The 112637-nt window shown below is 32.0% G+C and overlaps 1 protein-coding gene across 1 annotated transcript; it reads left to right on the top strand.

The window, feature by feature from the left end:
- Window positions 1-19181: 19181 nt before the first annotated feature.
- Window positions 19182-109041, top strand: osp (myosin phosphatase Rho interacting protein outspread). The gene is made up of 8 exons (XM_080167476.1): window positions 19182-19602; window positions 31402-31492; window positions 49694-49857; window positions 72798-73174; window positions 76103-77091; window positions 80639-80725; window positions 102459-103724; window positions 104468-109041. Exons 1-8 carry the CDS (start codon window positions 19415-19417, stop codon window positions 107474-107476), a joined length of 6171 nt encoding a protein of 2056 aa, XP_080023602.1. The 5' UTR covers window positions 19182-19414; the 3' UTR covers window positions 107477-109041.
- Window positions 109042-112637: the final 3596 nt, after the last annotated feature.

The raw sequence follows: 112637 nt of genomic DNA, 5'->3' as shown, positions 1-112637 counted from the left end.
ATCACTAACTTAGGAATTGTAATAAAACTTGAGAAACTGCTGTGGCTGAATATGGCTTCGAGTGGAAGTGGCTGCAGCTGCAGCTGAATCAAAATTTGGTGGACGTGTCATCAACTAAAACATTACGAGGAATTACATTTTGAAAACTAAATGTAGGAATTGATAATTGTCGGTTACAATTAAAAAATAAAAGCTAGAAGCTACAGGTTTTACTCATACACTTTTCATGGAATAGTCCCTTTTAGCACAACAAATGACTACAGCATGGACAAGAAATCCTAACTAAGATAAAAAGTTGGGGCAAAAACACACAGAAAATTATTCTTTGATATGACTATAGGTATTCTACAGCATACATACAATATGTATACATAATACATATAATAGATTACTATTGTTCATTTAGAATTGTAAACTGCTTGGCAAAAAGATACACTCATTTAGTTAATCTGTATTTTAAAAATAACTTTTGTTTTAAAAAAAAATTTAAAAATACCAATATACATACATATATATCACGGTTGGTTTTTTATTAAATGAATAAGTTAGGGTACAATGTTTGGCACTTTCGATATAAGTAAATGATAATAAAAAACCCATAGAATGCGATAATAACTTCAGAAAAATCGAAGAAAATAGTTTTCATACTTAATTAACGTTTTTAAGTTTTTCTTCAAAAAGTTTAGATAAGATGCCTTTAAAAGTCGTCTATGATTTTGTCAGGGATAAAAATGTAACTTTAAAATAAGAATTACAACATATTTTTTCAATTAGTACAAAGTAAAATTTTGAACATTTTATTGATCAGTATATTTTTTAAAATGTGAAGTAGAAACCTGAATATTTTATCATGAAAATTGTGTTATGATTTGATTGTCTGCTAGATTACAAGAAAAAAGATACTGACAGTACTTGTTGGTTCTTTAAAAAATATTAGGTAGATTACTTTCAGAACCCCTCTTTTTGCAACGTTATTTCAATAGAACAGAGCCGTAGTCTTAGTGTACTCAATATCTAGACAGCCAACCATTGTTTTAGAATTGTTCAATTTTTTTAACTTCTGATAAAAACAGAATTAATGGTATTTTTGTAAATATTATACCTCCAAGAAATGGCTATACTTCCCAATCATATGTTGTGTGATATATAAGAGGAATTATTTTGATATAATGTCATTAAAATATTCGTTGAAAAAAGTGCTATTCTAGCTTATACTTTACATTTTAATGTGTATGATAATTCAAATAAAAGATAATGAAGATTTATATTATATTTAATTGTTATAATTATAAAGAAAAACCTGGAAACAGTAAAAAACTGACTTTATTTTATTGACATAGGGAAAATTTTGTCAAATATTTGAATAAAAAAACAATATAAAACAAAATAAATTATTTTTAATATAGTCACAAAAAGGCTCAATGAGTTTAGGAAATATTTCATTCACTAATCATGTCATTTAAACTCTATTACACAGAATACAATGTAAAAAGATGTTCTCGTTTTAATTTTAAGTAATTTCAAATGCATTTTAATACCTTTTAATGATTTATTTTTCGAAACATCTTTTTATAAAATGTTATTGATTTTTGAAGTTATATGTTAAAATGTTTTTAAATTTTGTTAACATTTTGTTTTAAATGTAGAAAATTGGTAATTCTAAACATTCAAAAAATGATTTTATTAAATTTTCATCATTTAAATTGCATGTTTGATGAAATTTTCAACTGATAATTCAAGAAAAATCGTTTAAGTTTTCTTATATTTTACTTTGAAATGTTAAAAAAATATAATTATTGTCAAAAATGTGGAAGTTATACTTTCCTCAAAAAAAGACCTAAAACATGCAAATTAACACGTGTAATGAGATTTTTTTTCTTTCAGGTTTAATTTTAAGTAATTATTGATATTTTTTGTAAAAAGGATTTTATATAAAAAGTTTTAAAACTCGAGTTATGTAGTGGTTCTAAAAAAGGTTGTGAATTTATGCAATTTTCTTGCAAAAAAAATTTTCTAGGATTTTAAAAATAGCAAAGGGTGTTATTAGACGTACTTACAGATACAATTGCTAAGTCATTTTGGCCAAACACTAAAATAAAGTTTTGACATCTGAGGGTCCAACCTTGATATATCACAAGGATTTATAAACAGTTGTCCAAAATAAGAACGATTTTTTGCGGAAAATTTGTACTATCCTATTTTACAAAGTAGTAAGCTTTTTTGTCTGTAGCGATGTATCTCGGTAACCGCTGAAACGATATGGTTCTCCTTTAGAATGAAGCTTCTCATAGGATACAGCAGGGGCGTAAAAGCTTTTATTTGGGGGGGGGGGGTAAAATTTTTTTAAGGGGGGGCTAATTCGTTTTAGGAGGGGGGGGGGGGGTAAAATGACGCCCCCCTGAAATCTGTTGGCAGGGATAAATTTCTTTTATCCCCCAAAAATTTACCCCCGGGGTAAATTTTTTTTTTTTGGGGGGGGGAAATTAAAATTTTATTAAATATTTAGTATTAAAAATGCGCGCGAAGTGCGCAAAAATTTTTTTTGTTAGGGATTTTTTATTTTGGGGGGGGTTTTTACCCACCCAAAATTGTTTTGCGGGTGGGGGGTTAAATGAAAAAAAAATAGTTGGGGGGGGGGGGGGGTAATCCCCATTTTACCACCCCCTTTCGACGTCGTTGGGACACAGGATGGTTTTTGGCTGTTTTATTTTATAAAAAAAATCGTTGTATGGTTTTAAGCAATTTTTCATGCCCTTTCATATACCTTCGAATATCTCTAGATTCTAGGGACGCAGCCGCAAGTACAATATACATGTTCATAGGCTGTTTTTCTCACGTGGAAAGGAACTAAATTTGGAGTCGGGTTGAAAAGAAAATTTGTATGTATCTTTCGGGTTAATATTAACGAAAATTATAACGGATCCTATTCGATAAATAGTTGTTGTATCCAATTCCTTATTTCATACTAGCGGCTACGCCCCTAGAGGCCTCTAGTGGCACTTTGAATTTTTTTTTTATTTAAAATATCTAATTACAGAAATAATTGGTTTATGTTTCGTTGGAGTCTCTTTTTCGAGAGGGGTAATTTTTTTCTAGGGGCGATTTCTCCTGATAGGGTGGTGGTACCCTCCCCCAAAATAGTTATAAACCTTCCCGGGACTTATGAGAAGCTACCCTGTTAAGGAGAACCCGATCGGTTCAGCGGTAAGCGAGATCCTTCGGTACAAACACACAAACACACAAACACACAGACAAACAAACACACAGACATCCTGTTACTTTAGTAAAAGGATTGACTACATAATTAAATTACTACGCTCTTTATATTATTATCATTCTAGTTTTCTAAATTCTATTAAGTCAAGCAAATATTTTTGGATGTTTAATGATATTTAATTTTTCTCCTCTATAATAAGTTTTGTCAGTGCGTCTGTCAATACTCATATCTATGTAGTAGTTTAATATATACGTTGATATTCAAGAATTCAAGAATAATTGAGATAACAGATCTATAGTATAGATGCATATACAGACAACTACCTCCCTTTCTTTTCCAATGACCTTTTCGTCTGCTACTAAATTAGTTTCTGCTACTTGGCTGTGTTAATATAAGCGACACCATTGGTTGATTTTCATTGAGCCAATAGAATGGTTGCACAAGGTTGATGCGATGGGGAGATACATTTATATAACCCTTTAGTGTTTTACTTTAATATTGAGATCATAATTATATAGATAATATAATTATCCTATAAATTCGATATTTTGTATGAGGATTCTCATAGCGATTAAACATAATATAAACTTGAAAATTCTGCAACTACAATAATCTTTGTAAAACGCGATTCTTTCGTTTGATTGTAATTATTAGTTTTTCCTTATGTATAATTCAGATTAGCTTTTTGAATATTGCCATCCTTGCTAAATGTTAGTTTTCTTAATTATCTCAAACCCTCTCATTTGTTTATCTTTCATTGAAATCGTTGAAATATCTTAATACACACCTTAAATATTTGCTATGCTATCAGGGGAGGGAGGTGACAATAGTGGATAACTTAATCCACAACACTTTTTCCCCATCCCAAAAATATTAAAGATGTACAATTTTTTACAGAAATTCAAACATTAGAATATGGTATGATTAAATTAACGTGAATTACCATATTACATTATATTAGATACTAGGGCATGCGCCCATTGCATCTAGGAGTTATATATTCGACGGGATAAACAACTATGGTAAAAAGAAAATAATTTAACAAGGATGACAACATCCATAAGTAGCGAAGCTCAAAAATTAAGATTGTATATCAGGAAAAAAATACTATAAAGCAGTGTCATATAAATATTAATATTGGTAAAATAGGGAAATCGTCACACCTTTAAAATCACGCAACCTTATAATCATGAAAAATAAAAAATCTAGGAATCGATCTAGCACCGCAATTAATAGACAAATCTTAATGAAACTTGATGGAAATATGTAGATCATGAGCATACTTAATCCCTGATAATTTCAACCGTCAATCCTAAATAGGAATTGAGAAAGCCATGAAAACCTAAAAACTCTAGGAATCGATCTAGCACCACAATTAATAAAAAAATTTAATAAAACTTGGTGAAAATATGTAGAATATAATATTAATTAATCCCTGAAAATTTCATTCCTTTATCTTGGATAAGAGTTGAGAAAATCACGAAAACGTAAAAATCTAGGAATCGATCTAGCACCCCAGATAACAAACAGACGGACAAAACAATGTATATATTAGATGGGCATATATAGTGGGAATCTACTCTAAAAATTTCAGCTGTCTATCTTGAATAGGAGCCGAGAAAATAACGTTTCCCCCAATTCATTAATTACGGACGGACGGACAGACGGACGGACGGACATTGTGAATTATAGAGTAGCTTCGCTACTAAAAAGACAAGGATCAGCAGCAGTGTGTCAATACCCTGTAAACCTCAGAGTAATCAACCTTTACAGATAAAACATAAATCAGCTGGAAGTCTAAACCTGACTCAAATATGACAATCCCTCGTTTCAAAGACATTTCTAAGCATTTAGACGGGATAAATGTAAGTTATTGGCGAATGACTCGCAGCTGCCGTTCCCTGCAAAAAGTTTAAATCTATTAAAGGTAAAGAGTAAAGAAGCCTACCCTGAGAAAAAAAATAAAATACTATTGCTTTAAGCAAAAATAAGCGTACAAATAAAAAAATTGTTTTTGTTGCTCTCATTCATTGTCATCGATGTTTATATTTCACCTTACTTATAACTTATATACCAATTAATTCGCCTCTTGGATCTAGGGTAGAGTGGGTAGGTCATCAAAATGGCTTAAAACCACCCTATTGCATTTACACACAGCTACCCCAGAAAGTACAAATCATTTGATCCAGCCATTTTCGAGATTTTTAGCTTCAAACAAAAAAGTCTTACTACTTTAACTAATAGATACTTTATAGATTCTTTTATGTTCACCCCCTTACATAAACACAGAAATACATTAGAATTTCATTTTGTAAAATGAAGGGCTGTATGTGACAAGATTTTACTTTGAAAATATTCCCTAAAATTTCCCCCACCCTTTATTTCAAAGAAAATTTTAATGCATTCAGCTTAAAAGTTCTTATATTTAATTTTTGATAATATTCACAGAGAAGTGAAGCAATTCAATACGTCTTAAATGTAGGTAGACCATTTACGAATTTATCGAGCATTTGTCGCGTTATTTGAGTAATTCATAAAAGACACACATAAAATAAAGAAAATATTGGTTAAAAAGCATTGAGGTGATAAGATTCGAAAAAAAATAATAGTTTTTTAGATATTAATAGATAAATAGTTTATGTTTTTAATATAGTTTACTTTTATTGTATAACTCGAAAGTAAATATTCATTCTTCAAAAACTAAGGGAGGGAAACGGCACTCTACAATCCTTTTTTCTCCCTATATATCTAAAGATAATCTATCTTTCATTATCTATCTGTAACCTTTCTTTCTTTCCCAAAAATGTGCAACATGCAAAAGATAATTATCTTCCATTTTCCTATCCCTATAACCCATTAATTCCCTATCTACAATATTTAGACTTTTAACTCTTCAAAGTTGACAGCAGAAATTTTTTCAGATTCAGAATTTGTTATGTTCTTGTAAAACTAAGAAAATAAAACAAAATAATGATACTGAATATTTAGGCTGTCCTTTTAAAAATTTGTTTTCCAGTATTTCTTCGAAACCGGTTAGTTTGAACCAGTTCTCATCCACACTGAAAAATTATGTATAGCATTGTATTACAGACAATTTTGCACGTTTTCCAAAATAAAAATCATAAAATTATTACCAGTTTTGTTAGGCCGGCCATTCAGCCCCTCGGGACTATCAAAACTGGTTTTAATCTTATGATTTTTCATTTTAAAATCCGTGGAAAGCTGTCTATTATACGATGCAATAAAGATCCTGTAAAAGCTGACCCAAGAGGACTTGACGAACAATTTGCGCAGCTACTCTTTAATTAGAAAATGTCTCTTCAAACAAACCCCACAGTCCAACTCTCGAAAATTGATTTGATATTCATTCATAAAAAGAAAAAAAATTAATGCGAAGAAAAAAATATAAGTTAGAAAAGCTAATTAACAAAAGTTATTTGTGGTAGAATTGTATAAACAACATGTTATTTAGAAAGGGTGAGAGATTATTGAGTAGGAAGGAGAGAAAATTAATATATTCAAAATTCATGAATATCAAAATCTTTAAGGAAAATTAAATTTCATTCTCATTTAAGTTTTAAAATCAAAAAGTAATATTTTTACCTTACAAGTTAATATAAACTTTAGTATCTTAATTTCATTCATTTCTTGGTAGGACAAATAATACTGATTAATTCTGTCCTACAGTTCTTTCTTATTGGAATGGATATAGAATATGCGTGGATATTATGACAATGAAAAATTGTCTTCAATTTAGGATGCTAATATGGAACGCATGTATTGGTCAGTTCGTTAATCCAGTAGAAGTAGACGGAGGTATCGTTATTTTAACCCGCTGCGAGTTTCACTTTATTAAAGAACATTAAAATCTGGTGTAATATTAAAGTAATAATACCCATTATTGGTAAAATACAGGCTCTACATAGTCTAGACTCAACAGTATCTGCACTCTGTGTATATACCCACCTTGTTAATATTTATCCAAACTTTTTATATTTGCTGCGCTCATTAGGATTTTATTTGTCCTTGTTAGGTTATTAACTGTTTATATATGTACATAGTTTTCATTAAAATGCTATTAAAATAGAACATAATCATGATTTTGTATTTAAAATTTAAAGTTACAAACCTACTTTACAAGTTTGGTATTGTTGGTTTGTCTTGCTGTATTTTAAAGAAATGTGTTATTTTCAATTTTTTTGTGGAAGTGTGAAATATTAATTAATAAGCTGTAGCATTCATTTTTTACTTTATGTGCAATGGCATACAGCAGTCCAATAATGCAAATAATCGATAAAAACAATTCGCAGCCGCCAACTTTTAGACTTAAAAATAAAAATTTAAAAATACATGTGGACGTTTTCGTCCTTGTTTTTCATATGTGCATTACTCTAACACTGATTGTATGAGATAAATTGTGAATGTATCATATAGATCCAAATGTATCATATTTGCGCGCTAAAATCGTGCATAAATTTATGCAACAATCATAAATACCCAATTTTTTATGCAACATAAAACAAGGATGGAAATATTCACGATAAAGCAGCTTGAAAAAAACCGATAATTTAGAAAGAGCATTCAAAATTTTGATTCATTGGTAATTTTAGTTAATTGAAATAACGAAGCTTTCCTAAAATTAGGACTTTGACGTCCTTACGTAACGGTTAGCTCTTTAAGCTAATTTGGGCATCGTTTATTATACAGGTTCTTCTCAATACTTTGAATGAATTTTCTTTAACATACTGACAGACTGACTTTCTCTTACTTATAGGGAAGCTTTGCTTTTAATAGCCCTTTCAACCTTAAAACAATCTCTTTGCACTCACAATTTTTCATATCTTACGTCATAATTCACAGGGACATAAGGATGGGGGTTGAGGGGTATCTTTTTGGAGCTTTACAAAGTGTCCTAAAATATGTGCCGTGTGACGTCATAAAAATTAGGGATGAGAAAAGAAGTGGGAGAGCCTTTTTTGCCTATGCTTAACCTCTTCAGGGCCTATACCTGCGGGGGCCAAACTCTTTGTGGCTACCCAGTGCGGATGCCCAATATAACCTTACCTAACCTGACAATCTATGGACAAGTTACATGTTACATTTTCTGAAAATTTCATAATTATCCCTTATCTAATTTTTAACATTAATTAATAATTAGCCCCTTTAGAAGTCCCACCACAGATTATGACGTCATACGATAGAATAACCAAGGTGAGGCCAGCATAAATTTTACTATTGGACAATTACAGTGTAAACTGACCTCTCATTGGCTATTGTATCGTATGACGTCATAATCTGTAGAGGGACTTTAATCATTTTCTACATTTTTAAAAGTTTCTACTTCATATAAATCCACTTGTACCCTGAAATTTCTTTGTATAAATTCAATTTGCTCATCCCTAATCCCTGGTTTAACCCCCTACCATAATCCTCTGTGTTTCTCTCCCGCCTACTCAATCAGCGCCTGCCACCCCTTCTTATAAAATTGCATATGAGCGCGCACCTTGTCATTCCTCATCTTGCAAACTTGCAATTTAGATTTGCAACATTAGTTTCAAGGCAATAGGTATATGGCTTCCGAAAAAATGAACACTTATAAACCAAAAAAAGGATGTTTTTCTATTAAAGTAAATTGTTGACAAATCTTTTTTTATAGATTTTTTAGAACAATTGCATTTTTAGTGCAAAAATTGTGTTTTTTTTCGCAATCACATGCCAATTTTTTTTCATTCTTGGGGCTATCTTAGTTTGAATTGGGGGGGAGAGGGAGGGGTGTAATAGAGTGAGTGATTAATTATGAAGTTGGTATCCTTGGGGGTAAAACAAAGACAATTAATTGCAAAAGCTGCAGAGCTTTTTAAAACTTAATAGTTCGATATGAGACAGATAGAATTAGTAGAAGACATCATAAACTTGTTATAGTTATCAAAAGCGAAGCTTTTCTATAATTAGGTCAGTCTGTCCGTCCGTACTAGACAGATAGCTTTTATTCGTTAATTTAGGCATGTTAAAATTGTCCTTTCGATTTCAAACTTTGCATGGTGATTCCTGTAGTAGTTAGGAACGATTTAGAAAGCGTAGTAACTCTATAATCGTTGCCAGAATGACCGTACGTTCATTTTAAACATGTTGATTTTATAACTTGTTTAACAACAATTTTTTATGTGATAAAATCATCCAATTGATCTGATTGTTGGATTACTGATTCCTTTTACAATAAGGTACAATATTTTGAGCGAAGCATCTCTATAATCAAGTCCTAAAAATGTAAGTATGTCCTTAAATAGAATTTTGTATTTAAAAAGTTTTGCAATAAATTTTTGTCATTCGTGTTTTATTCGTAACTTCTTGTTGGTAATGGATTATTAATGAAGTGTATATTTTATAAATCTAATATTGCAAGTGAATTCTATAGATAAAATAGGTTTGAAATACTAACCAATTTTTAATGCTATTATATGAGATATTGATCTAATCTAATGACTTTATTTCTGCATCTTTACAAGTTACTACTGGACATTTTTATTTAACTATAAATACAATAAACATTAAATTAAATCTGATGAACTTGCACAAAAAACTATTGAATGCACATTTGAAATATCCTTTGAATTGATTTTACAGCACCCATAAGCACCCCTATAGCGGTTTGAATAGTATGTCACATACTATACAGTTTTAATGCTTGTTTTATTATATGCGTAATTTCAAAATTTCGCTTCACAAAAATGTAGTTTTCTGTAAAGGTGGTAGTTCCCCAGCTGATGGGCGATTACTCCTTAAAAATTTAATTGTACATAATCAGCCACCTGAGGTTTGGAGGTACATAGCGTAGCTTTTGAGTGTAAAATAAGACTGAGAGATTGATGGATGATATTATTTATAAAGTAAATGTTTATCTAAAAAAATCTGTCTATCTAGAATGATATTTTCCAATGTAAACCAAATGACAGACCGAGAATTACCAAGAGACTGTCGGACCAAGTAAAATATAGAGAAGGAAAAATTTTTCACCAAACAAAATTAACTGCCTATCTAGAACTAGCGTATGTGCCCCTAGCATCTAGAGGCCTTTGTATTCAACAGAGGATGTCACAGCTTTTAGGAATTATATGTTATTATTATCATTACTTATTAAAAAATCGAGATAACAGGAGAAGGGACGAGGTGTGGGGGGAAAGGTCCACTTTTCAATTTAAGGTACTTTACCTGCACATGTTCATACATGTAGAAAAGACACATGTAGATTGTACAGTGCAGTGGTTGTATATCCTATTTGTTCATATGGTATAGCTGCTCTTCAATTGTTACTAATAAATTTCGATATTATCTCACCATGGATAGATTTATGGCGAAAAATGGAAAGTTATGTTTAAGAAGAAAAATGTTACTTTTTCTACATTCAAATTGAGCATAGTTTAGGTCTTCCTTAGCTTTAGCTGCACCTTTTGGCTAAATTAAAAGCCCTAACTAAAGATACTAGGCAATTTCCCCCCTAAATTTTTCTTAACATTGATCAAATTTCTATTATGTTGGTTTAAACTATTGTCAACCATTTCCCTACCATTAAATCATTATTAATATACAAATAATCTCAATGGGGGCGGGTAAAGAAGTGTTTACTACCCCCCAACCTTCTAAAAAAATCTCATAATATTTGGAAGTACATTAGATCAACCCTCTTTCCAAAATCTTTGAAATACCTCATCCCCCACGCCCCCAAATAAAAAGCTTGGATGTCCTTTTTTTATTAAGCTGCACTAATGTTATGATTGTCATCATCCTTGTTTAAAGGCGGTAAATGCAGAACAGATTTGAATTTGCTTTTGAATATATTGTATTTGTGTATTAGAGGAACCACAGAGATTTTGCAATGTCCATATCCAAAAACTTGCAGTTCTACAAGAAAGTCCAAAACAAATTAACTTTTACCTGAAAAATCCTCAAAAAAATTCGAAAATTGACAGGTTGTTAAATTAAATTTCTTCCATCATATAATGTGAATTTACAACTTTATTCAGGTTCCATATTGGTTGGTTTGTTTTCTGTACTCCAACGTGACAAATTCCATGGGACCTCTAATGTGTATGTATAGTATACTGTAGAGTAATAAATTGTGGCCAGGCAAAATTCTAAAATGGAATTTGAATGCACACACACATACACACGCGAGATTCTTTTTCAATTTAATTTTTTATTAGCTTTATGTATAAGTTGAATGTGTGTATGGTTTTGAAATAGTTTCCAACCATGTTTCCAAACCATAATAGAGGCAAGCATTTAATAAGTTCTTGCCATTGTTTTTTTTTAAAGTGAAGTTTTTCTACAATTATGTGTGTTGATAAGGAGTATATACCTAGGGTTGTAAATTAAGATAAAATATCCTATGTGATCAAAGTGCAGATGCCTATGGCGATTGGGAATACTTTCATGATTAGAGTAAAACACTAGAGGGAGAAAGGGTTAAATAACTGTATCTCCCCATCGCATCAGCCTTGTGCAACCTTTACATTGGGTCATTGAAAATCAACCAATGGTGTAGCTTATATTAAGACAGCCAAGTAGCAGAAAATAATTTAGAAGCAGACGAAAAAGGTCTTTAAAAAAGGAAGGGAGGTAGTTGTCTGTATGTACATCTATACTATAGATCTGTTATTTCATGAATAATTTCTATAATGTCTTCAAATGTAGTTAAGTACGTTCTTAATAAGCATCAATGATTTAATCAATTTTACGACAAGTTATATTTAATTTAAGTTTATACAATATACAAACATATTACAAACGTGAAATTGTCAATTGTCCGCCTATCGTTTCTAAAAAGTGAGCTTCGCCTTGGTGGATTGTGCCATTTTTGTTGTTTGAAAAAATAAGCATTTTTGGTTTCTTAATTGGTTTTATCCTTACTACGTTTACCATTGTTTTGTTCAACGTTGTTTTATTTACGTAAATTTTATTGATAATACTTTTTTATTATAATGCTTTTTGTAGAGTTTCATTGCTAGGTTTAATTTGAAATTTTTTGATGCTGTTTGCAAAATTGCCTCTAAATTAATTAATAAACAGTCAAACAAAAAAACTCTTATTTTTAATTTGTTTTAAAAAAATGGGTGGAGGGAAAATGTCTGTGCCCGACTAGGCAATTACGGGAAATTTCTTATTTTTTGTGCAGTCCTGGAACGGCTACTCTATGACTTATTCGTTAATCAAAGTAAATTAAGAATTCTACATATATTCGCAGTAAATTAGCTAATGCAGTATAAAAGTCTAAATACAAAAATATAGTTTCCAAAGTTTGTCTAACAGTACACCTATTTTACTATTACATGTTTAAAAGACTTTTACATTTTTTCTACTGTACTAACATTTACTGTTCTTTAACTGTTTTATTTCTCTATTTATGTACATTGGTATTCTTGCTTTCTGTACTTGTAGTATTGCATTACCTTATAAAACTTAATTTAGGGTTTAAGATTTAAAAATCTATTAAAGCTTTTTTACCACGCCTTTCAATTTCTATTGTGGAATCCTATTAGGTATTTGATTGTGATTGAACAATAATGACAACATCCATAAATGCGAAAATAATAATAAGTATCTAAGCGTATGAAATACCTAATTATAAAGCCAATAAAGTAATAATTTTTTTCTTCGTTAAAATTGTTGTATATAAATCTTGTATTTAAGGAATAGCTGTTCTTGTAAAATTGTGACATTTTATCAAATAAAATTGTTGTTAAGCATAGAAAATTGTGAAAAATATGTTTATATTATTATACTGTTATATAAAGTAACTAGCGGTTTCGCCCCTAGCCTCTAGGGGCTTTGCCCAAAGAGGTGTTAAATTTCTTTTTTGCCGAAATACGTAAAAATACCAAGGAAATCTAAAAAAAAATAATAATAGGAGGGATTTTTTGTTTTTTGGGGGGTTGGGGTTGTCCCACCCCCCAAGAAAATAGCCTATAACCACCACAGGACCAGTAGGTATATTCCCTAAGAGTAGAATCCGATCGGTTCAGTGGTTACCGAGATCTTAAGGGACGGACGGACGGACAGACAGACGGACAGACATCGTTCTACTTTGTATTATAGATAAGCTTTTTTGTCTGTAGCGAGAGATCTTGCTAACCACTGAACCGACATGGTTCTCCTTTTCTGTGAAGCTTCTTATAGGTCCTGAGATGGGTTTAAGCTATTTTATTTCTATCAATAAGTCTGGGAATGGTTTTAGGCTATTTTTCTACTCTTCCAAATCCCTTCGATTAAAGAGCCCTATATGTCAGGGGCACAGCCGCTAGTTTTATATAAAGTAGTAAGGTTTTATTTGTTTGTCCGTTAGGATCTCGTATACCACTGAATAAATTGTGTTTTACATTTTAGATTCAAATGATGTTTGTATAATCATATATGTACTATGGTCCTAGACTGTGTTATTTTTAATAGTTTTATGCCATTTTGATGTGATATTAATTAGATGCCAGAATTTTAGAGTAGTATTGCTTTTACTAAGTGACTTAGATATCAGTCTGTATTTGCATTGTATGTCCATCTGCCATTCTTTACCCATATCTCAATCCTGTGTTATGGATAGTTGATTTATTCACATATTTTGATCTATTTATATCAATCTTTACATTATTGGTGGATATGTTTGTACACCTATTATTTTACTGCAATATATCAATCCTTGGAAATAGTCAGTTTTTTTTCAGCGAATTTAGTCGATCAATAAGATACCTAAGACGATTTGTTCTTTTTTAGGAAGAGAAAAATTCACCACAAGGGCTAGGTCTCGAGCTGTAGTACTTTTGAGATGTGAGTAAATTCAAAATTCAATTTTGTTTTCTCATTGTCATTGCTTGAGCATGAATTAGGTTATTTTTATCAGTTTTTGACCATAACTGTAGGGTTTATATAAAAAATAGAAGTGAAACTTTAAAAAAAAAATACTTTACCAAAAGAATGAAGATGAGAATGAATTAAAATCGCCGAGTAAATATCTCTGTTGCCTGAAGCTGACTACATTTACTTGATCAGAACACAATATATGACAATAAGAAAGACTCCTACGCATAACAGAGAAAGATAGCTGACACTATTAAATAAAATTGGAATTTTTAAAGTGTTAAATAAAAGTACTTTTGAGTTTTGTTATTTATAAGGAATCATGGTATCGAAGGGATAATACAATGGATAAAATAATCAATGCTTTTTAAAGAGTTATTAGTTGGCAAATAGATGTTTAATGAAAAGACTGCTTTATATTTAAGTCCGATCCTAAATGAAAATGATTATTTTAGCTATTTAAGAGATCTCAGAGATTAGAACATAATTGGTTTGTATGTCTAAGGGTCATTCTTAAAGAAAAGCTAATTAAAAGGTTGCTTTTAACATAATTGCTTTATATAATTACACAGACAATCATCAAGGCTACTTTATATTACAGACTAGAGGAGCTTCTATATTCATGAAAAAATATACTCAAACCTGCCCCGTATCTTTATAAAGCTTTCCTGTTATGAAAAACCCAATCGGATCAGTGGTTAGCGAGGTCTTAACGTACAAACTTGCTACTTTCTATTATAGGAATATTTAGTTTGGACATAAATTATGCTTCCACATAAATTTGCTAGTGTATAAATGCAAAGGTAATATAAAATGTAAATGCAACCTGTCACAATGTACTTAGCTACTGTATATATATGTGTGTAGGGGTAACAAGGATGACAACATCCATAAAAGCGAAGCACTGAAACGGTAGGACAACATATTATACTTCGCTTCGCCTATAACATTATACTTTGTTGTCCCAGGAATCAATATACCAAAAATCAGATCATCGGATAATTAGATCACATAAGAATTTGTTGTTAAAAAAGTAAAAAAAAATACATGTTTAAAATGAACGTACGGACATTCTGGTAATGATTATAGAGTTGCTACGCTTTCTAAATCGTACCTAATTACTAAAGGAATCACCATGCAAAGTTTGAAATCGCTAGGATAATGCCTAAATTAACGAAAAAAGCTATCCGTCACGGACAGACATACGGACGGACGGACGTACGGACGGACCAACCCTAATTATAAAAAAAGCTTCGCTTGTAACAAGGATCATAACTTCCATATGCAAGCCAAACTTTGAAAAATCAAACAAACGTACAATAATAACCATTAATGGATATAGAATATACGAGGATATTGTGATGGGGTAAAATTTTTGTCAATTTAGGTTGCTATCATGAACATCACTTATTGGTTGGTTCTTTCATCCAGTAAGAGGGGATTGGATATGGTAAAGGAATGGATGAGAGATCTTTTTAGCCAGCTACAAGTTTTAATTTATTAGAGTACATGATAATATGGTGTAAAATATAAGTAATAAATAATACATTTCAGCAGTGCTTTTAATATAATAAATACATATATTTTTGTTGGGTGTCTAAATCTTCGGTGAACATCTATTTTATAATCATTTTAATATTGATGTTCTTTTTGAGATCTAATCATTGAGAAACTGCCCTTACTACGTCGTGCTTAATTGCCCAAGGAATCACCATATTAGAATTCAATCTCATAAAATGACTTTATCATACCATGAGAGTTTTTTTAGTAATGAGCTTTAATACTAATTGCTACAGGAATCATTTGCAGGTTACTAAATTGGAAAAATGAAACTAACATGCCTATTTTGATGCATTTCGACGGACAAGCCATTCACGTAGAAAGGCTTTGCTTAGAAAAATTACACACATAAAACTTGGAGTAGGGGGTAAAAGAACACACATAAAACCTACATCCAGATCTTTTAACTCATTTGTTGAAAACCCTGAAAGAAATGCATGAAATAGTAATAAAATCTGATTAATGTTTAGTATCAGTTATTTTTTTTTATCAGCTCATTACTGTTATATTTTTCAACATTATATTTCATTAGATAGCAATTATATAGATATTATATGTTATAGAATAGTATTTAGAAAATTTAACTTATAATCAAAAGACAAAATCTAACTAAATCTTAGCCTAGGGGCTGCCTATACAAACTTTAAATAATATTTTTTCTCAATACAAAAAGTTCTTGCTAAGCCGATATGGTTCTCCTTTGCAATGTAGCTTCTCATATGCCATTTGGGGGAGGATATATCTACCCTTCCAAGAGAAATCACCCCTGGAAAATACCTCCTTGTTTTAAACTTTTTCTTTATTCAACTAAAATTTAAAGTGCCCTTAAAGGCCACTAGGGGCGTAGTTTATCATTTTAAAAGATTTACTTTTATTAGAAGTTATCATCCTTGTTTGTAAAGTAACAAGGATGTGCAACATCCATAAAAGCGAAGCTCTACAGTTAAAGGGAGAACGAAAATCAACATTTTTAGAGTGTCAGAAATGAATAAGCAGAATAATAAATTAATAATGCATAATTCTAAACAAAATTGTAATTAAATTTGTTGCAAAACGGCTTAGATAGATGATACTGTTTAAGGACATACTTACATTTTTAGGACTTTATTATAGAGATGCTTCGCTTATAAAAGTGTACCTTGTTGTAATAGAAATCAGATTTTCAAAAATCAGATGAATTGGATGATTCTAACATACAAAAATTGTTGTCAAAAACAGCATGTTGGACGTATGGACTTTCTGATAACCATTATAGAGTTGACACGCTTCCTAAGTCGTACCTAACTGTTATAGGAATCATCATACTAAAAATTTAATCAATAGGACTATTCTAACCTGTTTAAATTAACGAAAATAGCTAAACGTTACTGACGTACGTACGGACGGACCGACCCTAATTATAGAAAAGCTTCGCTTTTTAAAAAGCAGGATGCACACTAGAACATATGTACACGTACACCACCACTTATAAATATATATACAGTTTAAAATACCGTAGGGAAATTAACAAAAATTCCCACGTGTTCCACAAAACATGAAAGTCTTTACAAGAACAAATTTATCCATAAAAGTTGGGGTTAGCTTTCTAATGTAAGTAGCGAGCTTTCTCTAGAAGGTGATAATGTTTGACTGATGTTAATTCAGATTACGTAGCCAACAAAAAAAAAGACGGTAAATGTGGGATATGAAAGAATAGTTATTTCTCGCATCGTATAATAAACAGCTTTCCGTGGATATAAAATGTACAATTATAGGATTAAAACCATTTTTTAGCCCAGAGATGCCAAAAGGCACGGGCTAAAAAAACTGGTTTTAATCTTATGATTGTACATTTTTCTAATCGCAGAAAACTGAATATAATTCGATGCTAGACATAATTTTTTCATATTGATGAGAACCGGTTCTAATCCACCGGTTTCGAATGAATACAAGAAAATTGTTGCTACTGTTCCTTTAGTATGAAGACAGCAATAATTATAGAGGAGCTTTGATAACACTTCTTTAAAAAACTCTTTACTGTTACATGATATAGCCCTCGCTTTCTTTTCTTAGGTAAAACATTTAGCCAAATATGAGAAAGACCAATGATATTCAGCCAATTTTAACCCCTTTGGATTCTTCTTTCGGAATGGAGTGATTAAATGCGCGAATGCCGAGCTCTGAAAGAAACTGATATAACCACATTTAGATAGACATATATAGAGAAAGGAAGGTTGGCATGGGGGAGGGGGTTAAATATGATTCCAAGTATAATTTTGATTGAAGAAACCGTAAGGCAGTCATGCACTCTACTTGTAGGTATTGTAGCTTCTCTATAAATAGGGTATATGCGTGCTATAATTAGGGTATGGACGTCCTAACAACATGGACAATTAGGCCTTTTACATTTTTATGCATCAGAAATTGTCTGATAATTAAGAATTGTATTTAGGTCTTCAAATTTAAGCCAATGAAAAGTTATATGTGTCTAATCCCTTTAAAATAAAAAAGGAGCTTCTTTTTAATTGTTAATACAAGGTTAACAATATAGATTTGTTAATTTGTGCTGTTATGGATGTTGTCATCCTTGTTCTTGTAATACTACTTCAAATTGCAATATTTTAATTATTTTCTATAATACAAAGTAGAATGATTTTTGTCCGTCCGTCCCTTAAGATCTCGGTAACCCCTGAACAGATTGGACACTCCTCTTCAGGGAATATACTGAATCCTGTGGTAGTTTTAGGCTTTTTTCTTGGGGGGTTGACACCAACAACCCTAACAAAAAAATCCCCCCACCATTTTTTAAGGCAGTTTTTTTTGTTTAGGCAGTTATTTTATTTAGGCAGTTATTTTAAAATAAATGGCAGCACCATAAATACTTAATTTTTTCTAAAATTACCTCTTGGGGTAAAGCCCCTATAGGATAGGGGCGAAGCCGCTAGTAATAACAATAATATATATAAAACATCCAAATACAATGTTTAAAATGAAAATAGTTTAATATCTTAAAGTTGTTATTAGTTGAAGAAAAGTAATGATAATTTTGTGATGGTTCTTATATTCTGACCACAGGGCTACCATAAAACCACTTTCACTGTATTATGTGCATGTGTATGTAAGCGCGTATCTGTGTGCGTGTCTGTGCGCGTATTTGTGTGCATGTGTGTTTAAATACATTTGTGAATGTGCATGTTAGTGTGTGTGTGTGTGTGTGTGCGCGCGTAAATGTTATGTTTATTTGCTTGGTAAGTTGGTAAATGTTCGTTCTCTATATGTTGTATGCCTGTGTAAAGGGCCTGCCTGTGATTATTCAGGGATTAATCTTCCTCCCAATCTTCCCAATTTATTCCAAACAATATCAAATCAAGTTTTTGTTTATTTCAAAATCTTATTTCTACAGAAAAAATATTTAAAAATAAAAAAAAAACAGCCCTGGCTAATTGTAAGTTCGTTCCAATGTAGTATTTGTTTGAGTGTATGCACTTGTGTTTGTGTGTGTGTGTGTGCGTCTGTGTTAGTCAGTGCGTACGGCCGTGTTTGTGTGTGTGTGTGTGCATGCGCTAAGGTTTTTCAGCTCAGTAGTAGTAGGGAGATATGCGAGACATGAGCGGAGCCCTGTCACGCTCCCCGGCACACTGTGCCTACAACACAGCCCTGCAGGGGCCACTGTGAACATACTGTGTTATATTTATATTTTGTGATTTATAATTGTATATTTAAAAGTGTTAAAAGTCGACAAGACCGTATGACTGTGTTTTATGTGTAAATATAAGGAGTAAACATCTTGTGACATATAAAAAAAAGTTAAAAATGTCAAATCAAGACTGTCGCAAGTTCTCACCGAACATATTCAATAAAAGCAAATGTTCCAACTGTTTCCGGCTGAAGGAGGACCACTCCGCCTCGGCCATAGAGCTGAACAAGGCCAGCAGGAAGATATCCAAGTGTGGATATCTGTTTGTGGCCCCTGATTGGGATTTCTCTAATCCTATCAACAGGTAAAATGTGAACTTATATTGGGCACTGGAGTTGTATATGTATAGTAACACACACACACTCACACACAGAACTCATAGATAGAAGACTTGCACTTAAAATTACAGGGCTTGTATTTCTTTTTTAAATGATCAAACATGTTTTTCAATAAATAAGATAAACTTAAAATTTATAAGTTTTTTGATAACCCTATTTTTAATTTGAATAAAAAAAATATACAACCCTGTATCTGGACCAAATTGATGGTCAGTGTTGAGTATCTATCTATTTATTGCTCCCAACCATCCCTCAGTATATACCTCTCTTGATGGGTGAGCATTCAATTCCGCGCATTTATGCATAATCCAGTCATCAGAACCGCATAATAAATGCCAAATTTCGTGTAGTTATCATATAAATTATTTGGATCATGGAAAGAAAACGAAGAAGTGGGTTTCGTCGTATTTCCACAGTAGCTTTCCCCATATTTCAAGCCCCTGCTTGGGGCTCTAACCCTGCAGGGCCAATTTCATAACCCTATAGGCAATCACGAATATTTACCTAATCTAACCTAAAAAATCTATCAAAAGGTACTGTGAAAATACGATGAAATCCACTACTTCGTTTTCTTTCCATGATCCAATTATTTATGTGTTAGTCATGATTACTTTTATTAATTGCCAAATAAGAAAACAAAATAATAATACAACTTTAATTTTAACAAGTCCATATCGATATTATGCTAGTCACTTTAATACTACACAGTCGACAAAATAATGACAGTTTTTGTAAAGATTAAACACACTCTTTTTCTATTATTTATTTTGAAACATTTGTGTTTTTATACGGAATTGAAGGTTCACTCTCACGATAAACCTTTAATTTCCCCCCTCAGGCGAACATTACATTTTTAGCCCTATCTCTCTTTTTTTCTAAATTAATCTAGGCAATGTATATCAATTCTAATCATTTCAAATCTTTATTAATCTTAATTATCGAGATTATTTTTAAAATTTAATATAATAAAAAATAGATATTAGAATAAGAAATCTGACTGTCAAATAGAATTTTACAATTTTTAATAAGTTTTGGAGCTTTAAATTAAAATTTAAATTATATTTTGATTGTTTTTGGCTTATTAAAATTCAAACCACTGACCGAAGAATTATTTCATTTACATTTTGATAATTAATTAAAATGTTGCTTTAGAAAGTTTGTTGGTTATGGTTTTCATATTCTAATTATTTATGAAATTAAGTCGTCACGTAAAGATTATTGTAGATTTTCTTTAGAAATACCTCTGAAATAGATTTATTTACTTATTACTTAGGTTTAATTTTAGGGATTTTTGCCTTCAGATCTAACGAATTTTCATATTCTTGACATGATCGTTAACTTAAATTTACATTGTATATTTATATATATTAGTTTTAAAGGTAAAAATTAAATTTTTTTTCTATTTTTAAGGCATAAAAATTGCCAATAAGTATATTAAATCAAATTCACAAATTTAAGTAGATTTTTTTATTTTTGTAATTGTCAATTAAAGGGAAAGGACAATGAAATATTGATTTACATTTCTTTCTTCTCGCCAATATTTACTGGCTACCAAAATTGACACATACGAATTGACGGAGAAAATTTTTATCTTACATTTTCCTAAATCTTTTAAAATCTGAATAAGTGTCCTTTTTTCTCTATGGAGTAAAAAATATGATAGTTTGCATTTTTAATTCGCACTGACAGAGCGTTAACTGCATTGGTAGGCTTTTTTATACAGAGAAATAATTTTTGAAATACAATTTCTGAAATAAATTTTATTTTGTCAAAAAAAAGATATTTTTTATCCTTTCTTTTACATAGTAAATAACTAAATTAAAATGAGATTTTATGATACTTGGAATAATTGTGTAAACATGCAATTTGATTGTCGACAAATTTTTTTTATTAAAAAATGATAATGACAATTTAATTAAGATTAAAGATTACTACTAGAGATCAATGTCTACCATATACCGATTTTCACATGATAACACTACGTAGGACAAAAATGTGACTATTCTATAAATTTGTAATTATAATTCGACATGATGATTTCTGGTTTGATAAGGCATCAAAGCTACATGTGAGCATTGAATACATTTGATTTGTTATCCTTGAAAACGAAGGAGAAAATTTATTCTTTTTTTGGACAGACACACATTCAGAGCCAAATATTCCCCATAAACATTTTCCCCTTTGGCAATAATTCACGATTTTAAAGCTTTAAACCCATACTCACACATACACACACACACACACTCACACACACACACACACACACACACACACACACACTCACACACACACTGTATTTTTAGACAAGGGATGTCAGGCGTGATTGATGGATTGGCTGCCTCAGTTTTAAAGCCTTCCAGCTTAGCTTCTTGAAAAATATATAATTTTAGACATTTTTGTGTTAACCATTTTATTTGATTATATCATGTCAGTTACTTAAATAAAAAAGGATCAAGGGGACATTTCCATTAAAAGAGTTAAATCAAAAGTTATCTTTTTATCTTTTTTGTCTATTTATTTAGAAATATATTTATGTAATAGAACTTACCAATTAGTTTTAAGAAAAAAAAACATCATTCTTGCACTGGCAAAAGTGATTCGCACTAAATTAAGAATTTCTGCTAATGGATTGATATAAATATGTTTCAACCTCTTTTATAGTATCTAGAATAACTAATAAAATTTTGGATAAAAATAAAACAAAATAGTAAAATAAACAGTTAATGAATGGCTAATTAAGTTTCCACGAATAAAGAAACTTTGTTTACATTTTAAAACAATTAAAATTCTTATCATTGATTTATTTGGTGTGTATTCGCTTCCGCACATCCATATTATAATATTAAATCATAAAAAAACGCCCAAACTGCCTTGTCTCTTTGTTTCACTTTAATAATTTTAAAGTGGGAGGTAGATTGTGCTAAAATTCCATAAAGGTGTGAGTTTTAAGGCTTAAAAACAGTAGTAGAATGATAATATTCACTAAATATGTGTATTCCTTATTGAAAAGAACTTTAGACAAGTTTTTTCTCTTCAAGTTAACATAAATTTTATCGTTATACTACTTTTTTTAAGCCTTAAAACTCACACCTTTGCGGAATTTTAGCACAACCTGCACTGCAACCTGCCTCCCCCATTGTCACTTATTTATTTGCTATTTTGCCATTTTGCGAAAATTAAACACTATTTGAATGCGATGATTTGCGGATTTAAAGGCACATTCATTTATTATGCGGCTGTTTTTGTTAACTTGAATCAATCAATTTATAACATAAACAATTTTATATCATTCATCAGTAATTATTTTGAATGTTATACAATTATATTATAAAAGTATTAAGGTACATAATTAATTAATTTAATAAGCATGAAACATTGTAAGAAATTAATTAATCAAAATAAAAAAAATATCAAAATTACCTCTTCTCTGTGGATTAGAATTATTGACGAAAAAGTTTAGGCTGATTTGTTTAGAATTTAGAATAAAGTCCCCAACGTTTTTAAGCAATTGGACGAGAGTAGTTATTTAGAAATCTTTGGTGTCAAGTATAATTTACATCCAATGTACCCTTCCATCCTGGATATTCTTTATTAGCCCAATGAACTTAATATAAATACCTTATTTGTTAAGTGATTTAAGAAAATATAAATATAAAAATCTTAAAATCAATTGAATAATAATGTCATAAAAATATTTTTTTATCTATAATACAAAGTAGCCTGATGTCTGTCCGTCCGTCTATCTGTCTGTCCGTCCGTAAAGATCTTGGTAACTACTGAACCAATTGGATTCAACTCTTCAGGGAATATACCTACTGTTACTGTGGTGGTTTTAGGCTATTTTCTTTGGGCGTAGGACACCCCCAACCCCCCAAAAATAACCCCTCCCCCAAATTTTTAGGCAGTTAATTTAAAATGTGGTGGTGGCAGCACCAGAGGCACTTAATTTTTTGTTTTTTTTTAAATTACTTCTTGTGGCAAAGCCTCTATAGGCCATGGCGAAGTTCTAGTTTGTCATATCTGAGCTAATATTTATATTACTTTCCTACCTTTGTAATTCCAATTACTTAAAATTTCTTAACAGTAGGGAGAAAATATTACCGTTCAATCGTGAAAGTAATTTTGTAGATAACAGATTGGCTTGTTAGTTTTTTTATAAGCCCCCCCAGTTAATGGTCAATTTAGCACGAATAATCTTTATTGCTTTTCTACATGTTAGTTAAGTGTTTATTGTGTACATGTATGTGTTTTTTTTAAAGCGAAGCTTTTCTATAATTAGGGTCGGTCCGTACGTACGTCCGTCCGTCCGTAAAGGATAGCTTTTTTTTGTTACTTTAGACATGTTAGAATTGTCCTATCGATTTAAAACATTTCATGATGATTCCTGTGGTAGTTAGGTACGAGTTAGAAGCAACTCTACCAGATAGTCCATTTTAAACATGTTGCTTTTTAACTTTTTAACAACAAATTTTTATGTAATGAAATTATCCTATTGGTCTGATTTTTGGAATACTGATTCCTAGGACAACAAAATACATTGTTATAAGCGAAGCATCTCTATAATCAAGTCATCAAAATGTAAGTATGTCCTAAAACAATATCTTTTATTTAAGCAGTTTTTCAACAGATCTACTCATAATTTTGTTTCGTTCGACTTTAATACATTTATATTCTGATTATTCAGTTCTGACACTCTACTCAAGTGTTAATGTTCATTTGTCCTTACGTTTCAGAGCTTCGTTTTTATGGATGTTGTCATCCTTGATTAGTAGCGTAGCTACTTTCAAATTTGATGTATTTTTGTACAACTAATGCAGACTGAAAACATCAAAAATTAAGTTTATTTTAGGGATCAAATTGATGTACAACTTCAATTATGATACACAAAATTATCCCTTCTGTAGATCAAATTAGTGGTTGAAACGTTTAAACACTCAACTTAATTAACCAACCAATCAAAATTCACTAACGTCCCTAAAGAAGTTGTTAAGCCAATGAATAGAAAACGATATTATAGGACTTTGGGGACTAGTGTAATAAACAGCCCATTGTCCCCTCTCTTTCTGATTATTGCTGCACCACTTATGAATATAATTGTTATTGTTAATGTTATTCTTAGTAATAATTAAGTAGGTGTGTGTGTTTGTGTGTGTGTGTGTGTGTGTGTGTGTGTGTGTGTTTGTGTGTGTGTGAGTGTGTGTGTGTGTGTGTGTGTGTGTGTGTGTATGTGTGTGTGTGTATGTGTGTGTGTGTATGTGTGTGTGTGTATGTGTAACACAATGGAAGTTAAGTGCAATTTGTTAATTTTGTCATTTGCTTGAAAGTTGAATGGAAGAAAAGTTGGAAGGATGATTATATTACTCCTCTCTTGAAATTATAATCAAAGATTACTTTTTTCTCCTGGTCTATTTTGTTATTATTACTTTTTCATCAGGATGGAAGGGGACATTAGACTGGTACCGACGTGACGTAATAAAATGAGGGAGATTAGAGGAGAAGTGGGAAAGAAACCCCCTAAAATAGAGATGGATAATCCCTCATTTTTATAACGTCACATGGCTCATTTTTAAACCACGTTATCTTATTCGTTAGCAAAAAAACTTTGGGAATTTTATTGATTTTTGATATGTTGATTTCAAAAGTGTCAAAATTTTAACCAATAATTTGATACACAGAAGGGGTATTTTTGTTTAAAATTGGAAAAAATGGAGATTTCCTGTAATTTTATTTAAAAATTTTCAAATAAAATAACTTTTTTGTTGTTGTTGTATTTTTAGTAATTTTGGTTTCTTTAAGTAACAAGGGTCTATCATGAAATCTATGTAAAAAAGGGAACTTTGTAAAAGTGTCTGACTCAGATTATGACGTCAAAAAAATTAACTAATAAAAGGCCAGTATACACTGTATTTGACCAATGGTAATATTTATAGTGGCCTCTCATTAGTTAATTTTTTTGACGTCATAATCTGAGCCAGACACTTTTACTAGGTTCTAAAAATGGTCATCTTTTAAAGCGAGAGAGGGGACAATGGACTGTTTATTATACTAGTCCCCAAAGTTTTATATTTACGTTTTCTTATTTGTTGGCTTAACAGTTTTGGGGACTTTTTATGAATTTTGATTGGTTGATTTATTAAGTTTAGTGTCTAAACACTACTTGTATATTCTACAGAAGGGGTAAATTTGTGTATAAGCCTAGAGGACGTACATCAATTTATCGGCCATTGTCTAATCTCTTTAGATTCTTGTATAGGACATCTATTATGAAAAGTGTCATGTTTTCACCCGCCCAACTGATTAAAGTGAGTTTATTATCCTTGTACAAGGTCAACAGGCTGTAGAGGCAACTTTAACAAAACATTTATGTTTTTTTTTATTGTAGAAAATAACAAAATTATAACTTGTACACACACACACACACACTCACACACACACTCACACACACATGCATTGTTTCTAGGGCTCAGCAGCCGTGTTAAGGCCCCATATAAATCGCAGGAAAATTGATGTTTTATTAGCTGGATGTCAAAGTTGCTTCTTAAATGGCAACCAGTTAATTAAAAAGTTTTTTTTTGCGGCTTTCTTGTGACTGCCAAGTCCTAATATTTTTTTCTAGATATTTCTTGAATTTCTACAATTATTTTTTTGTATTGAATTAAATTTAAAACGTTTGACAAAAACTAAGTTTTAACGATTTAATTTAATTTTGACTTTGAACAAGTTATAATAGCACATGAAATTCACAGTAGGATGCGCGAAGCGCGTTGAAAATTTAAAAGCTCCCTTCAGCAAAATAATGCAAGTAGTAGGGATTTTTACAACACCCTGTACGCTTCTGCTTTAGAAAATTATCTTTCTTTATCATTTAATATTTTTAAAAATATTTTAGAACGTTTTCCCAACATTGTATGTTGTTATTCTTGTTTTTTTTGACAATCAATTTTACTAAAATTTTGCAAATTTTAATTCTTTGCAATGCATCGCAATTATTAAAATTTGATAAATCCTTTATATTTCAGAAAATCATTGATGTTTAAAAATATAAAATCTTAATAATCTTAGCAAACCATTATAAGAAAAATTACACAATTTTAATGTATTATTTCATAAGAATAGAACGATTCTGTCATAGGTCTATTTTGATAATCTGGATGCATAGACTATCTTATTCATAGAAAAGCTTCAATTTTAAAAAACATAAATAGACGAAAAAAGATTTAGTAATGCAGTGAACTAAGTAAAGGCCATGTGACTAGATTGAGAATATTGCAGCCCATCCCTTTTCAATTTAGAATTTGGATAACTGTCTTCTTGCTAAATCACACTGTAAATGTGCTAAATCATTCTGATTCAATGAAAAGATTACATCCAACCCCCTTGCTTGCTGGGTTGTGTAATGTTTTTAAGTACTTAAAATGCGAATTTCTTGTGGACTGTACACATTTTCTAAAATGCATTAGAGCTTAAAATAACAAGGTCAATTATTTACATGAGTAGCACAGAAAAAAGGAGTATTTTTATTTTTGACAGGTGTAAAGTCAATACATAAATAATCAAAATACAAATTGTAAATTATCTTTGAAAGAATATATTGTAGAAAAATTTAATATGAAGCCGTCTATTTTGATTGGTTGGTTTAGCTTTGGCTTTAAATTGTCAAGAATAGAATAGTGCTTGTTTGGTTGCGAATATTGTCATACTAACGGCTGCTGCTTCGGGCCAAATTGTTCAGGCAGCAGCTGTAGTAACTGCGGCCATTTTCTGGCCCATTTTTTAACCACTTTTAAGTTATCTTTATTTCATGTAATGATAAACGAATAAAGGAAAAAGTCTATTGCATTACATTGATGAAAGAGCCAAAAAAAAGAAGGGGTTAAGAAATTGATATTGTTCTAACTTGACCACTACCATATTGCTTAATCCTACTTGAAAATTGAGAAATTAAAGAAGTCTATGAAGAAAAAAAACTAGTTCTCTTTCTGTGTGCAATCCATTGTTTTGAATTTGGATGTGCATTCGTTTCAACACAATCCTTTTTTCATTATATAATCATTATATGAATAAGCATTAAAAAGTTTACATATAACGACTAATTCCACATTAAAAAAAACCAATTATTAGTAATTCATAAAAAGACTGATAAACAATATTTCGAATGTATTTACAATAAGTTAAATAATATGTCATTATTGTAAGATCAGTTAAATGTAAGGAAATCATATTTTGTTAAAATCAGCTATAGTCATTTTTTGCAACTGTAAGACTTGTCGGACGAATTCAAGTACATGCCTAAGGTATTGAGTAGGATCTCTACTATCAAAACTATGTTAAAGCAGTAAAAGCCTAATTTGCGATAACATAAAAAGGTTTATTTGCGGCAATGCACGCACTCCTTGAATTTGTTGTGTTGTGTCAAGTTGAATGAAGACAATAGCGGGGCCTTACGCCGGGGGCAAACAATAAAGAACTAAGAAATTTTCCTGCTAAATCATTTTCACTTTTCAGGGACCCAGTATTAACCCTCTCTATTGCTATGTATTTCATGTTTGCTTTTAAAAAAAAATGAGAATATTAAAAATTTTAAGATTAGTACATTCGCTGCTATGTCAGGCATGTAACAACGCTTAAACTTAGTCCACATAAAGCAAAATGATACCCAACAATGCGAAGTCACTCGACCCAGACAAAAGTTGTGCAATAAAATTCTTTTTTACTTTTATAAAAGCAAGGTACAAAGTATATTTGTAAATTTGCAGACTATTGCAAAATTTTAAAATTATGATAATACTAGATATTACAAGGTACAGGGATATACAAAAGTATGCCTTTGGTAGCTTGACGAAATTAGGGAAAAGAATAATCCCATTGCAATATTCTCCACTAGCGGCTACGCCCCTAGAGGCCTCCAGGGACACTTACAATTGTTTCTTTTCCATATTTTTTAAAATCAGCTAATTACCAAAAATATTTTTTCGCAAATAGATGGTGTTAGTAATGTTTTTAGCTAATTGCAAAACATATCCAAAGGGCGGCATTTTTTAATTTTTGAAAATTGTTGTCAATTTTTCTGGGAAGGGTGGTGGTACCCTCACCCAAAATAGTTATAAACCTTACCCGGGACCTATGAGAAGTTGCCCTGTTAAGGAGAACCAGATTGATTTAGCGATTTGCGAGTACAGACAGTCAAACAGACACACATCCTGTTACTTTATTATAAGGATTTTCCTTAAACGCTTTAATACAGAATGCATGTGAGATTACAAATTTATGAAAATATCATGTTTTTTTTATGTTGTTATTAAGAAACCTTAAAAATGTATTTGATATTATAAATAAACAAATAAACAAATATAAATATTATGAATATTGATAGGTAAACACTTCATGTCATGTAAAGATATTAATTAACATTGTTTATGCTTTTTTGGAGCGCAGATACTCTTTAATTAAAGTGTGTTTTTACGCCCCCCTTACATATTCTTCTATTGCATATGAAATGCTAAGTTAAAAAAATCTAAGTAACAAATAGCTGTAATTATTTCTGCTTGTGTTATTTTTTAAAGTTTACATTTACTGAATATGTGGACATTTTTTAACATGATCAATTTAACAAGTATACTATTTTTATCTGCATTTATTGTTGATACTGCGCTACTAATGGATATAATTGTCTTTGTTCAGCAATAATAAATGTAAATTTCTGCTAACTTGTGCTAAAAATCCATTATTTATGACATTTAATGCTTTTTATTGTACAATATAACATTTTCCAAATAAATGATGTGACCCTGAAACTAGAAAATGTATAGAAAAAATCCTTTGATATGACACAGCCACCCACTGTACTGCCGCAACTACCGCCACCCTGCCAAGTCATTCCTCCTCCTTTTTATTCCTCCCTTTTTTCTGCTTTGCTATTTCTTTTTTTAAATGCGAAAATTTTCTGCACAAAGTGTAGGTTTATCAGTAGTGTATAGCTCTGGTCTTTTACTAAATCAAATGAAATTAACTAGCGTTGTCTTGTATGAAGGATTCCTATAATAATTAGGTACAATAAGAAATAGTTAGATTATTATAGAATATTGGTTCAGAATTCTAAATGCTACAAATAATAACAAAACAACTTTAAATATTCCGAAGGGATCTTAAGATCGATGTACAACCCTCCAATGATGATATACAAATAAACCCTATAAGTGGATGACACGCATGGAAGGTCAGCTTAATGAACCAACCAATCAAAATTCAATAAAAATCCCCAAAGTTGTTAAGCCGATGAACAAGAAAACGTTATCATAAAACTTTGGGGACTAGTGTAATAAACATTCAAATGTCTCCTCCCTCTCTTGATGTTCCAACTGTCTGATTTATTAAGCTTTGCTTTTATAGATGTTGTCATTCTTGTTATTTTTCTTCGTGTAATGTGTATGAGAAGAAAAAAAGAGATTTGTCATTTGTCAAGGTTTTGTATGAACAATAAAGTTAACAAAAATAGAGGGAGGGTTCCGGTAAAAAAATGTTTACTCCCTGAACAATGTCCCGACGCTTTTTATAGTGCCTACAAAAAATGACGCCATACTGGCCTAGCATTGGTCAATGAAAATGTGTACTGGACTGCCATTGGTAATTTAATCGGTGTATTGGCCTATCATTTGTCAATTGCATTGTATGACGTCATTTTTTTATAGGCACTGTAAAGAGCTTCTAAATTCTTGTCCATTATCCATATATTTACTACCTTAAGAAATTATTCTCATCTTCATAAGGCTACAGCTTCTATAGGTTGCTCTCCTAGTGTGCATCTATTCTTTACATCTATTGTATGGAAAGGACGTCTTTGAAGAGAATGCAAAAATTGTCATCTGTTTAGTTTATGTATATTGTATACCACTAATACTAACGCCCAGCCCTTCCCATCATTTTTTATATACACACTTTTTTTACTTTAAATGCTTTAAAGCTCCTCTAAAAATAACATTTTCTGATTTTTATCTAAACTTTTTATGCTTTATAAGATTTAAGATTCTGTAAGTAGCTTGATTTAATTTTTAGGGTTATTTTTTTAATTTATGCCTAAAAACAAAGTAACAGGAAGACTATCATTTTTCTTGCTCCTAAAATCTCCTAAACAACGAGTTTAAATTGGATAAACTTTCCAGAAAACATTCAATTGATATTTTTTATTTTTGTTTGTATTTGGCAATGTATTATCACTTTCTTGTTATTTTCACCATTTCTTTTTACAAGGTGTGTGTGTTTGTGTGTGTATGTGCGTATGTGTGTGTGTGTGTGTGTGTGTGTATGTTTGTGCCTGCGCTTGAATTTAAACCATTCATAAAAGTTTTTTATATAGTATTTATTCATTTATTTTAACTTTTTCTTTTTCTATATTCGATCATTCTGTAAAGGATATTATTACATTTTTGGCATGTCACATAATTATGAAAAGGTTTGTTTTTAAGACAGCGATTAACGAGATCTTTTAGTTTATACAGACAGACAGACTTTTACTATAGAACAGCAGTGGACTGGGTTTTGACAGCTTTCTTAAATTAAAATCGATTGGGGGTGGGGGATGTAATACAAACAACTTGAGGGGTGTTTTTTGTCAATACAACCCCCCAGAAGTCTAACCTCTACATAATAAACATACTCAAAGGTAAAAAAGGCGTCCTGCTTTGTAATTAGCTGTACGTTTAAAGACAGAGAAACAATCATCCAGCTACTTTCATATTAATATTCTAAAATATTATTTTCTATTTTAGGACCAAAAGATGGCAACGTCGCTGGTTTGTACTGTATGATGATGGTGAATTAACCTACAGTGTTGACGATCATCCGGAAACTATACCACAGGTAAACTAATGCTACTAAGACCAACAGGGATTGGATTGACCTTCTGCCTATGATTGATGGAAGAAAGTGGTGTATTATAATTTAAGTTACACTGGACATGTTTCTTTCCCACGTCTATTTTTTACTTTTGAAGGTTTTAAAAGATTAATTTTTGATAAAAATTTACTTGAAAAACGTAATAGGGGCATTTGCACATGACAAAACATAGTTACCAAATTATAATTTATAAGAAATCTCTTTATTTATCTAGTCCGGAGCCGGAGCCGTTTTTTAATACTTTAATATCTTAATTAATGTATGGAAATTAATGAAATGCTCAGAAAACGAATATGGCATATCAATATATACTTTATGCAACAAGGACATTTATGTCCACAAGTGGTATAACAACAGCAAGCAAAGAATATTTCTGACAACAAAAAGCATTAGAGTAAAACACTAGAGGGCAAATGGGTTAAATAACTGTTTGTCCCCATCCTAAGGACCTTGTGCCGACTCTCAATTGGGTCTCTGAAAATCAACCAATAGTGTCGGAAAAATTAACACTGCCTAGTAGCACAAAATAATTTGCAACAAACGAAAAAGATCATTGAAAAAGTGGAGGGGGGAGGGGGGTGGGAGGTAGTAAAATGTAAATTTTTAAATACTTTTTATTGAAAGGCTCATTTGATTTCATACTTTTTATGTTTAAATATCTTTCGATTATCATTCCAGAAAAGGACGGACAGACCCTAATTATATAGTAGCTTTGCTACATAAAAATGAAATGTTGAGTTGCACTGCAGATGCAGAATAATATTCTACGCACAAAAATGCGTCAACTTTTTAAATATTTCTATGTATTTAGTATTCAGTATTTTTCCTCCTTTCAAATGTTCAATTTTTGCTAAATTTGAATCCATAAAAAGTTAACTTTTAAAATGAAATTTTTAGTAGAGAAGCTTCTCAACTAGTTTAAGGGTTGACAGATGGTTTATGAAAGGAGGGATGAGACATTGGCCAGTTTATTACACTAGTCCCCATAGTTTTATAATAACGCTTTCTTATTCGTTGGATTAACAACTTTGGTGACTTTTTACTGAATTTTTTTTGATTGTTCATTAAATAACAGTCCAAACGTTTCAATCTTGTAATGGGTAATTTTGTATATCATCATTGGGGAAGTACAGTTTCGTACAAGTTTGTACTTGTTTTAAATTTTCCCTGTTAAAAGCATGTCCAGTCCAGAATTAATATTTCCTGGTTATTGAAAATGAAAAGTAGAGCCGCCTCTGCTATTAATAAATTAAGCATATTGAGTGCATATTTGATTGTTGCAGTGTACAATGCTTTGATGTAGTACATAAATGTAAATATGTTGGTACAATTTACTTGCCCTGTACCTTTAAAAAAATTTCGTATTTAATTCAATTTATAGAGTGATCAACACAGTTTATTAAAAAGTCCAATACACGGTGTTTTATTGTTATTAACAAATCTGCATAAATAAAAAGATATGATGTTTAGATGAATAAAAAATATGTGCCGATTGTTGAACATTAAGATGCATTTTTTTACCAGTGGGGGTGGGCAGGTCCATTATAATATACCGCCCCTTCCTTATGTTATTAAATAACTAGAATAATTAATAGTGTGTGGGGGGGGGGGAGGTGGGGTTGGATTGTTTTTTTTTCTTTATTCCTAGCCCATTAGAGATTAGAGTAAAACACTAGAGGGAGAAATGGTTAAATAACTGTATCTCCTCATCGCATCAACCTTGTGCAACCTTTCTGTTGGGTCATTGAAAATCAATCAATGGTGTCGCTGATATTAATACAGCCAAATAGCAGAAAATAATTTAGAAACAGACGAAAGAGGTCTTTGAAAAAGGAAGGGAGGTAGTTGTCTGTATATACATCTATATTATAGATCTGTTCCTTCGGGCCTCTAACTAGCTTTTTGAAACCCAACTTATTTTTAAAAAGGAATGGGTGCTCGACTAGGCACTTTGAGGGAAACAAGACACTTAAAATTAAAAAATGTATTGGGCATGGCTAATTCATATGTACTGCAGTAAGTTTTTACGCCATGGTTGCAGATAATTTTATCAACATCCATGTCAAACTTATGCTCTGTTATTATATCAACACAAGGATATAACAATAATGAAATTACCATTCTATCCTTTTATATAAAGTAGTAAGCTATTTTTGGTCTGTAGCTTAAGATCCCAATAACTACTGAACCGATTGAGGTTTGTTTTTTAAACAAGATTATCACATTTCCATTGATGGTTTGAGGCTATTTTTTGAGATTTAAGCTTTTGAACGTTTTTAAGCTTTTTCTAGCCTTTCTTTGCTCCCAAGAATACAGAGCCTCTAAATTCTAAGGGCGTAGCCGCTAGTGGTAGATATAGGAATAGAGTAGTATTTGTCAACTCAAATATCTCAATATTGTGTTAGACCATGTCAGCCACTTTTTATAATTTTTATATGGTGTCGACACAAGTTATTAATAATGAACCAAATGCCTCCTGGTTTGATATGGATGTCTCCGTGTAATATTGAGCACAAATATAGATATCCAATTATAGTGCATTGAACCCAGTAATAAAGGGATAAGACGATGAATAATAAATTTATCTTTCAGCCAATTAAAAAAAAGACAATTTTGACATTTGGTAGATTTGATTTATTAGACGTAAGGTTACAAAATGTCATTTTCTCAACGGATCTATAGTTTAAATGTATACACAGAAAACTACCTCCTTTTCTTTTTTCAAAGACATTTTTCGTCTGCTTCTAAATTATTTTCTGCTACTTGGCTGTGTTAATATAAGCGACAGCATTGATCGATTTTCAATGACCCAATAGAAAGTTTGCACAAGGTTGATGCGATGGGGAGATACAGCTATTTAACCCGTTCTTCCTCTAGTGTTTTATTCTAATATTTCCTCCATTTTCCCCAATAATTCAAGTTAAAGTTTATTTTATCGTCCAGCGTTCTTTCCCTCCCTGATAGAGTCAAACTTTTCAAATTTAGACAAATTTGGCCAAGAAAATATGTTTGGTGCGTGTGTGTGTGTGAGTTTGTTTGTGTGTATGTGTTTGTTTGTGTGTGTGTGTGTGTGTGTGTGTGTGTGTATGTGTGTAGGTTTTGAATCCACCCACATTCTGTGTTGCATTTGATAGCGAGTGGAAGAGAAGCTACAAGTCAAACATTTACATTTGAGTTTCTCCAATGTTTATACATATAATGCCAATTATGTTTATTATTAGCGCAGCAACAACTAACACCATTTTGAGGAGAAATCAAGAATTTCCCTTCACACTGCTCTGAATCTGCTTTTACCCTGTGGAATCAAAACTGTTTTGAGAACATTGTGTTCACAGAAACGAAAATAAAAACTATTTTATTTTTGCAACCATTTGTAAAAAATGATCTATTTTGTTTTAAAGTAGAAATAGTTTTTTTAGCGGTATTTCAATAAATCACTAATATGAAAAATTTATTAGATAGGTACATAAATTATAGAATGTTTTTTTCTTCATAATTTTATTAATATGTTGACCATAGTTATTAATTAGTCGTTCGGACTTTTGGATAAGTTCTACTTGTAGGGTAGCTGCGGTGCTAACTAACACATACGCGTCTTCATTCTATATTTGTATTAGCTAGCATGTAATTTCTGCTTTCAAATGAAATTTCAAAAGTGTGCACTCACTTTCGCATGTGTATTATGAAAATCATACCTAAGAACCACACAGTATAACAATTGCATAAACTACAGAATCGGCTTACAATTCATATAAACTAATGAAGTCATACAATACAAATGACCAATGATAAGCCAGTATATATATTTTACTATTGAACAATTAAAAAATATACTGGCCTATAATTGGTCATTTGTATTGTATGATGTCATTATTTTATAGGCACTATAAGCTGCTTCCAAACTAGACCAACGTAATTGCTTAACTCTGTCATTTCTCTGAATCATTTGCCATTGTGAGAAATTTTACCATTGTTCAATTAAAAAGTATACTGGCCTATCATTGGTCTTTGTCATAAAACACTGCGTCGGATGGGAGAAACACTTGTGGCTGTGTTAATCTGCGGAATTGTGGACACACCAATTTCAATATGCCTTCACTTTGTAATGGCCTAGAGCTGGGAAAGCGATGGTTTTCCGAGGGAGGGGGTGGGAATGAGTCTTTGAGGGTGGGAGGGTTGGTAATTTTAACATCTGGAGAACATTTTTCGGTAGAATCCCTCGAATGAAAAGCGGACCACTCATATTTTCCACAACAGATCTATAGAATAGATTTATGTATATACAGATAACTACCTCCCTTCATTTTTCAAAACTTCTTTAGTCTGCTTCTAAATTATTTTCTGCTACTTGGCTGCGTTAATATAAGCGACACCATTGGTTGATTTTCAATGACCCAATAGAAAGGTAGCACTAGGTTGATGCGATGGGAGATACAGTTATTTAACCCTTTCTCCCTCTAGTGTTTTACTCTAATTTTCCCTCTCCTTATATAAAAGTAAAACTGTAAATCCTATTCTTGTAAGACTCTCCATTACCACATTTAACCATTTCAAATAAGGGGGGAGGTGTAAGCAGGGTCCACAAGGCCTTTCAAGGGATATTACCAATTTTTCTTCTACCCACCCACACATTTACAAACACACAACATTATTTTAAACAATTTTAATAATCAACAAAATATGGCAGTGCTCCACACAATTTTCTATTATACCCCAAAATATATTCTTGATATCTTGAAAAGAGTGGGTTTAGACGTCTTTTTAGAACAATGGACAGTTCTCATTATTTGAAAAAAGGTATTTAACCAGTTTTACCACTTTAAACGGGATTCCTAAGGTCGGTTGAGTTTAGATTATTAAAATTAAATGTCTTCATCATGTTTTTTAAAGTTAAAATAACAAAGTTTTAAAGGCATAAATTACATGAACATGTTTTAAATCTTCATAATACAAAGAAATAATTTGGATATTCGACATAATTTAAATTGAATTCTAAAAATGCTTATATTCTTATAAAGATATTAAGTTTCAACTGAAATAGACAAACAATATTTATGGAACTAACCCCTTAAACCAATTTTAATTACTGATTAATCTGTCTGTAAAATTTATTCAAGATAATCCAAAGAATTTGACTATAATGACAGAAAAGTTTGAAAAGAAAGAACTTTTCCAAATTGTGTAAAGTTAAGTCAGAAATCCGCATACAAGTTCAATTCCAACATTTTTCAAAATTTCCACAAATATATTCAATTAGATTTTGAATTGCCAAAAGCTTTGAAGTTTCAGATTCATGTTTGAGATATTAATGAAATTTCAATTTTAGCATAAAAATAGGGTTACTTATTTTTAAAGCAAAGCTGTTCTGCATTTAGAATTAGTCTTTCCATCCGTACGTAACGTATAGAATTTAGGAATGTTAGAGTTGTCCTATCGATTTCAATCTTTGCATGTTAAAGTTTCTTTGGATATTGTCATCCTTGTTTTTACAAATTTTATTATTTTTTTTTGATAGCGCAGCTAATCTACAATTATAAACTACGTTTATTTTGCAGTTTTCTTTAGGCTATAATTGTCTATTTATAGAAATGAATAAATACTAAATTAAAGTTTTGATATCTAAATGTTTTCTGAGATGACAAGCTTTAATTCTGAAAACAAACAAACAAATAAATATTATTTTACATCAAATATTTGTGAATATTTAATCCCAATTTCCTCTTTTAAATATTGTATAATATAGGAAGTGTTTTGTGATGTACATCACTGTAAAAAAAAAAGACGTTCCAACACGTCTCCGAATCCGATTCGTTTCTCCTGTATAATAACCGTTCTATACCGTAATGTAAAACCATTTCTAGTCTAGTTTCATAGAAATTGTCTATGAAAACATCCAAAGAAAAAAAAAGATTTAGTCCTGTATGTTCTAATATTAGTATAAGCTGTTTAACGGTTCCAGGAAAAACGTAGGAGTGACAAACGTCGGAGTGGACAAACGCAGTGTCTAAAATATTAAGTTAATTAAGTATTTTTATACAGGTTAGGTTAAGAGATAATATACAAATAACCCTGCAGGGCTAGGTATTTAAAAACCCTATACGGTGGTTTAAATAGGTTAGGTTTAATGTCCGCTCCGACGTTTGTCACTCCTGCGTAGGTTTGTCGTAGGACCTCTTTATACAAACCTATTCTTTCTAATGGTTATAATTTGGGTGAAACCATGTGAAGGTAGAATTTTTTGTTGACTAATATAAATTAAATCTTAAAACATTTCTAAAATAAGTTCTAATGAACTATATAGTTTCTCTTGGAGGAAAACAAGAACGATACTTTTTAAGAGTGCGTGGTGTTGTATATAAAATATAACCCTATGTCACATACACACGGGGATAGACCAGGGATCTAAATGGATAAGACAATGGCCGATAAACTAATATACATCTCCAATGATAATACCCCTTCTATAGATTACAGTTAGTGGTTAAATGTTTGAGCATTTAACTTAATGAACAAAGAAATAAAAAATTTATGAAAATCCCCAAAGTTGTTAAACCATCGAATAAGAAAAGATCATTATAAAACTTTGGGTACTAGGTAAAATACATCCCAATGTCCCCTCCCTCCCTGGCGACAGGCACTCATTTACATAACTTTTTGGTAAGAAATATTGACATGTTAAGAACCATAAAATTATGCATATGCTCCTGTTAAACTTGGTGGCATTGTATTAACATAGAATTTAAATGGTTTATGTCGACAATTCTATTTCATAAAAGTATTTTTTATTGAAATACTACCGACATGCTGTTATAAAAACTGATATTTATATTAATTTGCTATGGTTGGGTCAGTGAAAAGTGTCATGTGTGACGTAATAAAAATACGTCTAAAAGGGATGGACGAGAGGAGAAGTGGGAATGGAAACCCCTTAAAAAAGGGGATGGATAATAGACGTATTTTTATGACGTTCATACATTACACTTTCCGCGGTCCCCTACGGTTCCTTATTCTATAAAAATTACATTCATGACGTATGTTGATCTAAAAGGAGCACAAAGTTTAGTAGGGGTGTTAGCTTAAGTAAACCTTCCTTTTTCCTTTCCTACATGTAATATGCCTTGCTGTAGGCATATTATTCAAGCCCCACTAGCTCCCCCCTCCCTCCAACACCTTGCCCCTCTGTAATATGTCAGAATAAATGCAGCAGCATAATTTACCCAAGGACAGGGATAGAGCACCTATAGAAGAATTTTGCTGTCTCCAACTTTCACATTATCCTATTTATCAAAGGGGTCTTACTAAGCCTGTCTCTTTTTCTTTCTTTACACCTTCTGGAATTGATGTCACGTGCCTGACATAGCAGAAGTAGATATTATTTCTAACATCTCTCGTACTCTCCAGCATAATGGAATAATTTAGACAAACATAATTTATATTGAGGTGTCTTATCCATGTCTCCGGATTTGAGTGTCATTGATAATGCACAGTGTCACACACGCGGTGTACATTAACAACCGCACATGTTTTTACTTTATCAAATTATCAGATTTGCAGGAATTTAAAGGGATAAGACAATGGCAGATAAATTGATGTACATCCCCAATGATGATACACAAAATTACCCCTGATATAGATTAGAACTAATGGTTGAAACATTTTAACACTCTACTTAATAAATCAACCAATCAAAATTCCCTAAAGTCTCCCAAGTTGTTAAGCCAACGAATAAGATAATGTTAAATAAAACTTTAGGGACTAGTGTAATAAACACCCCATTGTCCCCTCTCTCTCTCTCTCTGCAGATTTGTATATTATTACCACAGCACAAACTTCATAAAAATGAGAAATTATCCATATTTTTTTTGGGTGTTTTCTTTCCCACTTCTCCTCTCATCCCTCATTTTTATGACATCACATGGCTGATTTTTTGAGACATTTTGTAAAGCTTCAAGTTCTTTTTTATTTGGGTCTTTTTGAAATATGAAACACCCAGCGAATATGATTACAGGTGGAAATATATGTACACCCACTCGTGTGTAGTGTATATTTCATACATTATAGTAGCGTACCTACTCTACACTCTCACATTCCGTCCCATAGATTTGTTTAATGGTCTATACTGATTTATTTTTTGTCTTATGGGTTGTTTGATGTTGAAATGTTTAAGACATTTAATCTATAGCTATCTATATGTCATATTAGACGTTATTTCCTTCTTTAATAAAATAATATTCATCAGCAACTTATTATTGCTTTGCTACATTCGAAGACTATTATCCTTGTGTTCACGTATCCATACATTATACAATGCTCATTGCTTATGGGTGGGGTGCTGCCTAGTCCTACCATTTCTTAAAGATAATACACAAATTAATATTTCACTTTTCTTCAAATTTTAATACCCATGTAATTTGACGAAAATGCTTGGCTATGGATTTATTACTTTCTTTCAGTGGCGTCGTTAGGAAGATGTAGATGGTGGTCAACACCCCCTTTAATTTATATTTTTTTAGCCCCTTATAGTTTTGCATCCCCCCCCCCCTCCCAGATGAATTGCTGTGCACGCCACTGCTTTCTTGCTTTTGCTGTTTCCATTTTGAACGTCTGTAGCTGCAGATTATCCAAACAATCTGAAGTTAAAATTCGATTGCAGCTGCGAAGTATTAATTTTACTGGCAGCTTTAGCTTCTAATTTAAAAAATTGTGCCAGCAGTTTCTTTCATTGCTTTTTCGGTTACAAAAACTGCGACATCAGCTACTGAAAAGTATTTCATAATGAATTTCTCGTCTAGCAATTTGTATATAATATTTCTTTTTATTTGTCATACAAGTAATAAAAAGGATTATGATAGAAAAACATTTACATCTCGAATAGTGCTAGATTAAAGGACATTCAGTTATGAAATTAGTTCAAAGCATCAAATATTTTTTTGCAAGACAATGTAATTTAACATCTTTGATACAAATAAAAAAAATATTAAGTATTAATTTTCATAAAAATTAGCATGAATTTTTGTCTTATGCTGAGTATTTTAAAACTACTGAATTGGTTGATTTTTCCTTTTATGGAAGCTTCATATAGATCCAAGTATGTTTTTAGGCTATTTAAGCCTTTGGGTGCTTTCAAGCTATTTTTCTGGCCCCTTCTTACCACTTTGTAATGAGATTTTGGATGCTAGGGGCGCAACCTCTTCTAAAAGATACTAGAGTTATTAAATGTTTATTATTTGATGTGATATAGTATATATTATTTTAGAAATACTTGTAATTTTACAAAATGGTTGGGGTAAAATTAAATATGAATAATTTATACAATTGTATACATTATTTCAAATATTTAATACTAGCGGCTACGCCCCTAGAGGCCTCTAGGGGCACTTGAGGAGGAGAGAGTCGAATTTAATAATTCAATTTCTTATTTTAGATTTTAAAAGAAAAAGTAAAAAAAAATTACGTTTGATGTTTGTTTTTCGTTGAACTCTCTTTCTAAAATTGAGAAATTTAAAAAAAATTTTATTTCTCTAGGGAGGGTGGTGGTACCCTCCCCCAAAATAGTTATAAACCTTCCCGGGACATATGAGAATCTACCCTGTTAAGGAGAACCCGATCGGTTCAGCGGTTAGCGAGATCCTTCGGTACAAACACACAAACACACAGACACACATCCTGTTACTTTATTATAAGGATTAAGAATATCACATACACAGTGTCTTACATCATGTTAAATAGACACTCGGATTAATCTCAGAGACACTAGTCCCCAAAGTTTTATACTAACGTTTTCTTATTCGTTGGCTTAACAATTTTGGGGACTTTTTATGAGTTTTTATTGGTTGGTTTATTAAGTTGAGTGTTCAAACGCTTCAACCACTAATTGTAATCTACAGAAGGGGTAATTTTGTGTATTAACATTAGGGTTGTAAATTAATTTATGGGCCATTGTATTATCCCTTTAGATCCCTAAGCTATAAATTTTCTTAGGCTAGGCTTAGGAAAAGAAAATTCGAAGCAGATTAATATCCTCTGGATTATAACCGGTTCTCAGTAATACTTTAAAATCATGTATAGCATCGTATTACAGACAATTATCCACGAATATTATAAAATAAATACGAGGTTTTTAGCCCGGGCCTTAGGCCCCTCGGGGCTAACATTACTGGTTTTAATCTTAAGTTTTAATTTTAATATTCACGGAAAGCTGTCTATAATACGATGCGATAAATAACTATTCTAAGTTATTATAATTTTATTTAAAAATACAGGTCAACAGTATGTATGTGGTATGTTGGAGAAAAACGCCTTGTCTGTTTTTAAGGCCGTACCATGTCTAAAAACTTATCAATATGAGGGCTACAATTACAAAATGAAGCCAGCTTTTTATCTCTCGTATTTTATATGGAGCAAAAACTATAGTCATTTCTATACGCCTAGCGCTTTTTCAGCTATGCTTAATAAACCAAATCCTTATAAGCAAAATAACAATTTATTTAATTGTCATTTTTTTAATCTTTAATTTTTCTTCTTATATGGTAGATTAACAGTTTTAACTGAACGGAGATATATAATAGCAGCAAAACTTCTCTGTAATTACGTCATATATGACTATATACCTAAGTCATATTGTGTTACTCTAAAATATCTATAACTACGTTGGTTATTGGTTGATTTGGAAGATGATTAAAGTCCCTTAACAGATAATGACGTCATACGATAAAATAACCAATGAGAGGCCAGCATAAATTTTACCATTGGTCAATTACAGTGTGTACTGACCTCTCATTGGCTATTCTATGACGTCATAATCTGTTGAGAGACTTTAATCATCTTCATTGATTTGGACAATTTTAAAGATAGATTAACTTTCAATCAATGAAATCATAAAAAAACTGACCAGCTTGTTCTTTTGAAATTGTCATTTTTTCTATAATTTACAAAAAGAAATTTTTCTTTCTGTTAACTGTTCGTTTTCAGCTTGTTTAAAGCTATGCTGCTTTTAGATTTATTTTTTGGCTGGGTACAGTTATGATTTTTGTATCTTTGGTTGCGTCATTGAAATGCAATGAATAATCTTGTCCAAAATGGACAAAATCCATTTAGAATCTTGTGTCATTTCAATTCACACACACACACACACCACACACACGAACACACACACAGCCAGATATAGAATTGATATGCTCTCGCGCTAGATTATTTTGTTGCTTCGAGCGCCAAATCACTGTAATTCACGTTGCGCCAGTTTTGGTTAAAAATTGACAATTTGATGCTATTATTGATTTTAAAAAAATCAGAGCTTAAAAGTTAAACGACAAATTCGAGAATATTTGCTTTTTAAATACGAGTTCGATTAAGTGTTCTTTTTTAAAATCTACATATAAAATGTAGTAAATCTAAAAAGTCGCTTTTTGGCAAATCTTTTAAGGATTTATCCCACAGTGCCAATCTATTGAAAGAGCCCGAATATGGTGGACTCCGCCATTTTGTTCCATCCATGGCCTTTAATGCTCCCCTTCCTTATTAACTGATTGTTAAGGACAATGCCGCACTTTATTTCAATTGTTATCACGACTCAGATCAAAATTTGTCAAATATCTGCATAGATAATTGTCAGAGACAAACATTCAGAGAAATTATGTAATTTTAATCGTGTAATGTTTAATTATCATCTAACTTTTTTACTCTGGTTTATACTTATACACTTTTTAAGCATGTGAAGTGTCTGACTTAGCAGCAGTAGAACCTATTATAACCCTTTTAGCTTTGACGCAGCCATAGCACGTGACTCTAACCAATCACATCACAATTTAAACAACAGATCTATAGAATAGATGTATATACAGACAACTACCTCCCTTTCTTTTTCAATGACCTTTTTCGTCTGCTTCTAAATTATTTGTTAATTATGTGTTAATATAAGCGACACCATTGGTTGATTTTCATTGGCCCAATAGAAAGGTTGCACAAGGTTAATGTGATGGTGAGATACAGTTATTCAACTCTTTCTGCCTCTAGTGTTTTACTCTAATATTTAAACACTCTTCTATTGTTTGAAATCGTTTAAAATCGCCGAAAGTAAGACCATGTTCAACATAATTGTACAATCTATATAAAGAAAGATAATTCATGTGCTTGATGTATTTAACCTTTCCACAGGACTAGGCAGTTCCCCCTGTTGTAGGCTATGTTATTGCGGCTGCGGTTATAATTCAGCATTAAAACGTCAAAGAATATCAATTAAAAAGCTTAACTTGGGACTGCGGCTAAGTTTGTACTATGTCAAACTTAAAAAACTGCTGAAAAATTCAACTTTGAATGCGGCTGCCGAGCCATTTCTTTGAAAGGATAGAACCGATTATAACGACTACGTCATTAAATCAATTTGGTAATAAAATTAAACTGCAATTATAGAATAATTTGTCTTTAGTATAAAAGGTTGGATTAAAAAGAGCATAGAATTGTTTCTTTATTACCATTTCTTTATTTCTGGCCTTAAAACTAATTTTTTTAGAGGGTAGATGAAAAAAAACTATTCAAAATCAAATGAAATAAGATTTTTATATTAGAATTGCTGCGACTAAAACTGAAAATTACCAACAGCTACAATGAATGTTTTATTTTCATACTATTAAAAAACCGTGGCTCAGATATTCTACACTTGTAGCTACTATATGACTAGAGTATATCCATACTCCCAAACACGTCAAAATGAGATTACGCATTTTCAAAAACATTGATTGCTTAATCTTTTGACTTATCTATGGGAAATGTCAAGAGCAATGTTTTTTTCTTAATATCTGTCAAAATTAACTATATCACTTGAATATACTTATTTTTCTTCAAATATAGCTGCGCTACTTGTGTACAATTTGTTCTTGTTTGTTGTACGCTGATTGTTATATCAGGCCAAATATGCTGCTATCATATTCCTGATCTTATCTGGGTTTTAATTAAAAGCCTGGCTTTTTATACATTTTATCTATAATAATCTACAATAAACTAAGCCAGCTTTTATAGTGTAAACTATGAAAGTTGTATTGATATACGAGAGAGAATAGTTTATTACCAAAATACTCTTTTATATTTTTTACATGGTTGTATTTCGTCCTAAGGCATACGAACAATTGGACCATGGAACGAAAACGAAGTAGTGGACTCGTCGTATTTTCACAGTAGCTTTTCTCCCATTTCTTGCCCAGACAAGGTTCTTTAACCCTGTGTTGCAATCATTAACATTTACAAAACCTAAAACAACCTATTAAAAGATGCTTTGAAAACAAGACGAAATTCACTTCTTCGTTATCTTTCCATGATCCGAACAATTTAGCCAATACAATAACATTAAAGTAAAATTCTTGTCAATTTCATATCTGAATACATTTTATGCCAACCTATAATCATTTATACGTATCACAAAAATAAATTTAACTTTTTTAACTCATTAAAACATCCGATAAAAACTTGTAATTACAATTATACCTTGCTAAGATTTTTCATATATCTATAAAAATCTAAATAACAAAAGGGGTTTTCATGGACAAACTTTTTTGATAGTGCTCTTATAAATGTAGATCTTTAAAGTAATGATGGCCGGGGGCCCATTCTTCATACACATTAGAGGAACCACGGAATTTGATATGATAAAGTACAGAAACCAAACCACATGAAAGTTCCTAAAGTTTAAAGTATCATGCCTCCATCACAGCACAACATTACACTATAAAAGGGAAAATTCGTATACATTTATATTCTGACTATTCAATTATGATACTCAACAAGTGTTAATGTTCGTTTTAGAGCTTAGCTTTTATGGATGTTGTCATCCTTTATAAACTTAGGAGTGTATAATACTTTTACTTAAGGTCAGTTTACAGAACCTCAAAATTTCAAAATCAGCGGGACCTCTAATTCACATACCAAGCTCATTCCCTTTTCCGGGCTTTAATAATTTAATATTAGGCTAGGGCCCCATAAGCACGCACTTTCTGCCGTTCAAACCTAATCATTTTAATCTGATATCATCATTAACAATAATTTAGATCCAGGCCAAGCAGCTTCGTAAGCCCTGTTGGTCTTTGGTGCTGCTATTACATCAACATGAAATCATACAGTCATAATATCATTATCAGAATAGCGTTTTCGGGTATAGTCCCTTTCGTGGCAACGTCCCTTAAGGAGCGTTTCTTCGTATTTTCACAGTAGTTTTTATCCTATTTCTAGCCCCTGCGGGGGGGGCTCTAACCCTGCGGGGCCAATTGTCTAACCCAATGTAACCTAACCTCAAATAACCTATCAAAAGCCATTTTCAAAATACGATGAATCGGACCTTAAGGGGCGTTGCCACGAAAGGGACTATTCCTGCGTTTTCTTGTCGATGTAGGGTTGTTCATATAATGCTAGCATATTGATAAAACGTCAGTTATGACCATCGAACTTGATGTCAGTATAATAATTCCAGGTTTCACAGGGCTGATAGAGGCGGAGCCCTTTACTTTATTAATGAACCTTTATTACTATGATCTTTCACTTCGTGTACAGTTTTTATATGTTTTCTTTTCATATTAGTCAAGGCGTTAAAAATTTTTATATACCAATTTTATAACTTTTGTTATTAATGATGAGGAAATATTCAAACATGTGGTTACATTAAAGAGTAAAGAAACTCTTATGGTTTTTTTTTCATATTGAACTTTTGGATTTTTATAAAAGGTTTTAAGGGAGGTTTCAATATTGGAATGGTAAAGCACTAAAACTTTTTTTTGTCTAAAACTTTAATAAACAAAATATAAGAAATAAAAAACAGTAAATGTTGAACTTACATGATCTTATACATCTCAAATCTGTAAAATTGTACACATGATTCGCTTCCAATTGACGCTATCGTCCTTGTTTTATTATAAATCTTTCAAAAAAAAGAGAAAAATTATCAACAAAAATGTAAAAGTTTCTCAAAAATCATTGATCATAGCTGAATAAAAAAACACCCTTTTCACATTCTTAGCCATTTTTTTCAAAAAGGAAATGATTGAGGGGCTTTGTGTGTAGATTGTCCAGGGATACGGAGATATGTAAATAAAAGTAATTTGATATGCTCCTCCATGAAATAACCAAAGTGAAGTTGAAAAATCATTACATTTGGCTTAATAATGACCTTTTTTGACTGACAGAAAAGTTAATGAACAAACACTTTTTCATCAACTTTAATATCCTAAACTACTTACATATTGTGATACTTTTATCTTATAATAAGAATAATTTTATTTTTCATTGATCTTTCTCTGTATGCCTGTTACAGGCCTAGGAGGAGTATAATCTCATCTCATAGGCCTAGGAGAAAGTTAAACCATGCTTTAATATGGGGAGGGGGGGAGAGGGGTAGTAGGGGGGGGGGGTAGAACTAAGAAAATTTTATAGAATTTAAAAATATTGTTTGTTTATTAATTTAATTTTGTACTTATTATATACTTTCGGGATTTTTTTCCTTTCCTTTAGTAAATATGTGGATTTTAAAAAAATAATTGAAAAAATCTATGAAAATTCCACGAAATATTTTTAGTGTGCCATGGAGAAAGTATGTAAAATTATTAAATGAAAGAGAAGGTTCTCTCTACTTTCAAAAGAGTGGTAAAGAAAGGGAGAATTTAAAGAATGGTTTACACAGGGATAAAAGGGATAATATATGATGGCTGTTAAAATAGTCTTTCCCGAAATATTTACCATAATCCAGGGCAGAATACTAAACAGGAGAATGAGGGAGGTAAATAAATTTATCTTCCAATGGCCTATCCTTGTATTTCCTGGGTCCTGGGGATCTTTTGATTGATGATAAGGAAAACTCATATTTACAAAACTATCCCTGCTCCCCCCCCCACACAACCACCCCCCTAAACCCCATCCCAAACACACTCAACCCATGTTAATGAAATTCGGCTTGAAAAATCAACGGCTGTTGAATTCCAATTTTTGAGCGTTAAATTCATTCAAAAAAATATTTTTCCCACATTTCTATAAAATTTTCAAATTTAATTTGTGGTTATATTTTAACAGATTACTTAAAATATTATTCTTTATGCTAAAATAATTTTGCTACCAAAATTATATAATATCAATTTATAAATTTAACCATGTAATGAAATGGCTTGGAAATGAATATTCAAAATAAATTGACTGGCAGTTTTATTCGATTTATATTTTCTTTAATTCAATTCTTTACTTTTATAATGGTGCTAGGGTGGGTGATATAACCCATAGTTACATATACCTAACTTTTCATCTTTTATTACATGATTTAAAATGATTAGAATCGCCGAATATTAATCCATTTCCAATATTCAATATTAAAAAAAATTTAACTGTTGTTTAATATTTTTAAAGATCAACAAGGAGGAATTTTTATTCGATGCAAATACATTTTTTTTTTCTATCAAGGTGTATAATTTTTTTTTTTGCTTGGACTTTCTTGGACTTGCATGAATGCTAAGGGAGGGGGGTGGGAAAGGGCTGCAGGCATTCAAGTTTCAGAGATGAAAATCATAAAAATAAAGGTCACTCTTTGTTCAAATCTTTTTACAAGGCCTTGCTGTAAGGCAGGCTTTAATTTTCCATCTCAATTTTGCGAGAACCATAAAAATTGTTTCAAATCATAGTTTGAAATTTCAATTTTAAAATGTTGGGCGCATTGCCGCTGTCGCTGCCTAGTGGTGAATAAACAATTTCTCTTCTATATTTCAGCTAGGTGCACCGATGGATTACAAAGTTTTGGAAGATACAATTAAGCTGTAACCAATAACTGAATTACTTTGAGAGAAAAATAGTTTGTAATTTTAGCTGAAATGTATGTTTCATAACTTTCTTGTTTCAATAGAAAATCTGATTGCACCATAAATTTTATATCACATAATTCATACTATCTATTTCAGAGTAGTACAATAATAACACATACTTATATCTTAACCTTTCCAATCCACAATAATCCAAACGTGCATCTAACTTGTATTCTACCCGTTCAAATATCAGCCCTAATGTAATGGGCTGGAAAATTGAGCTCAAATTTGGAGAAATTCAATTGTTTTGTTTTTCATTGGTTTTGCTCTCAACTTTTTGTTGGTCTGTGTTCTGTGCGTAATAACATTTATCTGGTATACATCATGCTTGTCAATTTTATTTCTTTTCTTGATAATAGGGGCTGCCTACCTATCATCAAGGGGCTCTATACTCGAAGAAATATTAAGGGACAGAAAAATAGCCTTAAACCTTACCAAGGCTTATTTATAAAAATAAATTAGCCCAAAACTATCTCAGGACCTATAAGAATCTTCACTGTAAAAGAGAACCTTATCGGTTAAGCGGTAAGCGAGATCCTTCGCCAAAGACAAAAAAGCTTTCTACTTTCTTTTTGATCTATTTGAAACAAGTTATGAGTGATAATTGTTACAAGTAAATTCACTGTAAAATCCTAAAATAAAATAAACAATAACTATTTTACTGAGGATAAGCTTAAAAGAGGGAAAATCGTAATAGTTCATTTAATATTTTTTTCTAAATACTTTTCAACTTCTTAGCATGCGTTTTATTTCTAAAATTTGAAACTAATAATTTTAGAAAAATGTGGAATGCTGTTTTTGCTTTTTTTTTCAAAAGAAGAAATTAAAATTCTTTGCATAAATTAAACTTGTTTTAAAACAACTCACTTTTATTGCCATACTTTGTTTGCATCTGTATAATCTATGGAAATTTAAAATAGGTTGTTACATGAAGCGTTTTTAATAATTTAAGTTACTTAACCTTGCGAGTTTTCTGTAGGTTTGTAAATAAATTTTGTTACATTTTTAACGTCTATAATAGCTATCATTAAAAAAACCGATTAAAGGCATAGGTTACAAGGGTATTCTATATCATCTGCGAAGAGTTACAAAGTGTCTAAAAAAATATCAGCCATGTGACGTCATCAAAATGAGGGATTGTCCATCTTTTTTAGGGGTTTCTTTCCCACTTCTCCTTTCATACTTCATTTTTATGACGTCACAAGGCTGATTTTTTAGACAGTTTGTAATGCATCTCATCTGTATTACATAAGAGACATCTATAATACAAAGTAGCTTTGATTCATAACCAATCAATCGAATTTCCCCTTTAGAGTCGAAATTTTATTTTGATATTTGATTATAGGCATGTATTGACATGAACCGGGTGATGGAGGTGGCCCGGGCAGACGAGGTGACCGGGAACCCCTTCAGCGTGGCCATCACCGCCCCGGAGCGGGTTCACTTTGTGAAGGGGACCTGCAAGGAGGAGTCCACCTGGTGGCTGGAGGTACTACAGATATTTCCAAGGTAATTACTTTTTAAAAAGCTAGAGTCAGTCTATTTGTCTATAAAAGATGTCATAATGTTACTAAATACATCTTTTTAACAACAACAAAAAAACAAACATTTTATGCATTTTTTTAACTGTAATTTTGAACGGAAACCCTTTTTGGCTGCAAAATGAACTAAATATTTATCTACTCTCATTTGTAGTGGCTAGAAAAATGCATCAATACCTAATCAATGAAATTAATTTTTAATTGCAAATTTCTATTTCTAATTAACAGGATAATGCAGAGAAAAGCAATATTTACAAATATTAAAAAAAGGAAGAAATTTTATATATATTTTTGAATATTATTTTTATATTTTATTGTATGATAGCGCACTGTAACGCTTTCTTAACGCTACTTAACTTAACCTAATTTCAAAACCATCAAAAAAAACGTTTTTTTTCTCAAAAAAAAGTTGTTTTTTGGTCATCTTCTATCTAAGTAATTACAAATCAAAGTTATCCTTATAATAAAGTAACAGGATGTTTGTAGGTCTGTATGTATGTCTGTCCGTCTGTACTAAAGGATCTTGTAATTAAAATGGTGTATCAAATGTGTCATTTATCCTTATGGAAAGACGGACAGACAACAAGCAGACATCAATTACAGGGAAGCTTTATACCCAACAAGTTTCAAAACAATCTGTGTGAAAATTGTCTAAAGGTTAAGGACAATAGTGCAAGTGTTTATCTGATAAATGATAAATCCATCTGTCGCGGCACCCTATGCGGTGTGTCATCACTTCTGCATATTTACAATTCAGCAAAATGTTTGGGTATAGTCCCTTTTGTGGCAACGCCTTTTAAGGGGAGTTTCGTCGTATTTTCAAAGTAGCTTTTGATAGGTTATTTTAGGTTAAGCTTGGTTAGGTGATTGGCCACGCAGGGTTAGAGCCCTCCGAAGGAGCTAGAAATAGGAGAAAAGCTACTGTGAAAATACGACGAAACACCCCCTAAGAGGCGTTGTCACGAAAGGGAATATACCCAAATGTTTTCAATTTATAAAAAGACACAATAACATATAGAAGGGGAGTTCTTAATGAGATTAAAGCAGTTGGACATAGGCAGTTAGTGCTGTAGTAACAATTTAAGGTCTTTTGTAGCAACACCTAATTTTTTACATTTTTTTGCGGAATTGAATGCACACCCCCCCGTATGTCGAGGGGTCACTTGGACAAACATCATACAAATTATCTTACAAATGGCTCAGTAACTATGAGTATCGAAGCTTCTCGATGAGTTGGGTTTGTCCGTAGGTTTGTTTAACAGTTCTATAGTATAGATGTATATACAGATAACTACCTCCCCCCCCTTTTCCAATGACATTTTTCGTCTGCTAGCAAATTGTTTTCTGCTTTTTGGTTGTGTAAACATTCCCGACACCATTGTTTGATTTTCAAAGACCCAATTGAGAGTCGGCACCTAGGTCATTGGGATAGGGAAATGCAGTTATTTAATCCCTTTCCCATCTAGTGTTTTACTCTTAGGTTTGTTTAGCCACTGAAAGTTTATCATTCATACATTTTCTATGCATTCTACTATAGAATCTACTCAGTTTCTTTTATAGGGTCTACAACAGCATTTACGTTTCCATTTATGTGTGTTTTTAAATGTTATCACTTAGCTTGCTGGGTATATGTCCTTTATTATACTGTTGTTTTAGCTTGACTATTTAATGACAAATCTATCCTTGTTTTATAATAGGCCCATAAACAGCAATATGTATTAAGATTTAGGTTGGCATTGCGTAATAATTAATATCTTTTTATTTCTGTAACATATGCTGGAAATTAGATTATATCAGGGCTCGGCAGTCGCGAGTCAGCTGCGCATAAGACTTAAATTTAAACCCGTTTCAGTGATTTAAAAATGTTACTGAACAGACGGAATTTCATATCAGAATTAGAAAACAAACTTCCCGCGTTAGAAAACGGATTTCAGTTATCAGAAGCGACTGCCGAGCCTTTGATCATTTATTAAATGGTAGAACTAACTACATATGTTTTTAATTTGGGTATTTTGTAATTTTAAAATAATTAATTACCCAAAATTTTATTTAACAAGGTTAAACGTTGAAACATTTTTGATAACTGTGCTTTAATGACTTGAAAAATACAAAAAATAGCAGTAAAATATTTAGCTTTGATTTTAATTGCCATAATTCAATCGCTTATGGTCCATTTTTGGTATTATTATATTCAAAGAAATAGTGATTTATGGGGGATAAGAATTTAACTAAAGTGGACATAGCTGACATATTTTTGATGTGCATTACACTGGCCGATAATTTGATGCACATCCCCAATGACGATACACAAAATTACCCCGTCTGTTTTTCAAAAATTATTTGTTAAAACGTTTGGACAATCAACTTACTAAACCAACCAATCAAAATTCAATGAAAGTCTCGAAAGTTGATAAGCCAACGAATAAGTAAACGTTATTATAAAACTTTGGGGACTAGTGCAATAAAAGTTCTTCATGTTTTACGTTATATGTAAATGTGTATGTAAGTATGTTTATGTAGTACACCACACATCCCACCTTCCTTTTTTTTTACCGGATATGTCAAATTTCACTTTCCTTCATTTAAACTCACATACATACATATATACGCACTGTGACTTATGGGTCCATGGATTTTGCCATGTTAGAGTATAAAATCAGATCCTGTAGTAAAGCATTTTATTTAATGGTCTTTTGGTGGATTGTCCTAGAATGACTTTTTTACTTTGTAATTGATATTTAATAAGAAGGTTCTTCATTTTGTAATATGTCCCCCAAAAAGCCATTCAGGTCATTGTTTTCCATTTTCATTTCACAACGTTTGGTTTTCGTGCTCAAACATGGCCAAATTCTTGGGTCTCAAAAATGTAGATGTGTAACATTCAGAATCATACATACATGATTAACAGAAAATTGATTGCCTATTTCTTTACCAATTTCCGAAGTTGTACAGAAGACAACCCAACTATTGCAAAACCTATTTTTAGCTACTCCGGTCAAAGGGAAAAGCGATATAATGTATAAACTATTTATACATTATACATTCAAAATTTAAATTTTTCAAATTTTGATTTTTTATTGTTGAAGTTTGAAGCTTTAGCTAGTAGTAAATATTGAGATAGGATATGGAAACTGTGTACACAATCGGCAACTCAAATTCAGCTGACCTGATAAATGATATGTATGTATATATACATACGCAAAAACAAATTTTCATGCGCTAATCGTAAAAAAATTGTATTTCAACTTTCATACACCACCAAGCCATCAGGGACAGGGGACCAGGATTCTGGTAAATAATTATTTGGGGCAGGTTCAATCAATCAAACATACCAGAGAGAGAGAGAGAGAGGGGGGACAATGGGCTGTTTATTACACAGTCCCCAAAATTTTAAAATAACATTTTCTAATTCGTTGACTTAATAACTTTGGGAACTTTGAATTTTGATTGGTTGATTCATGAAGTTGAGTGTTCAAACGTTTTAACTACTAATTTTAATCTGTAGAAGGGGTAATTTTTTATGTCATCACTGTACATCAATTCATTGGCCATTTTACTCCCCTTCATTTCAACCAACTAGCTGCTACCTCCAACAGACAATATACTCAAATTTTCGAAAAATTTAAGTTGAATAATTCTGTTGAATGCCAGTTCCAGTCCTGTACACGGATTAGCAAGGGGATAAGATTACATAACTATTTCGCTTGTTCAAATTATGCATTATGGCATACATGGCACTTTTACTTTTACTAAACTCCCAAATATTTTTTGCTCGTTTTGATCTTAGTTTTAGAAGCGCTGGAAAGTGTTATGTGTAACGTCATCAAAATACGTCTAAAAAGGTAGGATCAGAGAAGAAATGGGAAAGGAAACCCCTTAAAAAAAGAGATGGATAATACACGTATTTTTATGACGTCACACATGTCACTTTCCAGCGCTTTATAGTTTGTATGAAGTGTGATTATTCTATCAAAAACTTTTGTGGCAATTTCAATTACTTCCCTTTTATGCTCGTAAATGCTAAAAAAAGTTACACTAAAGTTTTAAAAAAATTGTGTGATTTCATACATACGTTATTACATATTTATAGCGCATTTTATTGCAAAAATGGGAAAAAATATTATATAGTAAAAAATACAAATTTTCCTCTAAAATATCATGTTTCTAAATTAAGTTTAAAATTCGTTGCATAATTTTAAAATATTAGTATTAAGTACCATTACATGATTTAATATTTAACATTTTAATAATATTGTTTTTAAAATATTTGAAAATTTATAGACTTTATGACAAATTTACATAGAATTTACATATCTTAATGTAAAATTTTTTGTTAATTCAAAACGATAGGTAAATCATTCAAATTTAGATCAAGCTAAAATAAACTTGTTTTCAAGTTGAATTAAATTTTATTGACTTTTATTTGGATTTTCTTGAATGTAAAGCATTCATTTTCTTTTTCTTGCCCTTAATTTACTCATTTGCCCTTTATTTCACCTTTTTTCTCACCCTAACCTGATTTTTATTTCTCCCCTTTCTTTGAAATAAAACACAAGTTTTTTTTTGAAAATTTGTTGAGCCTACCCCTTGTTCTTTACAATTAAGCAAAATCTTGAAATTTTGTTTGTATTCAAAATATTTTATGTCAGAGATAGAGGGATAGGTGAGTGAAAGATATTTTTTTCGTAGCTTTATCTAATACCACTGTTTTTCCCCGTAAATAAAATCCATTAAACTTCTAAGTTGTGTGTTAAGATACAATTCTAAATGCTTTTTTTCATACAGCCGAAAACGGACTCTATCGACATAAATGTATAAAAGCAAAATTGCATGATTTATACTTTCACTTTATGTTTTTTTTGATAAAAATGTTATGATTAAAGTTAGTAGTATTGAATCTTCACATATGGACCAAGTGGAATAGTATTTTTTCTCATTTATCCATCCCTGTATCACTGATTTTCTCCTCATCTTCTCTAACACCTTTCATCTTATTTTCTCTTTATCTCTCTCTCTCTCTCTCTCTCTCTCTCTCTCTCTCTCTCTCTCTCTCTCTCTCTCTCTCTCTCTCTCATTCTCAGTGTTAATTCTCCTGGAGCAAAATTGTAATGAGCCCAATTTTCTTTTGTGTGATTGAAAACTGGAGCTTACCAGGGATTCGCGGATAGGACAATGGGCATGAAATTAATTTCTCTCAAATGATTTGTGCAAAATCCTATCTTTTTTAGCTTGTCAACTTAGGGGAACGATATGTGGTTAGATTAATTTTTAGGCCATAGTCCTGTCCTTCCCTGGAAGCTTGCTCAAGACAGGATTTGTTGATTTAGAACTTTTCAAGGAGGGGCTGGGAGGTTTTAGGCTAGGTATGGAGAGAAGTGGGCAGCACGGCTAGGAAAGGGGTACAACAACATAAAGATTTTGATCAAAGCAAATATGCTTCTGATACTGATCATCCAGCAGAAAATGAAAACTTGATTTTGTAATAATGAACCAATATTTGTTTGGTATGCCTTTACTTCTGCTCAGGCATCCCATTTGTAAATCGTCAGAACTACAATTATGCTCATTCCCTTTTTGATTCACTTCCATCAATAAGCCCTCATGGATCTAAAGGGATAAGACAATGGCTGATAAATACATATACATTCCCAATGATGATACGCAAAATTACCCCTTGTGTAGATAAAGATTGGTGGATAAAACGTTTAAACGGTCAACTTAATGAACCAATGCAACCCATTAAAATTCAATAAAAATCTCCAAAGTTGTTATGCAAACGAATAAGAAAACGTTATTATAAAACTTTGGTGACTAGTGTAATAAGCAGCCCATTGTTCCTTCTCTTTCTAAGGCACGCCCTTTCATATATTTGTTTTTAAATCTTTTTTTTTGCAAATATGAAGCACCATACTGTTGTGATTACATACGGAAAATGATGGACACCGAACCAAAATTAGCAGAAAGGTGCAAATATTTATGTTAAGACATTAGTTTGAAAAATTGCAAATGAACTGTGTTGACGTTTTTTATTACATTTTTAATGTATTATGCTGCGTAATAGAATGCATTTTTAGAGCAAAACAATATATCTATATTTAGACATAACTGAAATTTAAAAATGGAAATTTTTACAGGCCCAATTTTAAACTTGTTTAAATGCTTAGGTATTTTTAATAACAAAAAAAGTTCTTTCTCATTTTTAATAAAAATTGCAGCTAGTCTTACAGTTAAAAAGTTTACTCGTCACATGGTCAAAAAAAAGATCAGAGTTTCATTTTTTATTTATTGATATTACCTGCCAAAATTGCCTTTGTTTTCACAAATAATGTTTTATCTAATTTAAAAAGAAAGATGTTATTCAGTTATTATTGCTACGCTGCTCATAGACATTTTTTATCTAGTCTTTTTTTTTAGGAGTGGACTAAGCAATGAAAATAAACACTTGAAATTAATATTGTTAACTCAAAATTGCTATGCTTGTAAGCAGGGCTCGGCACTCGTCAATTTATTTTTAAAAAGTCGTTTATGTTTTTTAAAAAATGTACCATTGCCAATTGAAAAAAAAAACATTTTTACACACTCATGATTTTTAAACCTTTAAAACCTCAGTTTCTTTGCGGGTTACTGGTGATTAACATGCGGCTGCCGAGCCCAGCTTGTAAGTGTTAAGGTAATAACAATAACAAAAAGCCATAAAATTGCAAAGACATATATTTATGGATCTCAAAACCACAAATTAAACTAACCCTAGACAACTATTAACATTAGTTTTCTTTTCTACATTAATTTTACAAGTATTTTAAATATTTTTGGGTTAGAGTAGAAATAATACATGGTTTTGGCAATTTTTTTAGTTTTGTCATAAAAGTAAAACACTAGAGGGAGAAAGGGTTAACTAACTGTATCTCATAAACAAACATAAACATATTTATTTGGGCATAAAAATTAAACGAAAAAAAAGTCATAAAATCAAAAAAATATAATATACAATTAAAATTACTATAACAATATACAACCTAAATCCTAATCAGTTCTGCCCGGGTAACCATGAAAAGATCACTATGGATCTGTCTACTTTGCCCAATTATATCAATCAAATGTATCCTGGATCCCTTTAAACTTATAGAACCTAGGTAGTATCGCCAAAATAAAAATAACATAAAAAAGATTGCAAATTTTACAGAGCTGGAGCTGGAGCAACCGTATTGCGCAACCTTTTTATTGGGTCATTAAAAATCAACCAATAGTGTCGCTTATATTAACACAGCCAAGTAGCAGAAAATAATTTAGAAGCATAAGAAAGAGGTCTTTGAAAAAGAAAGGGAGGTAGTTATCTGTATATACATATATACTGTAATTCTGTTGTTTTGTCTTTGATATTTTGTAAATATTTGATTTTGATGTATGAAAAGTTGGACTGATTATTTGAAATGTGTAATAGAGGCCTTCTTTCTCTGTTTTGTAATGGGCAGGCTAGTTCAGGCCACCCCTAGGCTCCAAACATAATTATACACGCTCAAAATATGCTCAAACAACGTCGATCTATCTCTCAGCTCATCTCAGGGATGCAAGGATATGTAAATAGCATTTGAATTATTTTGCCACCTAATTCGAAACCGAACACTCAATCTGGTAGGCTTGAAAAAATGATTATTTTCTTATTAAGTTACAATTCCCTAAATTCCTGGCTTTTTCTCATTCTTACTCTGTCTTTCTCCTTTTTTTTTTAAATCATTCTTTATTCCATGAACAAAATAAAAGAAGAAAAAATGGGGGGGGGGGGGTGGTGGTAGGGCCAGATGATTACAACCCTAGATCGCGTGATTTTTGGATCAGAATTTGAGAGCGTTAGTTAAAGTTATTTGGTTTCTACTACGCGCACAGATAACATCTTACAATTGGTTTCAGCCAATTTTTTTTTGCTTCACAAAAAAGCAATTTTGTTCAATTTTCAAGAATGTGTAAAGGCTCAATGAAATTTTTACAGAGTTTTAGAGTTTGAGGAGGGACGGGGGGGGGGGGATTACATATTAGATTGTGCATACCGTTTAGAGGGGTTAGTTGCATTAAAATGAATGGCCCTTCAAGAATATTAAACTATATTGAAACGCATGTCAGGACTGAAATTAACCAAAATATAATTTCTATTTTCAACTTATCATAATACAAATTTACAAGTACAAATTTAAGCTTAATTTTTATAAATGGCATAAAATAAACCTATTAATCATTATAGAGACAAATGTAAGTATTTTCTGCAGATTTTTAGACAAATGAATTCTACAATTTTTATAATTAAATTATTGTCATAAACAAAATCAATTTTAGTAACACAAAAGTTAGAGGTAAAAAAACTGCTTTATTTCTTTAACCCTAAAACTGCAATATTTAAATTTTCAAATCCACAAAAACAATGTAGAAATGTGTTCTTGTACTAGGACACAGATTTTATGGTGGGAGGATTTTCTAATAGGCCATTTACCGGACCATTGAATTCTCAAGACTTCAGATATTCTCTTGCGATATTAGCAACATTTGCAAAAGAGCTTCTGCAAAAAAATGGGGCCGGGGGTACAGGGCAGCCGTGTAAAATTTAGCTAATTCTATATACTTAACATATATTTTGGTTTGCATTTGTTTTTGGATCAAATGAGAGAGAAATAATATCTTTTTAATCTTAATTATACGTTGACGTTAAAACATAAAAAAGGTGAAAGTTGTAGTTTAAAAGTTTCTCAAGGTGTTATACATACATTATCTACAGCCACAAATTAAAAGAGCCTTTTTAACGTCAGGTTGGATGTTTTAAAAGGACCTTTACATGTGTATAACTTGTTCATAAATAAATCCCGAAAACGGTCTTTTTCCATCCCTTGAATAATCAACACATTTTTTAACTAAGGTGGATTCTTGAAAAACTTTTTGGCTCACTGCCTCACCAAAATTAGTGAGTCTCGCTAAAAAAATTGTGAAAAAATCCTCCAAAATCGCATAAAAAATGTACAAAAATGAAATAAAATCATGAAAGGGTTATTAACATAAGATTTTGTTTGATTTTTGTAGAATTTTATGTGATTTTGGAGGATTTCTTACAAAAACAATTTTGCATCACTAATATATTTGCCTCATTAAGTGACCCTATTTTATTTAAGAATCCACCTCTGATATATAAATTCAGCCTTTTCATATAGAAAAAGTTAGCAAAAGCCATCCAATGTCACGTTTGGTTTGGTAAGGTTTTGCCTTAATTTCTGACATGGACTATTTTAGGCATAAAAACATGTTTATGACGGGGTGGCAATTGGCTTAGCTGAGAACTAAAAAAGCTAAAAAAGATTTATAACTCTAAGCACAAAAGTTGACATTGAAATCTCTTAAAAGCTTTGCAAAACTGATTTTACGATACTTTGAAAGGCTTCTCTTTTCTCCCTTTTTTTCTGTTGTAAAATTTACAATTTAAACCTGATTTTTGGCACGTTAAAAATGGCAAAACAGAGGCCTAATTTGCAAAAGTATTAATTGATGAAAATTTGCATTTTTTCTAGACATTTTTTTGGTGATGCATTAAATGATGAGGTGGCGAGCAAATTTGAAGCGTCTACGCATTTTATTTTTACATCTAAGTCATAAAACTTTGCACCAAAATAGAACAAAAAAATATTTATTTGAATATTATTTTTACACAAATTTTATATATGAATATTGATTTAAAAAAAAACTTTAACAAACTTGCTTATTTATTTTGCGCAATTTATGTTTATAAATCATGAAATGCGGTAAAAAAAAGTATGTTTCAGAAATTAAAGTAACTTACTTTGACAGTATCGTAGTCATAAGCAGAATAAATATACCATATTTATGAAGTTTTTGTGTCTAAAAAAATATTTTACGTCCATCTTTTAATTGCTGAAAAATTTACACAAATTTTATAAAACTAGACCAATGTGTTGTGAGAGATGCAATAATGATGTTGAAATTGCATGTCTGGGGCCGAGGGCCAGGGATACATTGATAGGACAATTAACAATAAAAAAATCTAAATAATTAATTGATAAAGAATGTCTTTAGTAGATAGTAGATAGTCCCTTTCATTGCAACACCTCTTAAGGGGCGTTTCGTCGTTTTACAGTAACTTTTGATAGGTCATTTTAGGTTAGGTGATTGCTCCGCAGGGTTAGAGCCTCCCCCACAGGGGCTTGAAATAGGAGAAAAGCTACTGTGAAAATACGGAACGCCCCTTAAGAGGCGGTGCCACGAAAGGGACTATATAGATTTTTGAAATTGGCATTATCCCTTAAACTCCCTGTCCAACTTTTTATCTACCCATCCTTTATCTGCCTGTGTTGAAAGAAAGGTCTGTGCAACATCTTCTCTAGGAGCCAGATAAACAGAGAGCACGGAGTAGCATCCCACTAATCTACTGGTGGACCATAAATACCCCACCACACCCGTGATTAATGTGCCCTATTAAGGAGTAAGAATGTAACGGGACAAAGTGTCTAAAAAAATCAGCCATGTGACGTCATAAATGATGGATTAACTATATCTTTTTTAGGGTTTTTTTCCTCTTCTCTTCATCTCCCTCATATTTATGACGTCACATGGCTGATTTTTGAGACACTTTGTCCCTCTACGTTAGAAGCATTACAAATTTGTTTAAACTTTTTTTTTTGAAAACTATTAAATTTTTTTGGTGTGGGGGAAGGTAGTTCTTTACTATCAAATAATAGGATATTGCTTAAAGATATCTTAGGTGGGGTTTTGGCGCGTTTTTTTTTGTATTGGGCTTTTGGTATCCAAAATCCTATATTTTCATCATATTTTAAAGGCGTAACAATTTTAAAAACTTCTTTTTACACATTTAGTACATATTTTCGAATTTAATGATATTTTGAAAGCCAGACATACATTTTTTTACTGCAATATTCCCTTGCTTTAAGAAGTGCAGCTACTCTTTATAGGGCAAAAAGGCTTTTACCTAATTGAAAAATTGCTATTAATGAAAAAAAGTAACTGTTTTTTTTATATAATATATGCATTTTTGTTAAAATAATCAAAAAAATTATTTTACTATCCTAGCCCTCTTTGTGGAATTATATTTTTCACTAGATTTTTTACTGTTCTTACAATATAACACATAATTTCATTTTTTGTCTGTCATTCCTGCGCCACTTATGGATATTATTGTCCTTGTTGACTATTATCTCTGAACCCCATCTTAATCTCCACTCCCCTAATTTTTTTGATGATTCCCTATACACTATTATAACAAGGATGATAACATTTACAAAGGCAAAGCTAGGTTAACAAAAAGACAGTGACTTTTTCTATTACCTAAATATTTTTTGTGCATTATTTTTCATGATTATAATTTTCAATACGATTATATAAAGTAGTAAGCATTTTTTTGTCTGTAGTGAAGAATCTTGCTAATTCCTGAACCGATATGGTTCTCCTTTACTGTGAAGATTCTTATAGGTTCTCAAATGGTTTTAGGCTATTTTATTTTTATGGGCATATTTTAGGCTCTTTTTCTCCCCTTCCACATCTATTCGAATATAGAGCCCCTAGATGCTAGGGACGCAGACGTTAGTATTTAAAAAATTAACAACTATAGGTTTTCAGTTCTCATTTTTGGGATGGCGAATACGTTCGTTTGAATTAGTTTTTCCTCAGATCAAATTCTCAGGATTATCTATTCCAAAGTTATGACTTACAGACTTATATTAGAGAAAATCTTTGCTTATAATATTATCTACTATACATATAACTCCTACACGCTTTCTCAATTGTTATTCTTGGCTAGCCGTTTAACAGATATTAATTCAAACAAAAACAAGCACTCAAAAATGCACGCTGTAAAATATATTTGAATATTTGAAATAGAAAACTGATTAATATCCGGTGGATTGGAACCGGTTCTCATCCATACATAAAAACTATATCTAGCATCGTATTATATCCAATTTTCTACGAATATGAAAATGTACAATCAAAAGATTAAAACCAGTTTTTTGGCCCGTGCCTTCGGCATCTCGGGCTAAAAAACTGGATATAATCTTATAATTGTACTTGTACATTTGTTATCCGCGGAAAGCTGTTTTTAATACGCTGCAAGAAATAACTATTCTCCCCTCTAAATTTAAAGTTCTAATTAAAATCTAAAACTTTTACAATCTTCAAATAAGTTTTACTGATTAAGCAAAAAACCGCTGAATCATTATTTTTTTTCTTATCTGAAATAGTGTCTGCATATGTACCTATGTTCAAGGATCGGCAGCCGCCGTCTTCAGGTCGGCGGCTAGTAGTTTTATTTGAAAAAAGCTGCAGCGGCTTGACAAAAATTTAGAAATAGAAAAAGAAAAAAGGCATGTAGCTAAACTTTTCATAGCCCAGCCGCCAATTGCGGCAGCTTATTTTTGTATAAGATATATACTTTTTTTTATATATACGTATATTGGCGGCTACTTGCGGTTTCAAAACCTTAAATATGTCCATACTGTATGTATGCTTTTCCATATAAGTAGCCTAATAGTTTAGGGGGAAATGAAAAATCCCCTGAAAAAAATTCTTAAATTGTCTTTGTTCATTTTATGGTGTGCTTGTAAAGCTGCAAAAAATAGAGAAATAGGGGATTCAACACTCAAAGATAATAATTCTATTTGGTAAGAATACTGTATCATTTTGTCAAAAAGCATACTATGACTTTTATCTTTCAAGAAGAATCTGCAAAAACAATTTAAAAATAATGGGGTTATATAATAAAAAGGTCTTTTTGCAATATTTAATAAGCATATAAATTTCAAGAAACCCATGCTTCCCCTATCCATATGACTAAGACCTAACCCTTCCTTTAATGTTATCAAAGGGTATTTTTATGGATCTTTTCTCTGGATTTCATTATCTGATCCTGTTTTAAATTCATACTGGATTAAAACATGTTTTTATGCTAAAATACTTCCTGATAACCCAGTGAAAGAGAAAACAATGTTAACAAATTAATCTACACCCTTACTTCCCTCCAGTTAATACAGTCCATTAGAAAGATAGATAAAAGGTCAATTTACTAATAGCATAACCAACACTTCGATTTTTTAACCTTTTTCAGTTTTCATTTACCCAACTTTGAATTTAGATTTTTTGGTGTTTTTGAGCTAAAATATCATGCGCCTGAATTAGCAGCAGTTTTTAACATCATTATTTATTCCAAAGAGTACCTTTTCTGTACTTTATGTATAAAAATTAATTATGCAGCAGAATGAGAATAAGAGATGAACTAACTAATTACCTTTATATAATCATTTTTCCCCAGACAGAGCGCAATAATGGAAATAATAGCGTAGCAACAACAATTTTCTTCCTTTATTCTTACTAATCCTTAAATATGAATGTTAAATTAATACGAATACGATTTTTTTAAAATAAGACTGAAGAGGGTACGATGCTGTTGAACAAAATATATATCAAATGTCATGAAGAACTATTTTTTTCTCTCCAGTAAATTTATCAATTTTTATAATCGCCAATAATACTCTGAACTTTTTCATAGCTTACTTAAATTTTATTAAATCATGTATGTTGCTATCAATTTGCGTTAGTACTCGGTCAGGCGGACGAAATTACCTTACTTAAAGAGTAGATGCGCTTCCAGAAAAGAGAGTAAAAAAATATATGAATATTTGATCCCCACTTTTTTGAAGAATTAGATAAAAATAAAAGAAACTAGAATTATTAGAATAAATGTTAAGTTGAGTTTTACATTCTTTCAGGGAGAGAGAGGATAATTGCGCTTAATTTACAGCCCTTTATCCCCCTTTATAATCAATAATTATAGGTTATTAAACGCTTAATCCTAATAATAAAGTAACAGGATGTCTATTTGTCTTTTGTCTGTGTGTTGTGTGTATGTTTGTACCGAAGAATCTCGCTAACCGCTGAACCGATCGGGTTTTCCTTTACAGAATAGCTTCTCATAGGTCCTGGAAAGGTTTATAACTATGTTGGGGGAGGGTATCACCACCATACTAAGAGAAATCGCCCTTAGATAAAAATTCCCCCACCCCAAAATTTTTTTTTTACTTTTCTTTTAAATCTAAAATAAAAATTTGGTTATCAAATTCAACTACCCCCTCCTCAAGTGCCTCTAGAGGACTCTAGGACATAGTAATAGAGTAAATATAAATCTATCATCCATTGTCCCTGGCAAGCTTGTCCTGGCTCTTAATAAGAAGAGTATATATGTCTCATTTAAAATTTAAATTTTACATTATTTGATGTTATTTTAACACAGTATTAAACTCTAGCTCTATTCTGTCTTTTTATTAGTGTACAGAATAGAATTTAATTCTGTTCCTTCTATTTTTGTGAAGAAGCTCCTCTGTAAATCAGTTTATGTTCTTCTGGCAGTCTGTAAATGCAAATGGAGAAATGTGGTTTACTCGTCTGCTATTAATGATAGACGGTTATTATTGAAAATATACCTCTGACCATTAGCAGCCTAAATACTATTTTTTTTTTTTTTGGGGGGGGGAATATCATTTTTTATAAATAACAGAGGGTTTAGCTTTAATTCAAAAGTACAAAAAGTAAGTAAAGAATTGAATAGAAAAGGCTTTAAAATTTAAAAACTTACAAACTTTGAATTTACTTAGAAACAGGGATTTAAAAAGTTTTGATAAAATATTCAATAAAATCTCAGGTTTATTTCTATTTTCTTTTCCTTTGCAATTGTTATACATATCAGAGAGAGGGGCTGTTTATTAAACTAGTCCCCAAAGTTTTATAATAACGTTTACCTATTCTTAGGATTTCCATCTATGAGGACTTTTACTGAATTTTGACTGGTTGGTTCATTAAGTTTAGTTTTCAAACTATTAATTTTTATCTACATAAGGGGTAATTTTGTGTATCATTATTGGGAATTACATTAATTAATCGGCAAATGTCTTATCCCTTTAGATCCCTGTATGTATACATACAGTTAAAATGTTGTTAAACCCTATAGGAATTGAATTTAATTTGTATTGAAATACATTTAACGGAATTTGCAACCATGGAAATATTATTTTGCATTTGGATTACACGCATTTCAATCTGTTGGAGCTAAGAATCAGACAAAGAAATTATAGATCTATGTGTAGAGTAGACATTACTATATGATCAGTAAGAAATAAAGGTTGGTAATATTTGTAGATTCCTAAATTAACAGATTAAAGAAATTTTATTTTTGAAAATTGAAAACTTTTGACTATCTTTTCCCCCTCGCTCTTTCAAAGCTCCTCATTAAACTTGAAATATGATTTTCTAGCTAAAATTGTGTTTGTCTACTACAAAGCATTTATCAAAAGTTGTTATGGGTTTAATAATCGATATTTTTGTCGACATTTATTTTAAATTAAACCGCTGAAAAACTTTATATACTATAATAAAATTTATTTGATTTCTATCGATGAAAATATAAGTGTTTTTAAATGATAAATAATAATCTACAAGCTTAATATTCAAGATTTATCATATTTGCAAATTGGAAAACCTTTATTCCTTAGTGATGAACCCTCTTTCTATCCAGGGATCTAAAGGGATAAGACACAAAATTGCCCCTTCTTTATATTACAATTTTTAGTTAGAACGTTTGGACACTCATTTTTGTGAATCTACCAATCAAAATTAGGTGAAAGTCTAAAGTTGTTGAGCCAATGAATAAGAAAATGTTATTATAAACCTTTGGGGACTAGTGTAATAAACAGCCCAATGTCCCCTTCCCCCCCCCCTGCTTTCTATCTCTTTCAGATTTCTGAATTTTAATTTCCAAATGTGTACGCAGTTTCCGCGGTGTTTCCTAATCCTATCTCAATATTTACTACTAGATAAAAAACTTCAAACTTCAAAAAAAAAATTTTATTTGAAAATTAAAGTTTTGAATGTATAAATCGTTTATACGTTCAAAATTTTGTTTGTTTTGAAAGTTTGGAAGTTTGAAGCTTTTTTAGCTAGTAGTAAATATTGAGATAGGATGAGGAAACACCGCGGAAACTGCGTACACATTTGGAAATTAAAATTCAGCACATCCTCTTTTATCCTACTATCCTTTCTGCTGACTCTAATTTCACTATTAATCTGTTAACCTAGTATTTCTCACTCCCGCCTTTTATCTCTCATTAGCTCTTCTTTGCGGGTTCAACGCTACTCTTTGAGTTAATATCCTTCAAGATTTACTAATTATTTATTAATTAGACAAAAAAATCTTACACTTTTAATAAAATAGTTATTTATCGCATCGTATTATAAACAGCTTTCCGCGGATATAAAAATGCACAATTATAAGATTAAAACCAGTTTTGGTAGCCTCGAGCCGCAGAAGGTACGGGCTAAAAAACTGGTTTTTATATTATGATTGTACATTTTTATATTCATACAAAAATTTATATAATACGATGCTAGACATTGGATGGATGAGAATCGGTTCTAATCCACCGGATATTAATCGGTTTCGAATGAATACGAGAAATAGTTTCAAAATTTTCTGTTAAAAATATTGATAACGAAAATCCCACAACAGGTTATATTTTGAGTTTTATTTTATTTTCTATTCTTAGCTATGTTATCAAAAGTCACAATTGTCCTTGTTCTTACATTTTCTGTAAAAAAAACTACATATTTAATATTTTTGATAGATAAAAGCATGTGCTGTGTAAGTTGAAAGCATATCTTTGAATATGTTCCATAGCCCTTGGTTCTAAAGTTTTCATTCTTATATTTAAATGAGTTTTAAAGTTGTTGAAGTTTTATCTGGGCGCCCCCCCCCCCCCCCCCATCACTCCCTCTTCTATTACCGCTGGTTCTCAATTTAATTCCCCCCTTTACTTCCTCTTTTAAAAGTAGGCCTACAAAATAATTTAGCTTTAGATTAAAATAGCTTAAATAATTATTCTTATTGCTGACGAAAAAAGATAAATTGAGAACTTCTTACATTTTTTAAATAGGGAACCCAATGTAAAATTGACATCAAGCTACTTATATTATAGTATTACTAGCGGCTTCTCCCCTAGCCTCTAGGGGCTTTGCCCCAAAAGGTGATCAAAAAAAATTTAGGTGAAATTCGTAAAAGGTCAAGGAAATCTTCTGCATAAAAAAAGGACCAATGAAATCTTCTGCATAAAAAAATGGACCAAGAAAATCTTCTGCAAAAAAAAGGACCAAGGAAATCTTCTGCAAAAAAAAAATTGGGGGGGGGAAATTTTCATTTTTTTGGGGGGGGTTGGGGGTGTCCCACCCCCCAAGAAAATAGCTTAAAACCACCACAGGACCGAAAGGTATATACCCAGAAGAGTAGAATCCAATTGGTTCAGTGGTTACCGAGATCTTAAGCTTCAGACGGACGGACGGACAGACAGACAGACAGACAGACAGACAGACAGACAGACAGACAGACAGACAGACAGACAGACAGACAGACCGACAGACAGACAGACAGACAGACAGACAAACAGACAGACAGACAAACAGACAGACAGACAGACATCAAGCTACTTTGTATTATAGATAGATAGAAAAAATAATCATATAATTAGATTTTAATGAAAAATTGAGAAATCAAAATTTATCATCCAATTATAGATTTGTAGAACTAACCACTCTTTTTAGTTAGTCCCAAAGGAGAATTTCTTAGCTTCAGATTACTTTCAGACTAAATTATTGGTGTAATAAGATTATCAAACTCGGAGATATTATGATATCGACACAATCTAGAAAAAACATAAAATATACAGTTTCAAAAACAAAAGCTTCTGAAAATGCAGAGTTTTATAGGTTTTACACAATAAATATTTTGCTATTTGGCATATAACCAATAGCTTAGTATTTTCTGTAGTGGCATATGTATAAATTTTAACTAAACCAGGACAATTTCTTTCAAGACTAGCAAAGATATTTGAAAAAATACAATACTCATGATCAAAAGCAAAAAAGAAGTAAGATTGATATTAAAATAAAACTATTAAAAATGGATTTACGGTAGCGTTACAGAGTTAATCCGAGATAAGGAGGATTTAAAGAGTAGCTTCGTTAATATATTTACCTTTTCAAGCATTCTTTCAATGTATTTATGATGTAAAGCCAACACAAGAACAAAAACATCAAATTATTATCACCTAGAATCTTTGTTTGTTTTTCTTGTGCAAAACTTTGAATATCTAGCAGAGGATCCACGAAATTTGCCCCGTTCGAATACAGAAACCAGACTGATCAATCCTCTCTAAATAATTAATAAAGCTCTTCAAAGCCATGAAAATTTACCCTATTTCAATTTTTTTTTTTAATCCAAGTGCTTTGATACGTTAAATTAGGTTGATTGTTTTTCTCAAACTTTCTTTTTATTGTCTGGTTTCTGTGCTCCAACATGTTAATATCCATGGAACCTCTAATATCCAGGTATTTTAGCAGTTTGCATTTAAGGAACGGTTTTTCTTGCGCACACTGAAACTTTGTTGTCGCTAGTTTGCAAATATTGAAGGAGCAATGAAGAAAAATGCAAAATAATTTTTAGATCAACTCTTTCTCCTGTGAGAGGGGTGGAAAGATTCTTTTCATTTTTTTGTGGCGAAGCGATTCTTTAATTCCCAACTTTTGTCTTTCTGTCCTAAAGAAAGTGTAAAAGGAAACGTGATAAAATTGGGTGTTATAAGGCCTAACGTGATATCTGAAAGTTCTTTTATTTTTGTATAACTTACAAAAAAATTGTAAACTACGCAAATTAAGAATGTGATCATCCTTGTTTTTTTCTCATTCTCTGTTATTATATTCCAGTTGAGTTTGCTTTTCATTAGCTCTCCACAATTTTCCTGTTTGCAGCTAGGATGGAGTCCAAGAAAAATGTCATTTTTCGTAGTCGTAAGCGGTAATGCGTCATGTTGGACGGGTGGCGCAAATTTTAGATCCCAGATTTCGCGAAAAATGTATCTTTATATTATAGCGAATTAAATAAACTTGCAAGTATCGCTTTTATCTTATATAAAAAAATAGTAAATCAAATAGCGAAAACTGCGATCTAAAATTTGCGTCACCCTTCCAACATGACGCATGACCGCGTACGACCTCGTGAAATGGCATTTTCTGGTACTCCATCGCAGCTAGCTGCCAATTTAGAATTTTGATGAAAAGTAAATTAAAGGGCAGAATTGATTTTTGTTTGTATACATAAACATTTCGTTTTATTTGATTAGAGTGGAGATTTTACATTTTTTACATCAAATTTTTAAAAGGAATTTATCAGAAAAAGTATGCTTCAAAGGTTTTAATTTTGTTGTTTATTTGCAAGCATCACGTAAAACATGTATCCATAAAATGTCCATGAATCATTTAATTTACCTAGATTAAAAATTTTCCCTTTTAGTATTTCCTGTGTAGTAGAAAGAAATTAACATGGGCCTAATTTAAAAATATTAAAATCTGCCCGGGAAAATGGAAATTTTAGTTAGTCATTACAGTTGAGAAGGTCAAACTTTTCATAAAATCTTAGATATTAACCGTTGATAGTGTACCAAATTTCTTAAAATAGCTTTTACTTTAGAAAAACATGTATGATAAATGATTTAAATAAAATTTAATTATTAATTATTAAGATTAATGATTTGCCTTTCTTTAACGTTTCATAAATTAAACAATCATTTTAATATGAGTTATTTGTAAATAGAAAAAAAAAGAATGATATTATATTACCATTTCAATAGAGAAGAAATATATTCAACCCCCCATCTGCATTTGGGGTTTTCAAATTTTGTAATTTCTAGCAATCTACACAACGCTCATTATCTTTTATGACCTCAGACGAATAAATTAAGCAGCTTATGTTACTTTAAAATTTCAATGAAATTCTCACGAAAAGTATAATGTTTCTTTCAAGACAAGGGGGGACAAAATTAACATATTTAAAGATTTTAAAATTCATTACAGAGACTCATTATAGTAAGTTAAGGGTAATGAAGTTGAAGCTAACTGGAACATTTTTATACATAAGTAGCACAAAAAGTAGTTCTGTTTGAAAAACAAAAGGTCAAGTTACAAACCGTAAACAAATGACGTTTTATGGTGCAGTTGAACGGATGTACCCAAGATATAGAGTAGTTGCACTCAGGGGGAGAGGGGGCATTGGGCTATTTATTATGCTAGTTTCATTGTAACGTTTTCTTATTTGTTGGCTCAACAACTTTATTTAACTTTGATTGGTTGGTTCATTAAGTTGATTGTCCAAACGTTTCAACTGGTAATTATAGTTTACAGAATGTATATTTTTGTGTATCATTATTGTGAATGTACATTAATTTATCGCCCATTGTCTTATCCCTTTAGATCCCAAAGTTGGACTACTACAAATTTAAATATTGAATATATATGTATAAATCCTTTAACTTTTAGGATAACCCTAACAAATATTTATTTATCCCCCTTGAGAATCTTATTTATAAAATATTTGAATGAAAAGCAGGGATTCAGGGATTGGAAGATTGAGAATATATATTCCCCTGCCCCAAATTTATAGTAAAAATATGAATTGAATAGATTATCCAGGTATTGTTCGTTTCATGATATCGACTCGGAAGGGGCGTTTCGTCGTATTTTACCATAAACTTTTGATAGGTTATTTTCCCCGCAGGGTTAGAGCCCCCTACAAAGGCTAGAAATATGACGAAAGCTACTGTGAAAATACAACGAAACATCCCCTAAGAGGCGATGTCACGCAACCGACAATACCCGATTATCCTTACAGAGGGTTTTGTTGTTGATTAATTTAAGCTCCAATATCCTTTCCCTCCCTGAATTGAAATGAAAATATCCGAATGTTTATCTTCTCTCATCGAGCTTCAGAAATATAATATGTTTCTCAATAAGTTTCCTTGCTTTCCACAAAAATTTTTAAGTTAACAAGGATGATAGCATCAATTACAGCACAGCTAATCAGAGAGAGATGGGACAATTGGCTGTTTTTATTACACTAGTCCCAAAGTTTTATAATTGTTTTTTCTTATTCGGTCGTTTAACAACTTTGATTCATTAAGTTGAGTGATAAAACGTTTCAACCACTAATTTTAATCTACAGAAGGGATGATTTTGTGTATCATCATTGGGGATGTACATCAATTTATCGGCCATTGTCCTATCTCTTAGATTCCTGCTCGTAGATGGACTGACCCTACCTATAGAAAAGCTTCGCATTCAATAAATAAATAAATACTGTCCAAACAAGTGATTAAAGCTGAGTGCATGTTTATAAGCATGCTGGCCTATATAAAGTAGCGCAGCTATTCTACAATTAGGGCTTGTCTGTACGTCAGTATGCTACAACTTTATATATAATTTACTAGCGGATACGCCTCTAGGGACACTTAAGGTGGGATGGGGAAAGTCGACCCCTCCCCCATTTCAATATGTGTTTTAAACAGAAATAAAAATTGGTGTGGGGAGTTTATTTTTTATTTGGAGGGTGGAGATACACCTCAAAAAAAATAGTTAAAAACCTTCCCTGGACCTATAAGAATCTTCACGGTAAAAGAGAACCATATCAGTTCTGCGGTTAGCGAGATCCCTCCCTTTCAGACAAAAAAACTTATTACTTTATATAATAGGATTTACAATAATTTAATTTTTAATTAAAAATTATGAAGCTCAAAATTGTTATGGACAAAATCGTTTTCGTTCCATTTAATACTCCCCCCTTTTCAATTATGTTAATTAGTAACATTTATTTCCTATATGTGAAGGAATATTTTTAGTCATGGGGGAGATTTTGACATTTAAAGTGGGGGGTTAAGTTAAAAATATACACACATTATTTAGGCACTGAGTTGAGCCCTAGTTTTTAGCAGCGCAGCTACTTTTTAACCCGGGTCTGTCCGTCTGTTATTTATTTTTAATATCTACCGTATATTGGAATAAATCACCTTTATTATCGTTCTTTTGTGATTGAATACAATATTGCCTTTAAACTATTTTAAAAAATAATATGCAATTTTGTCAGTTCATTATTGCTTTTATGCAAAATTATCCTTGTTAATTTGCATTGAAAAGTTGCATATATTTTTAAAAAAATAAAAAATACAATTATTTAAAGTAAATCAAGTTTTTTTTCTGTACAATTACAAATGCTAAGTCATTGTTTTGAAGTGACGGGATAAAAATGACAATTGAGCAGCATATGTTGTCGTTTACAATCTTGATGGAGTCCCAGAAAATGCCATTTCTTGCGTTCGTACGCCGTCATGCGTCATGTTGGAAGGGTGGCGCAAATTTCAGATCCCAGATTTCGCGATTTGAGAAAAAAATTATCTTTATAATATATCGAATTAAATAATCTTCCATCGCTTTATCTTACAGAGAAAAATCGTAAATCAAATAGCAAAATCTGATTTCTGAAATTTGCGTTACCCTTCCAACATAGCGCATGACAGCGTAAGACCGCGAGAAATGGCATTTTTTGGACTCCATCACAATCTTTTGAGTTGCACAGTTTGTCTGTAATTCTTTACATTAGCTTTACAGTTGGGAGGTTGATAATTATTTCTTATATTAGTATTTTCTACATGTTGAACAAGTAAAATATGATTCTATTTTAAAAGAGGTCTTATTATTATAATAAATTTCCTTCATATAATGAACAATTAAAGCAAACAAATTACAATCAACATCTACTTGAAAATAAAGGGGGGGGGGTATACCTCCCTAAATACTAGCCTAAGACAAGATCTGTATTGCAAAGCAGAACTTAATCATTCAACTTACTCTGTATTGTAGATGATATTAGAAGAAAAAAAGATTTACTAGAGGTGTAATTATATCAACTTCCCAACTGTATTTTACCAGTGTATATTGTTCATCACATTTTCAACTTCCCTAATCTTGTCTTTTTTCTTTCAGATCTTCCGTGAAGACAGGAAGAGCCAAGAGAAATGCAACATTTCCTGGAGGCGTGGCCACTACATACTCCACAGTTCAGTACTCCGCCCCGGCCACCGCCGCCATCGAGACGCCGCCGGTAAAATGCGACACAACAACCCCGCCGTCCGCCGCCGACACGGCCAGCCCTGCCCTCGACAAGGATATGATAAATAAAACGATGCCGGCGGCTATATCTATTTCGGCGACGAATGAAAATGGTAACAGCGGCGGGCATGCAGCAAAAGCGGAAAGGACAAATGGAACCACAGACAATGGACTGCTGACAATCAGCGGCGGGATTGCATCGCCGAAATCGCCGACTTTGAATCCTTTAGACACAAGCTCTAGAAGCATTGGTAAGTTCATTTTATAAATTGAGCGTAGATACTTTAAATTTACCTAAATATGCAAGGATGCAGGGAAAGAAATGATGTTTAAAAATTTCATGTTCGTTATTGAGATTTATCGCTAAATAGATATATCATATGTGTTTGTAGCATGACCGATAGACCAACGGACCAATAATTGATATACTGGATGCTTTTAATATTCACAAAAAAATGTCAACCATCTATCTTTAAGGAGATGAGAAAATCACACGTCCTCCAAATCGTTTCAAATATACACGGACAGACATACAGATGAACATTAAGAGTTTTATAGAAGGTTCGCTACTTAAAAGGATTAACAAATTAACATTAATGTTTAAACCGTATTTTAAGGACATTATGAAATTACAAAAATACTTTAATAAAAGGTGACATAATGCTGTATAAAAATATACAGCCCAACATGTTTTATTGTTTAATCCAGTTTAGATTTTACTAATAAAACACAGATGACTTAGAAAATAAAACTTTCTTCTTGATTTATCTTAATTAAATTAGAATTAAGTTTTTTAAAGTTGGAGCCACGAAACCAACTTCATGATTTTTTTCAATTTTTGATATTATACTCTCATCGACAACTTTAGATTTTCAACTTTTTTTTTTTTTACTAATGCCTCTTTAAGAAAATTAAATGACTATCCATGTGCGACATAAGCTACCTACTGACAGCCATGGCATACGCTGTGTATTTTAGGGCTTCTTCGGTTTAGAATTCACAAAGGAAGCAGTTTATAATAAAACATGACGCAATTCAATACAAATGACCAATGATAGGCCTGCATATATTCTAACAATGACCAATCAAATTGTATACTTGCCTATCATTGGTCATTTGCATTGTATGACGTCATTTTTTATCATCCAATTTAAAAAAAAAGTAAAGTTGGTTTCGCGGGCCCAATTATTTGCAGATGAGATCTGGTGTGTGTTGTAATAGTTGAGTATATGCCAAGTTTGTAATTAGATAAAGGCGTGGTCACAATTCAAATTTTTATACCTTCCCATCTTCATATCAGATCAACTGAAAATTGATCCCATTTCTTGTCTAATTTCCGAAGTTGTACAACAGATAACCCAACTATTGCAAAACCTTTTTTCAGCAACTTCGGTCAAAGGGAAAAGCGATATAATGTATAAACGATTCATACATTATATATTCAAAATTTTAACGTTTCAAATTTAGATTTTTTTTTTGGAAGTTTGAAGCTTTTTGAGCTAGTAGTAAATATTGAGATGGGGGTGCTATGTACACAATCGGAAACTAGAATTCAGCTGACCTCATATCATTATCTTTACAGGGATTAGTCAATAGAGGACAAATATACCTTATAAAAGCAGCAATAAATGCTTCTTCTAATAATACTACTTTAATTTACCTGTTACATTAAAATTCTTTCCATCTCATAAAGTCTAATGTACATGCAGATAACTACCTCCTTCCCTTTTTCAATGACCTTTTTCGTCTGCTAATAAATTGTTTTCTGTTCCTTGGCTGTGTTAATATTCCAATTAAGAGTCGACACAAGGAAATTGTGATGGGGAGAGACGAAGACCAAACTGCATAACTTTTGCACCACTTTGACGTCATATTCTCCATCTCATTTTTAGGGGGTTTCCTTCCTACTTTTCCTCTCATCTTCCTCATTATATGACGCCACAGGAATCAAAAGTGACACAAAAGTTATGCAGTTTGGTCTTCGTCATGGGGAGATACAGTTACTTAACCCTTTCTTCCTCTAGTGTTTTACTCTAATCCCGAAATTATGTTGTGTTATCATCCATGTTATTTAAAAATCTGTTTTCTAAAATAAAGACGTAGTAGGACAATGATTATAATTAGAAATTATGTAATTTGTCTAAAAACTTGATTTTATTTGGTTCTTGTTTTTTCTAGTTGTGTGCGTATGCTTCTAATTATGCTTTCTAATAATAACAGTCAAGAGTTTGAGTTGATTTATGTGTTTTAGAGTGACAGATTGGCAATGTAAAGAGTACATAAGTAGTCTGTTTATATAGAACCCTATTTGTAATCAATTAATTTGAGTGAAATAGCCTAAGACCACCCTAGGACATATATAAAGCTACTCTGAAAACTTAAAAAGTACACCACATTAAGACGAGCATGTGCAGAGATTTTAAGCTTTAGACAAATAAAACTTTCCTACTTTTTAAAATAGGATATTGAATGTTAGATATGATTCTTTTTTTTCACTACGCCTTAAAACTAATACTTCTAACATTAGAGTAAAACACTAGAGAAGGAGAAAGGGTTAAATAACTGTATCTCTCCATCGCATCAACCTTGTGCAACCTTTCTATTGGCTCATTGAAAATCACCCAATGGTGTCGCTTATATTAACACAGCCAAGTAGCAAAAAATAATTTAGAAGCAGACCAAAGATATCTTTGAAAAAGGAAGGGAGGTAGTTGTCTGTATTTACATTTATACTATAGATCTGTTCTTCTAACTAAAATCCAAGATCCACAAATAATCTGCATTAGTTTACTACGATCCACTCAAACTCTAAGCCGAGTAATATGCGTTCTTTAAAATATTAAATTCTGGCGTGGGTTTAATCATAAAGCCCTAGAGGTGTTTTCAAATTTGTATGTTTGGTTTTAAGCTTTTTTTTATAATACATATTCATATTGAATTTATTAAATGACATATTAGTTTAGTTATTTCTTGCTTCGTATTATAAACAGCTTTCCGCGGATATAATACATTGTTTATTTTTATATTCGTAGAAAACTGGATATAATACAATGCTAGACATAGTTTTTTCGTATGGATGAGAACCGCTTATAATCCATACAAATAAATACACGATTTTTTCCATCATGTTATTATTTTTTACTTTGACTCTAGCTTGACTCTTGTTTTTTTTTGTCTAGGATCTCCAATTTCCCCAGACACGACTAACGGCAAACTTATGGAACCGCTGACCTCTACCCCTGTCAATGACGTAGCCGGCAAGTTTAAGCGGATCAAGGCCAAGTCCGGGGAGGGGGGAACCAGCCGTGCCTACCGGTCACTCCGGAGCAATACCTGTGAAAATCTGACCGCTATAACCCAAGAGCATAGCAGGACAACTAGATTTAGATATAACCACCAGGCAACCGCTTCGGATCCGGTCATTGAGCCGACAAAACTAGACGAGGCAGCCATGTTGAGCCCGCGCTCCCCGGCGGCTGGCGGATTTTTCCGCGGTGGAGAATTCCGCGCCAGCACCAACTCGTCGCTGCTGACACGATCTAATACAACCACTTCGATATTGTCGCGAAGTGAGTCCAACTCCTCTCTATTACGTAGAGAAACAAGTTCAAGCCTGTTCAGATCAGATTCCCCCTCCGGGGGCAGCAGCAGTGGTGGCCTCACCAAGAACGACATCACCAACTATATACTCAACAACACCGACTCTGTCACAACGGATACTACTCTACCTTCCCCATTATTCAGAACCGAGTCGAGATCATCAATACGATCAAGTGATACATCAGCGACGGTAATGAGATCTAGCCAATCTTCCCCCAAGCCGAACCCTGACTACGGCTCCACGCCTCCCACAAGCCTAGGCTCAGATAAAGGACCTCTGTCACCAACAAGCACCAATTCCAACAACAATAATGTATCCAAGACGAGCAGCCACAGCAAGATAAGCACCACCACCAGCCCCCACAGCACATCAGAGCTGCCGGTCCGTGGAGTTCCAGACGGCTGCGGGCTTGACTCCCCCACGTCATCGCCGTCAAACACCTCGTCAAAGCTGTCAACCTCGACTATTCCTATTCCGTCGGCCCTGGATTTGTTGAATCTGAAGAAAGGATGGCTGATGAAGTTTGGAATCACTAAAGATTGGCAGAAACATTGGTTTGTCCTACAGGTAACATTTTAAAACATAAATATATAGATAGGTCAATGGATTATAAACAAATTTTTCAATTATCTAAAAGTGAAATGAAGATGATTAAAGTCACTCCACAGATTATTACGTCATACGATAAAATAACCAATGAGAGGCCAGCATAAATTTTACCATTGGCCAATTACAGTGTATTCTGGCCTCTCATTGGCTATTCTATCGTATGAAGTCATAATCTGTGGAGAGACTTTAATCATCTTCAGTGAAATATGTTTTGTGTACTCTGTAAACTCTACTAGCGGTTTTAAAAAGAAAAGAAAAAAATAGATGCAATCGTTGGATGTTATTTTTTCTTTTGAGAGTGGAGATATCCTCCTCCAAAATAGTTTTAAACGTTTCCATGACCTATAAAGAAGCTTCATTATAAAAAAGAACTATATCGATTCAGCGTTTAACGAGATCATTAGCTACAGACAAAAAGCTTATTTCCCATCACCCTCCCTCAAAATAGTTATAAACCTTCCAGTTACCTATGAGCTAGAAACTACCCTGTTAAGGAGAACCCAATCGGTTCAGCGGTAAGCGAGATCCTTCGTTACAAACAAACAAACAGACAGACAGACATCGTTCTGCTTTGTATTATAGATAGACTTTTTTATTACTTAAAAGTTGAAGAACAGCCTAGATTTATACTATAATGTTCTTTTTGATTCAAAATGTTTTAGGGAGTACACAAACTATTGTGACTTACAAGTTGATCAATCAAAATCTAGTAGAATTGTTATTGTAATAGTTTGACAAGATTGCTGGCAAACATTGTCTGCGCATTATTGTGTAACAATAACATCTTTATACATGCGCAGCTACTCTAAACTATTCTAAGCTACTCTACAATAGTTTGACAAGATTGCTGGCAAACATTGTTTGCGCATTATTAGGTAACAGTAACATCTTTTTACATGCGCAGATACTCTAAACTATTCTAAGCTACTCTAAAATAGTTTGACAAGATTGCTGGCAAACTAAGGATCTCGCTAACCGCTGAACCTAGTGGTTTTTCCTTAACAGGGTGGCTTCTCATAGGTCCCGGGAAGGTTTATAACTATTTTGGGGGAGGGTTCCACCTCCCTCCCAAGAGAAATCGCCCCTAGAAACTTTTTCTTTTAAAATATAAAATAATTGGGTTATAAAATTCGACTCTCCCATCCTCAAGTGGCCATAGAGGCCTCTAGGGGCGAAACCGCTAGTGTTGTATACTTTGCAAAAAAGTATATTTTTAGTTTATATAACCTTTATATAACTATTCCATAAAACTTATCCTCTGAACAATACAACACTTTTGCAAAAGCTAATTTAGGGACCTTATTGATCAGTATGATAATCAGAATTCTTACAACTTGGAGGGTGCTATTGCTTTTGCCTATGCCCTACCCCTGCGGGGCTACTCAGTACACAATTTAGCCTAGCCTAACCTTTTCCTTACTAAAAGTAATATACAAACAAACGAAAACTATTACACCTTATTTTCAACATATTTCGAAATAAGGTAGCCAAGGGGGGCGTCCTATGCTCGTCTAGGACCTTCGAGGGGAACGGCCCGTTTATAGTTAATCAAAGCATTTTATTTCTTTAGACATAAATGTTATCGTTTAGACTTTATAATTTTTATTAAATGAATAATAATTAATTGATAAATCTGTCAATAAGACAATCAAGGTTAAAAACTGAATTATGTCAGATTCTTGATGATAGATATTTTAATATCTAACTATATATTATAGTTGGGCAGATAATAATATTATGTCAGATTCTTGTTGATAGATATTTTAATGTCTAACTATGTATCATAGTTAGGCAGATGAAAATACTATGTCAGATTCTTGATGATAGATATTTTAATGTCTAACTATGTATCATAGTTGGGCAGATGAAAATATGTTGATAGATATTTTAATATCTAACTATGTATCATAGTTGGGCAGATGAAAATACTATGTCAGATTCTTGATTATAGATATTTTAATGTCTAACTATGTATTATAGTTGGGCAGATGAAAATACTATGTCAGATTCTTTATTATAGATATTTTAATGTCTAACTATGTATCATAGTTGGGCAGATGAAAATACTATGTCAGATTCTTGATTATAGATATTTTAATATCTAACTATGTATCATAGTTGGGCAGATTAAATACTATGTCAGATTCTTGATGATAGATATTTTAATGTCTAACTATGTATCATAGTTGGGCAGATGAAAATATGTTGATAGATATTTTAATATCTAACTATGTATTATAGTTGGGCAGATGAAAATACTATGTCAGATTCTTTATTATAGATATTTTAATGTCTAACTATGTATCATAGTTGGGCAGATGAAAATACTATGTCAGATTCTTGATTATAGATATTTTGATATCTAACTATGTATCATAGTTGGGCAGATGAAATACTATGTCAGATTCTTGATGATAGATATTTTAATGTCTAACTATGTATCATAGTTGGGCAGATGAAAATATGTTGATAGATATTTTAATATCTAACTATGTATCATAGTTGGGCAGATGAAAATACTATGTCAGATTCTTGATTATAGATATTTTAATGTCTAACTATGTATCATAGTTGGGCAGATGAAAATACTATGTCAGATTCTTGATTATAGATATTTTAATATCTAACTATGTATCATAGTTGGGCAGATGAAATACTATGTCAGATTCTTGATGATAGTTATTTTAATATCTAACTATGTATCATAGTTGGGCAGATGAAATACTATGTCAGATTCTTGATGATAGTTATTTTAATATCTAACTATGTATCATAGTTGGGCAGATGAAATACTATGTCAGATTCTTGATGATAGTTATTTTAATATCTAACTATGTTGGGCAGATGAAAATATGTTGATAGATATTTTGATATCTAACTATGTATCATAGTTGGGCAGATGAAATACTATGTTAACTTTCATTCTTAAGCGGAGTATACACCCCACAAATAGTTAGGATTTTGGAGGATTTTTATATATGATTTAACATTATTAGTTTTAAAAGTTAAATTTTGAAAAATTTCTATCCTTTGAAAGAATGTTAACCATTCCCATATTATCAAAAAATGCTGATTATTTTTTTTCATCTGCACTGCTATATCAAAGAGTATCAAGTTACCTAATTATTTTTATATAAGTCTGAAACAATAAATTAAGGCGTAATACATAATATTCTTTTATAATAGTTTTTAAAACACTTGTGTTAAGTTTTTTTGTAGATATTTATTTTTATATACAGAAATAGAAATGATTAATATGATAAAAATTGCCAAACAATACGTTTTTTAAATTTCATAATTAACAATTATAAAAAAATTACTATTAATAAAACAAGTCATTTTGTCATAAAATAGATACCTAAAAAATCAGAACATAAAGTAACAAAGGTTTATTAGTATCAATTTTTGTTCCATTAAAAGTAAAAATACAAATCACTACTGGATAGCTTTCAAAACCTCGTATTCTCGTATTCCTCATTATTTATTCCAATGTATTTATTTTTAGGGTTCTGCGTTGATGTACTTCCGAGATCCTGTAGCTGAGAACGAGGGTGTACTTGATGGAATTATTGATCTGGGCCTTGTTCAAAAGGTAATTTAGCTTTAAACTACACTTGTATCATCAACTTAAGCACAAAAAGTACATAACAATTGATTTTCTCGTATTCATTCGAAACGGATTAATATCCGGTGGATTAGAACCAGTTCTTATCCATGCGAAAAAACTATGTCTCGCATCGTATTATATCCATTTTTCTACGGATATAAAAATAAAAAATGTACAAGTATAAGAATAAAACTGGTTTTAATCTTGTAATTGGACATTTGATATCCGCGGAAAACTGTTTATAATACGATGCAAGAAATAACAAGTTTGGGACTTAAACCCTATCCTGCCCTTCCCTCCATATTTTAAATATTTTTTCCGTCTTAAACTTCAAAATGAATAAAAAAATGCGTCGTTGAGATTCATAAATAATTTACATAAAATTTTGTGCATTTTGTTATTAATTTTTGTGTATATTATGCTAAAAATCGTCTAGTCATCTTTAAAAAAATTTAACTATGCATAATTTTCAGGGAGGAATACACATTAAGAACTTAAACTGTTATAAACGTATATCTTTAAAATGTAGGCAGATATGTTAAGTAAGAAATGGCCTTAAAAAATACAATTAATCTCCCCCCCAATTTTCCTCTAGCTCATTTAAATAAATCGAAGAAGATTAATTTTGTCCTCATCCCTTTCCCCTGATTTTTTTCTGATTTCAAAAAAGTGAAAACAATAAAAAAAAATTCTCCTTTGTGTGCAGATGTCGATCAAATAATATAAAATTATGCCAAAAGCAAGAATGACTATGCCCTTAAGGAGCGCAGCACCAACTAACAATATTTTAAACGACATAATCAATAAATAATAAGCTAAAAATCTTCTGTTATTTTGTTGCTAACAATATTTTAATCTTTTAAAATTCGTTTGTCTTTGCTTTCGTTAACATGTCTATTAGTATCTTTGGATCATGTAAAGAAATAGAAGTAGCGGATTCGTCGTATTATCACAGTAGTTTTTCTCCTATTACTAAACCCTGCAGGGCAAATTTTCTAACCCTAACCTAAAATAATCTATCAATAGTTACTGTGAAAATACGACGAAACCCACTACTTCGTTTTCTCTCCATGATCCGGATATTTTTCACAAACGTACATACAGACACATAATAGCCATAATGATGTAGCTACGCTACGAAAAAATCTGCAAAAATAAGGATTTGATTTTGAAATGTGTTGACCTTGTTTTGTTCTAACTGCATTAATTTCTCGGTTTGTTTTGAAACATAAAACTTGGCAGAATTCTCGTAAAATCTTCCAGTTTATGTGAAATTGATCAATTTATTTGAATTATTGAGAATCAGGGCTCGGCAGCCGTCTCACAGATTGTTGATATGTCAAATGGCTAAAGTTAGGAAGAACTTCAGTACCATCTGCAGCTAAACAACAATCTAGTAAAATGATTAGTTACCTTTTTTGCACAAACTGCGGATTTTTTCTAATTTTTTTTCTAATTTTTTAAAGATCCAACAAATTCTTCAGCTTGCTTTCGAATGCTATTTTTTTTTCTTTTAGCGGCTGAGCTTGAAAGACTAAGCTGTGGCTGCGGCGGCTTGTTAAAAGTGACTGAAAGGCAAGCGGCTGCAGCTCCTATCCCTTTCGTGATTTTTTTTGGGGGGGTTATTGTTGGGAGAGGGTTTGTAGTGCAAGGTTAATCATGTATTGAATTACAGAACACCCCTCTCTCTATATCTCTTTCTCTTATACAAAAACTTCGCTTGAAATTTATGTTTTAACTGTAAAAATCCTTTTATTATAAGGAAAAACTTCATTTTATGTAATTATTTTTTTGTTGATTTACTATTTGTTTAGAAAAGGTGAAAAAGTGGGATAGTAGATATAATTTAGCTTTTCAGAAATAAACTTTAGTCTATAGTAAGAATAACAATAAACCTTGTATAATGCAAGGTTTACCTTTACTTGTATGCTTTTAAACTATGAAAGAGACAGTTGCATAAAGTGCATTTAACAAGTTTGATTAAAAGCATAAACTACAAGAATACCATCTCAATCATATACAATTGAGTATTACAATAAATAGCAATCAATTAGCAGTCATTCATAGTCATTCAAAGGGATAACATCTCCTCCCTTATGTGCAATTAGTTAATACTAATACTATCCTATAAAAAAGGGGGCGTGGCCATTTAATCTACTTAAATTGTTCATAAAGTGGAGTGAATCAGTGCTTTATATATTTTATTGTTTTGAGCAACTCTGTGTGTTTTAAAAACTAAAAACTCTCCTTGTGATATTTATAAACTTATAATGGATATGAATAGTGAAATTCTATCTTTAAAAAAAGAGATTTTGACTCTTAAGGAGGATTTGAACCAGCGGGAGCAGTATGTCCGCAACTGGTCAGTAAGGATCAATAACCTTACTGTCCCCAGGGAGAGCTTAAAACGCCTCAAAACAGTTGGGGCTTGTATGCTTGAAGCATACACAAGAATCATCAAACCGGTTCTGATGAAAGCCATCCCTGATGTTCAAGATCCAGAATGGGGACCTGTCACAGTACCCCCGCTCCACCAGCTACTTGAAAATGCTCATTTCCTGGGAAAGGCCAATAGGTGCAAAGAAAGTAATGTTTTACTACCAAGAACGGTGATAGTGAGGTTTAGATCTCGCTACTGGCGAAACCTTTTTCTAATGAATAAGAGAAAGCACATCCCCTCCCCCACAGAACAAGAAAAAAACCTTAAAATCGACAACTTTTATGTTGCCCCTGACCTGACCAAGATGAACCATGCATATCTCCTCAAGTTGAAGTCAGATCCGGAGGTCAAGGCAGCTTGGACACTAGACTCTAAGTTTGTCTTTGTGCTTAGGTCAAGCCCTGACAAAAAGCACTACATCAAGAACACATTGATTCCTGTGCAAGAAGTGATTAAAAGTGCCCTCTCCATACAGCAGGACTCAGTCCCACCAACACCAACAACTTCTGTCCGCTCAACAACCCCCACACCCACACCTACACCAACCTATTCACAGATGGGTGCCAGGCCAAAAACGCGTGCCTCAGCTCAGCCCCAGAAGTGTGCCTTCAAGGCTGGCAGCAGAAAATCAGCGAAGAAAAGTAAGAAGAAGCAGAATATGAGCAGAGGGAATGAATCCATAATCGAGAGCCATGATGAAGTCATGAACAAGACAACAGATCTCCTGAATAATATACACCTTCAACAATTACCCACAGATAAGGACCTCCAAAGGAATTTATTCCAAGAAATTAATTTTAAATAAAAATATGATAAGTCTAAAGATTATATTAAGTCAATTTTCAGCTTTAAATACTATTTCTGAACCAAAGCTCTAAAAACATTCTCATACTTGTTCCTTATTATGTCTAAAAGAACACTAAAATTTAACCAAGCCAAACATATATTTTTTTTCCTTATATCTATTCATTAAATTTTAAAGAATATTAATTCAAAAAAATATACTTTTTTCTTGGAAAATATAGACTACAGGTTTAATTTATTTGAAACTAATCAGGTTTACTTTATTATCTAATGCTACATAGAATAATTCATTATAGAATAATATAGCTAATTGTCATCTATTTTCAAAGCTTTGCTAAATTCTTTAAAAATAACGCAAATATTATAAATATAACTTAAAGTAATTCAGGATAACATTAGCTACCTTCATATCAATTATATCAATCTATAGTTAAAAAATCCGTAAATAAGTCTTTAATCTCCCAATTTTCGGAACCTATATGTAATCTTTCCTCATACTCATAAAACCTGCTTAAATTAGCTCCGCCCATTTTTATTCTACTATTCACCATCTATGAGAAAGTAAGAATTAAAATTATAATCCCAATCTTCTCACACATAGTATTTTCCCTCCCCCTTTATTTATTATTACAAGTACCTGCTCTCCTCCATTCCTCAAATTTTAAGTATGGAGTGTTCTGATAAAGAGATCAAATTTTGTAACAATGCATAAAGATAAGTTCTTTTATTTGTATATATTCTTTTTCTTTAAAAATCTTTGAAAATCATATTGTAAAGTATTTTCCGGTATTCTTACAAAAAAATAGTATTGTAAATGTCTTACTTATTTTATTATATGACTTCACCATTTAAAAATTACTTAAAATACTTCTACTTTATTTTCCCCAGCTGAAATTGACTACTTAAATTTGTCCACAACCCACCTCTTTTATACGGATAGTAGTTTAATCGCACATAAATTTTGGTGCTATTATGCATATATTTTTTTATTCGTTTTGTTTGCTAACCTTTCTTACATATTTTCATATTAATCCAACCCCCCTTCTCAATCCTTTTTCTCTGTGCTTTAAAAAAATGTATTTCTACATGGTAATTAATGAATTTACTTAACATTTATAATCTACAGGTTGACAAAAAATTTGACTTTGTCCATGTCTTAAATAATAATGAACAAGATGAAAATTTTTCACCTTATGAAAGCATTAAAATAGAAAGCAAATATTATAGTCCGGATAGTTTTATCCAATCTTTTCAAAACTCAAATGATCTTTCTTTACTTAATATTAATATAAATTCGATTAAGGCAAATTTTCAGGGCCTCTTAGATTTAATATTATTTTTGAGTGAAAAAAACTTTTTCTTTGATATTATATGTGTCCAAGAAATAGGTCAAATTGTTGAAAAGTCCTTATTTATCATATCTGGATATCATCCAATCATATTTAAGCAAAGAACGAAACATTTAAGAGGGGGTATAGGTATTTTTGTTAAGGCCAACTATAAATATTCAATTGTTAACAATCTTTCAATTTTTGAAGAAATGATATTTGAAAGCCTTACTCTGGAAGTTGAATTTACGAAAGATAAGAAATTTCTTATATCAAATATATATAGGCCCCCCTGTAGAAACAACCAAAACTTTTCTGTAAACCAGCAGCACCAATATTTTTCTAATACATTGTTGGGATTACTTGATAATATAAATAGCCACAACAAAAAATGTATCTTAGCTGGTGATTTTAATTATGATATTTTGTCTTGTTATCAGGACCCACATGTTGCAAATTTCATAGAGAATATGTTTGCATCAGGTTTCCTTGAAATTATTAAACACCCAACTAGGGTGGCCCAAAATATAAATTATTCTACTTCTTCATTAATAGATCATATTTGGGTAAATGAAATGAAAGAATCTTTCACAAGTGGGATTATAACTACTTACTTCAGTGATCATTTCTCCACTTTTTATATAATAAATGACAAAAAACCACCAGTAAGTTCTAAGAATATTAAAATTAGAAATTTTTCTGAACATAATATAAACTCCTTTAGAAATGATTTAGAAAACGTCGATTTTAGTAGAATGTATGAAATGGAAAATGTACAGGAAAGCTTTGATTATTTTAATTCAATATTTTATAGCTATTTTAACCGTTACTTTTGTGAAGTAGAGGTTAAATTTGACAGGAGTAAGCATAGTATCCAAAAATGGATGACTCCTGAAATTTTAGTGGCAAGAAATAAAAAAATGCAACTCTATGAAGTGTTGTCTAGGATTCCAACAGCATATAACAGGCAGTGTTTTAATTCTTTTAAAAATCATTACAATAGACTTATTAGAAATAGAAAAAAAGAATATTATTCTGAACTTTTAACATCAAATCATGGTGATACCAAAAAATGTTGGGAAATTACTAAAGAGGCTGCTGGGCTTTCTAATACTAAGGATAAGTCTGTCACAGATAAATTATTTATTAATGATAATGAGGTCACAGGTGGAATAAATATATGTAATACCTTTAATCAACATTTTACCTCAATAGCAAGTAAAATAAATGAAAGGATCGAACCATCTGACAGACCACCTGATTCTTACCTTGATGAATCAGAACACATCTTTTCAATACCTGATATTACCCCTGCTCAAATAGTTGAGGTGGTCTTAGAATGGCAAAATAAAAGAAGCTCTGATTTTAATGGTCTGTCCCCCTTTATACTTAAGAAGATTATTGATTCTGTAAAAAATCCTCTCTGTCATATATTTAATCTTTCCACAAAAACAGGGAAAGTGCCAACACAACTCAAAATAGCCAAAATAACGCCAGTCTTTAAGACAGGGGGTGACATGCATTGTGTGAATGACTACAGACCTATTTCATTGCTATGTATCTTCTCCAAAATTCTTGAAAAGATTATAGCCACAGCTTTGAAACAATATTTAGCTTCAAACAATATCATTGATAGTCTTCAATTTGGCTTTCAAAACCTTAACTCAACTTTTCACCCTATGATTCATTTACTTGATCACGTGGCCAAGGCAATAAACAGAAATGAATACACTATTGGTTTATTTTTGGACATTAAAAAGGCATTTGATTGTGTTCCTAAACATATTCTCCTAATGAAACTGAAAAAAATAGGTATTCATGGAAATTTGTTGCAATGGTTCGAATCTTATCTATCAGAGCGCAAACAGTTTGTTAAGTTAGGAAATGCTGAATCCTCTAAATTGGATATAACCTGGGGCGTCCCCCAGGGATCAGTACTTGGTCCGATTTTATTTTTGATATTTTTCAACGATCTTCCAAACTGTACTTTACTTAAAAGTTTGCTGTTTTGTGATGACACCACATTACTAGCTTCAGGGTCTAATTTAAATCAACTTGCTAATTTTGTAAATGATGAATTGCAAAAAATCTCTACATGGTTTCGATCCAATCAGCTCTCTCTACATCCTGATAAAACTAAATTTACAGTGTTCCATTCTAACTTAGGATCAATACAATGGGATGATATTCATTTATATATCAATGAGAATAACTCTAGTGCAAGTAATCCTAATCCTGACCTTATTAAACCTATTGAATATGTCAACAATGCATCTGAAATTCCAGCCATAAAATTTCTAGGTGTTTACTTTGACCCTAACCTTAATTTTAAGTATCATATACAGAAATTAAATGAAAAGCTGTCAAGAGCTCTCTTTATATTGAGACAATGTAAAAAAATTCTAACTAGGAGCGCACTTAAAACCTTATACTATTCTATATTTCATTGTCATTTAATCTATGGAATTTTGATTTATTCAAGCTCGTATGAAAGTAACTTAAAATCTATTGAAATCAAGCAAAAAATGGCAATCAGAGCAATTACAGACTCTCATTATATAGCCCATACTGGTCCTCTATTTAAAACAATGAAAATTCTACCATTTGAATTGTTAGTGCAATACTTTAGAGTTAAATTCATGTATGAATTTAAACTTAACATAGCCCCTCGCTCATTTTTTAACATGTGGAAAACACGAGGACATATGTCCCAGGGTAATATTAGGCTTAGAAACCAAGAAGATTATAGCATCCCATTTGCCAGATTAAACTTGGTTAACAATCTTCCACTTTGTACTCTTCCAGCCACCTGGAATGCGTTTTTCATTAACAATAGCTTTACAGTGGAACAGGCAACTTCTAGATTTAAATTTTATAAAAAATTGAAAAGAAAGCTTTTAGACAGTATTGTAGTTGCCTGTGAAAGGCTATTGTGTCCCTCCTGTGACCTTAACATTAATCTATGATTGTTCAAGTCAACCTGTAGCTTACCTTTTGATTGCTTAAAATATATACATTTTTTATAATCGCACAGAGACCCCATTTTTTCTCCACTTTCCTATTCCCCCCCCCCCCCTACTTTTCCTAAACATCCTTCCTTGCATATTGCTGTATATAGTGTACATATTTTACTTATATAAAAGACCGCTTAAAAAAACATTTAAATCGAAGTCTAAAATTAAAAGGCTGTCAACACCGCCCTCAGGCGTTTTTCAGTCCTTGGATACTTGTATTATATTGTGTTAATCCTATATTATTCATTGTTTATATAAAAAATAGTTTATTAATCAATTCTTAATGCAATGTAATTACCATTTATGAATGTTGAATATTAAATGTATATGTTGTTTTGTCCCAATAAATATATTTGAATTTGATTTGAATTTGAATTAGGCACCACATGCGATTTTGGTGAAAAAGGATAGTCATTTATGTTGCATATATTCGAAAAATATGATTTCAAGTCTTTATATCTTTAAAACTACCTGGTAGAAAATTGCAATTCTGTCAAATATATGCCCTATAGATTTTAAACTATTAAACTATTAAACAGAAAGAAATATGCAGTTCAGTAAATTAAAGTTAAAATGCACTTCGTGCAACAACCCTCTTTTGGAACACAAAGTTTTGCTTTATCAATTGATTTATAAAATGTACAGTTTTTAATCTATTCCGCCGTTTGAAATATGAGATGTAGAGAGAGTAGGGAGCTTGATGCAGATAGATTGATAATATATACAATATATAATGCCATTACCTAACTCTTTAGAAAATTATAAATTTTCTGCACATTTTCCTTATTTTGAAAATTGTTTTCTTTTCTCATTTTTAGGCTAGAATTGTTCTCTGAAAAAAGTTATGATAAATCCACAAAAGCAAAATTTAAAGGGACAAACGAATATAAACTCATATCAATATATGCCTAATTAATGTATATTAAATTGATATTACTCCTTCTAAATTATACCATATCGTTATAGAAATCTTCAAAAAAATTGTTGGTTTCATGTTAAAAGGCAGACGGACGGAAGTATTTAGCCTAAATTGTAGAAATTTCCCACAACTCCTTTTAAACAATCAAATTGAAAAGAAAATTACATCATCGTTTTGACCTTTTTAACAAATTAGTTTTTATCTTTTATAGCCTTTTTGTTCTGACAACCTTTTAGAGTTGGGTATGCGAATGGATTACTAGATATTATAGGAGAGATGAACTACTAATTCATTTTCCATTACACATCTTTTATTATATTGTTTGTCCTAATATGACATTATTTTATGGAAGGGGGGGGGGGTGGTAGATGTAAGACATACAAAATCTCAGTAAAACCAACATTAAGCTTAACATAACATTAAATTTTAACGTTCATATCGTTTAAAATTATTTTGCTTCATATAGAACTGTTCTTTTCTATATAACTTAATTTTTAATTTCATTTAAATTGCAATAAAATAATAACTAATTTGTACAATCATAAAGACAAAGTGCTTGTTTTGAAAAAAAATACTTGCTTAAAGATTAATCTTGATACCATGGTTTTGTTATTAGTTATATATTTATGTTTTTCATTTTAAGTTCTAATGAAAAGTAATCTATTCGTGTATCTAACTGTTCTATGTGCAACAACTTGGCTTATATTCAATAATTAAACCTCTAACAAAAAGAAAGAAAAACAAGGATGGCAACATCCGTAAAAGCGAGGCTCTGAAACGGTAAGACAAACGCACATTAATGCTTGTAGTGTGTCAGAACTGAAATTCAGAATATAAATATTTAAATGTCGAATCAAAATTTTAATTAGATTTATTGCAAAACTGATTAAATACATGTTACAGTTTAAGGAAATACTTATGTTTTTAGGACTTGATTATAAAGAATCAGCTTGTTTTAAATGGACGTACGGACTTTCTGGCAACGATTATGGAGTTGCTGCGCTTTCTACGTCTTACCTAACTGTTATAGGAATCAGAAGGCAAAGTTTGAAATCGATAGGACAATTCTAACATGCCTAAATTAACGAAAAAAGGTATCCGTTGCGTACGGACGTACCGACCCTAATTAAAGAAAAGCTTTGCTTATAAAAAGATAGAAATGATATTAAGAAAAGATAGAAAGATAATTATAATCAGGGATAAAAATCAGCTGAAATGCTTCCAATACCATAAATCTAAGATACTAAAAAAGCATAATCAATCAGTTTTGATAACTGAAGAAAAAAATCAAAGTCCATTGTCTAATCCCTGTAGCCTTACAAATGATAGAATGCCATTTTTTTGTGCAAAAGTAAAAAAAAAATAAGTGCATCCCACAGTAAGATTTAAAGCATATTTTTTTCATTTGCATATATGTAAATTTATGTTATAAATTGTACTTTTTCTTCTATGAGTAATATTTTTAATAGAGTAAAAATTTAAGTTTTTATTATTTTATTATGTTACAGTTTTATGTTATATTATGTAATATTATAAATTTAAATCCTATACTACAAAAATACCAGGGCTCGACGGCTATGCATATTTGTAGAAGGGATTGCCTAATGCGGCTGCCTTCCACTTCAATTGCCTTATTGGCGGCTAACATAAGCTTTACAAATACTGCGGTTTGTCGAGATGAAATAAATCTGTAAACAGCAAAATAAAACTTCTACAGCAAGTGCCGAGCTCTGTATATAATTATTTGATATTTTTTCCACTTTGATTCTTTTTAACACGTTGCTGTTAAAAAGCTTTCTAAATTGTAAAAAGTAATATTTTTATTATTTTTTAAAATCATTCAAAAATGTGCAATAGTATGTGAAATAAACTCCATATCAGACAATTAAGCAAATATTGAGATAAAACTTTTTGCAGATTTGTTTTTATAAAATGATAAATGAAAGTTTTAGCTGTCATACCAGGATATCAAAGGTATGCCTCTGTATCCGCTAAAAGTGTTTACCTTGCCAAAGACAATCAGAACTGCAAATTACGTCTGCATAACAAAATTCTCTTTACTCTTTACCTCATAATCATAATTAAAAACACTCTGAATATATTTGCAATTCTGTTTTCGCCAATATGAAATACTTTGCGGATTTGGAGGCAGACATTTACGGGAATGTATGAGACAATAAAACATCAAAAAATAAAGAAACCAATTTTCATTACTTTAATACTTTAATACTTGTTCTATAAGAAAAGAAAACTCTATGTTATATAATTTTAACAGTAATTTTTAAAATCTAATTAAAATATGTATCAGTTTGACAAAGATTGAAGTTTAAGATGTAATTTTACAGTCTGAAATTCTTTGCATTTAGCATCTATGCTAATAAGTTTATTGTACATCCAACTTGCAAGACTGGGATAAACAATGAACAAGGATCACAGCATCCTTAATGCAAAGCTTTACAAATTAGACATCATATACATTGCTTATATTGCAAGATTCTTTTGCAGTTACCCTTCAATGTCTGATGAAAAATTAGAGTAAAACACTAGAGGGAGAAAGGGTTAAATAACAATATCTCCCTATCGCAACCGCCTTGTGTGTGCAACCTCTATTGGGTCATTGAAAATCAACCAATGGTGTCGCTTATATTAACATAGCCAAGTAGCAGAAAATAATTTAGAAGCAGACGAAAGAGGTCTTAAAAAAGGAAGGGAGGTAGTTGTCTGTATATATCTGCATAGATCTGTTGTTGAAAATATTACCAATTGTATCTAATCAATTTGTTTCTTATTCTCTTGTAAATTGTTTTGAATAATAGGACAATTCTAATCTTCCTGAATTTTACTTACATAGCTATCAGTTATCTTGTTAAATATAGTAATACTAAGATTTTTTCGTCTGTAACTTGAGATTGGGATGGTTTTAGGCTATCTTTTATTAAAATCTTAGGATGGTTTTATGCTATTTTATCCTTCTATACCTCTTCAAATACAGAGCCACTCCATGCTACGTCAATGTCGCTAGTAAACTACAAAGAGATCCCCAGACAGACCCTAATTGTAGGAAAGCTTCGCTTGCAAAAAGTGCAAACCTTTAATTATTTTCACACTGAGCCTTAATGTCAACACGTATTAATCAGATGGCAAAAAAAGACTCACCGTAATTTTAGCGCTAAAATGTTTAAAATTATTAGGTTTTACTTTTATTTTAGACAATAATAATAACCCTTTTACTTTCTAACTAACCGCGTTATACAAAGGATGTAATTTAAAAAAATGAAAGTTTTTCCGTTGTTATTGGCAAAAATATGGTTTGGCTGGTGTATTATTTTAATAATAAGAAGGTAATGAATGTTGCTTAAAGCCAAAACATAAAGTTTTCGCCATTACCTTTTGGCGCTAATCAGTGCTCTCTTTCTTATTCTCCTGGTGAGGGCACTAACCGAATAATGTATGTGAAAAAGAGGCATATTTCAACCTTTTTTTTATGAAATTGAAATCTTATTTTATTCTAATTAAGTCTGTAACTATAGGCATCTATTATTCTTGCTTGAAAACATAATTGCTAAAGCAATAAGTATATTTTTATCATTATGTTAATAATAGATTTTTATTTTAATACAGAAGCTTTAAAAAGTCGTATTTTCACAGTCGCTTTTAATAGATTATTTTAGGTTAGGTAAATGTTAATGATTGACCTACAGGGTTAGAGCCCTACGCAGGGGCTAGAATTATGAGAACGGCAACTATGAAAATAAGACGAAACACCCCTTAAGTGGCGTTGGCACGAAACCGACAATATCCAAATTACCTCTCTGTTATAACTCAAATTTTCATTGCCCTCACTCTCTCTTTCTATATTTCTATATGTACAACATTTGTTTCCAACACATTAACATTAACAACTTTCTAAATTTGGAATATAATTTATCATTCTCTTACACACAGGGAGAGGATAATAGCTATGAAATCGATGCATACAATAGCCCACACAATTGTGGCATAAAATGCTGATGTCTTGAGTGGTGATTGGTTCGAGTCTAAGTCCAAAACTCGAGATAGTTAAAATGTATTTGCTATTAATTTATAGAAAAGTGTCTTGTCCTAAATAATTAACATGCAAAGTTGGGACTTCCAGACAAAGGTCGTGCAAAAAAGGGGCTTGTCAAAACTTCTTAGATGGGAATTGAAGGGAGGATCAAATTGTCAGCCATCACCTTATCCCTTTATCCCTGATTCTCTTTTCAATAGAAAGGTATTGTTCCCCAAGCCATGGCAAAAACATTTTACAATTTTCCTTTAATAGATCTGGCGGGCTTAATTGTTCTAGCCAAGTTTTTAATATTTTGTGCAAAATTTTCATGAAAAGTTTTGAAGAAACTGGCCTAGTTATTATTTTCTTTTTGTCTTAAATTATTTTAGAAATAGTTAATCATTTAGGGATTTAATGTTTTTTATTAGTGAGTAGTATAAGTTAAAAGATCTCTTAAACCGCCAAACAAATTTCCAGAGTATAAACATAATATTAGTGATCAAATTGATTAGCTTTATAGGAAAACATTTTCTCGTATTCATTTGAATCCGGTGGATAGGAACCGGTTCTCATCCATACGAAAAAACTATGTCTAGCATCGTATTATATCCAGCTTTCTACGAATATAAAAATATACAATCAAAAGATTAAAACCAGTTTTTTTAGCCAGTGCCTCCGGCACCTCGGGGCTAAAAAAACTAGTTTTAATCTTTTAATTGTACATTCTATATCCGCGGAAAGCCGTTTATAATACGATGCGAGAAATAACTATTATTGTTGAGTGGGGTTTAAAGCTTTTTTTAATTAACCATCTTTAAAAAAACGAACTCAAGAAAAAGAAAGTACTTAAAACAATAATACAATTCTTACATGTGAACAAAAAAAAAGAACTTACAAGTCTAATAATAATGATTTTGTAACATGTGGTGTTAGCAACCCCTTCAGGCTTTCACACTACTGCACCTCTGTAACAGATGAACTGAATTTGAGTTGCCGATTGTGTACACAGTTTCCTCGTATCTCAATATTTATTACTAGTTCAAAAAACTTTAAACTTCCAAAAAACACCAAATTTTAAATGTATAAACGATTTATACATTCAAAATTATATTTTTCAAATTTTTTATTTTTTTGAAGTTTTTTTAGCTAGTAGTAAATATTGAGATAAGGAAACACCGAGGAAACTGTGTACACATTCAAAAATTAAAATTCAACTGACCTGTAACACGAACAATACTCAGGGACACAGGGATAGGACACTGGATGATAAAATAATCTCCCCATCCTATCCACATTTTTAAGAACAACAATAGTCTTCCCTTAGAATAGATTATTGACAGATATGTTATTTTGACCGATAAAAATCAAAATTGTCCGAACCAATAGCAGAACTAGTTTATCAAGTTTTCAATAATTCTGTGAACCTAATATTATGATAGGACAATTAGCTTTTATTTAACTAGTGACTGCGCCCCTAGAAACTTGAGGGAATGGGGGGGTAGGAAGAATTTGCCACTTAATTATACACTTAAGTTTTAAAAAGGAAAAAATGTTAGAAGGGTCGATCGAGATAAACTCCCCCAAAATAGTTATAAACCTTCCCTGGACCTATATGAAGCTTCCCTATAAAGGAGAACAATATCGGTTCAGCGATTAGCGAGATCATTCTCAACAGACAAAAAATATCTTATATAATAGGATAGATAAATAGCAAATTAATAAAAGAGGTAGTTTTGATCAGGGATCTAAAGGGATAATCTAATGGCTGATACACTGGTGCACATCCCCAATGATATTACACAAAATTTGACCTCCTGTAGATTACAATTAGTGATTAAAATAGTTAAACACTCAACCTAATGAACTAAACGATCAAAATTAAATAAAAGTCCCCAAAGTTTATAAGCCAATGAATAAGAAAATGTTATTATAAAACCTTAGGGACTAGAGTAATTAACAGCCCAATGTGACATAAATTGTTGAGTTGGCCTTTCCCTTGTCTCTGTGTCTTACCTTTCTCTACCATCTGTCCTAATTTTTATAACTGTGTAACTCATTAATTCAATCATATTTCTAATTCTCTTTCTTCTTTATATTATTTTTGGAGGGAGGGGACAATAGGCTGTTTATTACGCTAGTCCTTAAAGTTTTAAAATATCGTTGGCTCAACAACTTTGGGGACTTCTATTGAATTTTGGTTGGTTCTTTAAGTTGGGTGTCCAAACAATTTAACCACTTATTGTAATCTACTGAAGGAATATTTTTTTTGCTTTTTCATTTAGGATGTACATCAATTTATCGACCATTGTCTTATCCCTTTAGATCCCTGATACTATTGCACTTTTAGAGGATAGTTCCATGTAGTATACAAGCGGATGCGCCCCTAGCATATTTATGCTCTGTATTAGAAGGGATAGGGTTGTGGCAGAACTATAGCCTAAAACTATCCCAAGATTAGATTTTCAAATAGAATAGCCTGAACTATGTCCAGCTTCCCCAAAAATGTAAAACTTGATCAGCTTCAGACAATAAAAACTTATATAAAAACTAGATAAAAGAAATTATAATTTAGTTTATTACATAAATCTTTTATTTTGAATTACATATTTTTAAAATTAAGTGAGTCAAAATTGTGAGAAAAATTAACTTTTAATAAAATTCTCTACGTGGAATTATGCCTTTTTTTTGCCTGCAATAACATATTAACCTACACAATTTTTTTTAAATTATATATTTGAAGCCAAGTTTTATTTTAATGTTACTTTGTTCGCTAAATTTTTAGTTTTAAGTGTGTTTTTATCTGTCAAAATTTTTGCCAAGTTAAAAGTTTTGACCAAATTGAGTTTGGGGAGGGGGGGAGGATACAAAATAGGAGAGAGGTGAGTAAATAAACCATTTACTAAGAATCTAGGGATAGGTACAACCAAACAAAAAATTTTTTTTATGTATACCAGTTAAAAAAGAGTATAACTGTGATTTTAAACGAATTACTTCTATAACAAAAAATTAGGCAATACTATCTTTTAACATATTTTATTAATCGTCACCTCAACAGATTTACCTGTCACAGGTAGCCATATACAAGTTTATTGGTATTCCTAATCCATTGTGGCTTAACTTATTGTGAATGAAAATTTAACAATAACTAAGTGAGATAATTTTCATAGACACAAAAATTCTTTAGGTGCCATTACCCTGTCCCACCTAAGAACCACTCTTTGTATAAACCATAAAAACTTGTTCTCTCCCTCTCTCATATGTCTTTCTATGGGCATCTCATTGATGTTGGCATGGCTGTGGTAGATGTTGTTGTTGTTGTTGTTGTGTAGTTGTAGTGGTCGTCACGAGTTTAGGATAGTCAGGGTGAAATTGTATTGACCAGGGATACACGGATAGATCAATGAAGCATAAATTAATTTCCCCTAAAACTCAATAAAAAAATTTTGCATTGTTTAGCAAAACTTTTAGAAGTAAGGTTATTTTTTTCTTTCACTGACCTATCCATTTTCTTGAGGGTTCTGCTTACATTTGGGGATGCATTAGTGCTTCTAGAGTTCAGTTTAAAATATACAAAAGGAGCATTAAATAGATGAAAGGGAAAGGGTAGCTCATATACACACACACACGCACACACACAGAGACGCACGCACGTGTAGGCAAAGGTCACATCGATTAAAGCATATTGTGTGTGTAAGTGTATTATGTTTGTGTGTGTGTGTGTGTGTGTATTTGTGTGTTGGTTTGATGGGCAAGTTATAGGCCTAGGCCTGCGCTACCACCCCCAGCCCCACAAAAATGCGTAAGATGCTAACAACCACTCCCTCCCCTCGACACCCCCCCCCCATCTCCCATAAACCCTGACGCAAATTTCTGACGCTTCTGACCATAATGTGCATGCGTACATGCGTCATGACTCATACACTATCATTCAGCGCATATAATATAATGTAATATCCCCTTTTTAGTATTTTTTCGCGTCATGGCATGTCTACAAAGCAAAATATATATAAAGGCACTTTTTACTATTTTTGTTGCTTCTATATAGTTAAGGCCTGTCCGTATGGTATTCGACGTCAATACATATTTCTCCTTATTCTAAATTATTTACTCATACCAATGCAGCAGAAATAAACTACAAATAGAGCCTTTCCTTGATTTTTTATTAAAACAAAAAAAATCAATCTTTAATCGTACATATTTGCTTTATCTTATTTTATAGATTATCTTAAATATAATCACCCTATTATTTATTTAATTCGTATCTATTCTAAATATTTGATAATCCATAAGTTCATAAACATCAACAAATAGTGCTAACAAATATTCATAAAGCTTTCCTATTTATTACTTGTGTCAATGTCGTTTGAAAAAAATATCATATGAAAAGTTTAACATATTTCATTACCATATTGCAGTTCTTTTTATAATTTTTTTTTATCTTTTTATTGATTCCCTACAAATGGAAATTGTGATCCTTGTTATTCCTCTCTCTCCTTGTTGTGCAAAAGTCCAGACAGACACTTTATAAAAAGGATAAAGGCACTTTTTGAATAGGGACTCTAAATGACAGTCTTTTATGTTTGTAAAGTAGAATTTAATCATGCCTCTCATGCATACATTATCAAGTCTTGCAAAAATGTTCAAAGTACGTTCAGCAATTTAGAATTAGCAACCATGCGCATGCATATACTTATAATAAGGTAACAGGATGTCTGTCTCGTTTGACTGTGTTTATGTGTATGTTTGTACCGAAGGAGCTAACCGCTGAACCGATCAGGTTCTCCTTTCCAGGGTAGCTTATTATAGGTCCTGGGAGGGTTTATAAATATTTTAGGTAAGTGTACCACCCCCCTCCCAATAGAAAAAATTTCCCCTCCTCCCAATTTTTTTTTCTTTTTAAATAAAAAAAATTGGGTTATCGAATTCAACTTCCCCCTCCTCAAGGCCTCTAGGGGCTTAACCGCTAGTTTATAGTAAAGAAATTAGGAGTGTCTCTTAGCAATCATATCTTAAAATTTATCAAATATTCTTTTATCAAATTTCCAGCTTTTAAAGTTGTTTTTATTATCAATTTGCCTGATTAAATAAACTAAAAGTTAAAAATTATGAAAAAATTAATCCCTTTGAAAAAAATAACAAAAAATAAAAATTTTAATGGTTTTCTTTTACAATGTTACTTTGCATTTCGGCAAATTATAAAGCAAACAAGAGGCGCATAAAATTTTATTATTTCATAGCTTCTTCTCCCCCACCCCCTCACCCCTATACTTTGACTTATGTTTGGATAAAACAATACAACACAAACATTGTAAAAATCCCTCGGATCTTTATTTAAGCAGTTTTACCCCCTCCCCCCTTGAAAATTAGGAAAAGTGCGTGGAATCCATCTTTTTTTTAGTTTGACATAATGTTTGGTTTCTCGTAAGGGTGTAGGTAGATAAAAGGTCTAACCATCTATCTATTTATTTAATCGACATTTCTTGCGGGTCCTAACCCTGTGGGGGCTTTTTCTGAATGACCAAACTCAGTCTAGTCTAATGCAATATTAAAGAAAACAAATGTAACCAGTGCAGTGGCGCTTTTGTAGACCTCCCCCCTCTCCCTTCATATGTTATTGTAAAATTTAAATGGGGGTGAGTTGATTGCTCCACTACCGATTAGTGGGATATTTACCCATACATTTCTTGAAAACTTAAAGCAAACAAACATAAATAGAAAAAGAAAGATTTTCCTTTTCTTGTGTGTAAGTCCCACACTTAGACAAAGAAGATAAAGTATAGAATAGAATCCAGGTAGACGATTCCGCCTGGCTAGCCTGAAATAAAATTGAAACTTTTGAATGTCCCAAAAGTAATTATAGCTTTTAGTAAAATCGCATCATTACAGAAATTATCCAGATAGATTACTAAAATAAATGCCTTTTTAAATAAGTTACTGAAAACTATACCGACTGGCATTCGGTCATTCACAAATGATTAAAACTTTATATAATGTGCAAAACCATGTACAAAATTAAATTTAAACGTGAATTTAGTAAAAAATGACTAAGATATATTTGGACAAAAATAATGATATTGGCACATTCGATATATTTTCTTTTTCCAAAGTATTATTTCAGTTTTGTACAAACTTGACAATCGTACAATTTAAGTTGGTTATAAGTTTTTTTATTGCGCAAGCTCGACTTTTCTTCAATTTTCCGAGATATATTTGAGGTTTTCAATTCTATACTTTATCTTCTTTGCACTTAGCTGAGAAACTTTATTCAATTTCCCTTTTTTCAAACAGTTCTGTTTAGAAATCGATTATTTTATTTAAAATTTATTTTTAAAAGTTTGATGTTACAGAAAGGCTAAAATATTTTTTTATATTTCTCTTTCTCTTCTCTCTCTCTATTTTTCTCTCTATCTTTCTTTCTTTCTATCTCATTCTTTTTTTCTTTCTTCTTATTATATTATAATATTTTTCATTGTTTAGGTACCTATTTTGATTGTATTGACAAAGATAACATTTTTTTGGTATAATTAACAGATCTATAGTATATATGTATATACAGACATCTACCTCCCTGTCTTTTTCAAAACCTCTTTCGTCTGCTTCTAAATTATTTTCTGCAACTTGGCTGTGTTAATATAAGCGACACCATTGGTTGATTTTCAATGACCCAATAGAAAGGTTGCACAAGACGGTTGCGATGGGGAGATACAGTTATCTAACCCTTTCTTCCTCTAGTGTTTTACTCTAATGTATAATTCATAAAAAATCTAAGATTGTATATTCTAAGTGAGATGGTATGATATCAACTTCCCAACTATATTGTCCTAGAGAAATTGTAAAAATAAGGGGGTCAATAAAGTAACTGATATCACACACACACACCCGCACACACACTCACACACACACACACACACAAATCAACATCTTTCATTATCTTTTCATCGACACACGACCATTTCTAGTTTTTTTACATGGATATAATGATAGAGCAATGTCAGAAAAATTAATAAAAAAACAAAGCTTTAAGCATAGCTCTTTCAAAATTTTAACTTAAAAAGTCAAGATGGGATTTTTTAAAATAACTTTTTTGTTAGGTCTGAAGTAAATTACTTGATATTGACTCTCCCTGGCTCCCTGAGTTTTATACAACTTTGATTTCATTTTCACCAAGGAGCTACATTTTACAGTAATAATTTTCCCAGGATTTCTCACACACTCACACACACTTATGAACTAAGACAATTAGTTTAACACTTGCTTCAATATAGTTAACATAAAGTCCAGTTCACATATGTTCAGATAACACACAATAAGATCTAGCTATCAAGCTTTTCTTAAATAAACTACTATCTGCTTTTTAAGTGAGTTTAAAGATTGATGAATAAGAAAATGGTAAAATATCTTTTTTAATAATAAAAAAAATATCTGAAAATAATTATGTGAAAGTCTTTCATTTTTGCTTTTCTTTTACTTTTTACACTCCCAGGATAAGTAGTGAGGCTTTTAAATGGTTTGCAATGTAATAGAGCAACGCCAACAAGATTCATAATTAATTAGCATGGGATGGTTTAATTATTTTCTTTCAATGAATCAATAATGCTTAAAATTAATAATACTTAATAAAATAAACAATAATATTTATGTACGAAAGTTCAAATATTTTGATGGTTAAATAATCCTTTATATACATATAAGCTAAGCCCCTAGAGACCTCTAGTGGCACTTTAAATGTTTTTTTTAGTTCAAATATCTAATTTGAGACATAGTTTGTCTATGTTGCGTTCAAGTCTCTTCGCAAAAGCTAGAATATTTTTGTTTGTGATTTCTCTTCAGAGGGTGGTGGTACCCTTCCCCAAAATAGTTACAAACTATCCCGGGACCTATTAGAAGCTACACTGTTAAGGAGAACACGATCGGTTGAGCGGTTAGCGAGATCCTTCGGTAAAACACACAGACAAACAGACCATCATACATCCTGTTACTTTATTATAAGGATTCTCTTTCGATTCTAATGATTTTACTTTAGAAAATTGCGCTCTATTAAACTGTAATCATTTCAAATTCCTCACTGGTAAATACTAATTATGAGAGAAAGGAAAAGTCTTAATGATATTTGATTATCTACATCCACAAGAAATTTCAATTTAGAAATAAAGACTATATATTATCTTTATTATACTTCCTTAAATGTGATTTTTATTCTTTTTTAGTGAGGCTATTCTATAAAAGGGATGCTCGTAAATGTGACATTTTACTTTTGCAAATATGATACATTTTTCATTTATTATCACAATATTAGAGTAAAACACTAGTGAGGGAAAGGGTTAGATAACTGTATCTCCAATCGCACTGTTCTTGTGCTGACTTTCAATTGGGTCATTGAAAATCAACCAATGCAATGGTGTGGTGTGTATTAACACAGCCAAGTAGCAGGAAATAATTTGGTAGCAGACGAATAAGGTCATTGAAAAAGGAAGGGAGGTAATTATCTGTATATACATCTACTGTTGTTATTAATAAAAATGTTATTATCCAGTAATTGCTGCGCTACTTATGAGCATAATTAATCTTGTTTTCATAGTAACTATCATTAATGTTTATTAGTTAACATATTTTCCTCAAAATTTCTAATTTATGATTTCGAAGATTAATAAATTCTAATTTCTGCTAAATTGTACCTAATTAAAATACTGTACTTAAGTTATAAGTTAGTTTCTAAGATAAAATTCTTAATTAATGAGACAGGGATCTAAAGGGATAAGACAATGCCGATAAATTGATGTACAAACCTAATGATGATACACACAATTTTCTGTAGATTACAATTATTAGTTGAAACGTTTGGACACTCAACTTAATGAATCAACCAATCAAAATTCACTAAAAGGCCTCCAAGTTGTTTAGTCAACGAATAAGAAAACGTTATTGGGGACTAGTGTAATAAACACTAAACAACCCATTGTCCCTTTTCTTCCGGAGTGTTGCTACCTTATATAAAGGTTATTCGTCTTTAGAAAGTGTAGTATTGATAAATGGAATGACAATGAAAGATAAATGTCTCATTATCTTCCTACAACAATTTACAAAACCATTGCTTTTTGGTTGAAAAAAGATTATATTTTCCAACAAAGGCAACAAAATTTCAATGACCAAAAACTTTAGAATTAATTATATTATCTTTTTTAGGTCGAGGAACGGGATGTGCAGCGGAACTATGGCTTCGTAGTGTCCACCCTGGATGAGCGGGAGTACACACTGTCCGCCGTCACACACGGCATCCGAAACAACTGGATCAACGCCCTGAAGACCGCCTCCAACCTGAACATCATGCCCGAGTCGGACACACTGAAGCCTCGCCGCGAGCTGCCAAGTATACTTGATCAAGACATCAAGTTAACCAGAAGAAACACAGCTTCCAGTATAACAACTACAGCCGCCAGCGGCCAATCTGAGGCAACCACGCGCAGCTTCTCTAAATCAGATGTATCCGAAATCCCCGCCGGGCCAGTGTCGCCGCCGCTAAACCGAACACCGACCTCCAGATTGAAAGAAAAGACACGGGCTGGCCGAACTTCGTCATTAAAAAGCACCCTGTCACTAAATTCCATATCATTAACAGGTTCAACTACAACAGAACCACGTGGTAGAATTATCAGCGACGAAGACTTCAACAGCATGATTCCTGAAAGGGATGGGTCAAATATAAAAACCAAGGAGAGCAACTCACTGCCTAGCTATTACACCACTGACACCACAACAGCCAGCACCGCTATCAACGGCACAAACAACAGCAATAACAACAATGATGAAAAAGAAACGAATGGCAATGAAAATGGGCCAAGTCTAGCGCTGAAGGAAGCCAACATTATGCTTGCACGCAAGTCTCAGGAAATCAGCAATTTGAGAAAGAAATTGGATAATATGAACTCTGATATGGATACTACTCTTAAAAATCTGAACAATGAACAAGTGCGCAATACTGATCTTGAAAAGAAATTACAGCAGCTGGAACAAGAACATACCCTACTTCAAATTAAAGCAGCCAACGCTGAAAAGTCTCTAAGGGAACAATCAAAAGAAATAACAAATCTAAACCAACGAGTCAGAGAATTTAGTGATCTTAGCAGCCAATATAAGGCCCAGGTAGCGGATAACAAGACCCTGCGCCAGAAGTTGGACAAACTGGAGAGAATCAACACAGCAGGTCCCAACTGGAAGAGCCTGTATGAAGGTCTGCAGACACAACACCAGAGAGAACGTGAATTATGGGAGAACAAGCTGAAGGAGATGGAGAATGATCTTCAGAACATGGTGGAAACCAACCAGGAAGCTGAACAGAAGCGCCATATTATTGATGATCTGTCAGTGCAGCTGCAGGACAGTGAGGCAAGGATTAATCAACTCCTTTGCCAGAATGATACTCTTCAGAGGAATAATGAAACGTTTAAACAGGTAAAATATGTTTTATTTCAATTTGCCATAGGACAATGGATGATAAATTGTTCTCTCGTATTCATTCGAATCCGTTGGATAGGAACCGGTTCTCATCCATACGAAAAATTTATGTCTAGCATCGAATTATATCCAGCTTTCTACGAATATAAAAATGTTCAATCATAAGATTAAAACCAGTTTTTTTAGCCGGTGCCTTTGGCACCTCGGGGCTAAATAACTAGTTTTAATCTTATAATTGTACATTCTATATCCGCGGAAAGCCGTTTATAATACGATGCGAGAAATAACTATTCTCCCCAAATACTTATGATTTGAATACTATAATTCTTAACTAAAGAGGTAAGATTATATAAATAAACTTATCTTCTATTGTCTTATTCCTCCTTTTTTTTTTAATGTTTTTGACCAAAATTGTCTAATTAATATCATTTTTAAAATTTAGTATAATTAGGAATTTAATCTGAGATATTTTGTCTAATTATAATCTTTAAAATCTTTATTTTTTGGGGTAGTTCACCTCAAAGTGTTTAGTCGTGCACATAACCCCTCATATCTCTTTTATTTTGAAATACATTGAACATAATTTGGGGGGAGGGGTCTGTTTGTTTATTACTCAGGTTAGGTTTAAAAATTAAAGGGGGGAGGGGGGTGGTTATTCAGTATGAAGAAAAACACAGTTTATTTTATTCCAGTGACAATAAATTTGGTCACTTAATATTTAATTTTATTTACTTTTTTAGGGTTATGAAGATGAAATCAACAGATTGAAAGAAAATATAAAAGAGCTGGAAGAATATATTGACAAAACAGACAAGAGTGAGGAGGACAATAACAAGGACACCCAGATACTCAGGCTGCAGAGCCAGGTGGATGAAAAAGACAAGGAACTAGAAGAGCTGGACAAAATGAGAAAGGTTGTAGCCACTCAATTAGATCAAATAAAGTCATTGAAAGATGAATTATCCAGCCAAACTTTGCATGGGTCAGATTCAGATGAAAAGCCGGAAAGATTAGCTAAATGTACCACCTGCAGCAATACTGACATCAAGAGAAGCATGAGTAGAATGGAGTCAATGAGTGAGCTGGCCGCGCCTCTAGTCTCGGATCCCGACCAAATGGACCACGAAAAGTTGCTCAGCTGTTATATTGACATTGTAAATAGGTTTAACAAAGCGTTGGCTGAAATTAAATGCATGAAAATGTCAGTTAAAGAAGCCCAGGGCGCCACTGATAAAATGGAAATTCAAAACCTGCAGCTGTCACAAAGCCTGAAAACAACGGAGAATCAATATCAAGATGAACTAAAAATGCTGACCAACAAAATTGAAGATCTCACTGGAAAATATCTTTCCTCTGAAAAGCAAGTAAGAACTCTGAAACAAAAGGTTAAGAGTACAGAGGGCAGAGAAAGACGTCGTTCCTCAATCCGCACAGATGACCATCACACCAACAGAGAGGCTGAATCTGCTCTGGAAGGTATTGAAACTAACCTCAACAACATGGAGCTCTACATGAAGGGTAAGGACATGGAGAAGGTGAGCAGACGCAAAAGCTATGAAACATCAACCAAAGCTTCCAGGGCAAGAAGACGCAGTTCTGACAATTCGGACATTTCTTTTGTTGAAAGGCTGAAGAGAACAGAGAAAACTATCACTGATATGAACAGAAAGTTATCAACTCATGGTGATAGCAGTGCAGTATTTTTGGAAAGCATTAGGAAACAAATGCTAAATATGATAATCAGAACAAGGGAAGATTTGAACGGCTCCAACGCCACTCCACCTGAAATTTATGATCTGTTGAACATGCTTGAATCCGTAGTATCCACGTGTGAGCTGCCAGTCATCAGCGCCGAGGAGCCTGGCCTGCCCATGGCTGAAAGTATTTCTAGTCACCTGGACACAATCATGTCCTTCTTGTACCGCAACGTGGATGATGTGTATGAGTTGAGGAAGGAGTGTGCCCAGCCCGAGATATCTGGCAGCAAGATCTGTTCAGTGTATGATATTTCTTCAGGATTGTGCAATGGAGCTGCCATAGCTAAGATGCTGGACGCCCAACAGGCAACTCTTCAGGTTTTCCTGCTGCTGGAGCTGCAACAACAGTTGAACACAGTTCAAAGCAGAGTCTTTGCTGTCAACAGGGTCGGTCAAACTTTGAGAGATTACAATGATGCGACAAGAAGTGTCTTGCTGAAGGTGCTAGAATCCAAACAATTTGTACCAATTTCATCTTATGCTTGCAAGAAGATGAATGCCTTGGCCAACATCAAGCTGACACCAGATACATTGAAGGCCATGTTTAAGAGATTAAAACGAGAAGCACAATCGTTGTTTGGCAAGATTGGATTCATTTCAAGCAATCTGATGACTGTCTTCACCGATTCTATTTGTGCAAAGGTTTCTGATAAGGATCTGATCTTGGAGGGTATCAAGAGTGAGGTTTACAATATGATTGAGGAAGATGAGAGAATGAGAGAGTTCCAGACAAGTCTAATCAACATTTTCCTTGTCTGCTCTGACTGCGATATTGGTAAAGATCCTGAAAGAGTTAACCTTATGGCTAACAGAGATGAGGCCCTACAGTCACAGTCAGAAGTCACAAGAATCCTAGTTGATCAAGAGATTCAAGAATTATCCAACAATCTTGACACTAAAATCAATGATGATCTTGACAGTCTTGTACTACCCGACTCTGATGACTGCATTGAAAAGCTAAGCCAGGCAATATTCAACATAGCTAGTATGATATCACAGAAGTGTGTAACAGAAGCACAGATAACCATTCTAAATACTCTTCTAAGCATGGAGGCTGATAACAATAAGACAGAGGAGGAGGAGGAAGAAGATTCTGACTACCCAGAGATTGCCAATCTTGATGATTATGTCTTCAATCCTGAGAATATGAACAGTGAGTGTAATGAGTTTATGCTTGTGTTAAACAACTACAGACAGACACAGGCCAAGCCGTCAACATCATCGACAACATCAATAACCAACTACAGCAACAACAGTGGTAGCAATAACAACAGCTCAGGTATATTCAAGCCTAGGCTGAGTCTATCTGGGGCCTCTGGCAACACCTTGGAGTCAAATCTCAAGGTTATTAGGGAAGAGAACAAGAGCAAGAAGGAACGGCTAAGCGCAGCTATCTCTGACCAACGTGAGGCTGAAGACAAGGCTGTTCATGATCTCAGAGTCTGGTGTGAGAAATCAATGACTGCCATGGAAAAATCATATGAGAATCTATTGAATGAGCTACAGATTCAACATGGCAAGGAAAAAGATTCCCTGAAGCGCGAAAAAGAACAAGCTTTGGCTGAAGAAACCAAAGCTACTCTATCTGCTTTGGATGCTATGAGGAAAGCCCATGAAAGTGAGGTTCAAAAGGAGGTTGAGAAATTCAAACGCGAATTTCTGGCTGACCTAAAGCAGAAAGAATGTATTGGTGCTTTGCATTCTGGTTATCAAGAAGATCGGGAAGAAATTAAACGTGAAATAATGTCAGTTACTTCTGGTTTATTGGAGGGTTGGAGTACCAGTACCCCCACAGCAGTAGATGACGATTCGGGGAAGGCCTCGCGGCTGACCCGTTCACCCAGCTGCCCGCGGCTGTATTCAGCACTGTCCTTGTCAACCGCCAAGTCCACAACCTGTACAACAACAGACAACAGCTCGGATGAACCGCTAAAGTCCCCCCTGACTGGCATGGTGGCCAACCGAAAGAGAGTTTTTGAAACAGAATATTAAATCTTTTATATTATAAATAAATAGTTATTTTAATATTTACAATATTCTTTATTTACAACACTGTCGACCCAAAGACTTTATTTTTATGTAATTATTGTTTCCATAGATATTGAGCAGCAAATTTATATTCAAATGGCATAAATTTTATTAATAGAAAACTTGAATTTGTAGCATAATAAAAACAAACAAATTTCTATACAACTTAAATTTAAAACTGTAGTATATATTTATCTCATGCTGAATATATATTAAACCATATTGGTGAAATAAATTTTTATAACTATTTTGCTATATAAAACATATTTTATTTGATATTTATCTTATAGATTCTCTACTATTATAATTTTATGTTGTATTTTGTAATATTTTTTACAGAGCCTCATAGTATTTACATTCATTATAATAAACCATTTTTATATTACAGCCGCAGTCATAAATATTTATATAAAAAAGAATAAAACCTGAGGTGGATTCTTAAAAAAACTTTTTGGCTCACTGCCTCACTAAAATCAGTGAGGCTCGCTAAAAATTTTTGTGAAAAATCCTCCAAAATCACATTAAAAATCTACAAAAATTAACCAAAATCTTAGGTTAATAACCCTTTTATGATTTTATTTAATTTTTGTAGATTTTTTATGCGATTTCGGAGGATTATTCACAAAAAATTTTTGCGAGACTCACTAATTTTAGTGTGGCAGTGAGTGAGCCAAAAAGTTGTTTAAGAATCCACCTCTGATTACTCTTTTTACGACATTTCATACATTTTCAAGCAACTTTTACCGCATTTTATTTAAATTAGAATTTATACATTTTATTTAGGATTTAAATAACATAATTTTTTTTTTATTTTAGTCCTTAAATTTTTCCACAAAATATGCTTGTTTACAAATTATAAAATTAATAATCAAAATAACAAGATTTTTAATCCTACATTTTATAACTTATAAACAAGCATTTCTAAGTATTATTTTTTTTGTGATAAAAAATTGTATGTAAAAAAAATTATTGATTTATTTATCCCAACGCATATTTTTGTGATAATAACATTCGTAAGAAGTATTTTTTTGATAAAAGGATGAAAAAATAACATTAATTAGGGTTGGGCCGGATATCCGGCCATTTTGAATATCTGGCCGGATACCGGATATGAAATTATCCGGATACCAGATATCCGGCTGATTTATAATGCCGGATTTCAGTTAATTTGCCGGATATCGAACGTTGGCCAGATATCCGGCATTACAAATCAGCCGGATATCCGGTATCCGGCCAAAAAAGTATCCGGCCCAACCCTAACATTAATAATTGTTCATCAGTTTTATCATTGTTTAAAACTCTCTGTAATATACATTTATATTCGTTTTTATATGCTAACTTTATGTATTTTAATTCATCAATTGATTATGTTTAAAATTTTAACTTCTATTTTATATATTTTGCTGTACAGAGGGATATTAATCTAATTATTTAAATATTTATATTTGATGTAAAAAGTTTTTTTTTATGAAATTGGTGCTTATGTCTTCCAAGTTAGCATTTCAAATAAATTTTCTAAGAATGAAAAATTGTTTATTTTTTTTAGTAGTGAATCTACTCTATAATGTACTATGTCTGTCCGTACGTCCCCAGTCAGTCTGTAACGCTATGGGGGATATGCAATTTACTCATTCACTGTCAAAGCTAGAGCTCTGATTTTTCTTGACAACATTCATGCATTATGGAGCATATTTAAGCATATGACATCCATGGATGTCCGACTACTTAAGCAGCTTTTTTTTGGCTTTTAACTTTTTACTGATATCCACACATCTTTGGTGTTTATTGTCTTTGTTTTTATTATTATTAGCGCAGCTACTATACAAATAGAATCGCCAGAAAGTCTGTATGAAGCCATCTCCCTTCAACAACTAAATATAATTTGTCTATAAAATCTTTAAAAGGTAATCCTTATACTAAAGTAACAGGATGTCCTTGTGTTTGTACCGAAGGATCTCACTAACCGCTGAACCGATCGGATTCTCCTTAACAGGGTAGCTTCTCATAGGTCCCGGGAAGGTTTATAACTATTTTGTGGCAGGGTACCACCACCCTCCCAAGAGAAATCGCCCCTAGAAAAAAATACCTCTTCCAAATAAGAGACTTGAACGAAACATAAACCAATTATTTCTCTAATTAGATATTTTAAATAAAATAAAACATTCAAAGTGCCACTAGAGGCCTCTAGGGGCTTAGCCGCTAGTACAATTATATAATATAGGAAACTTTTTTAGCTGTAGCGAAGGATCTCACTAACCACTAAACCGATAGAGTTCTCCTTTAGAGTAAATCTTATTAGAATTCCATGGAAGGTTTACAACTATTTTTGGGGAGAGTATCTTCACCCCCATAAGAGGAATCACCCCTAGAAAAAAAATCACTCTCCCCCCCCAAATCTTTTTTATTTATTTTTCTTTTAAAAACTCAAATTGAAAATGTGAGGGTGATTGACTCCACCCCCTCACCTTCAGTGCCCCTAGAGGCTTCTAGGGGGCGTTGCCGCTAGTTTTACATAAACCTAAGATATCGAAACTGTAATTTATTTTTAATTAAACACTTTAAATACGTGGTAAAAGTTAATTCTATTTAATACGTTAAAAGGTTGCGCGATTTATCTATAAATTTAAAATCGTTGTTTAAACGTTTTGTTAATGTCTAATAAACAAAAAAGGTACTATGCTTTTTGTTCATGGAAAAGGAAAAATTAATTGTGATCTTATCCTATTACTTGTCCTTTAAGATCTCGCCTTATACGTCCTGGGATGGTTTCAGGCTGTTTCATTATAGATTAATGTCTAGAGATGGCGTTTGGTTATTTTTCTTGTGTTTCTATTACAGAGCCCCTAGATGCTAATAATAAAGACTTTGTAATTAATTTCAGCCCAGGGAGGCTATATGGACTTGTAAAAGATCATGTGGACCCAGCTAAATGGCCAGCTGGAGGAAAAATCCCCCCCCTACGCCCTGTTGAATCAGCATCAGGTACAACCTTTGAAAATTCCAGTCATTTTGTTGATTATCATAGTAACCATTTAGTTAAGGATATACCCAGCTTCATTGAAGACACACCAGATCTTCTCAGATTCATAGAATCTGAAAACCAGAAAGGTCCACAACCTGCAGGTTGTGTGCCAGTCACTCTGGATGTTACAGCTCTATACACAAACATACCTATAGACGAGGGAATGCATTATTTTCAGGAGTTTTTAGATAAGAGAGAAGATAAAACAGTTCCAACTGCATTTTTAATAACTCTTTTAGGTATGGTGCTCAGTTGTAATATCCTAACTTTTGACAACAAATTTTATTGGCAGGAAGTAGGAGTGGCAATGGGAACCAGGGTTGCCCCCACATTTGCTAATATTTTTATGTCTGTTATAGAAGGTAGAATGCTTAGAACTTGGAGAGGCCAAGCCCCAGCATGGTACAGACGGTTCATAGATGACTGCATTATGCTGTGGACTGGATCTGAAGTAGAACTTTTAAATTTTTTAGAACATATAAACAACATACATCCCCTGATTAAATTTAAAGCCTCTTATGATTTTCAGAGTAAAAAAGTTGAATTTTTGGATACTGTAATTTCCATAACTGAACAAGGATTTATTAGGACATCCCTTTTTACAAAACCTGGCAAGAAATGTACATATCTCTTGCCATCAAGCTGTCACCCTGGTCACATCACCCAAAACATTCCCTACTCTTTGGCTCTAAGACTCAAACGAATCTGCTCTGACAATTTAGACTTTTTAGCACACCTGGACATATTACAAGAAAAACTGTTAGGAAGAGGTTATAAACAAAACTTCATAGTTAAAGCTTTTGAAAAGGTCAGTAATCTACCCAGAGCAACAGCATTGATAAAAACCGAAAAAAATCCGGTAAAGAGAGTTGTACTCTCACTTCAATTTGATCCCAGACTACCCAATATTTCTAATATCTTGTTTAGGTTTTGGAAAGTCATGATACAGAATCCACACCTCAAAAGAACCTTTCCAGATCCACCAATGATTTGCTGGTCCAGACCAAAAAATCTACGGGATTTTTTAATTAAGGCACAACTCCCACCAGTAATTACAGAGAGAAGGTCAAGCAGGGTTAAAAATGGATTTTCCCACTGTGGTAGAAATTGTAAAATGTGTCACAATTCCCCCTGGTTTTGTAAAAGTGTCATAAACACTAATACCAATGAAATCTTCCCTATTTTAAGCACTCTAGACTGTACTAGTAAAACCGTTATATATCTTATTACTTGTAGGAAAAACAGTGGATCCTGTGCAGTTAGGAGACCTCAGTATGTGGTCTAAACAAGTAGAATGATCTCCAGCCGTTTTAACGAGCACAACCACACAATCAGCACTGGATCAACTACAGTTGGAAGTCATTTCAAGGCCCAAGGACACAATCTACAGGACTTGGAAATTGTCCCAATAGAGAAAATAAGAAGCACAGACCCCTGGATACGCCTAGCTAGGGAAAAACTTTTGATTAGGTCTTTTGATTCTGCTCTCAATAAAATTGTGTAATTTGCTTCACCCAACAAACATTTAATCATCAATTAAACAAAAAAATCCTTTTTTCAAACAAGACCCATCTTTCCAACAAATTTCTTTTTCAACACATAACATTTGTTTGCAGTTTCAGAGATCTACTAAAAAAACCCTCATCATTTAGTTTGTAAAAAATATTTTATTTCTGAACATTTCTTTAAACTCAAATTAACTGTGCGCATTTGCAAATTTTTATAAAAAAAACTTTTAAAACACAGTTAACATTTCAAAGGATTAAGCTTCTTTGATATTCAGGTTATCTTTTAACTCAAATCAATTGTTTGCATCATCAAATTATACTTCCAAAATTCTCAAATAAGTCAACATTTTATACCATGTAGTTTTCATTTCATGTTTCATCAAAAAAATGTACACATTTTTTCACTTTTTTGGTTAATTCAAAAGAACACCAATTCTTCCTCCATCCTAAAACCTAAACAAAGCAGGATATCATAAAGATTAAAATTTTTCCCATCTCAGGAATAACTCCACCCATTTTTTTAACAGATTTCAAAATCTAAATCTCCACCCATAAACAACCAAGGACAAAGATAAATCCACAACCTTTTCATAAC

This window comes from Acartia tonsa, chromosome 1, assembly GCF_053477335.1.
Source record: "Acartia tonsa isolate MP-2025a chromosome 1, ASM5347733v1, whole genome shotgun sequence".
Lineage (NCBI taxonomy): Eukaryota > Metazoa > Arthropoda > Copepoda > Calanoida > Acartiidae > Acartia > Acartia tonsa.
Note: the sequence above shows the minus strand (reverse complement) of the source record. Positions and strands in the feature narration are given on the sequence as shown.

What these genes read in the sequence shown, in the direction of transcription:
- osp (XM_080167476.1), top strand. Translation starts at nt 19,415, where the DNA reads ATGTCAAATCAAGACTGTCGCAAGTTCTCACCGAACATATTCAATAAA. An exon ending in TTCTCTAATCCTATCAACAG is followed by an intron (nt 19,603 to 31,401) that starts GTAAAATGTGAA and finishes TTTCTATTTTAG; the next exon opens with GACCAAAAGATGGCAACGTC. An exon ending in CACAAGCTCTAGAAGCATTG is followed by an intron (nt 73,175 to 76,102) that starts GTAAGTTCATTT and finishes TTTTTTGTCTAG; the next exon opens with GATCTCCAATTTCCCCAGAC.